Genomic DNA, 103159 nt, shown 5'->3' on the forward strand with positions numbered 1-103159 from the left:
CCCTTGCTTCATTAAGAGGTACAAGGAATAACTTGTTGGTTGTTCCCGTTACTGGCTTAGGATCTTTACATAATGCTGCTGCGTTTTGCCAGCCAAATTACAAATGCCTGCACTGTAGCTTTAGATTTCACAGACATGGCAACCCTGCAGGCTCGCTGTAAACAAAGATTACATCCCTCTTTAGCTTTTTGAAAGGAGGAAAAACTGACAAGCCCCAACCGACTGAGAAGGAAATCTGTTCGTGTATTTTTCCTTCTGAAATGATCAAGACATTAAGACTGTTTTGTGATATTTTACTGTAAAATTCTTACTTATTGTACCTTTAATTTTACAGGTCTGAGTGAGGCTAGAGAAACCAAACTCATCTTTCCAAATACTGTCATTTTTCATTGTTTATTAATGGTTTAACTCAGTGGAGACATAGGGAAATTAGCTTTGAAAAATAGGATCAAGGTGGATTGGATAGCTTTTATCTCTTAATAAATCAAATCATTATTTGAAAACTGCATTTTGATTTTAATCAGGATTTATTTGTCAGGTCTTGATCAATGTTACCTGATCTCAAACCTTTAGGCATGACAAACCGACAAAATACGCATCATCCACTGAAAGACAAGGGAAATTAGTCACCAAACATAAGTGGCAGGTTTCTGCAAGAAAAGCTAAATCCACAAGAAGTTAAAAATTGTTTTTATTAAGCATGAACACAACACAGTCAAAGCTAATATATACAAAAGCTTTAGAAGTTTCAACAAAGAATACTTAATAAGGTTGGTGAATAATGCGTCATGCTTGTTCTAAAAATGGTAAAATAATAATTAAAGAATAAAAAAGCTAAAATTACCTACAGGAAAAGTATCTCGTACCTAAGTTCTAATGTTATGTACAATATTTTTCATGTTGGTGAAATTCAGTGGAATGTAACAACAGTTAAAATAAAAATGACGAAAATTATTAGAACTTCAGTATGAGAAGAATCATCATAATGCTGCACATCCACAAAAAATCCAAACAAAAACCTAATTTAAACAACAAGTTTGACAAAAAAAAGTTAAAAAGCTGTTCGATGAGAACTGTTAAACAATAAAAGAATAAAACACAACAAATATCATCATATTGTGGCTTTTAGTGGGATGACTTTCTGAATGGAGATAATCTGTCCACTAACCTGAGCTTTTAATATAAGTTTTACAAAAAGTCGCTGCATTAAAAACAAGCCATCTCATCTAATCTGCTAATCCTTTCTACATGACCTTAAAACACATTAAAATACTTAAAAAATATAAAATTTCCCCTTCAGAACTCAAATGCAGACTTTTGTTGTTTGTTTGGCTCGATAATTTTTGCCTAAACAAAAAAAAAAAAAGGGACTAAAGAGTGACGGTGAACACTAGTGAGGTCGGGGTTCCTGGTGCTTCAATAGACCATGTGCTGTTTGTTGTCATACGTGGGGAGGGTGTTGGTAACGGGCATGGGCTGATGGTGAGAAGACTTCCTGTTCTTCATGAAGCAGTAGCCCAGGAGGCCGAGGAGGATGAGGATAGCCACGCCCAGGACAATAGCTATCCAAAAGATGCCTGTCCAATAAAAAAGTCATCCTTAAGATTCAGTAAAAAAAAGAACTAAAACTAATTATAGACTAAGCTGTGTCCTTCAAAATAAAATAACAAACCAGAGGCAGAAAAAAATGCTACTATCTGTGGATTTATTTCTAATTTGTCATAATTTTTACATCTGCTTACATTTGTGTTAAAATCTTAAATGATCACTTGCTCATTTGTTTAATCTTTATTTAAAATGTGCTTAATGTGTTTAAAAAAACTTTAGCATGAAATATAAAATTGCCATGATCTAGGTGTTGCAGTTTATTTCTATAAAACGAACTTTTTAAGAAATGCATTTTGCAAAATCTAACTTAAACCTTCACATTTTACCATTTTTTATTTATGTTGCATGTAGGTTCAGTTTGAGACTGCAAAGATTTATCAAGTGGAAGAAAATAATGGTTTTAATACCCGTTTGGCTCTCAGATTCCAGTCTTTCATTCTGCTCTTTCCTTTCAAAAACATCTTTTTCTGAAAAAGAAACAATGGAAAAACAAATAAGGACATTTGAATAATAAAGTGAAACATAACAAATAAATCACGTTTATATTATTATTGAAATGTTTTTTAAAACATAATTATTGCCCATAATAAGTAACATATGCAAAAAAAATTTAATTGATTGAAATTAATTTAGTTTATTTCTCTTAAAGGATTTAATAGGATAAAAAAATTGGTGGAAAATATAAGATTTCTGATTTTTAAAGCTGTGGTTCGTAGCATTTTGAAATATGAACAGCTATAGGAGCCCTAAGACCCTTCTGGTCAGTTCATGGGTCCCCTGAACGAAAATAAAAAAATGAATGTAAGTGAATGGTAGCCGGGCAAGCCATCCATACATGTAAATTTACAGTCTCTATAGTTCATAGTTCAGTCGTGGTGCGGAAACTCTGGTTGTCTTTCAAATTGTCTCTGCATGCTACTGAACATTGAACTACTCACTGCTGTGGATGTCAGACAACGGGGCAGTCCGCCATGCACTATTAAAGATGCAAATACATACTTTTTCTAAATAAAGGAATTAAGTACCTCTATCTGCTCAAAAAAAGCCCATGTCTAAATACCGTAAATCCTCTAATACAGGTCTGGGCCTGTATTTGACTCAAGCTCATCAAGCTCCAGGCCTTTATTGGAAGGAGGACCAGAATTAGAGGCAGGCCTCTATTTCTATTTGAGCAAAATGAACTAATGGTTCGCTGGAGTTTTTGACAATTAAAATTGCGCCCACATTTTCAAAGTTAAACACATTTCTTTTAACAACGGTAGTTTCTGCTTCAGCCCTCCCCCCTCCCCCTGCGCAGCAGCCGCAAACTCACTGATGCGCCTGCAGCCTCTCGGAGTTCCTGCTGCTCTAAACATTAAAATAATTATTTCATTTTCTCTTCCTCACTTCTGATTACCTTCAATGGTGTCTGTTTGTTGCAACCACCAGGTAAAAAAACTAACTTGTTTTTATTTGACTATTTTTCTGCCCTGCCTGTTTATTATCTTCCTGCATCTCCTCTCAATCCTAATGAAAAACTGCTACCTGGGTTTATATATATTCACCTTATGAGTTACCTTTGAACTGCAGTTCTAAAAGATCTACCGACCGCAAAAACAGTGGAGTGCTCGCTGGCCGCATCAGTGATCGGTGCGTCACCGGAGGACAAAACAGGTGATGCGCCCCGCTCCACAGCAGCGAAACGCATCAGGTGCAAATAAAAGACAGAAAACATAAAAGGAAATGAGCTGACATGAACGTGTTAAATTAGTTTTTGAGGTGGCAACACCTGATTTGATAATGTTACTGTGGCCGTGCTCGGGACGCAGATGTCTGGAGCGCGTCAACAATCAGAGCTTTGCATGCGCAAGCTGGTTAAGATTAGGATGGGGGTGAGGGAAAGGTTAAATTGCAAGAGGGAAAAGGTCACAATTTGGTTAAATGTCCGTTTTATGGCGGGCGTCAGTACCGACGCTCTGGTACAGCGCGTTGCCCCCCCCCCCCCCCCCCCCCCCGCCCCGAGCGCAGGAGCTTGTCACCTGCTGACAGCAGGCTGCTGTCTTTTCCGAGGACTGCATCTTGCCGGTCATTATCACGTGACAGTGGCTAGTCGATGACAGGCATAAAAAGTCACTATAGTGAAGTCGACTAGTTCATACAACCCCTATTGCTCCCCAGAGTGTTCTGCAGCATAATCAGCACGTTCTCTTTGAACTTGATATCAAATTTTCGCCGCCTCTTCGTCTCCGCACCTGCCAAATCGCGGTCTGTCACTGGCAAATCAAAAGTGAGACGGATGACACAACCGCCCCCCCTGTGGTACTTGCTTGTTACCACATTCCACCCGGCCACAATAAAATACCGGCCATTATTCACCTCCGCCGACTCCGACACCGGCCAAAATGTGATACCCGGCCGTTAATTGAATACAGGCCAATATTAGAGGATTTACGGTAGTCCAAAGTTGATGTCAAAGCCATTTCAAACGAGCAGTCATAATCTTTGTTGTTTTGCTCGGTTGCAGTTACACTCCACCCAGTAAACTGATAGATTTCTCCGATTGGCCCACCAAACCAACAGAACGCTGTGATTGGCTGGCACAAGCCTGTTTGGGCCTTCAGATGTTCCAATGAAGCATGGCGAGACTGACATGCAGTGCAAAATCATTTCTGCCCACAAATAAAAAGTTCACTGCGTATCTTTGATTTCCACGAGACGTTCTTTGATCTGCTCTGTGTCAGCCACTAGATTATCTTCCAGACTTTTTCACAGAGGAATGGTGGTGCTGTTAAAAATTTGGACGTCTCTGTTAACCTCTGTGGGTCTGCAGCAGAGCCCTCAACTTCAGGGTTCATTTCAAGATCCTGGTTCTGGTCTATAGGGCCTTACATGGACAAGCACCATCTTACATTGGTGATCTTCTTAGTCCCTACACCCCCAGCAGGTCCCTGAGGTCCAGTGATCAAAGCCTACTGGTTGTGCAGCACCAGGCTAAAGACCAAAGGTGACAGATCATTTGCTGCTGTGGCCCCCAGACTCTGGAACTCTCTCCCCCTGAGCCTGAGATCAGTGGACTCAGTGGTCTCCTTCAAAAAGCAGCTGAAGACTCACTTGTTCAAGCTGGCTTTTGGATGACCTTCTTCACCCCTCTCTCTTTATTCTGCTCTCCCCACCTATTCCACCTTCCTCAGGATCCACTGATTTCCCTCTTTCCTGTTCACTCTCTCTCTTTCTTAACATTTTTTCTTTTAAATCGCAATTGCTTATTCTTGCTCATTTAAAATATATTTTTAAACATTTTTGAAATGCTTTTTAAAATTTTTACAATTTTTATATTTTTTGTTTTTGTGAAGCGCCTCGTGATTTTTATCTTGAGAGGCGCTATATAAATGATATTTTCTTCTTCTTCTTCTTCTTCCCTAGCATCAATGCATAATGTTGTTGCATGTTTCAGTATTCATGAAGAGAAAGAAGTAAAAATTAGGCTTTAAATAATAATAATGTAGCTCAAGGCTGAATGCTACGCTAATCCCTTAGCTCCAATACACAAGATAAATCTCTTTTCTTTCCCCTCCCTCCTCTTCTACAGATAGCTTGAATTTTACAGACTGCAATGCAGGTCAAGTTAGCATTCAAGCTAGGTTGGTGTGGTAAACGACAGAGGTGCATCCACATCACTTCGTATAGGGAGCCTGAGTCACTTCCGCACCACGGGTCCCGGAAGAACGAAAAAATGAACGCAAGTCAACGGGGCTAAAAATGCTATTTTCTGATTCCGCTTGTTTTGTGCCATGGATTTCACTTATGATGTCCGTGAATTTTAAAGACGCATTTTGATACCAAGAACGCGCTTATTTTCGAACGGGGGTGAACGATATTTTAGGTTTCGTGTGAAAATACGTCCAAGACTACAAATGCGTTTCATGAAAGTGACGTCATCGAACCAGACACGGAGAAAACTGAGGGAAGATGGCTGTAAGTTCAGCAAACTTCCCACAGGAGGAACGAACCACCATAAATCTGGTCATCTGGTAAGTAGCAGCTACTTTGGAGAGAGGAGATTATATGTGGTGACGTCACATATGCAACGTGCCGATTTATAGTTGTAGTCATGCTAATTATGAACTTTTACATGCTGATAAATCTCAAAGTACGTGACTGGCGTGGTTGAAACACCAATCACTACTTTTCATTTAAATTCCTGTACAACATATGTGCGATCCAGGGCGTAAGGCAAAGCGGATTAGAAAATAGCTCTTTTAGCCACGTTGACTTGCATTTATTTTTTCGTTCTTTTGAGGACCCATGATGCGGACGTGACTTAGGCTCCCTGTAGCGCACGCTGGGGATTAGGTTGCATTCTCATTGACAGCTCCCCCTAGTGGGTATGCTACTCTACTGGTTAACGCTTTTGGATTGCATATACTGGATTTGCTGTAAAGACTCGGGAAAGGACTTGAAGGAAATATAAAAGATTACCTACTTTATTTCATAGAACAAGGTCAAATAGTTAAATTTATGAAATTTTAAGTTACTTTAGAATTTTTAAACTACACACCCCAGCTTTAATATCTGTAGGACATATGTGTGTAGATGTATTTAAATATAATTCTAAACAAAGGTCAAACTCACCTGTTACCCCACTGCAAACTTTTTGACAGCTCTCCTGATTGTCGAATTTGTTTTCGTTCCCTCCACAGCCACCGTAGTTGAACCGGTGACATTCCCTACTGACAGGGTCGTAGTACCATTTTGTCTGACTGTCCCGGCAGGCTCCTGTGTTGGGATTCTCCGTACAGTGCACTGTGACCAGTAATGAATACAAACTATTAACGTTTGATGATTTGAAGCAGGCAGAAATAATCTGTGCTCTTGAAACTAAATAGGAACGTGAGGGAATCAACAACTGGAAACAAGTTTAAAATCACCTTTACGTTCATCCACTGGAACCTCCATCAGCTTACGAAACTTATTTTCCACTGACAAATGCAACATAATTCACATTTACATGAAATTGACAAGCATTTTGTTAATAAAAACGCAAATATCCAATCAGTCAAAATTAAAATGAGGCCTAGTTTGCATAGTCTGCGCTTACAGAACTCGCACTTGCTCTCGTCTGACCCGTCACTGCATTGCGGAGTATGGTCGCACTCCAGTCCTGGAGCCAAACAGCAACCATTATCGCAGGCGAACTCGAAGGTGCTGCAAGGGGCGCCACATTTCTCTTCTGAAGAACACAGAGATCATAATCAGTTAGGGAGATCTTATAATTGAACATTGATGCAATCTTTTACAAACTCAAATCAATGGGGTTGTCTTAATCTTCTGCCTCACACCGATAAACATACAGAGAACCACCACTGAAATCTGCAACTACTTGCAGAAATTAAAGCCAACTTTTTCTTTTACTTTTAAAGATTATAAAAACATCTTTCTTTGCAATTTCTTATGTTTGTTGTACTTAAAAAATAGACATGCAAACACCAGTATAATAAAGTTAAAGCTAACATAAACCGGTATGATTTAGTAGGAACATTTGTTTTGCTTTCTCACTAAAACAAGTTTACCTGAAAACACCCACCAACCACCATAAGATCCCAAACATCTCAAATGAGTTTTAAAAGTTACCTGAATGTTTAAACAAGCATTTATTTTTGCCAACAAAACTAAATTAGGATTGAGGCAAAAATAATAATAATAATAATAAAATAAAAAGATGCATGTATTGTGGTGTAAAAATCATAGAAGATGGTGTTACCAGTTGACTGAATTTACTCACCCTGAGAAACATGCAGTATTCTTCCAGAATGACTACCTGTTTATGAAATAAAAGCAATAAAATATCATTTAAAAAAATTCAACTTTTCAATGAACATATTTACAAAATAAGGATATACTTAAACGCTAAGGCGGCATCTTTTCAAGTTTTCGTTGAATAAAAGAGGCAATGGATGTCGTTTACAATATTTGTGACAAGCTAAATTTGCAATGGATCAAAAGTAAAAGGAATCTAAATCTACATGAAGCAGCTTTAAATGCAACATTAAATGCACGATGGGAAACTGTTTTATATAACTATTACTCCTATAATTTAATTGTGATTTATACTTTTCATTCAAATATTATGAGATAGATATGAGACTTATAAAATCTGTCTGTGGAAGCTGTGTGCTTTTATTTTGATTTTCATCAGTGTCTTGCAATCAGTGTGTGATAATAAGTGTGGGTGCCTATGAGGGAAACATAAAAACTACAGAACATGAGCACAGCGGACAAATACCTGCGCCAGAGCAAGCTTTAGAGCACTCATCTTCACTAAGGTAGTTGTTGAGATTCTCCTTGCAGCCACCAAAGTTGAAACTTTCGCACTTCCCCGAAGCAGCGTTGTAATGCCAGCGAGGGAAAGAACCACGACATGGTCCAACTTTCTTCGGAGCCATACAGTGGTCTGGTGAGAGAGGAACGTTAAAGATAAAACCTTCATGTTTCTCTTTATGGTGTGCAGCTACAGTAAAAAAATATTGTGGGTAAATTTGACAAAAATGCAGTTTAGTAAAGAAAATACTAAAATGCATCTGATTATGTCTTGCTTTGAAGTTTGAACAAACTTCCTTTTTTAGGACTGTCGTGTGAGCAGGCACTTGTGAAACTGCACAGAACAGAGAAATTTAACCACTAAATTTTAAAAAAATGACACGCTTGGTCAAAACCAACAATATTAGAGAAGTAGGCCACCTCGCTGTGGTTGATGATTGACCCTTTTCTGCAAGAGCTCATTTATAGAGGTAGGTTTTTTTAAACCACTTTTCAGAACAGTGCTTTAGCAACAACTTGTTAAGAGGAAGTCTGGGTTCTTGAACTTACGTCATTCACCAGTGACTTGACCAAACTTTGACCCAACATGAAATTTTAATTATAAAACACTTTAAAAAGAACCATGTGTGCTTTGTAGAACGTATAAATGTTTAAAACAAGAGACAAAAAAAGGGCTACATCAATAAAAAACATACACAGTTGGTTATAAGAGCAGGAGTACAAGAATCTGTCAAAATCTGAAATGGTGTAAAAAAACCAAATAAACATGTTTTTTTAAATTATATTTAAATAAAAATATTTAATCACTTCAACAAGACTATTGAGTTTAAAATTAGGATCAAGTTTTTACACCTAAATTTGAGATGATGGATTTTTCATTAGCAATCAATACAGGGTCTGTTGCTGTAGCTATAGTATAACATGACAAGTTCATAATGTCAATAAGGCAATCCATCAATGAGAGGGTGGATAGAACACCCATCAATGTACTTTGAGTAATAAAACTATACAAATGAAGTAGAATGTTGTGTTTTAAGAATATGTCAATAAAAGGAAATAGATACAGGAAAAGATAAGTCTAAGTACAGAGCCTTGTGGGACACCCTAGGGGTAATCAGCATGCAAGGAAACAAAATCATTGAAGGTGACACAAAAACTTCTACTTGAATGATATGATTTGGAACCAATGGAGAGCTGACCCCCACTCACCACTTCACCAGTATTAAAGGTAGCTACAATCAGTGGCGCAAAAAGTGGGTATGCAGTGTATGCGACGTATAGGGGCGCCGCGCTGGAGGGGGCGCCTAAGCAATGATGGGGGGAAAAGGGCATTTTTGTGTTTCATAGCTATTTGTGCATGTGTAAATTAAATAATTATTAATACCAAGTGATCAATTTTTAAATATTATTTCTAATGATCAAGTGCATTTTCAAGAGTAGTAATTTATAGCTGTTAAATAATGCTTGAGACCAGTGATGACAGATAGGAATAAATATACTAGAATGGCCATTAAAAACCTGGAATTCTAGTATGATTAGAATTTTACTGACCATCTTTTTGTCCTTTAAGAAAAATAAGTGCAGGCAGACAAGGCAAGTCAGTGACTACAGAGGATAATGTGGAGCTGAGAGGTCAACATGATGAAGAAGAGGGACAGAAACAGAGAGATCCACATGATGAAGGAGAGAGAACAGAGAGGTCTACACAAAGAGGAGGGAGAAGAACAGAGAGATTCACATGATGAAGAAGGCGGACAGAAAGAGAGAAGTCCGAATAATGAAGAAGAGGGAGAACAGAGCAACACATTCTCACACCCAAGGCGTCAAAATATGACGCGTGTGATCAAGCCTCAATATATGACGATTCGGGACGCCCCAGCACGTCAGGAGACGACGATCAGGGACAAACTGCTGACGCAGCGTCCCAGAGCATCAGTATCCGACGATGGAGCTGAGACGGACATTAGAACTACTTAACCTTCCCCTCACCCCAATCCTAACCTTAAGGTCACAGTTTATGGACCTTAAGGTTAGGATTGGGGTGAGGGGAAGGTTAAATAGTCGAATAATGTCCGTGTGACCGCACGCGTCAAACAGTGGCGCCAGCGGAGCCACGTGTCTCAGCTGGGGCGTCCCGAATCGTCATATATTGAGGCTTGGTCACGCGCGTCATATTTTGACGCCTTGAGCGTGAGAATGTGTTCAACAGAGAGGTCAACATGATAAAGAGGAAGAGGAACAGAGAAGTGCAGAGGAGAGGGCTGGTGAAAGACCTGATGGGCAGTGGGATGGTGTCATGTGTGTGTGTGTTGGGGGGGCTCAATTATGTGGTCGCATACCCCTCATAAAGTAGGCAGCTGCGCCCACGTATATAATTGTAGGAGAAGTACTGAGTCACCGAGGATGAATGCTAAGAGTGTCATTAAAACTCTCAGCAGAGCTGACTCAGTGCTGTTGGCGAGCTTCAATCTGAGATTGAAACACTTCCCTAACTTAATGTTTACCTAGCAAGAAACTGGATTGGGAATAACTATGTCGCCTTGTAACTCATTCAAGAAAGATAGCCTAGATATTAGCCTAAAGTTGGGTTGTCTGAAGGCGTACGTGTTTTGGCACGTCTCCAGAAGTTAGACAACAGATATTATAGAGTATCGAACGGAGCATGGTGGTTTCATACATGACAGCCAAAAACATATTTGTAATTAAATAAAAACCCCTTTTCAGTCATTTTGGCCTTTGACATAAGTCTTGTTTTGCATTAGTCATCCTGAAACCAGATAGACTGGTTTTGTGGAGTTGGGGGAGGAGAGACGGTATCACAGAAGCAGTAAAACCACAAAGACTTCTACTTCCTTCTGTTTTCTCCACAGATATCCGAGTAGAAACAACGTGGGTCCTTCACGCGTATTCCAAACTAACAATATTAACAATCACTGATCCATGCCAAAGCCTGAGCCTGTTCCTTTTTTCACCCACATTCCTGTGTAAAATACAAGTTTATCTAAACAGTTATCTCCGTTTCCTTGTGTGTCACAGGCTAAGCATGTCCCGACTGGTTTGATTACCATTTAACACGAAGTTTTTCCATCTTCATTCAAAAAAACACAAGAAAAAAATGACTAAATCCAGCTGCTGGGACATTTAATACTTCATCTACATGCAAATGCTAATTTTCCAAAAACTGGTACCTCCAAAAAAAGGAAAATTTTAAGAATTTGAGCAATAAGCCTCTAGGAAATTACTCCACAATACCCTCAGGAATTTCCATCTGGAGTGTCAACACAAAACACAAAGTCAAAAGATAAATCAGCCAAGTGTAATGAATGGGGGGAAATACATCTTACTTCTAAATATGCCCCCTGGGGTTAACTCACTTAACGGTGTTGCATCTTGAGAAACTCTGGGATGTAATTTACACCACCTGACTGACTAGAAGCATCAGAGGAAGACACTCACGCTCAGACAGCTCTGGAGTGAGGACCAGGACTGTGATCGTGGTGACATCTGACTGACCGCTGGCGTCCGTCACGGTCAGCTGGAACTTGTACTTCCCAGACGTCAGATTGGAAACCCTAATCTCATCTTTAAAGTTGCTTTTCTAGAAGCAGAAACAGAGGAAAGAACACGAGTGACACAAGAGAATGAAGGTCGAATATTAAAACATGGACTCAGACAGAATCTGGTCCATTTTTGGAGTCAGTTTCTTCACCTCAATGACAGCTGAAGGATATTCTGTGATCATTAACCAGTTATAGGACACGATTTCTTTATCATCTTTGCTCCTGAAGCCGTTCAGTGTCACGATCTCCTTCGGCTGAACCACCAGATCCGGGCCTGCATCGGCCACCGGTGGACTGTCGGGCGAATCTGTTGGGACGCAAGATGATGCATTTTAAAATGAATAATAAACACACATTAGATTCTAAAGAGGAAACAGAAACCATTGCTGCCATCAGCAACTTTGCTCCATGACTTGTGTAGACATGCTAAACTGGTTTCTGTTCTCATATCCTCATGTTGGTTTTAAAAGTGTACATATATGTACACACACACACACACACACACACACACACACACACACACACACACACACACACTTACCTATAATAACATGGATTGAGGAGTGATCACATTATAGCAAGATCTAAACTACATATTGAAATATGTTAAGAATTTGAGACGTTCTCATTTTAATATTCCTAAAAACATAAATAAGAACCTTGAGTCTTACTTTTGGAGGAGGACTCCTGCGTGAAGTAGGTGTCATAAACTGTATTCAGGACGTAACTGCTGTATCCCAGCGTTTTCACAAAGCGACACACGTAGTTCTTCTTCACCACGCAGTTGAACAAAAAGCAGGATTTGATCTGGCCCTCCTGGTCTCCTTTCTCCATGAAGGCGACGTTGCACATCGGGTCTTTGCAGCAAGACGTCACGCAGTCCCGGTAGCGCTCCAGTTTCGGCACAGAAAGGATCACGGCTCCGTCTTTCACGGACTCTTCCAAATCCAAAATAAAGTCGTCCTTACCTTTTTTAAATTTGTCTAAACATTGCTCAAGATCCTGGCCGGTGCTGGACTCCACAAGGACCACCAGGAGCAGGAGCGCAGGTGGACTCCTAATAAATAAATTCATAATAATAGTCCAGTGAAGGCCTCCACTCTCACAGAATTAAATGTGGATCTAAAACCCCAGCTTCCTCCCTCTGTCGCCCAGCTCTGAGCAAAGCTTGGAGAATCTGAAGAATCACTTCCTGATCATCAGGTAGACCCAACAGCGTTTCCGCAGAAGTGCGACAAAACTGGAATTGACAGCTTTGAAACTACGATCGCGTCCAAAGCAACCTAAGAGGTCGACGACATTTCACGTTTCTCAGGTGAGTCACCTGAGAAATGCAGGAAGTGAAATTCTACTCCGGATGTCACTCCCTGCTTGGCCGTTGAGCCTCAGCAGCTCCTAACAAAACACTCTGGTGAATGAACAATGTGAGTGTTTTCTCATATTCAAGGTGGAGTTTTTATAGTTTTAAAAATCAACACCAACAATTAAGAATTTGTGTTCAACACTACTAAAATAAAAATAGGTGAAAAATAACCACAAGTAAAATTCTAATAAATTACATAATAAAGTAGGGATGTTAGAAATATGGGAATATATCGCAAAATATTTTCTTGCGATATTACAGTATATCGATATTCAAATCCGTGGATAGAATTTTTGAAAGAATTTACAAACATTTGCGTATTTTCTTTTCTTTTGGTGAAGTTCAAACGCCAACCGCTAGCTGACAGCAGTGTAATGGGTTTTGTTTCCACCACTGAAATGTAAATCCCTCTAATATGGTTCAGATACCTCATGTTAAACAGTTTTCCTACAATAATTAAAAGAAAAATCACTAATATTGTCTAATTAAATGTATCACAATATATTGTGATTTATCGTATCGTCTCTCCGTATCGTGATACGTATCGCCATAATTTCATCAATTCATATCCCTTCAATGAAGATACAAAATGGGAGACATATAGCCCATGTGTATAATACCCAGAAGATGCAAAAACTGCCTTTTTGTAAATTCCTGGTTTGTAAACAAAGCACAATGAGATAATTGATCATTTACATAAAAAGTACAAAAGGATAAGATAAATATTACAATTTGACAATCAAAGGCCATGGTTGATTTAATAACTGGTGACTGTGATTTCAATAAAAATAATAAATTAATCATTGAGTCAATCAATCAAATTTGATCTAAAGCACTTTTATTTTTCAGATCAGCACTGGTGCTTTACATACTAACACCCAATGTAAAACAAAAACAAACTTTCAAAGTCAGTCATGCACTAACAATGCTCACACTTTGATTATCACACTCGAAGCACACTCACACAGAGCGTACATTGCCCTGCCCACAGAGACCAGAGAGATCCCCATGGCAACAAAGAATAAATAAAAATAAGATAAAAGTCTACGTAAAATAGTTCAATTGCATGCTTGAGTAAAATATAGGACTAAAATATGAACAAAGACAGTAAACAGTAACACTGATTGGAAATAAAATGGTGGGATTTTGTTTGAATTATTTTTACCATCAGAATAAAAAGTTTACTGAATAAAATTAATTCATTTGTATTTTCTAATTCTAATAAAGACAGAAAGAGCTTGTTACTTCTAAGTAAATAGTGAGAGTACTTATTAAAAAATGAATTCAGCTTATCTAATTGTCCTTTATTATGAGTATTGTTGGTTAAAGGGGACATAATATCCAAAACTCACCCCCTTGTGTGCTTCTATGCAGGTCTGTTCCACCTCTTTTAACACATCAACGTGAAAAACCTTTTCCATTCGTCTTCTGTAAGTGTTTGGTTTAACCCTCTGGAGGCAGGCGTTGCAGATTTGCAACGTTAAAACCTACCTACCTGGTCACTCCACATACGTATTTCATGAGCATTTTTTAACTCAGAAGTATTCTGAAGGACTTAGTTGTTCGTCCTTCTATCAAAACTTATTTTGAGCCTGAGAGGGTTAACGATTATGAGCCTAAAACAAGCAGTTTAAAACAATCCATGTTTGTGACATCACCAATGGGGAAGTTAGCATAAGACCACCTGTCACTTCACAGAGCTGCTGCTGGAGGAACAGTGGCTCTACTCCAAGCCCCTCCCAGATATCAGAGCTTCTCAGCTTATAGCAGCCAATCAGGGAATGGGTGAGCGTAGCTAACTCATCCTATTTTCTGAAAGTGACAGAGCCTTGAAATGACTCATTCTGGAGGGTACTGAAACTATCAAGAATAGAAGTGCTGAAATCACTTTATGTGAGAGGGATTATGTGCAAAAAACTTCATAAACCTGTTTTTTATCGACCAAATAACTATTTTAACTCAAGATAATAAAGCCGTATCATGTCCCCTTTAATATTTTTACCTGTTTTTCAGGTTTAGTCCACACGGTGGCAGTGCAGTCCCATTAACAGCTGGAAAAGTTACTGGAATTTAGCAGTGTGTTAATCTGTGAAGCATGAGTTTACCTTCTTCTCTCTCAAGTGATAAAACTGAATAATTTAATTTTGATGTACAGACACCACTCCCTAACTTGTCTTTATCACTGTAGTGACATAAAGTTTGCTCACTGAGTGCCTCACCATCTACCACTCTGAGCTGAGTCATGTAGCCACAAGAGAAACTTGCAACATCTGCGTGAATAAAAAGTGGCCTCTGAAGTTACATCACATGATACAGATTTAGATTATTTCAATCACACTGAGTTAATATCACATGAAACCTTAACTTCCTGGTAAATGTTGTAAAATAACAGAGAATACACACATTCTTACTCCACAAGAGGATCATTTATTACTTTTGTTTTAGTTCATCTCAGCTTGTGATGAGGAACTCTGTCAGGCCGGAGGAGAGAAGACCCAAACTCTTTTGGTCCACTCCCTTTTTTTAGCCAGCCTGATGATGCAGAACCAAGCAGAACAGGGATGGGATGAGTGAATTTGCTTGCTTGGAAAGGTGAGCAGCTAGAAGCGCTTAATAATTCAGTGTTAGTAACAGACGGTGTATCGGTGGATGAACATGGGCGGCTATGACTGATGGATAGTCCCTGCCAAAACATAAACAAAAAAAATGGCCCCCATTATTCATATTGTAATAGGATCCGTGGAAACTCTGGAGTCTGTTGACTCGCTTGTCTCACCTGCAATAATCTGATATCAACAACTGGGAGTTTTTTGACCCGTCCGCCGTTGGTGTTTGACTCCAGAAACATTGATGATTTCAGGAATTGTTTTTGACGTTTGGCTGCTCTCGTTATCCATTATGTAAGTGTGTGTAACTGATGATGCTAATGTAACTTAAGGTTTATTAAACACACACCTGATGAAGAAGTCAAATAGGGGACAGAGAGGCTACACACCAGAGGAACCCTGGCTCACCTGTCAGGTGGAGGACCCAGGTAAGTGTTTCTAATCACACGTGCCCTTGGGATCTTGAAACATTTAGACTTCAAGGGCAATAAATGCTTCGGATCGTTTTACGAGGGAAGAAGGAAACACGGAGCGCCGTGCGTGATAACTATAGCCGATCAGCAATGTTCTGTGAGGCAAGAACAAAGGTGGAAATTGAATTTTTAAAATACATTTTTGTCATCCCAGATATATTTTAGGCCTGAGTGAATAACTCCAAGATAACCTTTCACCCTCTCTTCTGTTTTTATTGCTGTAATTGACCTATGCTCTTCCACTCGTCGGAAGACGGAGGAAAAGAACAAAACGCAATTACACACCCTATGAAATGCCTGCACGCACGCACGCACGCACGCACGCACACACACACACACACACAAACACACACACACACACTCTGAGCCATATCTCATTACCATCCTCCTGATAGTGCACTGCCTGTGGGTGTTGCAAGAGGAGGAGGGAATGAGAGCAAGACAGTGAGCTTTACAGAGAGGGAGTGAGAGGGAGGACGAGGACAGGCAGGGAACCAGAACCGGCATTAAAGAGACAGAGAGCTCCAAAAACTCAAGAAGATAACAGGAGATAAGCGTGGGAGCCTCAGCCTCCTCCGAAAAGCAGGAGCAGGGTTATAAACAGACAGAGGAGGGGAGTTTGTCTGCAGTGCTACGACCTGTGGATCTGCCTATCTGTGTGTGTGTGTGTGTGTGTGTGTGTGGTACAGATCAGTGTGCTTCCACGGTTCTCCTGAGGCCGTGGCAGCCATGGCGTCAGAGCCTAGCACCCAGTCCAGGGTGATGTTCCAGGCAGCGGACAAAGCAGAGGAGCCGCCACACCGCAAGCTGGGAAAGCTGACCGTGAAATACAACCGCAAGGACCTGCAGAGGAGGCTGGACATCGAGGAATGGATCGACGGGCAGCTGCATCTGCTGTTCGACTGTGAGGTGAGACAGGGCTGACACACACACACAGTGCCTGAGTAGGAGGTGAGTGAGGGGAAAGGGAGTGTAAGGGAGGACCGGAACTGCTCGTGGGTGTCTGTGTTGGGTTATCCATGATGTATGTGAGATTAGAGGAGGAAGTGGGAGGCGGTTTCTGGTACCCTCATGTGTCATCAGGCCGACTGCAGCGTGTCTTTTAACACGGTGAGAAAGACTACTTTGCTGATTGATTGAGGCCATTAATGCACATTTATGAGGATGCTGCAATCTCAATAAAACACCTATTAAAGGTATAGTTCAAAACATGTCCTAAATTAAAGATTATAGTGAAATTAACTTACCTTTAAACTCATTAATCATCATTAATTCCAATTAATTCACAGGATTATCAATGTCAACTTTAACTTTAAGGAAATTCATCTCATTTGAGGGTTTTCGTGCAAATTATCAAATTAAAAGTCAGATTATTTTAAATGTTACTCATGTGTGCGCTGGGGATAAAAAAAAGACGCACCAACAAAACACACTTCATAACTCAAATCCTGTGTTGCGGGATGCAATCCAATCATGTCAGAGGCTCCATATTGACTCACTTGGCATTTGCTGAGGGGAAACCATGGCAACAGATGTCTCATGGTCCACATGAGGTGGTTTGGCATCCTGGAACAAGGGAGTCCTGAGCATCCCGATGATGATGGCAGTCAGATTACAAGATTCCCCCCCCCCCCCCCCCCAAGTTTCAACCTGGAAAAGGAAAACAAAGTGTTTATTTTCATTCTGCGGGCGGGTTCTTGGCTTTAGATGACTTGCAGAAATCTCCCTGCCTGGCTTGCCCTTACACTGCAAAAGGAGCTCTTTGCATATGGCAAATATGAACGCTAAAGAGTGGGAAAATTCAGCTAGAATACGTCATATTTACGTCAGTCATTTCAGCAAGAGAAGCTCAACATGACTAATAACGTTATATTTCTGTTCTTGCATCACTTGTTCAGCTTGTCTTGCAAGAGTGAAAATATCCTTGCATGAAAATTAGCTGCTTATCTGTTTGCATGAACCTCTTGTGTGGAACTGGTTGTGGCGTGTTCACGTGCACGGGGCGGTGTGATGAATTTTGCATGGGGCTCAGGGGAAGGTTACTCTGTTGGTTTTCAAAGTCTTCTGCATGGAAGCATTTACCATCGGCCCTCTGTGTCGCGGCCTGAATTATTTAGCTGCATCTCTAATTCATACAAGTACACCCCGAGTTTAGAGCGGACCCTTGCACATTTCACACCTTTTACAAAACGGTGAAATACACAAAAGTGTGAGGAAGAGTTTGTGCTTAATAAAGGAAATTAAAGACCCCATCTGAGCCTGTGTGCTTTAAAGTATCCTGAGTTATCCACCTTTTCATTTTAATTCAAATATGCAGGCGGTGGATAATAACAGCTCATCAAAAATGCCTTTTTATTCTATAAATTACCTCAAAGCATATTTTAATTTTAGATTTTGAGCTCTGCGTTTGAACCATTCGTCTCTCGGGGTGATGAATGGATATTTTGATAAGCCGACGGCTCGTCCTGCTGACAGGAAAAGGGAAGGGTCTGATAAGTTAAACGCACCAAAATCTTTTCACAACAGACATTTCCCCGGGAATCGGTTTCCTTTACAGAAGCACAAGATGAGTGGAGACTCGGCGTTTCATGTTAATGTTTTCATTTTTAACTTTCTCTGTTTAATTGTTTTACTTAAAAGGCTGCAGGAAGTTTCAAACACTTAATTTCACATTTTTCTGGTGAATTTAAGCTTTTTGGGGGATTAAAGTCAAACTTTTACAAAATTAAGAATCATTAACCTCGATTTATCATTCTGAGATTCTTTGGACTCAATAAAGATAAGAAAAAATGAATTGTTGTTTCACAGCAACTGCAGTTTCAGCTTATTTAAACCAGTAGTAGATGCTATTAGTAAATGATGCCTTTAGGCTTCATGACTGAATCTTAATTAATTAATTAGACCACATCAGTATTTCTGTCTGCAACTGCAATCCAACAAAACCCACTTTAACAGTCACAAAGTCTCTTTTAGGTTCATTTTCAGCTTCAGTCTTTTAACTTCTGAGATGTTTTGTATTTTTATTTTTTGCCTGGAGGCTTCATTGAAATACAACTCTCCTTGACAATAGCAGTAACTCTGACTGTGCACAGCATGAAATCCTGGAAGTTAGAGGAAGTTTCCTGATTAATAGTTTAAGCGGAGAAAGTTACTTTGATCTTCAGAGTTTGGAGACTTTGCTTTCAAAGGTAGACAAGGGAAAAACTGAAAGCAATGGCAATAAATGACATTACTTTTTAAAGTTTTATATTCCCAGTTTAAGGTTTATTTCATCACATTCATATTTGTTAGTAACAATATCTAACATTAAATATATACGGATCCCTAATAATAACAATTACTTTGTACAACTGAACCCAAAACAAAAATGTAACGGCAATTTTAGAATTTACTGAAAATAAAATAATAACAGGGCCAATGATAGTGCAGCTAAAACACTACAAAGTGCTGTTGGAGTCATTACTATATACAAAACATAATACATTATACGTTATATTATATTATATTATATTATATTATATTATATTATATTATATTATATTATATTACATTACATTACATTACATTACATTATATTATATTATATTATATTATATTATGTTTATGTTTATGTGCTTAGCAGACGCTTTTACCCAAAGCGACTTACAATTTTTTCTTTTTTTTTTTATTATATTATATTATATTACATGACATTACATTATATTACATTACATTACATTACATTATTTTATATTATATTATATTATATTATATTATATTATATTATAACACACACACACAGACCATATAATTCTATTATTATTACTTCTTTAATCACCCATTGAGGAGTTAATTTTGGTATGAAAGCTTTTTTATCTTGTTAAAAATTACTCTAACAGGCTTTATGATACAAACATAAAACACAGAGTAACAAACAGAAAAAAGGGCGATCTGCTGAAGATCCATCTAGCACTTTCATGTAAAGCACCGACCAAAAGCTCAGCCTTTGATTTACCCTGCAGTCTTCAGCAGAAACACAGAGGGTCCAGCCTGGCAGTGCATCAAATAGAGGGGGGCACAGGAGACTCCCAAGACTCCCCACTCAGCGTTTCCACATTGATTACCTCTCTCCTTGTGTAGAGAAAGCTGCGCAATCATCTTCAGCCAAGAAATCCCTCATCCGGAAAATATTCCAACAAAAAAGGAGGCCACACTTGTCAAATAGGAGTGTGCTGATGCTGACTTCAGATATCTCGGCATTCAGGAGCCTCGTGGGAATGCTTTCATCACCCCCGTTTCATATACACACAGGAGTTTTATGCTCTCTTCATGATCAGAAGGTTGCAGGTTCGAGCCCCGCTCAGTTTGTCGCTGTCATTGTGTCCTTGGGCAAGACACTTAACCCCCCTTGCCTGCTGGTGGTGGCCAGAGGGACCGGTGGCGCCTGTGCTCGGCAGCCTCGCCTCTGTCAGTGCGCCCCAGGGCAGCTGTGGCTACATCGTAGCTCATCCTCACCAGCGTGTGAATGGGTGAATGACTGATTGTGTTGTGAAGCGCCTTGAAGAAGAAGAAGAGATCTTTTCTTTAGCGCCTCTCAAGATAAAAATCACGAGGCGCTTCGCAAAAACAAAAAAATGTTAAAATATGAAAAAGAATTTAGAAAATGATTAAAAATATATTTAAAATGAGCAAATAATAGACAATTGTGGTTAAAAATGTTAAGAAAGAGAGAGAGTGAATAGGAAAGAAGGAAATTAGTGGATCCTGAGGAAGGTGGAATAGGTGGGGAGAGCAGAATAAAGAGAGGGTGATGAAGGTCATACAAAAGCCAGCTTGAACAAGTGAGTTTTCAGCTGCTTTTCAAAGGAGACCTCTGACTCCACTGATCTCAGGTTCGAGGGAGAGTGTTCCAGAGTCTGGGGGCCACAGCAGTAAATGATCTTTAGCCTGGTGCTGCACAACCAGTAGACTTTGATCACTGGACCTCAGGGACCTGCTGGAGGTGTAGGGACTGAAAAGATCACCAATGTAAGATGGTGCTTGTCCATGTAAGGCCCTATAGACCAGAACCAGGATCTTGAAATGAACCCTGAAGTTGACTGGCAGCCAGTGAAGCTGGAGGAGAAGCGGGGTGATGTGGGTGTGTTTGGAGGACTTGGTCAGAAGCCGAGCACAGGCATTCTGAACCACCTGCAGACGGTTCAGGGAGGTTCTGCTCAGACACGTGAAAAGAGAGTTACAGTAGTCTAAGCGTGAGGAGATGAAGGTGTGGAGAACTGTCTCAAGTTCAGAGCGGGACAGAATGGACTCGGCTTTGCAATGTTCCTGAGATGGAAGAAGGAAGAGCGAACAAGAGAACTGACATGAGAATCCAGAGTGAGAGCTGGGTCAAAGGTCACGCCAAGATTCTTGACAGAAGGTTTGGTGTGAGAAGCAAGCTGACCAAGAGAACCAGCTTGTCTGGGGCACAGATGAGGATCTCAGTCTAATCTTCATTCAGCTGAAGAAAGCTCCCAGCCATCAAGGTTTTGATAGAGTCTAAGCAGGTGTGTAACAGCTGCAGCTTAGACATCTCATGGGGCTTAAAGGAGATGTACAGTTGGACGTCATCTGCATAAAGATGATGGAAGATTCCTTTGAAGGAACTCAGGATGTTTTGAAGAGGAAGCAGATAGAGGAGGAAGAGCAGAGGCCCCAGCACAGAACCTTGTGGGACACCATGGGTTCCTGATATCAAATACAGGCCATTTACCATGTAGACACACACGCACGCACGTGTGTGTGTGTGTTTCATGTTCATATACTGTTTCAAGGACTAACTCTGCAAGTGCATGCTTTAGCTTAAACCATTTGAGGTCAAACTGACACCAATGGAACAGCAATGTGTCCAAAAAGGGTCCAGCTCATTGGAAAAATACTAATATAGAATATAAAAATGTATTGCTTAATCAACTGACCTCGTTAGATCAGGAAAAGTCATGAAATATGGAGCCAAAAAAATTATTTAACTGTTGTTTTTTTCAATGATAAACATTGAATTGGGTCATATAGACCCCAATGATGATGGGGGGGGGGGGGGGGGGGGGGGGGGGGGGGTTAGCGTCAATTTAAAGCTACAATTGAACCTTGAAGGAATTATTTTAAATAAATATGCAGTATAAAGGAAACATGGGAATGAGAAAATATACAGAAAACAGAAGAATTCCCTTTAATTCCTTCTTTTCTTGCAGGAGGAGGAGATTCCAGAGTTAGAAATTGACATAGATGAGCTGCTGGAACTGTCTGACGAAGGGCAAAGGTCTCGGCTGGAGGTAATTTAATAATTCTTTGAATTGCACTGATTTCCATGTCAAAAAGGAGGTTTCAGTAGAGGTTTAGGTCTACATTTACACATTTTTATGTGAATTACTCAGTTTCTGTTCGGCTCTTTTAGGAGTTGCTGCAGGAATGTGGAAAGCCAAAAGAGGTGAGAGTCAGGAAAAAATTCCAATTGGAACAAAAACATTTTAAAAATTACTTAATAGCTAAAGTTTGGTTTTGAATATTTTTTTCCTCCTCTTTCTCACAGGAATTTATCAACGGGCTGCTCTACAGGATAAAAGGTCTACGAAAAATGTCAGGTCCCTTGAAGAAATAATTATAGGTCAAATACAAAAAAACAAGACAACACGGAGCCTCCGAACCTGCGTTAACCGTATGGATGTGTGGATGAACCATCAGTGGGATAGTTTTTGTTTTTCCTCTTCTTGGATCAGAATGGGCTGTTTTCTCTTTATTTTATGAACTCTTCAAAGGAAAAGTTAACTCCCATCATCATATCAATAACATGATAAAGGAAACGTCATACTATTACTCAGATGGACTCTTTTATTTTGTGTAAGAGTGTACATTTTCAGTTTCTTATTTATGTACATACGCATTTTGGTCAGGTAACGGTGGAATAAAATCAAACGTTTTCAAAAAAAAAAGACTGTTCATGAATCACGGGGAGGGTTACGATTCTGCCATTAATTCCAACATTTACAAATAAATCACGTTCAGTACATTAGGCCGCTCTAATATGACAGCTGCTCTTTGTCTGGACACGACTCAGAGGTATTCCCAGAATGCATCGCTCAGTTTTCTGGCATGAATTTTTCAGCAGAGTGATGGAAACAATGGAGGCGTTGACATGTCAGGTCTAGGAGTAAACACTGAAATTAGCCGCAGGATGTTCCATTAAGCGTGCACCCATTATCCTCCTCCATTTCCTGTCTGTGGGGGTGGGCTGGTGTATGACATGGCTTGAAAAAGGCAAAACACACCAATAGCCTCCATGCAAACTAATGGAGCAAGCCCCCGAAGGAGAGTGCAATTATGGCCTCCCCTCAGTTAGCCGGGCAATAATGCACTCTGGTCCTCTCGCTGTCGTACACTGGGGGTCTTTTTTAGGCAAGGACTCCATTACAGTCATTTGTATTTCTGGCGTTCGTCTCTGACTCATCCTACAAAGAGAACCTGCCGGACTGAGACGGTTTTATCACATAACGTATCGCTGATTTTTTTTTTTAAGGTGTCGTGTTAAAAATAAACCTCAAACAAGCGACAGAGCCAGATAGTTTGGATTCATTTATAATCAAACCTCATCAGGACAAGACAGTCGATGCTTATGTCAGAATAGCAGCCAAACATAGACTAGACGAATGACAACGCAAAGCAAACAAAGGCCTCAGTGATTCTTTTAGACTGACTCTTCAGTTTGGAGCTGACAAAAGTCTCAGATAGATCGAACATCCTCCCGGATGAGCTCACGATCTGTCTGGTTTCTGCTGAAAAAGTGTTAAAGCGAGCCGCGAGACAAAGAGTTCAAAGTACACTTCAATAGGGCTTTGTTGCGATTACAAAGTAGGACACAGCAGAACAACAAAAACCGTTTCCTTTCGCTTTTAAGGGTTTATCTTTATGCAGCTTTAAAGGTTTTGCTGAAACACCCCGTCTTCTACTACATTTACTTCTATTTTCCACAGAAATAAGTTGGATTTCTAATATCGCCTCTAATTTATTATTTCTTTAAAGCTAACATCTATATTTAGTAAGTAACTGTTTTAATACTAAGCAGTCAGCAGAAACCACAACCAGGACCTGATTCTCCCCTAATTAAGCTAGCATAGAGGTACGTTATGATGGGAGTTTGGAGATAATATGGGATAATAGGCAGCTTTTTAATTCTTAAGTTGCTATTTTCACAATGTCACTTAAGGTCAAAGATCAAGTCCTGAAGTGGGAAAGGGCCAGAGTGTAATTAAACGCTCCCATCACGTCTTCCTCTTCTTCTTCGGGGCAGCGTAGTTAGTGGTGCGATGCTCCATCCTATCATATTTATCATGGCCTTCCCTGGGGAGATAACAGAGCATGGATTGATAATTTATCACACTAAATACTTTACATTCATGCTGGCTAACAGTATGGCAGCAGCCTGTGCACATTTATCTGGGGGCACTGAAAGCATTCCAAATCATCTTCCTCAGACAGAATCGAGGTTTTCCCACGCAACTTTGAGCCATGGCCTAGAATCTTACTGTATTTATTACTGGATGCTACCTGAAGCAGGGGTTGCAGAACAGGTCTCCATCGCAGGTGTGACAGCGGAGGGTGGCGTCTTGGTTACAGATGCAGCACCAAGGAAGCTCCTCCTCATCGCTGTCTGACGGCAGATGTGCAGCTGCAGCAGGTGAAATCTTGCTCTTTGGTGCGGGAGCTACGGTCTTTAACATACATCGGATTAACAGTCATTTAAATGTTTTATGGTTTGAAACTGTTGTGAATTTGTCTGCTGCTCTGTACTAGTTTCTTAGAGGTCTTTTTCTTCTCCGTGTTCCTCGGGCCGCTCTGTTCTACGGGTATGTTGTACCCACTAGCTTCGTCGAGTGCAGCTTCTTCTGAGAGCTGGAGCCAACCAAGAACAGGAAGTTCAGAGCATGCCAGTTGTCATTACCAGTTATTAAACGGCCTAACAGCAGCCTCTTGTGGCAGCCATTAAAAGGTCTAAAACAGTAAACCACAACATGTGGGTGTAGTGATAAATGTGTCGTCTCCCTGACCTGTTTTAGCACTCTCCTCACAGCTTCTTCCTCAGTCTCCTCTTCACTGTCAGGTTGTTGGAAATCCTCTGCAGTGACTAAGTGTGCAACACCAAAATGTCAGCTAATGAAAATGTGAATATCAACAGTTCTGTCATAGCTGCAGCGATGATCTCGTGACTGAGAGAAGGTGGGTGTGGAAACAGCTCTGAGCACCTTTATTTGGATCCTGGCCCTTTAACTGGGCCAGCCTCTTGGCCATGTCGAGGATTTGATCCTGGGTATGTCGCTCGTTCCTCAGCTCATTCATGGCCTCCTCCAGTAGACGCTCTTTCTCTGCCTCCAGCTGTTTGACTGCTCCCTGGTTGTCCTCCATGTTCTCATCCAACGTAGCCCCCTCCCCCTTGTTCAGATCATTCATATCTATGCCTGCAAGACAGTGTTTGCTGTACTTAGACGGGGATTTCTGCCTTTTAAAGCTTGTTGAAACAGGTTTTTTGGTAACACATTAACCCTTGTGATCACTAACTGAGTTCAGGATTTGATTGTTGGTTGTCAATGGCAACTTCCTCCGTCAGCTGGGTTAACAAGTCACTGGCTTTTTCAGTCTGAGTCCGGGTATCAGGAGGTTGGTGCACCTGCACACACACACACACACACACACACACACACACACACACACACACACACACACACACACACACACACACACACACACACACACACACACACACACACACACACACACACACGAACATGTAAGTTAATTAAAAACCATTACATTGAATTATTCAACACTTTAAAATACGACCAGTGTTCGGCAAATTACTTTGAAAAAGTAATTACTATAGTTACTACAAAAAGTAACTGAGTCAGTAATGGAATGACAATGCAATAAAAGTTTCTAATTACCAGGAAAATAAGTATTTCGTTACTTTTTCTAAATAAATTATGCAAGAAAATTAGCAGCACATGTAAGATTGTTTCCATCCCTTTAGCTCCTGGTCACATGATGTCAGCTTCAACACACCTTGCTGCTGAATTATAGTAGCGTGCTACATTTTCTTGTCAGTATTGGAAACAACGTAATTAATTTGATCATACGTTACTAAAGAACTCTGTTAGCAACACATTTAATTCAATGCCATTTTTCCAACCACTGAATATGGCTGAGCTGCATAAGGAGTACAATTTTTTTTATATTTTCCCACCTTTAATTTAACAGGTAAAATGTTTGAGAGTAAATTTTCATTTACAAACAACAACAACAATTATAGAAAACTGGGGCAGCAGTAGCTCAACAGGATGAGCGGGTTGTCCAGTAATCGGAAGGTTGCAGGTTCGATCCCCGCTCTGGACTGAGAATTCTGCTGTTGTGTCCTTGGGCAGGACACTAAACCCACCTTGCCTGCTGGTGGTGGTCGGAGGGTGTGGTGTGGCTACATCAGTAAAGATGTGAATGTTTGTGTGAATGGATGAATCATACACTGTAGTGTAAAGCGCTTTGGAGTCCTTACTCAGAGTGGCCCTATATACAAGTGTGGGCCATTTATCATTATCATGATAGAAGAAATTAGAGGAAAACTCACAGGAGCAGGAGCTTGAGATGGTGGAGGATGACTTCGCAGAGCAGCCAGACGATTCTCCATCTCCTCTGTAGAAGGAACAGGTTGGATGGGGACTCTCAGAGCAGCAAGGCGTGACTCGATTTCCTTCTCTGAAGGAATGGACCCTGAAGAAATGATTAAAAAGCAATCTATTGCTTTGCATTAAAAGATCCTGTTTAGCATTTTTCAGATTTATTTTAAATGCTTGATGATTAAATTCATTACTAGGTTTAGTGTCCTCTTTCAGCTTTTGAAGTCTCTCAGCAATAGCTTGGTCTTCTTTACTCAGGCCTTTTGCTGGTAGATGGCCTACTTTGCTGTTTCTGCTTCCCCCGTGTACGGCAGGTTGAGTCGACTGTCCTTGCTGTTTTGCCTCCAGCGCAGCAACTCGTCTGTGGAAAAAACAGAACTTTAGATAGTATGAAACTTCTGTAACGGCCTCTTTGTCAAACGTGGTCAAACACTAACTTTTTGTAATTTTCTGGAGGAGACCATCTTCCAGCATTGTGTGAAGAAGTCTCCCCTCTAAAAATAAAAAGGATAAAATAGGTTTTAGATAATTAAAGGAAAATAATTAATTTGGGGTTTATTGTGTCGGGTGAGGTTTACCTTGTCAAATTACCATGGCACTGCTTGCAGACCTTCTGCTGGGTGTTACCACAGCGAGGCACCACAGCATTAAAAGTCAAACAGCTGGAGCAGAAGGCTCGTCCACAGCTCTTACAGCCCAGCTATCATAGAAGTCAGCACAATCCAGATATTAACCACGTGTCCACAAACACACGAACGCGTACATATTTATTGCTGATTTATTAGTAAATCCATACCTCTTTCTTGAAGAGACTAAACTTTGATGCACAACAATAACAGCGACTGTCCATGCTGTCACGTGTAGCGTCATGAAACCGTAAGATTACAATTTACGTAATTCCAACAGGTGAAGAAAAGCGCTAAAGCAATAATAATTTCTGAATTAGCTATCTGTTTTCAGCTTGTCAACGATGCATTATCAAAACAGGAACTAAACCGGAAATGATGTATGAAGTAGTTGGCATTTTTCCTGTTATGTATTTCCTCCAATCAGCTATCTCCAAATCCTCTCGCGGGATTTGTTTAAAAGACAGGTCTCCATTTCAACGTTGTCCCTGTTTCATCGTTAGCTGCAAGTAATCGGCGAAGGAGACAAAGAAACTCTAAAAGTGGTATGAAAACACACAGTTAGTCGATTAATGTTAACGCTATACTAGTTTTAACTGGAAAATCTTTATGTATTGGGATAATTGACACGGCTAAGCAACAAATAACTAGCTAACGTGTTAGCTTATTGTGTTTTTGTAGCTAACTTTTTAGCATCGTGAAAGTTTCTGTTATCTAATTCAGGATTTGCTTATTTCATCCATATTATTTTACTTTTTACTTCTTTGTGTTTGCATTTTTGAAAACAATAAAATATTTAAAATTGGTTTTATGTATTGCTTTGGAATTAAGAGTCATAATTGTAAACATTAAAAAGAAAGATTGTAAAATGCATTGAAAGAAGAGTGCTTGCTTTTGGGCTTTGAGCAGAAATGAACTGCATTGGTTTTATTGTAGAGTATTTGCTCACGTGCAACGTAATTTACTAGGTTTACAAATATGTTCAAGCTTTTGTGCAAATTTACTCTAGAGTATCAGCAACAGTCTGCACCAGATACTTCATTCTTACAAGTTTGTGTGTGTGTGTGTGTTTTTCCCTCAGATGTTGGTGCATAAACTAAGTATAATTAGTACTGAATTATTGAATGATGTGTTTTCTCCTGCAGTTCACCGGTCTTTATTTCCACAATGGCAGAAGGAGAAGATGTGGATTGGGAGCTTAGCAAAGAAAACATCCAGCCGCTGAGGCGGGGCAGAGCAATATCAGCTTTACATCAGGCCCTCAGTCAGCAGCAAGATGGACCCACATCTGCAATCAACCAACAGAGACAGTAAGATAATCCATTAAACTTTAGTATTTCTAAAATAATTGGAACATCTTTTGTATGTAGTTTAAAATATAATGCACTTTTTGCTCTTTTGCTTCTTTAGGGCCTTTGAGTCTGAGCTTCGAATGTACGATGGAGACGATCCACTTCATGTTTGGGATTGGTGAGTTAAATATTTAAAAATATTGTCTTAAAGTTAAGGATCTTTAACTATCCCACTCATCTGGACAATTTCGGTTCTGATTTTACAGTTATGTCAAGTGGACAGAGCAAACCTTCCTTCAGGGTGGAAGAGAAAGCAACCTCGCCACATTGTTGGAGCGGGCTGTGACCAGATTCACAGAAGAATCAATGTATCACAACGACCCTCGCTATGTTGATCTGTGGATCAAATTTGTACGTTCTAGTTTTCTTATTCTGCTGTTCTGTTAGACTAAGGCAGAAGTAACAACTTTAGGTGTTTGTGTGCGCTACCAGGCCGAGAACTGCCCCGAGCCTCTGGAAGTTTACAGGTACATGCAAGCTAAAGGAATCGGATTGACACAGGCGTCCTTCTACATCGCCTGGTCAGAAGAGTATGAAAATCAAGGCAATTACAGAAAAGCAGACCTGGTTTATCAAGAAGGTTTCAAGGTGCACACTGAGCCATCTGATAAACTCTCCCAGTTCCACAAGTACGAATCATTTTCATGTCAATTTTTCTACAAGTACAGCTCAGTTAAACCTTTCCCTCTGCAAATCACAACACGTTGCATTTTACTCACAGGGCTTTTCAGGCCCGTGTGTCCCGGCAGGCGTTATTAAACATGGAGAAGGACAGTAGTGATGAGGAGTCAAAACAACCTGAGAGAGTTTCTCTGGCTGTCCTGAAACATCGAGGGAAGAAAAAGGCCATCGCTCCTGTCATAAGAACTGGGGCCGCAATCAAAAGTATGCTTGTCTAATGTTACATCCTTAGCCGACGTTACCGGTGCTGTTACTGGGTTTTTTATGTCTTACTGGGTTTGTGTGCAGGTGTTTCTGGAGTGCTGCAGTCACACGGTGCCCCTGTTCTTGGCAACGTTTCAAACAGCCGGCTGCTGGTGTTTGATGAGAACAAAGCTGAAATTGCTGGTCCGTCAGAACCCAGGTTAGAATCGTGGGCGGCTCCCCCCACATCAAGGGCAAAGGAGAATGAGCAGAGAACTGAGAAATGGAGTGATGTAAAGGTACAAGACAGATCAATCTGTAATAGAACTGTAGTTCATCCGGATTGCCTAATGTCACTTGGTTTTCTGCAAACATGTTACAGATGCCCCAGAAAACCACATTTGGGCATAAAATAATGGCTCCACCACCTGCTAAACCCACTTTCCAACCATTTGTTGAGGAGTCGGACCAACCTCCAACCATGTAAGTATTGAGCTTTATATTTCTTAATCAAAAAAACAAAAAGACTCAAGATGTTTATTTTAGTAAGAATTTAGCCGTTTGCTTTAAAATCATTTGATCAAATTTTCTTTTATCACAGAAGGTTAAATGTGAGTGCTTCATTCTGTCCCGCCCTTAGGACGCCATGTAAGATCCACCCGGCGGTGAACACAGTTCTTATGGCGCGTAAGCCGAGCAAAGGGGATACTCCCCTGAAACGACTGCAGGACCATCAGCAGCAGCACAAAGACGCCGAGGCAGGGAAACTCCAGGAGCAGAGCATGTACTGTAAGGAGCTATTGCTCAGTGGCGCCACAGAGTTCTGCTTTGAGGAGCTGCGCGCCGAACGCTACTTCAAAAAGATGTCACAGGAAGCCAGAGGGGAAGACGGTCAGTCTTCTGTCAGTGCTGTAAATTGATGCTTTCAAAACGTTTTTAAACATTATTTTAACATTTTTACTTTTTAGGACCACAACGCTGCCCGTGTATAGTTTGTTGTCCACCTGTAAATATTGTTTTTGTTGAAAACAAAACAAGACAAGGCGAAAGGTCTTGTACGTGTACACGTTTGTAGGAGTTAACCTGTCCTGCCTCTTGTTTGCTCGCTCAGTTCCCCAAAATTAATAATTGTTTTTTCTACATCGTGCTGTTCTTCAGAACAGCGTGTTGTTTGCATGTTTTTGTCTCATTAAATGTTTTTTTTTAATCAGACACCCAAACATGGGTTAGGGTTCAAGTCTCAGTCTGAGTAAAACCTAAAACAAGTGTTCTTGATGTCCAATAAACGTGTTTGAACGTGTGACTGAAAACCTGAGTTGTGTGTTTGTCGCTGAGATGAGTGTGCAAGAGATCAAATACAAACGTGTATATATTTATATTACAGTGAATGTTATTTCAGTGGTCCCTTCGAATAACGGATTCATTTAGTTGATCTTGATACGACATATTTTGGAGATGGTTGAAGACTTCTTCAGTTGTAGTTCTATAGTCAAAACATTTTTATAAGATTATTTGCACAAAATCCCTCTCAAGCAATTTCAGCTTTTTTATTTTCAGTACCTTCCAGAATGAGATGTTTCAGGCCTTTGTCACTCTAAAAAGAAAGTAACCCCCAAATCAACCTTTGTTGCAGATGAACTATAAACGAGTGTCTAATAGTGCTGCATATTGGTAGTCGTTATTTTGGTGTTTGAGTTTAACATTTTTAAAATGTAAGCATTCTGCCCAAAAACCCTCAGTGCAGCGCCCTCTTCAGGTTAAAATTATCACTATATTTGAATCAACCATTGCTATTGACAAAAGGGCACCATGTGGTGTCTGCCTGTGATTTATGGCATGGCTGCACTGACAGGCTATGTGTGTGTGCCCATATAGAGCTGCTTGTTAGCATCCCGTTTATCAGCCAGAGAAACTCAGAGCACTGTCTGTTGCTCAGGCCACCAGACTGCCCCCTCTTGGTGCATTTTTCAAACAGGAAGTGTGGGTGAAGAAAGGCTCTTGTAGGGGAGTGACTTGCTCTTTAAGAAAACAAGCTGGAGCTGGCCACGCCCACCCATCTCCTGAAAGGCTGCTATAAGCTGAGAAGTTGATGTCTGGGAGGAGCTCGGAGTAGAACTGCTCCTTCAGCTGCAGCTGTGTTGCATGTGAGAGGTGGTTCTATGGTTTGTGATGTCACAAAAGGCAATTTTTTTGAAACGGCTCGTTTTGGGCATCTACAGGGTATCTGCATGTCCTTAAAAAGTCTTAAATTTGCTTTTTCAAATTTAAGGCCTTAAAAATCCTTAAAAATGACAAATAATCTTTAAATAGTTTCCAAAGGTCTTAAATTATCAAAGACCCAATAAACAAGATTCTTTTATTTCCATAAAATTTTCGTGAATTTCTAGTTAGTTCAGCATTTATTGTGTATGATATTGGCGTAAGCGGAACTGTACACATTCGGTTGGTTGTGAATGGGGGCTATTTTTAGATGAGCACGCTAGTGGAAGTTTGCGCCATGGGGAAGTGCAACATTAATGGTAACTGAATGGCTAATCCCACGTTCACGACATGGTTAGCACCGGTTCCAGGCAATAGCTGGAAATTGTAGCTTAATTTTAATTTAAAAAAATAGCTTCAATTTGGTCAAAGAGGCCTTAAAAAAGGTCTTAAAATGTCTTAAATTTGGCTCCCTTAAACCTGCAGATACCCTGATTTAATACTTAAAACCAAAAACTGACAGAAAACAGCTGGATCGTTTTTTTCAATGAAAGGAGTGTTTATAGTGGCAGTAGAGACCCCCCATGCAGCAGAAAAGGATGCAAAATTTGAGTTTTGCATAAAATTCATGAAATGAAACTAAATGCACACTTACAAGTTAAGCTCTGAAGGACACGCAGTTTATCATTACACCACACATAATTGTGTAAATACATGATGTTCCATTATGCTGCTCACATTGTTATGAATAAATAATGACGAGATGTAGTAAAAGAAGTTGCCTCAGTGAAGTTTGATGAATGAAGAAGGAAACGGTTCCTGCGTCTGGTAGCAGGTAATCAGCATAAACTTGGGTGTTCCCTGTTAATGCGTCTTTCTTGCAAATTGAGAAAAACTTATTTTGGTAATATGGTTTAAATATTCTAATCTAAAATCTTTTAAACCACAAAAAGGGTTTTATCACAATGCTAAGAAGGTGAATGATAAAAGAGGTCTGTGAAATACTCTTAAGTGCATGTTTTATTATTATTTAATATTATTGATTCTCAACTTTATATAGAGATAAACAAACTCTGCTTTGTTTTAGTTGCAGGAAAATTCAAGAAATCAATAGACGACAAAATAAATCAGCACCAATAAAAAATAAATGTGACAAAAATGCTGACAAGTAAACGAGACGAAGGGGACACGCCTCTCTCAATCCCAACAGGAAAATCCAGCATACGCAGATTTTTTCACTTGACTTCTCTCCGATGTTTGTTTTTTTACTGTATCTATAAACGTCCTCTCATATCAAAATGCCATGTGCTACACGAATGCCCCAAATCTGGCTCAGTCTTGCAGGCAATTTCTGCATGACTTGACCCTAATACAGTTTACCCCCCCAGCTCTGAGCCTCATAGCGGCTCTAAATTATTCAGTGAATGATTGTGGTGGAAGGAAAATAACTATTTAACTCCAGTGTCATTAAGGCGGTGATGCAACTTTAGTTTCCAGTTCCTCTCTCGGACTTGTGGGTGACACTGGACTCAAAGTCACTTTGAATATGGGAGCGATTATTGCCACCGTTCATCCAAATACAGCAGAACCCCCCTAACACACACACACACACACACACACCATCTGTCATCTCTGACCCTGTCCATTCATGGATAATGCATGTGACTCTGAACAGCAGCACACTCGGTTCTCGAGTCACTCTTGTAAAGGAGACAGAGGGACAGGGATGGAAGGCAGTGAGGTGACTGAAAGGTATCCCAGGTGATGTGGAGCAGAGTAGCTCTCCTTACCTTTACTGTCACCGGAAACCAGCTTTAAAGCCCCCCCCCCCCCCCCCCCCCCCACACACACACACACACACATTTGCACTAACACACAAAGCGATCAGTTATTTTGCAAACCAATCAGGGGGTGGGAGGAGGCAGAGAAGGAGGAAAGTGATAAAGAGGGAGGAAAAGGGAGGTGTGTGTGTGTGTGTGTGTGTGTGTGTGTGCGTGCGTGTGTGCGTGCGTGTGTGTGTGTGTGTAAAGACGGAGCTTGAGAGGAAGAGAAGAGAGTGGGGGTTGGTGGTAGATGGATGGAGGGAGCTATGTGGGGCCAAGATATCCTCTCCTCCTGGATGTTGCCTTTCCTTTTCCTGGCTTTGCCCTTCCTTGGTGCAGCATCCCTGGGAGCAGGCACCGGTACACGGAGCAGCGCTCAGCCACGGAGCCGAGGATGATTCAGCCCCAACAAAGAGCCTTTGAAATGGCAGCGTGTGCTTCTGCCTGGAGGGAGGAACGCATCAGGCTTTCCCAGGCAAGCGGCAGCCTGCAGTGTGCTCTTGCTTGAGAGCCAGCCCTCCTCGTCGCTGAGACAGTGAGATGTATTTGCCGTGTGTGTATGTGTGTGTGCGAGTGAGCAGCGTACAATCGTGAGGGTGTATGTGCACGCTCCTGCTTCCAATCCTTTGTGGAGGAGAGAGGCTCTCCTCTTCACTGGACGCCAAGGTAAGAAGGATTAACTGATTTTTTCCCTCTCTCTAATAATTAATCCCTCCAGAGCTTTGGATATTCTCTTCAAGATGAGAGGTGATGCTGGGAAGAAGAAGTGGGGGAGGAGGAAAAGGGAAAAGAGGGTTAACATCATTGATAAAGAGCAAGTATGGCATCGTTTGGCACCAGCCGTGGTGGAGAAAGGAGATGGAGAGGCTGTGAGTGGAATGCAGCACAGGCAGGTGCAAATGAGGAGAGAAGAAGGAGAAAAGGGGACAACTGTGCAGGTTGTTGGAGGCATTCAAAGATGGACCACATTTCTAAAGAAGAGCCTTCTGCTTACATTTCTTCCTCAACATCCTCTTAACCTCTAATTCAAAGAAAAACAACAAAAAAATCCTTCAAATGCTCCCCTTTTCAAGAAGACTCCACAGCCTGCACACAGTGAAGACACTTCCTGTTGTTGTCACGGTGTGTTTGTGCGTGTCGAGTTCTCAAGCGAGCGTTCATCGGCTCCTGCTGCAAATGGTCATGTTAGATGAACAGGAGCAATATGTTAGAAGCTGGCAGTGACATGTGCTCTGAACGTCTAGAAAACCTGTCGTACAAGAGCTCGCATAAACGTGGGAGTTCATGTTTGCACTGTTCTGTTTGAATTTGGATTTGAGCCGTAAAGATCGGCACTGTGGAAAGTAGGTTAGCAAAGTCTCTCCATTAGTTCCTTTATCAGACGCTACGTGTTGAGTAGAAATCAATCCAAGGCTAAGGTGACTTAAAGAAGTGTATGGATTTTAGTTTTAATCCAGAGATCCACAGTCCACTCTCTCTTTCTGACAGCTTTTCCCCAACCTGTTCTTGTCTCATCCGTGCATCCCAGAAACACCTGAAGGGATTTTCTTTTGCAGAAGTGCAAGAAAGAATTATGCATCCGTTCAAAAGCGTTCAAAACAAACCACGGTCTGAGGATTCTGTTGTGTCTGCTGCTGATGAAACCTGATGTAAAAGCTTGCATCTCAGGTGACTCATTGATATGTAAGAAAGAGACGAGGAAAGGGTAGAAGAGGCCTGTTGCACGCTCACACAGCTGAACATCTGCTCCGCTGAGAGTGTCTTCGAGTTTGATCTGACGTTTCTCACAGATTCATCTCGAACAGAGACAACACGGGCTCTTGTGCGTGACATGGGACACTAACAGGACGTCTTGCTCTCACATGCTTTCAGATTTCCTTCAGGAATCACAGAATAAAGAAGTCAAAATTAGAAAAGCATGACCCGACTCTTCTCCTTTGGTTTAAACAGCACCGGTGCCGGGTTGCAGATCCACACCGTGAAAGATTTCATGCTTTGACACAAAAAAGATAAATAAATAAATGAAAGCTTGAAAAATCTCATACGTGTACAGTGAAGCTTGCACCGCATCCCAGCGCATCAATAAATGAGACCCCAGAGAGACGACTCGGGCTCGCACTGTCGGTCCAGAGTGGTCGCACGTTTCTATCAACGCAGCATCAAACTGAGAGCCAAGAAGACCTTTTTTTGAAACAAAGTGATTGTCCGTGCCGCACGTCCACACTCTCCTTGGTTCTGGACCAGAACGTTGTAAACAGGGTGTTCCTCTGCCTGCACAGATTTGTCAGCATTTAAAAACGTACGTGAAATAAAATTCCCAGGATACCAAGATTGTTGCTTTCACAATTCCATCATATAAAAGTGTTTGAAGAAGCGTTCCCTGCTCGGTTCTGAGTGCCTACGCGACACGCTGCACGGAGGAACAAACTAGTTTCCTTGTCCATATTCCCATCTAGGAGAATCAGTCCCATTACATCAGTTGACAGAATGATGTATGCACTCTGTTGATACGACTGTGTTGTCCTGAAATCCTCTTGACTCTGGCCCGTTTACTTCAGAGAAGCTGATGGAGGAAATGGGGTTGCATCCTCAGAAATGAGAGGGGCCGTGCCTTCATTGAACTTCCAAATGAGAATCAGTGATGGATGATCATTAGTTTTCACTCGCTCTGCATCTGCTGGCATTTCTCAACAGCAGGCGCGTCAAAAATGTGGTTCGAGGGCCATATGTGACCCTCCAAGTGTGTGAAGCCCCCACTTGCAATCCCAGGCCGTTGATGCAGATTTGCACTTTCTGACATTTTTATGTAACAAGTCTAGTTTTGACCCATTTTGAGGAGTTACAAAACAATTCACATGCAGTAAAATCTTTTTTTGAAACAAAAAAATGTTATTTTTGTGGCCCGCCATAACATTTAACTCGACAAGTGTGGCTCGGTACGGGGTGCCAACTCTAAATTGAGACGTTAAAAACAATTTGTTTAGCGTTTATCTCACAACAGGAATAATGAGGCTTGCATTTTTTCAAGTACTTTGCTGCTTTAATTTGAGACAATTAGAGTGTTGCGACGTTTTTAAACATATATCCAAAAAGTGGTCCAAGTATAAGTTTTAGATTCAAATGTAAATAAATGTAAATATGATAGTTTGAAATAAATATTTGGAAACAAAATGTGGATTACCAACAACAATGGGTGTTGAAGAGATTCCCTATCTAACATCTAAAAGTCCTTTTGAAGATGAGGGCAGTTAGTCTGTTACATTATTCATCACGTGTCTGGGTCTCTTGCATAAAGCAAACAAAAATAAATAAATAATCCATGGATGAATGACGTTATATGGGGGATCTCTTCACCTTGCTATTATTCATTCAATTCAATTCAAAAATACTTTATTAATCCCAGAGGGAAACTGATTGCTGTAGTAGCTCATAATAATAATAATAATCAAGTCATCAAAGAGTTGTTGTATATTACAATGGCTGTTGGCAGGAAGGATCTCCAGTAGCGGTCAGTGTTGCAGCAGAACTGAAGAAGCCTCTGACTGAAGACACTCTTCTGTTGTCGGACAGTCTTGTGAAGAGAATGCTCAGGGTTGTCCATCATTTTCTTGATTCTCTGGAGAATCCTTCTTTGCATTATCTCCTCCAGCGGTTCCACAGTCGTCCCCAGAACAGAACCAGCCTTTTTTATTAGGCTGCTGAGCCTTTTCAGGTCCCTGCTTCTGATGCTGCTACCCCAACAGACGATGGCTGAAGAGATTACACTCTCAACAACAGACTTGTAGAAGATCTGCAGCATCTTGCTACAGACATTGAAGGACCTAAGCGTCCTCAAGAAGTGCAGTCTGCTGTGTCCCTTCTTGTAAACGTTTTGTCTGTCCTTTCTCCAGTCCAGTCTGTTGTCCAGGTGAACTCCAAGGTATTTGTATTCCTCAACCACCTCCACTTCTTCTCCCATGATGGAAACGGTGTTTGACTCCACCCTGTTTCTTCTGAAGTCTAAAATCATCTTTGTTTTGTTCACGTTCAAGGTCAATTGATGATTATTTCCACACCAAGCCACAAAGCGCTCCAACAGCTCTCTGTACTCAGCTTCCTGTCCATCTCTGAAGCGGGTTCAGAAGATGGATAGATGGACTTAGCTTCTTAGCTAAATATTTACTTTAAAAACATTGTTTACACAAAGACTCATCATTTCGATGGAACTTTCTATAACAGTTTATAACAATTTGGTTTTAAACTCCAAGATTTACATTTATAAATTTAAACGTGATGCTAAATGTCTATTCTTAAAATGTTCACGTATTTTCAGTCAGCACCCCGTCATCCCTGCTCTTACATTTTAAAGATTTCATCTTCCTCCCTTCTCTCTTGCACACCCTGTCCATATTAAAAGAAGAGCTGTGCGCATTCCCACACAGATGTCTGTCCTTGAGCTGGCATCCCAAACATTGTGTTTTCCTCACTACGTTTTCCTCATCCTCATCCTCAAGAAGGCAACAGCAAAAGCTTCTGAGTTCACTTTGATGGAATCGCGCGTGACTTCCACTGACTTAAAAGAGTTCATTAGAAAATTTGAGCAGAAGCCTTTAAGTGACGCATCGCTGACGGTCATGTGACATTTCAAACTCCTTATAAGTCACCATCTGTGAACTTTCTGAGTGGATGTAGGTCATCCCTGAATAAGATGCAACATGAATCCAGACAGTTTCTTTGCTGCGTTAATATTTTCAGATTTTTTCCCACTTTTCCTCTAAAGCTAACATCAGTGTGCTGCTGATGAGAAATGCGCTAAAACTAGTGCAGATCGTTCATTTTAGATCAGGGGTGTCAAATATGTGGCCCACGGGCCGAATCCGGCCCGCAAGCGGGTTAAATCCGGCCCGCGAGATGGTTGCGTAAACTTTATTTTCATACTTTACAATGTAGAGTGAAAATAAACTTATCATTGTGAGCAAGTTTCCCTGTAATGAGTATAAATAAAACAAAGCTGCGCTCAAGGCTCACACAAGAACTTCACATGCAATCACATCCTGAAGTTGGCCGCCTCTCAGGATGTGACTTCTGATATTGATGTGCTGGTGAAAGCTAAAAGATGTAAAGTAAAATGAGTCAAATATACTTTAAGTGCTGCATGAAACTGATCTTGCCATGTGATCTGTAAGCCCTTTGAATCACTAAGGAATGTTTTTTTATTTGTTGATTTTTTTTTTTTTTTCAATTTTTCAAGTACACTTCAGGTGTTGTACTTGTACTACACTGTCCTCAGGCTCCAGCCTTATTTTATATTGATTGTATTAAAACAAAGAAAATAATCTGAAGTTTTTTTTTTATTTACCGGTCCGGCCCACTTGGGACTAGATTTCCCTCAATGTGGCCCCTGAGCTAAAATGAGTTTGACACCCCTGTTTTAGATGCTCTGGAGGTGCTCCTACACTCGAGTAGGGCATTTCTCTCAGTTCCTGCACATCACGAATTGTAGTTAATTAAAAATAGTTGTAGAATCGCTATGGATTTATCAAAATTTTGTCTGGAGCAAGCTCTAGACCCAGATCTTGGACTTACTATCCCCACTCAGCTTAAAACACAATGCTGCCCAAACAGCTGCAGCCAGATTTGTAAGAAGGGTAATTTAAAGGATGCATGTTGTCCTCCAACATTCAGCAGAGGACTTACAGTGCATGACATGCAGTATGAGACCACTGGGATGAAATATGCACGGCGACATCGTGTTATTCCGTGTCGTTGAGTGCGGTTTATTACATTGCATGTCCATCCATTTGCAGTCGCTGCATGTCCCTGGAGGTGACTTCAAAGATGAATTTGACACGAATCATAAACAATGCCATTGTTCCGTCCAGTCAGTGCCTTATTTTATGCCTTGGCGTGGTGGTGCATCAGAAAAGCTCAAGAAGGAGATGACCACTCAGGATCGTCCAGCTGCACCCCCCCCCCCCCCCCCCCCCACCCCTTCGACATGCAGTCCTATTACACTCAAAGGGCGAAACGGACACGGCAGTGAAGCTCATGGAAGTGAAACCTCCAAAAGCAGCTGTTAAGAACGTGATGGTTTCTGTGTCAACGTGAAATGCTGTCGCTTTAACCCCGTGTGAGTCACCATATGGGATTATTCTTATGCATGCAGTTATAAAAACAAAAAGAGGATTATCTCATCTCCACCGTCTCCCACCCTCACCTCACTATTTGACATGAATCCTCTACAAAATAAACACGTGTCTGGTGCAAGAGAGGAGGGGGAGGAAGATGAAGTGTGCTAAAATTAGATCCCTGAAAGACTGAACTAAAACACTAATCCTGCGAGCAGTCACCTGCACGCTTGCTACATGTCTCCACATGTGCCGGCAAGATGAAAAGAAGGAAAAATTAGGGCAAATGGGGGGGGGGGGGAATCATTCAGCTGAGCTGTGAGTGCGGGCCAAATCCAGTATCTCCATCTCTCAGTCTCCTCCTACTCACCCACAACTCCTGCTCGGGGTGGTTTGAACACAAGAGGAAGGCGAGTGTGCCCACTCCTCTTCTGTCGGGTTGTCTGTGGGGAAACATACCGATGGCCTGGTTGTATTTCTGCATGGGAGGAGAGGCCAAGCTGCTCTGGCAGGTGAAGAAGCTCCATCCTTTGCAGGGTTACAGTTGTAATTGAATACTTGAGCTTTGGAAATAGGATGCGATTAGATGATGGCACTCTAGAATGAAATAAGGTCTGTTTACATGTTTTATTTTTTAATTTCTCATCACCTTGTTTTGAAGGGGACATATTATGCTCACCTTATGCATCCATTTGTGTTGCCATATAGGTCTCTACCCCTTCTACAAACGCTCCAAACGTAAAAAAGAAATACATCCCTTTCCTGTCAGTGTTTGTTTTCAGGAACTATGCGATTTAAAAAAAGTCCCAGTTTGTGATTGTCATGTTGTGATGGTGGAGATGATGGACCAAGTGTGGTGGAGCTGACCAGGAGGCAGGAATGCAGGCACGGATAAAGTAAAAATGGGTTTAATGACAGGATACGGCAGGAACAACGAGAACAACACGACAAACAACAATCTGACAAAGACTGGCACAAGGAGGGAGGTATAAATATGCAGGGAAATCAGGAACACATGGGCAGGTTAACAAGGGGCAGGTGAAACCAATAGGGACTAATCAGGCAGGAGAGGGACACAGTCAGGAAGGCAGGGGCAGATCGTGACAGTACCACCTCCATCAAAACTCCAGGATCCTCGGCTTCCATCAGCAAAAACAGGACGGGGCAGAAAGCAGGAGAGGAGAAGGGGTTCAACCACCCCGGGAACGAGTAGGATGCGCCGAAAACCCCTGAGTCAGAATCTCCCTCTTCCAAACGGAGAAAAAAGAAAAAAAAACCTTCAGAACAGATGTTGCAGAGCTCACCACAGGTCCAGGTTGGGTCGGATCATTCTGTCATGTATGTGCATGTCTCGTTTTGTCCTGTCGCTCCCGTTGCTATGAAATCCATTTTTATTTCATCCGTGCCTGCTCTTCTGCCTCCTGGAACCCTCCACCACACTTGGTCCGCCATCTCCACCTTCACGTCATGACAGAGATGTCACCTCAACTGGGGAAAAAAGAATAGAACCACCCTCATGTGCAAGAGAGAGCAGCAGCTCTACTCGGAGCCCCTTCCGGATATTTGAGCTTCTCAGCTTATAGCAGCCAGAGCGGGAGATGGGTGGGCGTGGCCAACTCCAGCTTGTTTTCTTAAAGTGACAGAGCAGTGAAACAGAAAATGTCAGGAATACAACTGCTGCTTTATGTGAGACTAATGCAAAAAACTTCACAAACATATATTTTATAGACCATATAACTATAGCAACTTCAGAAAAATAATCATAATATTTTTTATTGCATGCTTTCGGCTCTATTTAGCTCGTTGCATCAGCACAAATGTAAACAAACAAAAAATGTGCTAATCTAAGAATCTTTAGGATGACCTCATCCTCTCCAGCGCTTCATATCACTGACAGCAACCGGCTGAGTTTTGCCTCAGCACTTTGATAGATTCAAGACAAGCCAGTGAGGCATGGGGTCAAGTCCCAGCCGATTCCAGGGATGTGACCAGAAAGCTGGATGGCGCTCTGCGGACGTTTATCTCGGTGCATACGCTTGATCTGAGAAATCGATGGGATTTTGTCATCAAGACTGTCATATTCAGGCGAGAGGTCATAGTAGGGCCAACTGCATGGGCTTAAACCTTGTAAATCAATACATGCATCAACTTTTGAATTAATTTGGCCCAGGCAATAAATGTGTGTTGCTTTCTCCTGATTACCAGACTCTAAAGTGTGGAACATAAAAGAGGAACTGCTGTGATGTGCTGATTTTGCTGATGGGGTTCCATGAAACCTTCACAGTTCCCCACATCCTAGTATTGATGTAGGAAGAGGACGGCAGCATGCATTTTACTCATGAGTAAATAACGATTGATCTGCTCTCGAAGGAATTCATGAATGCAAATGTGTAAACATTTGTTCAGGAGATGCCAATGTCTGCATATGAAACTGTGATCTAGAAAAACAGCACCATGTTCAGAACAGGAACACACAGATAATCTCCATTTGGTTGTTGAGAGCTTTTCTGCGGGAAGGAAAACGGATCTCTGACGTTCCAATAGTTCCAGGTCTGCCCGTCATCTCGGCCACAATGCCTCACTTCTCACACCATAATGTCGCTGTCAGATAGAATTAGGGACTTTCCCAGCGTTGCATCGTGCATCACAGAGTGATGCGTTTATGCAGCACTTAGCAAATTAGCCTTGTGATTGCGTGATCCTTAGAAAGTGACACGTCTCTGTGAGCGCTTGCCCCTCTGATCCCATTCCTCACATCCTAACCACTTTCTGGCATGAGCAGGACTTCGCTCGTGTGACCGATGGGTTTGGTCTCACTGTGCCCTTATGGTGAGGCAGCAGTGTTGGTGGCATGGGTCAGTCGCCTAACAAGCATTGTTGGTCTCGTTTAGAGCCATGCTGGTTTCAAGGCTGCTGGTGTGACTGCCTGCTGGGTCACAGAGGGTTGCAGACGTCATTTTCTCAGCTCTAGCCTTTTCACGGTGTGTAATGGGGAGATTGTCCCTCATAAATAAGCCTAATGACCCCCCTGTCCATGTCAAGTCTATGTCAATAATGTGATTCTGCGTTTACCACCTTATCTCTGCTGATTAAAATGTAAAAAATTGATGTTTCTTTTCAAATTATGGTTGCAGTTTGTCACTGACAATGATGCTAAAAGTGAAATTTTAAAAACAGCCTCAAGGCTTCTATTAAAGGTGCAATAAATCTGCACATGGATGAGGAAAACCAGCAGACTTTATACAGGAAGAAGAGGCAGCCAGTGCTGTCGTCTCTCGCCTCGCTCTAATCACTACTCCACCGTGCAGTCTTGCCAAGCAGAATCTTCTTCAACACAGTATAACATCAATACTTTTTCCATGTTGTCACTAACTTCTCATTAGTCACTGTCACTCGTGATCAGAGTGGATTTGATCCTTCTGAAAATCAAAAACACACGATCTTCACCGTTTTGGGTCACATCAGCATCTTTTCGCAAGCTCTAATTCAAATCATTTTAAAAATCCATGATGGTTAAATTCTAAACAACACAATCAAACTCAGAAATCTGCAACCATCTATCCATTTTTTGCAACATGCACACCATTTTTCTGCAGCACAGTTGACACTTAATAACTAAAAATTACATATATCAGTTGTAATAAATGCCTCTCTGCATACAGCATCACATCATTTCAGGACTAAAAGCTCATTGTCTGTTAGATCAATCTTTAGGAACTTGTGCATGAGCGACAGTAAAATAATTTTATTTTCATTGTAAATATTACAGACTGAAGCTCTAATAAAACCTATAGAGTGTAGAAAACATTGGAATTTATGCAAACTGCATTTTAGGATTTTAACCTTGTCTTGTATCGTTAAAGGTGAAACTGGAAAAATGAGAATTTGGTGCAAAATTTCATTCATTTGAGTAATTCAATTTAAAAAGTTAAACTAATCTATGAGATAGACTCATTAAAGCCTTTAATTTATTATAACTGTGATGATTATGGCGTACAGCTTATGAAAACCCCAAATTCAGAATTTCACACATGTTACACTATTGTGAAACTATTTAATATTCTAGACTCAGCGTCAAACTCTAATCAGCTACTTAATCAAAAAACACCTGCAAAGGGTTCCTGAGCCTTTAGATGGTCTCGCAGTCTAAGCTGAATTACTGACATAAAAAAACTTTTGCTCCATAATCATTTTTTTTCTATTTCACCTGTAAATGAAGCTTATTATAGCCGTCAAACATGTTAGAGTCTCCTAAAACAACATATTGATGGTGTGCAGTTTTATTTAAAGGAGACATAACATGCTTTTAAGTTATTCCTTTTTACATCTAAATCATTCAGTTGGGGGTCTAAATACAGTGGAACTGCAGTTCTTTGGTCTGATTTCCTCATTATTGTTGCTCTACAGACCCTCATCTACCCCTGTTCTGAGGAGAGTCTTGAGAACGAGCCGTTTTTGGGTACTGTCTCTTTAAACTGGAGGAGGAGCTGTAAACTCCGCCCCCCTCCATAGTGCAGACCTGTACTCTCCTCCCCCAGTCGGACTTTGTAGTTCTATAAAGAAATCATTATTTAGCATAGCAGATTTAGCATAGCATATTAGCATTTTAAAACATGTGGGGAGGGTAGTTCATCAAGCTGTTTCAAGGCTGCTAACTCTCTCATGCATTTGTCTGTAGTCACACACACACACCCGTCACTGCCGACGGAGGGACCAGCTAGCAGGCACGTGCGCGCGCGCGCACACACACACACACACACACACAAGGAATGCTGCTTGCTTATTTATTTCTATAAAAAATGTTTTAAAAAATGATACAGCTCATTAAAACACCATTAAAAGAATACATTTTATTAAGATCTCTATCTAAATATATACATACATATAATTATAAATAATTTTATAAGTAGTCTTATTTTATATTGGGTGTCTTAATGGCTGAAAATGGATAAAAAGCAGTTACATTTTAATTTAAAGATTTGAGATTCGAGTCAAAAATAAAGAACATTCCTCCAAATGTTCTTTAATGTCATCATTATAATTCTAATGCTTACAACTTTGTTTTTATTGTCTGCAATGCGTAGCCTATATCTTTATTAAATGTGTTTAGCTGTAAAGTGGTAATTCTCTCTAATGTGTACAGAGAGGTGGACATCAGTGCTGCAGTGAAATTCCCAAGATCAGTCTGCTTTGCTAACAAATATAGTTAAATCTTACCTGCATTCTAAATAAATACCGTTAGGTGAAAACATCAGTAGGCATTGAGTTATTGATACAATCCCTAACAGCCAGAATGGAAGAAGAGCATGCTGGGTCATCCTGGATCTGAGCCTGTTCTGTGTATTTACCTACAGGATGCAATAAATGTCTACAAGGCTGAGTTTGGACCATTACATCTAAAAGAAAACATACAATCAGTGATTTTTTTAAATTGTTTACATTAATATACAAATGTTCTAAGTATTAACCTCACAGCAAATAAGTAGAACTATATAATAAACAGGCTTTAGTAGTTAAACAGGCGTTGTGCACACAGGTGCTTTGTGTCTCGGTGCTGGTGGTGTCTAGGTCTCAGAGTTCCTGTCCTCCTGCCGTCTTCTGTTGTCCTCAGGATACGGATTGATGTTTCCTGATGATGAGGGAGGGGCAGTATGTGGGCTTCAAACTGGTCCTGGATAACAGTGGGAGACCTCCGTTGTCTGAATACTGAGACCAGAGGGTTGGTGAGATGCAGATCTTCTCTACCTCATCTAGAAACGGAGTTGGTTCAGGGAAAACTTTTCCAAAGACCAGTTCCATGATGTCATCGTCATATTCTGCAATGATAGACGATAACTTTAATGACATATTTTGTTTACAAGCAGCTTTAGGAAAGTTGTTTCTTTAGCTTTCATGTTTATAGTCACGTTTGTGTTTGTTCACAAGTTCACTTTGCTGCAGTGACTTCATATTCTTACAAATGTAATAAAATAGTGACACTAAAATTATACAAATGACTCCTTATGAAAGGAAGCTCATTAGAGAGCAGCGCAGACAGACTTACTACATGCTGCAGCTGTTTTTACAGGCCAGCTGCTGCTGAATTTGGGGAAAGTTATTCTGCACACATCCAGATCAGATGGTCGATTACAGAAAATAATGTAATTCAATAATTTCTAAACAGATTAAACAAGTAAAACATCAAATAAATCACTCTGCTGTCATCAGACGGAGTGATTCAGGGGGTGAGGTGTTCTTAATGATGAGGGTGGCTGAGGTGTGTCATCACTCACTTTGGTCTGGTCCAGACCGTCTCTTTACTGGTGGGTCTCCTTCCTCAGTAGGTGACGTGAAATGCCAACATCTGAACGTTCTGTGTTCCTTAGAGGAGAAGAAAAGTAACATTAGCAAGCTGGCTAAATTATTTTTTACTAGCATCTCGGAGAAGCAGATCTTCACTTACCTAAACATCAGACCAGTTTGTCCCAGCTGAGCTCATCAGGGCTTTAGTCTGAGCCTGTCAGTGAAACACGGCTCCAGTCTTCTGGATGTTGACTCTAAAAAGCAAAGGAGCATTTTTACTTTTGTTTTACAGCCGATTTTATCAGCTTTCCGACGCTCACGCTCATACAGACGGTGAGCTTTGCTGCGTCTGACTGATAAAGTTAGTTTTTATATCTGCAGTGAGACAAAAAACTAACCTCACTCCACTCAGAGATTGTTCTTTAAAACTATTAAATCCACTGTGTTGACGCACTTTAATGACTTTGTCACGCTGCATTTTAGCTGATATGGGACTTTATTTACTGGATGCTAAGATTACATCACACTCACGTAGAATAACACACAGGCTCTCTGCTTCTACAATCAGTGGGAGGTTATCATCTGGTGTAAAAGAAGGCGTTGATCAGAAATCACGTTTTATTCCACGAAAATCAGCCAAATCCACATTGATCTGGGTGCTAACTTTACTAGCGATAGCGATAGCAAGCCGGATGCTAACGCTTTAGTGCTGCTAATGCCCGTAAATCTAAAGTAAAGTTTGTCGACATTTTAGAGTGATATGAAGCTTACCGCTCTGCTGCTGTGTCCCGGTGCTGCCACATTCAGATGCAAATGACTCCTTTTAGATAGATGAAGCCCTCAGTACTTACTAGCCTGGAGACAGGAACGAACGAACCACGCGCGCGCGCGCGCGCGCACACACACACACACTACTTTTTCTTCTGTGTTTTTTTAGCAGTAGTGTCATCAGCTCCTGGGTTTAAATACTGCCACACCACCCTTCCTTAAAACGAGGAACAGTTTTGAGCTGTGTGTGGCTAAAATAACCAGACATTCTGCATTTTTCCAATAGGACTACAAAAAATCTTAGCGAGAAGAAAAAATGGCGGATTGGCTCTGTGTTTAGCCGAGGGCCATTACCATATTTGGTAGTTATCCTGACTAAATTAATTACTGACGTAATGGATAATGTAAAAACTGAACGGGTGGACAAATATGCCCAAAACTTAATTATTAAATATCTAAATAGCAACTCCAGTGAATAATATAAGCCTTTTTGCTCACTTAGACACTTAAAATGTGAAACACACTGTGTTAATGGATAAAAAAGTGGGTTTTTCATGTTATGTCTCCTTTAATGTTTTTCATTTTGACGCCTTGAGATACATTTTCTTTCCAGTCAGCGTTGCAAAATCGGTTTTCCTGTCAGTGCCGTCTTCGGCTGATCGAAATTTTAGAGCAGAGGAGATTTGTTAAATTGTCAGCAGTATTGGAAAATGGAGCTTGCAGGATTGTTTTTCATTTTAATGACGTGAAGAAAGAAGGATCGTTCTTCTTTTTGCTCTACTAAACTCAAGGTGTTGTCATGATCCGCCCCAGCCTCCCTGTCTGTGTCTCTCCTGCCCTTGATTAACCTTATTGTTCTCACCTTCTGCCCATGTGTTCCTGATTCCCTTGTGTATATATACCTCCCTCTTTGCTCCTGCCAGTTGTCGGATCATTGTCGTTTGTGCATGTTCGTTTGTCCTGTCGCTCCCCGTCTACAATTAAACATATTTTTATTTTTTCATCCGTTTGCCTGCTCTTCTGCCTCCTGAAACCCACCACCACACATGGTCTGCCACCTCCACCCGCAGAACATGACAGGTGTGAAGCCTCATCGCCGCTAGTAACAGTCAGATTTATGAAACTAGGTTTTTGTGTTTTACAATCATCATGAGGCTTTATTTTAACAGAGGGGACCTTCAACTTGACAGCCTCAGTACCGTCCACAATTAAAACCACAAGCTCATTAACTTGGGTGTGAGGAGGCGAAGGCATGTTTGAACAAAGTTTATGAGTATCCTTCAAAATTTCAATCATTCGGTGAATTCCTGCTCATCGTTTCACGGCTGTGGTCTTTAGGGTGAGTCAGGACTGGTTTTCCAGGACGTCCTCTATATGACACATCCACACAAAACCGTATTAATATTAATCATAAGACTCAAGTGTGAGTGATTATCTCCCAGTACAACAGCGCAGCCTACAAAATGAGATGTAATGTATTTAATCATTTCCATCCACGTGAATTAAAAGTAAAGATGAGCAAACAATAAACCTGAGTTGGCGGCTCAGCAAATGCATGCAAAGATGAACCGGTCGCCCTCCCTTCAATCAGAGGGCGCACAAGCTACTAATTAGGGTAAGATATGAAAGGCTTGTATGAGTTTGAAGCATGGCCTGGTATGGTATATGAGTGTGTGTGTGTGTGTGTGTGTGTGTGTGTTGCTTTGCTAATGCACTGAGAGCCCGTAAGCACTGGCCAGCTCAGCCATGCGCTCGTCTGTAAAAGGGCAGAGAATGAATGAGCCCTAATTGACCAGATATCCTTCATTACACATGTGCTTACAAATCCATCCACTCTCCTCGGAGCTGTTTTCAGTAGGAGGAAGCTCGTGACAGCCTTTAAGGCACAGGAAATGTGGGGCATCCACATGGGATGTTGAGACGTTCCCATCCTAGACTCGGGGCAGCTTTCAGAGGAGCTGCTGCAATGTTTTACACGTGGAGATGTCTGAAAATGTTTTGTTTGAATAGACCTGATCAGGGAGGGGAGGAAAACTAACGGCATCAAGAAGTTTGCTCATTAACAAGACAAGATTCATGAGTTTGAACGTTTCTCTCTGCAGGGACATTCTGAAGCAGCCAAGCTGCAGACCTTCTGGTCCTGACGATGTTTCGCAAGAAAAAGAAGAAGAGGCCGGAGATATCAGCGCCCAAAAACTTTGAGCACCGCGTCCACACCTCGTTTGACGCCCAGCGCGGCTGCTTTGTGGGCCTGCCCACGCAATGGCAGAGCCTGATAGAAAACCTGCGCAGGCCAAAGCCCATGGTGGACCCCTCCAGGATCACAGAGGTGGAGCTGAGGCCAAAGAAGGTATCTAGATAGATATTCATCTTCAAACAGGAACAAATATTAGAGAAATATGGTTTGTTTGAAAAAGGAAGCAGCAGAGAGAGACTCTGATGCCAGTGTGGACTGACTGCCCCCTTTCTTCCTTATCTATCACAAAGCTGAGCTAATGACCCTGCTGTGTAGACTGGCTGAACAATGCCGGATTCTCATGGGAGCTACAAGATTTATTACTGCGTGCTGACAATTAATAAGAAAGTACATGGGGCCTTCTCACAGATGTCAAGCAAAAGGAATGAAAAGTGCAGTTACAGCAGAGGAAATGTCTGTGAGTGATTCAGCCTGAGAACCTCAGAATTTCTACGCTTCATGAAGCGTACTGTTGATGCTCTTATGGTCCTCCAGAAAAATCAAGATCTCTGTGAAGTGGTGGCAAATAGAGAAGGGCAACACCAGAACATAAGTCAGACTTAGGGGTACACAAGACCTTCATAATGCAGAATACCTCAACCAAACAAGAGAATAAAAACCCGCACTAAAAACTATTAAATTAGATATTCTTTCAAAAACTCTCTTTATTCATCTGTGCATCCTGGCATGTGGGCCTCTACTGCATCTACAAACTCTGCAAACATAAAACAAATCCAACCACCCGTTTTCTGTCCGTTTGGTTTTAGGAGTCGTGCCTAAAATAAGCCATTTCAAAAAGTTCCCGTTTGTGACATCACAAACAGGGAAAGCAGAATGGATCCACTTCTCATGTGTAAGCTGCTGCTGAAGGACCACCGGCTCTACTTTGAGCCCCTCCCGGATATAAAAGCTTCTATAGCCATCTGAGTGAGGGATGGGTGGGTGTGGCCAGCTTCAGCTTGTTTTCTTAAAGTAACAGAGTCCTGAAACGGCTCATTCTGGAAGGTCCTGAAATTTTCAAGAATAAAACTGCCTAAATTGCTTTCTGTGAGAGGGTGTTTATGCAAAAAAAAAACTACTATAACTTCAGAAAGAACGTCATAATATGTCTCCTTTAAACAAAACAATCAACAACATCATAACTATCTGTCACCCTCTCCACTCGCAGAGGTGCCACAGTGGGTGAGATGTCACCTGACCTCCACCTCCTCCACCATGAGGACTTAAGGAAGAGAAAGAAGAGAGGCTGTTGACTGACGGGAAGCTGAACATGACCCCGCTCTGACTAAAACTCCACCATGCACTCACTCTTAAGCTATTCTGGCAAAACATCTAAACTTTGTTTTATTCCAGGGCAAGAGAGGTCCTCTGTGTGCCTGCCAACTGTTCATACCATTTAAAAGGTCTAAAAAGCTGTCATGACATGAAAGCTCCTGCTTCTGTCTTTGCTTGGCACATTAGTCAGGGTATTGTTAGAATGAGCCACCGGGGAGGGGAATTAAAGACATTGTCTTAGAAAAATGACAAAATGTCCTTTTCACATTCGCATGTCTAAATTTAAATCGCCTCTGAGCTACGATTATGTCACTTTTATCATCTCCATCCGTCAGAAATCTCCTCATTTCATAATCATGTCATGCAGACTGTAATGAAGATGAACGCCTCTTCCCTTTCAGACTATCGTGCGTGGAAGCATGATCGGCCACGGGGAGTACATCTCAGCCATGATCAACGACATGAGCCGCCTTTCTGTGACCAGTTCCAACTCCTTGCGGAAGAGTAGTCCCTCAGCCAGGAAGAGAGCCCAGTCTCTGGGAAGACTGGGGGAGGTGAACGAAGGAGATGGTTACCAGTACGAGGGCCTGACGCAGGATGATGATGAGGATGATCAGGAGCACTGGAGGGACAAAACCAGGAACATTCACAGTGAGACTAACACTCCATACTTGGGAATGAAGAAGAGCATCACTCTGCAGCCCAATGGGATCTTGCCAAAGGCTAAATCAACATATGAGGTCGGAGTTAGCTCCATGGAGGGACCCTCGCGGCCTGCTCAGTCCCAGAACATCCCAGCTAGTCACGGGCCTTACATGAGCGGAGAGATGGGCAGTCCTCAAGAGAGACTAATATGGAAAAGAGACTTCCAGCTGCCTGGAGGAATGCCACCAAATCAGAGACACATAGCTTGTTTTTACAGCCCTGCTGTGGCTGTGCAGCAGCTCCACCGAGACCAAGGAACCATCACAACAGAGCTCCGACCCAACGCGCCACTGTACATGCACCCTCACAACAGCCCGGGAAGGCCCTTCTCCTCATACGACCTTAAAGTAAGCACCTCTATGCAGGAACGATGAATAATTCATGATGCATAATACATGCATGTTTCTAATGCCATGTGTGTCATTTTATTAGCACCCAGCATGTTGTGCTTGGATGTTGATTTATTTAATTCATGATTTTAGGGTGTTTAAGGAATCTTTAGGGTTCACAGAGATGCTTGGGTTGTGGAACCGTAATGAGGCAGCACACTTACTGGCCTTTGGCTAAAGGTGATTTAAGTTTCAGCTCTTTATTTGAGGCCAGTGTTAAGAAATGAAATGTGGGCTTAAGTGGACTTGTAAATGTTGAAAGAGGATGTGCATGCACATGGGACTCTTAGCAGCGTGAGTCGTGTCAGATGAAGTAGATGCAGAGAAAAAGAGAAGGACTTGATTTACGTTCAGTTTTTAAGTGGGCTGTGAACCCCAGGCACACGGCCAACCCCCTTTCAGCTCTCTCTCTCCTGTTATCATGCAGGCAGAGTCCGTGGTGAGATACCACTCCGGTTTCCTGCCGACCGGCACCAGCAGTCCTCTTGTTGGAGGAATTAGACCTCAGCGGATGGTGCGCTCCTCTGCAAGCTACACTCTGGGTCTGTCACCTAACATGGGGTTGAGGCCCGGTGGACCAGACCCTTTCCTCAGACATTCAGGATGCCCCAACCCTCCATATCCCCGACAGGACAGTCCCTCCCAACCTCGACCTTCTCCCACAGGCTCATTAGCAACCAGTCCTCCAGGCACCTGCTCCCCAGCCTTCAGACCGCCACAGCATCCTGCACCCAGACCACCTCCTGACCCTCCGAAGGTGACACACGAACAGTTTAAAGCAGCCCTGCAGATGGTGGTGGATAAGGGCGATCCACGGACTTACTTGGAGAACTTTGTCAAGATTGGAGAGGGGTCAACAGGGGTGGTGTGTATCGCCACAGAAAAGCACACTGGAAGGCAAGTGGCAGTGAAGATGATGGACCTGCGCCGTCAGCAGAGGAGAGAGTTGCTCTTTAATGAGGTACATCTAAGCTACACTCATAACCTTTTAGCCTTTTACTACTCAGACTGCATCCTTGGTGGCTTCACAAGAGAATTCCAAAGTCTGAAAATGACCTGAATGATGGTGTCATGGTGGTTTTTGTTTATGACTCATCCAAGAGCAGGTTCTCCCAAACTTGTCAGCATCCAGCCAACAAAATACCTGAGGCAGAGTCTGGTGATGTTCAACGACATCAACAAACATACTACTTCTCTTAAATCAAACACCCAAAAGGATTAGGTTCTCTCTCCGAGACATGCTAATGGCTAGCCTCTCTGATGCTAACGCCAGCCTATCCCTGCTAATGGTCCGTCGAGGAGGTAGGAAATTCAGCTAGTGGCATGCCTAGGCACACTAATGGCTAGCCTCTCCAACGTTAACACCAGCCCATCCAGGCTAACGCTAGCCTATCCATGCTAACAGACAGCAGAGGGAGTGTTTGAACCAGTAAATGACCAGCTGAGGGCTGCTAGTCCCTAGCGTATCTAGTAGTAACGCCGGTAAAGGTTCTATTCCTCAGTAAGCGGCACCAGCCTCTCAGTTACCGGCGCCAGCTTATCATTAATCAGATCAGTAGTTTGCTTCAGAATTTATATAGCCTCCTGCTGCTGGGCAGTAGTCTTCATTTTGGCCCCCGTACCGCGCCATACTACTCAGAGCCCCTTCCTCATCCTTTCCCTGAGCTTCTCAGCTTATAGCAGTCTGAGAGGGAGATGGGTGGGTGTGACCAGCTCCATCTTGATTTCTTAAAGCTACAGAACCCTGAACCACTCATTCTGGAAGGTACTAAAACTGTCAAGAACAAAACTACTGAAATAGCTTTATGTAAAAGAACTTCATAAACATGTTTTAGATCACAGAACTATTATAACTTAAGACAAAAGTCAAAATATGCCCCCTTTAAATAGTGCAAACTTTAATCCACAAACAAAAAATGTGGACAAAATGTCTAAATTCATAACTCTAACGTGAATATTTTGTTCCACAGGTGGTCATCATGAGGGACTATCAGCACAAGAATGTGGTGGAGATGTTCAAGTCTGCCCTGGTTGAAGAAGAATTGTGGGTAATCATGGAGTACCTGCAGGGTGGAGCACTAACCAACATCGTGTCTGAAACCAGGTACTTAGCAGGAGCATGAAAGTGTCTCACGTCATCATTTTATACAAAGAATATTCCCTCTCAGATATCATTACAGTTTTAATACGTGACCACAAGGGGGCAGCATGCTACCAACTGAAGAGAGACCAGTGTGGAATGTCATTGAGTCTTCTGCAGTCAGTGTCTGCTGGTTTTCTCTGAAAATGTAGGATTGTGTACACAATGCATTAAACCTCTATTATATTAAATGTCAGATTTTGGTTTAAACGGGATATTTTAATACTGTAATAATGTGATTCATACATCAAATATGAAGACGTATTGGCCAGGAGTTGTCTATTTAATTCATTATTAACATTTGACTATTTCCATTTTTATTTTAAAAATACCCTGGGGTTAATTTTATTACCTCTGAGGGATAAACACTTCTTTCAAGCCTCAAGAATGAGCCAGCTGTCACAATAAAAGCCAGAACAGTCACAATGTTGACAGAAAAATGTTATCTCTTTGGTTTTTCCGACACAAGCGATCCAAATCTTTGTCTATTAAAGAACATCTTCGTGTCTTCTTTTTAAAACACATTTTTTGCCGTTTCAAAACAACTCTGTCTTCTTCTGCATGTTTGTTGGTGAATTATCGGAGGCACATTAACAGCGTGGAGACGAGCGTCACTCCGCTGTGTGGGAGTTGTTCTGAACTTTGCTCTCTTTATCGTTGCCTTTAATGTGCAGTGATTCATGATTTTTTTCCCCAGCTTTTGGAGCTGTTGTAACTGGTAATGGAAAGGTGTCAAATGTTCATGTAAAGTGTGTGTGTGTGTGTTTCTGCAGGCTGACTGAGGAGCAGATTGCCACAGTGTGTGAAGCTGTTCTGCAAGCCCTGGCCTATCTCCATTCACAGGGAGTCATTCACAGAGACATCAAGAGTGACTCCATACTACTCACTTTAGACGGAAGAGTACGACACGTCATCATTACTTCCGTTTTGGCTCATCTTGTTGGCACGTTAGTTACTTTGTGGTTTTCTTTCTAGGTGAAGCTTTCAGACTTTGGCTTCTGTGCCCAGATCAGTAAGGACATCCCCAAGAGGAAGTCTCTGGTAGGGACGCCCTACTGGATGGCTCCTGAGGTCATTTCCAAGTCACCATATGGCACCGAGGTGAGGAGGCACCCTGACGATCCCAGAAGCATCCAGGGATTCCTCAGCATGTGACTGGAATCTGGCACTGCAATAGAAAATATCTTAAAAGACTCAAAAGAGTCTGGAAATTTTCAAAATGAAAGTCAGAGGATGCTTAAGCAGCTCCAGGAGCTGCTGCAAACAAAATAATGAATATGCCATATAACATTTAACACTTTAATCTCCACACAGACAAATGAGCAATATAAAGTTTTCATTTTGTATTTATAATTGTTAAAATTTATTAAAAGTTAAGACGAAGAAATGTGTCTTCCATTGTAGTTTGATGCAATGGGATATGGCTTAGTGGTAGATTAAACTGGTGACTAATTAAGGTCCAGACTGACATTCTGTGTGAGCTAATGCATTGTTTTTATTTAGTTGTGTAAAATAATCCATCAAGACCGAAGCTGGTAGGTTAAAACTTTGCAGGAATCGGTAAAGAATCAGCATTACCGTTCTTTCTTTTGTGCACCAGGTTGATGTGTGGTCAATGGGCATCATGGTGGTGGAGATGGTGGACGGGGAGCCCCCGTACTTCAGTGAAATGCCTGTAGCAGCAATGAAGAGGCTGAGGGATGAGCCGGCTCCGACGGTTCGAAGTGTCAGCCAGGTGCCGACACGTTCAAATGATTCCTTCTCAGCCAATTCAGTCAAACTAATCTGTGGCTCCCCTCTTATCCAGATATCTCCTGTTCTCAAAGACTTCCTGGATCGAATGCTGACTCGGGATCCCTTGGAGCGGGCCAGCGCCACTGACTTACTGGAGCACCCCTTCCTGCTGCAGACTGGCTCACCTCAGTGCCTGGTCCCGCTGGTGGAACAGTACCGAAAACGCATGTCCCGCTGCTGACCCACTGGGGCTCACGGGCCCAGACTTCAGCCTGCCTATCTCAGGCCTCCAGGGAGGACAGCACTGGGTTCCAGCTCTCCCATACGACCCAGGCAACTGGGCCATCAGCTCAGAGACGCAGACCCAGGCGGCATTCTGCCAATGTCACGGTGGCAAGTTCGGTTGACAGAAATGACGTCATGGTCTTGGCGATGCAAGAAGCACTTTAGGAGTGAGTTAAAGGCAGCATGCAAGCGCTCGCCTCTCAGCTCGGTTTGATCAGATGAATAATTGGCTTCCTTTGACCTTCAGTGAGAATCAACGTCTGCACAACATGGTGGCATCACTCTTCCAAACCTACTCTAAACATCCTTTACAGTGTTCCCAGTGGGCATTATTGCTAGCTAAAACACAGTAGCTCATTGTGACAGAATAAAATTACCTCTACACACTCCGTTGTGGAAATTGGACTCGTTTACACTCTTTTTGCATGGTCAAATGGAGGCACACCTGGCCTGATGTGAATGCTTGAATACGTTACTGGGATGTGAGAGACAATTCCTCTTCATTAGCATAATAATTGGGTGATAAAAGCCCAGCTGCTATGGGGTACTGGGGGAAATCGCCAGTACCAGGATCCTCTTTTTGGTGGTTATTCTTTATTTCTAAAAGGTGTTGTGAGTTGTTTGTATGATGTGAAGTTCCAAATAGAGTTTCAGGATTATAGGCAGATAAAATAATAATGTAAATAGTGAACATTAGGTTCTTGAACCCACTACAGTAAAACGTACTTACTGACAAGCGAGTGTACAGCTGTGTGTGTGAGGATGCAGGTGTGTGTCAGACGGCGTGTCCGACACGGTCTTCCTTGCATTGTGATGGATTTTAAAAAGAAATCACAAGACGTGTGCATTGCTCCAGAAGATGATGTGTGTGACTGTATTATTTGCATTTGTTTGCCTAGATAAAGCACACAGGCCTGGCATGCAACGCTGCAGGGTGCAACGCCTGCAGGCAAACACTTTGCACACGGCCTCTGATGTATTTCTATTCCTGTGTGGATTATTCACAAAAAAAGAGAATGACGTGTTTTAATTTTGTACAAATCAATAAATGAGTAACTCCTTTCCAAATCCGGACATGCTCACACAAACCCAAGTGAGGTCAAAAGGTGTTTTTTTGTGTTTATTAGGAGTTCAGCAGCACAGTCACTGATGACTAAACACAGTTTCTTGAAATGACAGAAGCACTGATGCAGACATTTAGTATGACAAATATTAAAAATGACGTTTCAGTAGCTCAAAAACATATCTGGTATTAAATAGATCGTTTCAAATGCACAGTAACCAAATTCACTTTGTTTTAAAATCACTTTTATATACACACATCGCAAAAACAGCAACAAAAGCAAATGAGGATAATTTCTCAGCAGGTCAGAAATCAAAGCCCATTTAGTATCGGAATGAATAAATATTAAAAGAACACATCCAGCCATTGTGTTGTTGGACTCCGTCCTTTCTAGTCAAAGGCAGACTGAGACGAGTAGCTTTCAAACTCGCACCTCACAGCACTGATGCTGTCAACACTCTGCTGACCGTTGACCTGATGGTGTGTGTGTGAAAAGGGGAAGGTTTCGGAGCGGGACATCCGACCTCTTCCGTTTGATGAGCCAGAGGAACAGTCGATCACCATCCTCATGAACTCCGGAGCAGTGAATCGGCGCAGCAGTCGGGTCCCGAGGCCCACGAGTCCGGGGGCGCGGCTCGGGAGCTTCTCTGACTCCATCTCTCCTCTGGCGAAAAGTAGCTTGTTGTGTCTGGAAGTTGAGCCGAGGCTCTTCTGGGACTCTTTTCGGCTCGACGGAGCCGTGTCATTAGCCTCTTCCTTCTGTGATGTGACATTCTCCTGGAGCGCTTTCACCGACTGCCCCTTGCTGTTTAAAAGAGGTTTTGGCACTGAGACAATTTTGTTGCCATCATTCGTCAGCCCCCAGGCGCTCCCTTGGCATTCCATCTTGTCTATCAGGCATCGCTCATCCTGTAGCGAGGCTCTCTTTAATTTGCTGGCCGACAGGTTCGTGTCACGCACGTCACCCTGATAGGACTGCTTTCTGCTGCTCACGAGGTCCAGGTTAAATGACTTTGCCTTTCCCCAGAGGGGGAACCTCTCTGGTGTTTGGCCTGGAAGTCGAGTATCTCGACTGACCTCCTTCTGGCTCGGCTCAGGTAATGAGTTCGTTATTTTCGACCCCTTCAGCTCTCGAAGATGGCAGTTTTGCAGTTGTTTGGCCGTGAAGAGAACACTATGATCCTCTTCATTCTGTTTTTTCTCAATCTGGGGAGGGAGAGCCCAGCTGTGGCGGTGGTTATCCTCTTGAGACTGGCTTCTGGGACACCTGAAGTGGTTCCATGTTCCACTGCTGTCGCCTGGTTTCATCTGCCCCTGAAATACAGCTGGAAGTTGTTCTTCATTAGCTGGCTGCTTGGAAAACCTCTCCAGAACATGCCTGGGGAGCCTATTGGGCAGACGGCTCTCCCCTTCTGCAACAAGAAGAGGATCCTCTTTACCAGCAACCCTCCTGCAAGGAAAGTTCAGAATCTGGACACAGTGGTGGTGCCCAAAGAAGTTGGCGATCTCTATAGCCGAGTGACCGGCGTTATTGGTCCGGTCCAGTCTCAGTCCGAGTCTTTTGAAAGCTCTCACCAGGAACTCCAGAACCTGGCTGTGTCCAGAAAAGGCAGCGTACATGAGAGCGCTGTTACCCCAGGCGTCAGAGAAGTCTGGGTCAGCGTTGAACTGAACAAGAAGTTTGACCACATCCACGTGACCCAACTCACAGGCGTGGCTCAGGGCGGTGCGGCCGTCCTCATCCTGGCAATTGACATTTGCCCCTTTCTCGAGCAGCAGCCGGGTGAACTTGATTCTGGCCCCAGAGTCTTGGAGGCTGACGGCGTACATGAGCGGGGTGCGGCTGTTTTCTGTCTTTGAGTTGATGATGCGTCCGTCCAAGGCGTCCAGGATGAAGCGCGCAAGGTGGACCTTACCATCATGCATCGCGTCCAGGAAGGTCCTGGTGCCAGAGCCCTGGCGCAGGTCTTTCGGCCGCATCATTTTCAACACCCCCTTGTGGATCTGATCCGACAAATAGGGAGAGGGAGAAGTTGTGCGAGGCTCTCTGTGATGACAGCGAGCACGTTAACCACAGAGTAAGACTCAGAGAGGAGCTGCTTGTGTTTTTATACCTCACTCTCCACATGCCCTCCCCACGTTGCCACGGAAACAAACGTCTGAGGACCATTATGCAGCAGCAGCATCCATTCAGCCCGAGCACTCTCTGCCTGGAGAGAAATATATGCTATTTGAACGGAAAAATGACTCAAGGAGAAAAACATGGTCAGTGCTTTTTGTGTCACAGCTGCACAATTTCATTTTAGTCTGAAGCAAATAACTCCAAAGCTATCATGTTGTTTATGGAACAGTAAAATGTAAAACTGATAGTTTTCCAATGTTCATGAACGTAGGAGTTTAAATCATGCTGCTTTCTTGTTTCCCAAGGTTCCATAAAACATCACTGCCTGAAGGTTGTTTTGTCAGCGGAAAGAGTGAAGCCAATCAAAAGGCAGTGAAAGCAGAATCAGATCTGCTCCTCTTGAACTTGTTTAGTTCCTTCAAACTCTAAAGACATATCTGCAATCTAGCACCTTCTAAAGAAAAATCGGTGACAGGTAGCTCCTCTGGTTCTCGCTTTGTTTCAGTTAATCGACACGTTTGCTCAACACGAGAGACAAGGAGCCCCTAAACATCTGTTCCTCCATCAAAAATGACCAAAAAGTCCTTTTTAATGGTGATCATAAACCTCAGCAGGCTGAAAATGGAGTGGAGCAGTGAAGGAGACACCTGGATGCCATCTAGCTCGATGTTAATCACCTGGCTCCATCAAACCCTCAGCGGGTCTTTTGTGTGGCGCTGCAAGCCACGTGTTAATTCAAACATGGCTGCAGCTTTGTCCACAGATGCTTCCTTCTGCTGCCTTTATCTGTCAGCGAAGACAGATGGGAATAAATGGTTACAGATTATGGAGCTAGGATTGGGACAATATTCAACGTAACTTGTACCAAGTTTTGTAACTTGGAACATGTTTTATGACATGTAACTTTAGTTTTCTAACTTGCAATTCTCAATTTGTACATGTACTTCTTGTTTTGTAAAATCAAACTTTTATTTTGTACATTTACTACTCATTTTGTAACATCAAACATTTATTCAGAAACATGAAACTTTCGGTTTTTACCTAGCAGACTTCCAAAATAAAAAAAAATCAATGTAAATGTTTGAAATCAAAACTCTCAAAACACACATTTCATTTTACAGGTACAAACCTCAAAACTACAGTGTTACAAATAATTTTGTCTCAGTTCTAGCGTTGGTGGGAGGAACTTGGGTGGAACCAATGAGAGCACGAGTCTTAGCTACCAATCACGTTTCTCGAATTCCTGTCCAATCATTGGGAGAGGAGGGCAGGGTTCTGTCAGAGCTGTAGAGAGAGTTACGACACTCCAATATACTCCTTTGGAAAGAATGGAATGTGGAAGTCATGTGGTTCATGTAGCTTCGAATAGTTCCAAACAGCCCCCGCTGCTGCATTGACCGTAGTTCATTTTCGGTGTTTCGGAAGGATTTTCTCCGGTACGTTGATGAAATGTCATCATTTTGTTACATTGTGAAGCGTTAGCTAATCGCTTTGTTTGGAATCCAAAGTTACATGTCATGAAACATGTTCCAAGTTACAAAACTTGGTACAAGTTACATTGAATATTGTCCCAATCCTATAGGATCCTATAGCTCCTTAAAAGATCCTTAATATTTGCACCTAATTTCGTGATCATTGATGCAAACGCTGTGCAATATGAAATCAGAGTCCACAGGTGCAAGTTTCAACAAAATGTCACGGCAATCAATGCAAATTGCTAACAGTTTTAGCTTCACTGGCAGACCAGCAGTGCCCTTTGTAGAGCTAAACTTAGAACACAGGAAATTATCCTCGCGTGTCCACGCAACATCACCCCAGTCCCAAATGGTTAAAAATACAGTGTCACTTCTGTAAAACTGCAGGATTTCCTTGTTAGCGAGATGTACGACCTGCATGAAAATCAGCTCCTCTTCAGTATTCAGCCTGACTGTTCAGGCCAACAGGGCCACAAAGTTCAAACAGCTCTAAGAAGAAGGTTTGCAAAATAAGTTCCTTTTCTGAACAGCTTATTCCTAGCTTTGTGGCCTTGGATTTAATCACACACCTTGTTCACTCAATTAAGTCTCATATTGGCCCAGAATGTTTAAAAAACTGTGCCCAAAAAAACCTCTGCACACATTTAAAACCAGCCAGATCGGTTCAGAGGCCTCAAAAGTAACACTCGCTATAGCGTTACAAGAAGTACCAATTCCAACTTTTTACTCAAATAAAAGTAAAAAAGTAGTGCTCTCAAAACAACTCAAGGCACAAAACTAAAAGTAACGTAAGGTCCTTGAATTTAAAACCACATTTATATTTTTGCTGATTATAAGCAGCTAGGGGGTGTCTAATGCAGCAGATCAAACAATTAGTGCCATCTCTGACCTGATTTCTTGTGCTTTAGTGATGTTGTAATGGCCCCTGAAAAATAGTTTCTTCTGAGAAAATCTGGTTAACACGTCACAAGTTTAGACACTTTGCATGTCCCAACCTCTGGTGGACCAGCATACGATACTGGTTTAGTATCCAGTCACCAGCATGGGATGCTGCTTCACCAGCTAAACCAGCACAATGCTGGTCTATGCTGGTTTTTCCAGCAGGGCTTTGAAGTTTATGTCAGAATTTCTCCATCAAATTTAGCCTTTTGTAACCTTTTATGGTTTGCTTTGCTTTCATTTCTGTGCATTATCTAAATTTAAGAACAAATATTGAGCTAGTTTTATACAATGCTGACCTTTCATGATTCCATTCAGGGGACTAAAAGAATCTGGATTTACCCCTTCTGGTTTTTCAATAAAGGCGTCATTAATAAACATGAGTTGTAATGTGAAATATCATCAGAAGGGCTTTCTGATGCCTTGAATAGAACCTGGTTTGAAGTTGGAGATAAAAACGAGTGGGCTTGATGTCTTTTTGTCTCAAGTTTGACAAGTGAAACACTTTCCTTCTGCCAATCTGAACCACTCAACGAATTACATATTTTTAAGCCCACGGATCCCAAAAAAAAGTCATGGCGTTACTGATTTTCTTTTCTTCTTGAGCTCAGAAAAGATGTTTTCACTGGTTCACTAAGCTTTAGTGACACTGAACTTTGGCGCACTCACTTCTTTTGGAAGATCTGTCGTAAGATTGCCTCTGCACTCAAATCCAAGACTTTCTTGAAGAATGCATTCAGATAACGACTTTTGGAGTAAGGACGAAACTCATTTACATCCAAGAGTATCTCTTGGATGTAAATTTGAAGAAATTAAAATATCTAATACTAGATTGAATGTTTCTGATGCGATCAAAATGACGGAATTAGAAATGTGTTTTTGTTATATTTGCATATAAATGTGCTTTAAAACTCCACAATTTGATCAAAGTTGCTACTGCACATAAACACACACACGTTTGACAAATTTCCACTGTAAATGGATCCTTTTAACTTGTGTTTGATCACATTCCTTAACCCTACAGGGATGATGTAAAAACTTCACCACATACACAGAATATAAAAATCTGAACTGAAATGAATGAAATGTGGATGAAATATTCTGAATGAGGATGACTTGGGACCATGAGACTTCCTAATTGCTCAGACTTATGCAATAAAGCAGAAAACGCCGTGGTAAATACCCCATCTCCCATTCGCTGCGGGCCCGGCTCAGGCCTGAGCCCACTTTGAATCTCTGATCAGAAATTAAAGCCCGTGTCAAGTTAAGGTGTTATCCACAGCTCTAAATATCTTAATTAGCCACCGGGGAGAATGCTCTCCTGATGCTGCATAAATCAACAAAAGTCAGTGTCAAAATACCTGCAAATGGAAACAAAACGCTCAGTAATGCAGCGAACACTGAGGGATTAACTCAGTGCACCGGTTCATTTGAGAGCAAATCCAACGATCTCTTTCATAGAAACTGTTTTCTTAACAGTGACAAAACACGCCCTCAATCTCCAGGGTCTCCTTTATGTTCTGCACGCTAATTTACCTCGCCTGATAATGATGTGGCACAGGCCATCACAAGGACTGAGACAAACAGGTTGTAACTTGAAGCACACTTTTCCTTTTCCACTCCCTTTGCAAATTTGTTTTGAGGAAAATACTCAAAGCTAGGGCACAGTTAGTAGAAGGAACTTCTCAGAACTGGTTAGCTCTCTAATAGGTTTGTTTTCAGAGTCGCGGCAAAACTCCGACAAAGTTACATAAGTCAGCTATAGCTCAGTTGTTTGAGCAGGCGGGGATCTTCTGCAGGGACAACAGCAGTGAAATGATGTATTCAAGCAGAACAATCGCGTGTCTCAGTTCCCTTTAATGCCCTTTTGAGTTGATACAAGGACACAGCAGTCTCGGTTGAATTGAGATTTCACACGCTTTCTGTTCCAGGAAGGAGGCAGCAGCTGGCCGGCTGTCACCGTGTAGCCATGGAGTGTGTATTATCACCGAGGTTGAGCCGAGGTCATGGCTGCTCCGCAGCAGAGAACAAAAATCTTGTTTAATTCAAGAAAATCTTTTAACGTTGACACAATCAAAGCCCTTCAGATGTAATTAAACGTTAATTGCAAACAGAATTAAAGGTTTTGTTGCTATATTTTGTGTTTCAGCTGTTATTTCAGGGTTAAGCTGAAGGAGCTGACAAGTGGCAATCTGCATGGCCCCTGATATGCGATTGGTCATGAGGCAGGCCCGCTCTCATTAATTATTGCCATGAATCATTCTCTCATCTGCCTCAACCAGATGCTAAACACTAGGCTGCTCTTTCAGCCTTTCGGTTTAGAGGAGTTTAATTTCAGCTCTTAAACTGAGACATTTGGGACAACCGTAGATTAACTCCTGCACGGCATTTTCTTCTTCAGCTGTAGATGGGGAGGGAATGCTGACCTGCAGGGGTGTGTCAGTATGTTTTGTACGTTCGCTCTGTGCAGTCCTCCCACTGACACAGCGTAGTAAAACACACTAAACAGGGGTCCTACAAGGGGCAGCGGTGGAAAGAGGAGTTAGGAACAGAAACCTTGCTTCTGTCAGTCCACCCCAGGGCAGCTGTGGCTACAATGCCACCAGTAGATGAATGTGTGTGTTTGTGGGTGAATGACTGGTTTTGTTGTAAAGTGCCTTGTGGGGTGGGGGTGGGGTGGGGGGGGTGACAGGACCCTAGAAATACGTCAAGAGAGAAAGAAAAGAAAATCTAAAAAATGTAAACTTGTTCAACCGTTTATCAGCAAGTGGCAGCATCACTCGTGCACACAGATCTGAACACAGATGCATCCCCTCAAAGCTGCTCTGGCTGCAGTTCTGACTGCTGCGTGAGGACTGGGCTGCCTGTGAGTGCTTTGGGATGAGGAAGTAGAACACGGCAGCAACTGCTGTTTGTTAAAAAGACAAAAGCTGCAATTGCTCAGCCGGTGTAAAATTTAAGGACTTTGATTAAGACGTCAACATACGTGACAGTTTCAGCAGTGAGCGATGTCACTGAGGCGACATTAATTTTTTAATCCATCAAAGTACGCTGTAATTTAATCCATTTGGGACACGAGGAGACATGAGTAAAAAGCTGCGTTCAATGGCCTGAAGAAGCGTCGTTGATCACAGTGCTCAGAAGAAGCATCCGAAATTTCAGCTTCATGGGGTGATTTTTTTTTTCCACTGAGTTGAAACCTATCAGCATGAGTTCACCAAAAGTCCCACCCAGCGACTCTACCAGGACATTTCTGAGTACATAACCCAATACAGGAATGTAGTTTTTCCTGAAATGTCCGCTAAAATGGAGACACTCGCATGCCGTAAAGGTCCAGTAAAATTACCCGGAAATTCCAGAAGTGAAAACAGGCCTAAAATTTTCAATAAAAGCGGAAAAAGCCACTAGAGTCTGATTGTTCACTAAATATAGAGGCGGGCCATTTTCAGTCACTAATCATGAGCTTTTAGACTCCAGCTCAATGAAACACAACATGGCGGCACTTGACAAGAAGATATTTTGAGATCACTAACCATCTTTACATATGGTGTTGAATCAAAACCTCTGATATTTTCCACTTAAGGGCCTGTGAGCGTCCGTGGTTCTGAAACTGTTCAGGAAATCTGCTTGTTTTTGGGTTGAACTCAGTCACATCTAATCATGTGGCTAACAGAGAAGCCACACTACTAACAGGGACACCAGCTTTTGTCATTTACAGATAATTTAGGAGTTCTTGGAATGGAGAGTTAAGCTAATGCAAAAATCATTGAAGCCAGTGGCCCCAACTTTAGGACGAGTCTCAGGAACCGTCTGCCCGCAAGCCCCTGCTGTGAAAAGAAGCGCAGCATCAAAACGAACGTGAATCCCAGTAACACAACTCAGCCTGTGTCTAGAACACTTTTCTGTCCTGTCTCACCTCAGTACTGTTTCACAGCCACCTGTAGCTCCCCCTAATCTATCAGAACTGATGGAAATTTCTCTCCCGCAGTGATGAGGAAGAGATGTAGCGCCACAGAGCTCCCTCTCCGTCTCCCGCCCGACAGGTGCCATTTGTGACCTCGCGGGGCCCGCTCACATCTGACAGCTCAATAAATTGTACAAATGGACAACAAATGTATTTGTTTGATGTGCAACACTGAGCTGCACCTGGAGTAAATGTCCGCCACGCTGTCACATCAAACAACAGCTTTGGCTATTTCAAAGGAAGAAAGGAGAAACGAGCACCTGGAGGTCTTCACATCAAGCGCAGATTTCATTTTTCCGGAGGTCGCAAACATGGACACCGTTTATTTATTAATCTTTTCTCCATAACTTTATCTATTTCTGGTCTTTGAGTGGAAAAGAAACCAAATCTTTTAGCAACGTTGTCTCATTTGTGCATCTTGGACTTCACCTCCAAACACAAACACCCTCCGCTGCACGGGGGACTTCACTACTTTTTGAATGACCTAATGGCCCCTGAGGCCATATCTGTTCCCTCTCCCACGTGCTCGGCCACTCACATTGGTCGGCGTTCGGCGAAAAGTGTCTCTGATTCTTTCTTTTCAAACCACACATTAAATTCGCCCTGAATATGGCTGTTATTCCTCCGATAAGAGGCACTTGGTGACTCAGCCGCCTTGAGTGCTTTAACATAAAATGCATGCCGTTTTGACACTGTGGGTGTCGATATGCGGCTCACAGCTGACTGAGTCCTCTGTGAGTTGCAAATGACATAGAATAATTAATTAATTAGCTTAAATGTCTGGGAATAAAGTAAAATTAAGTTTTGTTTCTTTTCAATTAGGAGGAAATATACTTTCTCAAGTTTCCATGTCATTTTCCAGGAGATAAAATAATATTTAGATGTTTTTTTTTACATTTTTTTTTATTAGTAGAAGAAAAGGCTAACACCACTGTCTGCATGACTGAAGACCAGCTTTTCTTTCAATGGTTTGGCTATTTAAAAAAGGCCATTTGAATTTAATTTGATCGGAGTGCTTTTATTTTTCTTTACTTTAGAACAACCTCACTCAGCTGATTGGATGAGTGTGTTTTGATTCCCTTTTCTTAAAACTAATAATATATATGATGATAGTTCTCAAGTGAACCCTACTGGGTCATCTCCACTTGGTTTCTGTGCTAAACAGTTGGTTTTCCTGGAATATGGCTTTCATTTTGTTGCTTTGATTTTTAGATCAAACATCAAATGTTTGTTAAAAACGACTGAAATGATTTACAAGAGGAGATTCTGGTGTTTTGCCAACGCAGAACTGAAAATTAATTTGTGAAATTTAACATTTTATGACATAAGTTTTTATGCTGAAAATACCAAAAATACTAAAAAGAAATTTTTTCTAGTGAAATGATTCTCTGCTGGCAACATGCCAGAGTGAGCTGCAGCTGCACTAGAAAATAAAAAGTCTGCAAGCATAATCAAACATCAGAACATAATCAAGCAGCAAAAATCTTTGCAAAAGTTCACTTGAAACAAACACAAAAATTTCACTACCCTTGTTTCTCCTGCAACCACTAAACAGAATTAAGTGTTTAATTTTCATATAAATTTGAATGTTGAGAAATCTTGACATTAAGAAACAATTACATGCTAACATATGCTAAGCTAATGGCTTCTTGCTGGAATACTAACGTGTTTAATGTGAAATGAATTGTGGTGTAAAATTTATAAATAATGTTTACTTGCTATATTAGAGATCAGTGTGATCTCACCTGTGGGCTTAGCACAGGGGTGGCCAATCCTGGTCCTGGAGGACCGGTATCCAGCAAGGTTTAGTGGTTTCTCTGTGCAGCAGCTCTTCAAGATCTGCAGGAGCCTGTTAATCACCTGCTGATGGAAATCAGATGTGTTGAAGCAGGGTCAAAGTGATGCTGGATATCTATGGGATTAGATTTGTGCCAATAGGATCAAGAAAAACACTTTGACAATCAAACAAAAATTAAGTCATTGAGAGAAGAAGTAATCGTTTAAAAAAACTTATGATCTGAATCAGCTTCTTAAAATTATCAAGAAAAACATTTTGATGATCAAACAAAATTTAAGAAATTGACAGATCAAAAATATTGACTAAAGAAAAAAATTAGTTTCAAAAGTAAAACTTACTATTTGAATCAACTTCTTAAATTGAGTAATAAAGTATGTTTCCTTTTTTGTTTTCCTCGTATGTATTTTTGTTATCAAATTCCTTAATTTCATTCTTGCTGCTCAGAGCTTTGCTCTCACTACCAGATTTGCAGTGACACTTCCTGGCTTTCTCCTTTGCAATCCCCGAGTTTTTGGTTGCAGTTCTAACACAGCCCTTTCGGGTGGGTGGGACTTCTGAGAAGTCCTCTCCCATAGGACAGTGGTTTCTCTTGAGTGACAGTTCAGTGACCCGGAAGTGATGTAGCCTCCAAGACTTTTTTTTTTCCCACCTCGGTCCACAACATGAATTTTGAGCCCCAGACACGTTATTTCTGCTGTCTGTGGTGTCTACTGAGGATCTAAAGTGAGTATTGATAATATGTTTTATATTTTCTCAGGCGCACTTAGTTAATCTGTAAGTTAAGCCACTTTTTAAGTTGGTTTTAGAACATCAGAGACTTTGCAGCTACTGGAGCCAACCTGTGTACAGCTAACTTGCTACAGAAGAAGCAGCAGGGAGCAGAGCTAACAGGCTGTCAAGGGGTGCTGTTTGCAGGTAAATACTCAAGTAGAACTGCAAGATTCATTCCACTTCGGTCAACAACATGAATTTTGAGCCCCAAGCATGTTATTTCTGCTGTCTGTAGTGTCTACTGAGGATCTAAAGTTTCCATTTCTTAATTTTTGTTTGATCATTAAAGTGTTTTTCTTGATCATTTTAAGAAGCTGATTCAGATCATGTTTTATTTTTTAAACAATTTTTTTTCTTCAATGTCTTAATATTTGTCTGATCTTCAAAGTGTTTTTCTTGATCCTATTGGCACAAATCTAATCCCATAGGTATCGGCCCTCCGCGACCTGGATTGGGCACCCATGGTTTGGCGTGATGTACAGGTGAAACTTGAAAATTTAGAATATGGTGCAAACGTTTATTTCAGTAACTCATCTTAGACTGCCTTAATGTTGCGGCTTCAGTTCTGGAGTGTTCACTTTTCCCTGGTTGTATTGTATGTTGTGTATGTTGTGTCTGTTTACTAATTTCATCAGAAATGATAGGAAATTAAGACTCGGATGATTTTTGTTTAGAACCAGGAGGTAAACTACAAACCTTCTCATTTCCCAGCTGTCTCATTTTTAAGTTTACCAACATCATTATGAACATTTTGAGGGGGAAAAAAGGGTTTTATTCCCTTTTCATCCTTATCAGCCTCCACGACTTCAGATTATTTTCGTTTTTCGATAAATGCAATTTTTTTCATCTACTGAGAACATTTTCAGTTATTTTAATTGAAAGAACACATTTGATGCCTTTTAGCAAACTGTGAGCAGCTCTGCAGAAACGAACCGTTTGCTCCGTCATTTTCAGTTTCCTGCACCTCGAGCTCGGCATCTTTGGGATTATATAACAGTAAAAGCAGCTGCCAGGAAGCTGATACCGCTCTCATGTTTCAGTCCTTTAAACTCATGGTTAGACAGATGCTCCCACCTCCAGTGGGGCCAGGGCCAAGGAGATATTGTTATGCAACAAAAGGTATCAAAAATGGTGCCAATTTTTCAAATCTGAAAATCTGAATTTGTGTTTGCCATTAGAGAGCTGTCGAGGATTACTGTAAACTGTGTCTCTGTGTGTCTGCTGTATGTAGGAGGTGAATATTTGCATGTTTGAGAAGGTGAAGGTACTTCTCACTAACCCTCATATGATGGAGATGAGAGGGTGAATGCAGAGAGCTCTCATCAGCCACCTGATGAGGGCAGGGATTAGGATTGTAATGATATCTAGAGGGCTAAAAGTTCCTAATGCATGAATGCAAAATGTATTTAGAGCCATCATGAAGTCTCTGGTTGTCTTCAACAAGAATTATCCACAGGCTGATGCAGCTTGTGACAGCGCAGCCTCAGCAGGTGGTGTTTATGTGGGTGGTGTGGGTGCTGAGCATTCATTTGGGATGGCATCCACTTGAAGCCAAGATGGACAGCGGCTCATGACTCTACCGCCTGTGGGTCGAGCCTGCTTCCTCACAAAGGAAACAGCCAGAGGAGAAGTCTGGTTTTGCTCTAAATGTTCCATTTTCTGTAATATTGCATTAATCCTGCAGTTTTCACATCCTGCTAGAACCTGATCCAGAACGGAGTCTTTAATCTGCAGAATCTGAGACTTATTTTTAGGTTTACTATGAATTATCTTTGTTTTTTAATAACTTTTGCATGATTTTCTGAACAATGTTGCAATTTAATGCAAATTTGTTGTGCAAGTATTTTTTTTCAGCTCATTTCAATGAGAAAACACAAAATTCTCATAAGAATAGTGCAGAAAAGAGTTGATTTACTCAATCAGCTACGTAAAACTAATATTTTTTACTACTTTTCCTAATAAAAAAATATTTAAGCATTGAAAATATCGATATCAATCAGAAAATGGAGGTGACATACCATGTTCAGCGCTTTGGGCTTCCTGACAGGGTTGCGGAAGGCGCTTTATAAATAAAGCTTTGATTGATTGATTGATTGATTGATTGATTGATTGATTGATTGATTGATTGAAAGCCAAGATCTAAAAGAAGCTTCCAATAGATTTCAGGTTCACTCTCTCAGGCATTGGTGGGTGTTTTTACAAAACAATTAATTTACATAAGATTTATGGATAAAAGTAATCATTAAACAATAAAAATGAAGACAAAAGTGAAACTTTTTGAAGAAAATCAAATGTTTTGGTTCAAACTGTCAACCGTTTTGATGCGTCATTCAGCTGTGAAGCACGGTGGAGGAAGTGTAGTAATTAGGAGCTGCCCCATTTCTTGATTCAGTTAGAAAAGCCTAGTATATCGTTATTTCACATATATCACCTTAATTTACATATTGGTTCCAACAGGATGAAATAGATATCTAAAATGTTTAAAAATGAATTTTCTTACTTTTGATTTTAAGCCTGTTTGACACACATCATTTGTTTCACTCTATCCCCAGAATCCCAATGTTCCACATTTAAAACATTTGATAGGAATTTTCAAATTAATTCCTCAAGAATATCCTTTTTAAAACTAAATTTTTGAGATTCTTTAAATCTGCATGAAAAACAGTGGCTGCTTGGTCATGTTTGGTTCTTTTGATGTCCGTCTTTAAGGAGCCAAGCGTCCCCTGGAGGCTGACGACCCTGAGCCTCTCCTGACCAGCTGGTCTGAGACGGAGGTATCTTCGCCTTATGTAAGATCAGCCTGGTGATTCAGGGCTGACTAGATTCACACTGGAAAGCTAACAGTTCATCTGCTGCTCATGAGGTGGCGAGACTCTCGGGCACAAGATGTGTCTCCCGGTGATTTGTCCCAATCCCTCAAATGCCATTTATGTAATTTAATTCCGAAGAAGGGAGTCACAACAAAGCCAAAAAAGGAAAAATGGGCAGACTTCTGTCGACGGTGACTCAGGGAGACGCTTGGTGTACTAATGAATGCATGTGAGGGAAGACGTGAAGAAACAAGTGGCTCTAAGTGAGATGTGCTGTTAGCAGAGCTGGCATCGAACTGCTTTTACCTGCATTCGCTCTCATCCACACATCTTTTTATTCTGGTGCACTACTCTTGCAGAAGACACTGCAATCATGTGTTATTTTGACTCCGATGAGAAATGATGCTCCAAATCCAGCAGCAAAAGCTCGAAACAGTGAGATAGAAAGACTTAAACAACTCTTTTATGCACAAATCTTTGAGAACTTTGCATGCAGAAAACACTTGGTTGTTCAATAATCCTGAATGCAACTTTAGCATCAGCTGTGCCTAATTTCCATCCACCTCATGCATGTATAAAAAGCTGACATTTGGAGCATTTATGGGCATTTTAACAACCAAATAATTTCTATTGAAACACCATTCAGTAGGAGTTACTCATACTACACTGCAGGTGTTGTTTGCAGCCCAGTTAACTAGAACCAAATTCCAGTTTCTTATTTTTCTTTAAACCCTAAATATGACTCATGAATCCATTCAAAAGATTCAAAGACATCTCGTGCTATACTGGGAACAGAAAATGAAGATTTCTCTTTCCCCCCCCCAATCTCTAGATGGGAACATTTGGTGAGTAAACACCTCACCATGTTCTGTCAAACCTAAACTCACGGCTGAGACGCAGAGGAATGAAGCATCCAAACCAAAGTGTGTATTAAAATATTCATAATTAATAATATCACATATTTTTTCTGAGAAAGGTCAGTGACAGTAAGCTAAAAAAAGACATTCATGCATGACACTGTTTTGAAAATTGACACAAAAATTGTAAATGCTGTTTAGATTTAGTGGGGCTTTTCAACATTTTGGGTTATTTGCTGGAAAAGGCATGAAAAGGGGTTATTTATCATGCTGTGATGAATTGTCTAAATCAGTAAAGAAGTAGCTCAGGCACCAGAAATGAACACAAGTGAAACTTTAATGCAATGTTTCAAAGGGACTGGTTCTGGGGGGAAGGCAGTTTACATCAGTGCAAGCTGGAGCTCCAAAACACACCCACTCTTTCCACTCAGGACTAACTTTGCTCAATATAAAAATTTGAATCAATTTGCATAGAAGAAAGATTAAGATAATACATTTTGAATTCCTGATTATGCTGGATTATCAATTAATCCCAAAACAGCAATGGTTTAGTCTTTTGCATACATGTTTCTTTGCTTTGCAAGACGTTTAATTCCCATCAGTGTCTAAACTGAACTTTATTACTGCACTGGGCTGAGTGCGCTCTTTGCTGTGACCTCGCAGAATCACACACGCAGAAGCAAAGTTGTGCTGAAAGTGTGACAAGTGGAGAAAGTGTCTAACTCAGTCTGCAGTTTGCAACAATCTATTTCTCTTGCAAGATTTATTCGTTTTATTACCGAATTTGAGCAAGAAGGACGATAAGTACCAAGCCGCAGCTTTTAGTGGAGGTTCTTCATTTGGATGATGTTTTTCAATGTTAGCTTCATTTAGGAGTGAGAAGAAGCAGAAATGAAGCATCAAACAGGAGATTAACTCTCCAGGAAAAGCATCTTTAATCACCCAGAGCTTTGCTCACTGAACAATCCTCCTCTACTACTTTTAAACATTGTTCAGAGTTGAAGTCATGTAAGTTTAAAGCTGCAGAGTGAAAGGGAAAATGAAGGCTGCACCTAACCCAGAAAGACGTTTCCGTAAAAGCATTCTCCTTCTGCCTTTTTGGCTCCAGTCTCATCAACAAATTCAGGGAAATGTGCTCCCACACAGACGTTTACAGCCTCCTTTACTTCTGCAGGCAGAGCCCTGAGTTTCTGAGCATGCTCAGTCAGAGCCTCTTGGTTGAGCTGCAAACAAAGAGGACAAATGTAAAAAAAAAATCTGTAGGTTAAATAAGCTCGTGACAGATTTTTACAAGACTTTTTTACTCGGTGCAATACAAATGAAGATACAGTTACATATATGAATGTTAAGTTGAAATCCTCCCACCGTTTCTCACAAAGAAACGTTTCGTTTGGAAGCTTCAAGCTAGTACTACTGCTGGGGCTTACAAAAACCACACCGTCCATCTGGTGTTCGCGCATCAATATCGAAACCATCTCACACCTCTTTTGTCAATAATGACTGCCAAGATTTCTCCAGATCAAAGGAGAACATTGTAACAAAAAAGCCTCTGACATCATTTACAGCGGTGGAAGCGCGGTCTGTTGTTTTCTCAAGTGCCTTCACTGGATGTGTCACTCTGCATCATTACGTAGACAAATGAAAACACAAATGGGCACAGTTACAGGTAACAGTCCAAAATCTGGGAATTGTTTTACTTTTGATTTAGGAAATCTTTTGAGGCAGGAGTGTTTTGACTATAATATCGGCGAGGCTAGCCATTAGCGTGCCTAGGCTGGCCACTAGCTGGATTTCCTACCCCCTCGACGGACCTTTAGCATGGATAGGCTGGCGTTAGCATCGGCGAGGCTAGCCATTAGCATGCCTAGGCATGCCACTAGCTGGATTTCCTACCCCCTCGACGGACCTTTAGCATGCATAGGCTGGCATTAGCATCAGAGAGGCTAGCCATTAGCATGTCTCAGAGAGTCACTAGTCAGCTAGACCTGCAATCACAGTTGTTCCTTTGACAGAACGCGTTGTTATACACATTAACTTTAAGCATATTGTAAAGCTGACAGCCTGTTAGCATTGATTAGGTGCTGCGTTAACTCCATTTTGCTCGTAATTACAGGTTGATGGTGTTTTCTTTTTATATAGTTTGGCTTTCTTGCATCAGAGAAAAAGCCAGAGCTAACTAGTTTGTACTTTTCATCTTTGGATTTTAAATCCCTTGTATTGAATTACAGCTTAATAATTATTTAAATTGTGATATTATCTTTATTAAAACTAAATAATATGTATCCCCCCCCCCCCCACCCACACACACACACACACACACACACACACACATCTAATAGAGTGACTCTCCGAGACATGCTAATAGCTAGCCTCTCTGAAGGTAGCGCCAGCACCTATCCATGCTAAAGGTCCGTCGACAGGGTAGAGAATCCAGCTAGTGGCCAGCCTAGGCACACTAATGGCTAGCCTCTCCGATGCTAACGCCAGCCTATCCATGCTAATAGTCCGTCAAGGGGGTAGGAAGTCCGGCTAGTGGCCAGCCTAGGCACGCTAATGGCTAGCCTCTCCAATGCTAACACCAGCCCGTCCATACTAACGCTAGCCTGTCCATGCTAATAGACAGCAGAGGGAGTGTGTGAACCAGTCAATGACCAGCCGAGGGCTGCTAGTCCCTAGCGTATCTAGTAATAACACCGGTAAAGGTGCTATTTCTCAGTAATCAGCGCCAGCCTCTCAGTTACCGGCGCCAGCTTATCATTAATCAGGTCGGTAGTTTGCTTCAGAATTTATATAGCCTCCTGCTGCTGGGTAGTAGTCTTAATTTTGGCCCCCATACCGCGCCATAAAATAACTGGATAGGGTTTTGGACTATGTCGATACCAGTATATGCGGGGTCTCTTTTTTTGACAGTAAGGGACCCGTGGTCCGGAAGTAGATGGGCTTTTCATACACAAGATTTCACACTGGAAATTTCAATTAGTGTTTCTGGACATGCAAAGGATGGATGACTGGCAGGATAGGGGTACTTCAGAGGTTCAGTCAGATTTCACTTGGGTATGCATCCTTTCCCCTTTAAGCACTATGGCTTTATTATTGCTACAAAATATCTTCATGCAAAAAAATAAATGTTTTCATTACAAGATCAAACATAAACATTTTAGTCGTTGTTTGACTTTAGGTTATAGGACACTATTGATAAATCCATAAAATGGTCCTCTCGGGAAACCAAACCTGCTTTTTTCCAGTAGAAAAAGCATCCAGGAAATTGTTTGGTCAAGACTTTAATTTCTGTTTTTATCTGGTTTTTCTGTTTTAGCAGGCCCACAGCTTCTGTTAAAACCAAACCTTACTAAGTGATGGAAACAAGTCATATTGTGTACCTGGTGAGTCAGGGCCTTGATTTCCTCTAGTGTGGCTTCTTGTTTCTTCATCAGAGCCTCTAGTTGTGGACTGTAGTCAGAGGGCTGTGAACAGTAAAGTAGAAAGCACCTTACTTTTGACGGACGCCATCGACTTGTGGTTTTGAGGAGCATGTTTGTGTGTGTTGTGTGATGGGTATAGACTGATGGTTTGTCTCTAAGTAGATCACCTCCTCATGTTTCTCCCTGTGAGTGTGTGTCCACGTGCCCATGGGACACAACCTGAGCAAGAGGAATCAATACAGTCAAGTCGCAGATTTGGTCTTCGGTGAGATTTCACAGCATTTGCCTTCGAGCTCTCAGTGTTGTGTCAGTGCTGATCAAACGGGTGATTGTGTTATAACCTTTGTGTTCATGATGCAGTCTTTTCTGACCATAAGCCGGTATTATTTGACACTAACATGGGTGAGAGTATGCTGAAATCTGTTCCTCCTGTCACACTTTCTCGCTCTGTGAATTCAGCTACCTCAGGACAATTTTTATTTTTATTCAGTGAAGCTGTGCATCGTTAATCAGATGGGAGAAGTCTGGATGGCCTGCTAAGCTGTTTTAACAATATTAGTAAGGACATTCTGGACACTATTGCACCTCTTCGAATGAAGAAGGTAAATCGTGCTGCTAAGTCATGGTCAACTGAGCTCACGCGGGCTGCAAGACGGGAATGCAGGAGATGTGAGAGAAAATGGAAAAAGGACAAACTGCATGGCTCCCTGATTGCCCTAAGGGAAAGCTGGAAAAATTATCAGGAGTTTGTTAAAAAGGCAAAGACTGACTATTATTCAAAACTAGTCGCTTCTAATTGTAACAACTCTCGGATGCTTTATGCCTCAATTAATGCTGTGATAAATGTGGATAATGGTTTCCCTGCACAGCTATCAGACGACATGTGTACTAGTTTTCTTAGGTTTTTTTTTATTGAAAAGGTGGCATTGTTGCGTTCTGCACTGTCAAGAGCAAATATGCAAACTCCCTCATTTCCTTTGGATAGACATTTAGAGTATTTTCAGCCAGTATCCCGTGATGACTTAGTTAAGTTGGTGGACGTAATTAAACCGAGTGGATCTCCTGAAGACATCATACCACCACGGCTGTTTAAGGAAGTCTTTAATGGAATAGCACCATTAATATTGAAAGTTATTAATAGCAGTTTGGCCTCTGGCTGTGTCCCAATTGATTTTAAAAAGACAGTTCTTAACCCACTGTTAAAGAGATCGGGGTTAGATGTTATGCAGCCTTGCAATTACCGGCCGATTGCAAAGCTTCCTTTTCTGAGTAAAATTCTGGAAAAATGTGTCTATACTCAGTTGATGGATTTCCTAGAAGAGTCTAACATCAAGGAAACTTTTCAGTCTGGCTTTAAAGCTTTTCATAGTGCGGAAACGGCACTGATAAAGGTATTAAATGACATTATGTTGGAAATTGATAGGGGAAATCCTGTGCTACTTGTTTTGTTGGACCTTACAGCTGCGTTTGACACTGTGGACCACGAAGTGTTGCTCCATTGTTTGGAGTATAATGTAGGAATCTCTGGTTTGGCCTTAGACTGGTTCAGATCTTATTTGAAGGATAGGACAGTAAGTGTAATGATGGGTGGGTTTAGTTCTGGATTCACACACCTGCGGCGGGGGGGTCCCACAGGGTTCAATATTAGGACCACTATTGTTTTTGATTTATATTTTGCCACTGGGGGACATCATGAGGAAGTATGGAATTCGATTTCATATGTATGCTGACGATTGCCAACTTTATTTACCCTTGGATTATAGAAGCTACTGTCCCATTATTACCTTAATGCACTGTCTAAATGAAGTTAAGTAATGGTTGACGGACAATTTTTTAATGTCTGAACGAAAGCAAGACTGAGGCAGTGTTGTTTGGGTTACATCGTGATTTAGAGCGATCAAAACTGGATAGTAGGGATACGAATGCCTAACCATGTTCTTCGGCAGTCAACTTAGGAGTGACATTAGATAACGCTTTCACCTTTGACGCACATGTGGGTGCGGTTGTATCGTCCTCTTTTTACCACTTGCGACGTCTGGCCAAAGTGAAGTCATGTTTAACTAGAAAGGACCTCGAGACTGTTGTGCATACGTTTATCACCTCTTGTTTAGACTACTGTAACTCTGTCTTAATTGGGGTGAGACAGAGTACAGTAGCTCGTCTGCAGCTTGTGCAAAACGCTGCGGCAAGATTCCTAAAAGGGAAAAGGAAATATGGTCATGTGACACCCATCCTGGCAGATCTGCACTGGTTACCGGTCGCTTTTAGAGTGTGTTTTAAAATTCTTTTATTGGTTTTTAAGGCATTGAACAGGATGGCACCTAGTCGCTCGCTCCGCTCAGAGAGTCAAAATATGCTTCTAGTCCCCGCAACTAGGCTCAAAACAAGAGGAGACAGGGCATTTTCGGTAGCAGGCCCGAAATTATGGAATGATCTTCCATTATCTGTGCGACTCTTCACGTCAGTAGAGGTTTTTAAGAAGGCGCTGAAGACCCATTATTATAATCTGGCTTTTAAATCTGTGTGTTAACTGATGTTATCTTGTATTTTGCTGTTTTTTGTTTTTTATTTGGTTTTCTATATATTCTTTGTTTTATCTTTCTTTAGTTTAGTCTTGTTCAGCACCTTGGTGACATAATATATGCCTGTAAAGTGCTTTTATAAATAAAGGTGATGATGGTGATGATGGTGATGATGATGATGATGATGATGATGATGATGATGATGATGAATAGACACGTTAATTAATGGATGAATGCTGATTACATTGATTAGTTTGAACTCGTACTTGACCCAATTGTGTGGAAGGTTAAGAGGAGAGATTTTGCCATTTCGATAGAGCTGATTGTCAAGGAGCAGAATCAAATGGACTGGCCATTAACCCAGATAGACCAGGTTTGAATCTTGATTAGCTGACAGAGAAACAAGGGAGCTCAGTGGGTCATCGACCACACATGGATTAACCCGTTTCCCTCAAAACAGCTTCTGAGTGTTGTGTGAGCTGTCCTGTGGTGAGGACATGAGCATGATGGTGTGTCTGTGATTTGGGAACCTACTGTGGGTACAAAGATGGTGGGTGTACTTACAGTTCAGAAATGTGTGTGTTCCTGAAAGCAGTGAGTGGGTGTTTGATGTTGTGAGCTACCTAAAGTAATGTTTTTCTTGGTTTAGCTCAAATCTTCAGGCACCGTGTTTAAAAGGCTAGTGAGAGCCGGCTCTGATACTAACACCCTGTAATTCATGTGCGTACAAAGTAGTGAGCACTCCATTTGATGAAGATAAGCTCCTCAGTTTTTTTTTATATTACTCACACCTCCACATCTGACACCACGGTTCCCGATGAGAAAAGAGTGGTCTCCAGGTTGAGGGGAGGTCTGGGGGTGTGTCCAAATGCAGGGGCTATATCCTTCCAAGTATGCTTTTGAAGGCCCATTACATCACTGCAAAACATCAGGGCTGTCCAAAGTAGAAGAATGCTCAAAATGTGTCCTGGTTTTTCTTGTAATAAAAGCGGACAAAGCGGCAGATGATTACAGTTTAATGGGTAACAATTTACAAGGTACGCAAAATTGTGCTTCGTTACTAGGGAACCGCTTAGGGGATAATGAGTAATGAAGCAGGGAAGAATGGTAGTTAACCAGTAGTTACTGGTGAAAATCTCATCAATCTTTTTTCGGGGTCTAATAGATAGTTATCTATGAACGCAATAAGGAACGAATCCCAGATGAATGTAGTACCTGTGGACTCTCTTTTGTAAACTTCATGAAGGATGCAAATAATTTGCAACATCACAGTGATTTAACATCACTGTTTCATCTTTTCCTCTCCCTGGGCTGTCACCTTACCGTGGTGGAGGGGTTTGAGTGTCTCAATGATCCTAGGAGCTAAGTTTTCGGAGGCCCGAAGACCTCTTATGATGAATTATATAAATGGAAACCGTGTTCCCTTGCCTGGACGTGGGTCACCAGGGCTCCCCTCTGGAGCCAGGCCTGGAGGTGGGGCACATTGGCGAGCGCCTGGTGGCCGGGCTTTCACCCAAGGAGCCCGGCCGGGCACAGCCCGAAGAGGAAACGTGGGTCCCCCTTCCATGGGCTCACCACTCGTGGGAGGGGCCAAAGGGGTCGGGTGCAGTGTGTGACGGGTGGTAGTCGAGGGCGGGGACCTTGGCGGTCTGATCCTCGGCTACAGAAGCTGGCTCTTGGCACATGGAATGTCACCTCTCTGGTGGGGAAGGAGCAGTAAGTATTGGCTAACTACCTATTAGACTCTGAAAAAAGACTGATGAGCATTTTCCCTAGTAACTACTTATTAACTACCTATTATTCCCTGCTTCATTACTCATTACCCCTTAAGTCGTTCCCTTTTAACAAAGTACAATTTTGTGTACCTCATTGTAAAGTGTTACCTATTAATGTCTGCTGGTAAAAAATTAAAGCCTTAAAGGAGATGTGTTGTTGGGGCTTTTGTTGTCGTCATGGTTACTGGGTGACAGGACATGTGCTGAGGTAGCAGCAGCACTGGGTAATGACCATACTTGATACTTCCTGGATGCCTCCCTAGGGAAGGTGTTTCAGGAGACCTAACAGGGCATGCTGGAGTTACTTTATTTCCAGGCTGGCTTGAAGGTTCCCACTGCACGAACTAGTGGGAGTGGCTTGAGAGAGGACAGACTGGATTGCTACTCCCATTAGAGATGTAAGAAAATATCACCAAACTGAGATGTCAACATTTTTTTAGTTGTGATGCTGAATCAATATTTAAAAGCATAGTATCACGTTTTTATTGAGAATTTAGGGTTAGGGTTTACGGTAACCCTAACCCCAACACACTGGACTTGTCTTGAAAGTTTCTGAACTGAGTTTTCCAGTTTATTTAGTCTTAAGATTTGCAAATATTGTCTGGCTTTAGTATCGCAACACACCACATCATCTCCCCTGTATTGTGGTAAACATCGAATTGCCAGATTCTTGCCAATACACACTCCTACCCCATCACCCGGACCCACTGAAGCATTTTCAGTTTTGCATTTGCAATCATTAGGTGCTGCATTGACTGAGTTTGATGTAGAAAACTTGAATAAAAAAGGATTTTCTACATTTCAACAAGCAAAAACAATCACTTACGGCAACATCAGACTGACTTGTCTCATCCAGAAGCTCCACGCTCTTTGACTTTTTCAACCTAATAAAAATAATTTAGTTTAGACAACATGTAAGTCATAAAAGTTTTCAATTCCCGCAATTTCTTTCCTCCCTGGAGGGGACAATTTGATTAGACGATAGTAAAACTGAAAAGAAACACTTGGACGTAAATGAAGGCTGTGAACTTACTTGCACTTCTCGGAGGATTTTAATAGCGCTTTCTTCTTCTCTTTGGTTTCACTACAATGAAAGGGAGAAGACAACAGGTGAGGATGCACAACCTGAAAGGGAACAATAACCTCTAAACAACCTTTTCCCTTTAATCAAGAGTTGCAAGGCTGAGTGTTTATTATGACCTTATCAGAGTTTCTCTACTGGTGTTTAAACACCTGTTGGGTATTGGTTGTCCTGAGATAACCATCTGCCTACTGGGGACTTAGGACAACACACACACGCGCACGCACACACACACACACACACACACACACACACAACTGAAGCCAGCCAAGGACACTGGAAGACCTGCCTGCTGAGATGATTCATTCATTATTTGAGACATACTCTGCAAAATGTCAGGTTTCTCACCTCAGATCACACACACACACACACACACACACACACACACACACACAGAGTCACACCAAAGCATCAGTGCACAGATTGGTCGGACTCAGCAAGGCCTTTTTTGTGTGCCATGTCCCAAATGTGTTGCTCACACCTCTCCAAGGTCTTCAGTTCGATGGTGTGTCTCTCCGTGGCCATCTCCAACAGTTTGGCAAGTCTCTGTCACAAAAACAAAAACAACCTCACGAGTCTGTTTGTGCAGAGCGCTTGGCTTAAGCTGAGGTCAGCTGAGTTGAAAGATACTTTAAAGAAACCAGAGTGACCTTGTTTTAGTCCTGCAAAGACTGAAATCTTACTGAAAGTACCTCAGTCCGATCTAAAAGCTCTTAAGAAAGCGTTGCTCTTTTGCAGTGATCCAAGAATAAAAGCAACAAAGAGAAATAATATTAGTTGCTGCTAAGAGGTGACTGTTTCCTTAGCTTTGGGCAGGATTTTCTGTTTTTGGTGCAAGTCATTAAATGTAACAAAGACCATGATTGTCATGAAAAGTGACTGTTGAATAATGAATGCATGAAAAGGGCTCCATTAGTACAGTGGTCACGTGTTCGCTTTCAGGTCCCAGTTTTGAAAAGTTCAGCATGAAAATAGACAGACAGATTAAAATAATAAACTGAATGAACAAATCAAAACTTGCTGCAGAAAAGTGAGCCTCCAAAGACCAAATTAGAAATATTTTTCATTTATAGGTGCCGATCCTCTGTGATGGACTGGCTCTCGGTCCAGGGTGTACCCCGCCTGATTGCCCATTGACCGCTGGAGCCCCCGACCCCCCCACCCCCTTACCCCCGCGACCCTACGTGGACAAGCGGGTTCAGAAAATGGATGGATGGATGGATGGATGGATGGATGGATGGATGGATGGATGGATGGTGTCGATCCTGTCAGCAAATTGAAGCTACAGTTTGAAGATTGGAAAAATGTTGCCCGGTCGATTTCTGCTGCAACATTCGGTTGGTCGGTACAAGCTCAGGTTCGTTTGAATTACCTCTGTAGCACATTGCTCTTTCTTCTTCTTCAACTGTTCACTCTGTTCAGTCCACAGAGCATTCAGCTCAATCTGCATTTTCTCCTTCTGCTCCTGCACTCGCTCTTTCTTCACATTGTTGTCAGAAGACTTGTCCACTCCCCTGATGGACACATGAGCAAAGCACATTCGTAAAAAATAACGGAGTCAATGCAAACACACCGTGCATCATCTATTTCCTTCTTTCTTCATTTTTATGTTATAAAACCTAATATTTGTAGCAAACAAGAAGCTTCCAGTTAATAATCCTGACCAATACAACTTAGTGGGTCATTAATAAGCTGCTGGTCAGTGCTCTGAATGGAAGGGAAAACTGCGTTTTTGGGTGATTTGACATAAATAAGTGGACAGATGGGTCTCTGAACATCCTTCTTCCACTGATATGATCAAAGGCTCTTTTGTTAAGCAGCCTGCTGTATTTCAGCAGGGAAATGAAAATACGCACTCTTTTTTCTTCAGCGAAGTCTTCTTTTTGATAGCCTTGAAGGAGTCTGAGTATTTTTGCATCAGATCTTCTGTTTTTTTCTGATACTTCTTTTCATTCTCCTTCAGCTCTTTCTCCTGTCGCTTGGTGACCTTCAGATAGTTTTTGTGTAGTATCAGTTCTTCAATTGGCACTGTGGAGGGATCTGCAGCAGGAGCACAAAGGGGTAGGTTGTGGGAATCTTCTAATTTGTGACAGTCAAATCAAAATTTAATAACAAAAATTCTTTCAAAATTGTTTCACATTTTTGCCATCTGTGACCTTTTGCCAAGAGTGCACTGGCAGAAGAGAAAACGTGATGAATGCCGCACATGATGCACTTCACTGTTACCTTAATTATAGGTTACCGACTGAGATGAGTCACCTGATTCTGCAGACTCGGTCGATGCATTTGCTGGAGCGGACAAGGACACTGTGGTTTCTTTTTCAGGTGTGGGTTCTTCGGTGCTGACTGCTTCAGATGCATCCTTATGATCTGAAACAGGCTCAGAAACTGTTTCTTCTTTGGCTTCAGGAGTGGCCTCTGGCTCTGGGGCTTTCTCAGCCTCCTCAGCTGATGAAGGGTTTGCAGGAGGAATTTCACTTGATGAATTTTCTACATCTGGCTCAGTTGCTTCAGCAGGAGTTTCAGATTGCTCGGGTTCGGGAGGAACAGCCTCTTTGACGTTTTCTTCACTAGTTTCAGGAGGAGTTTGGGGTAAATTGTCTGCTGTATTAGTGTTTACTTCAGGTTCAGATGCAGTGTTTTCTGTAAAAGTAAGGAAATTCAGTTATTAAATCACAATCCAAGCAAAAAATAATAAAAAAAAACAACAGAAGTGTCATTTTTAAAGCTCAGACACCAATCAACAGCACTGCCTTCACGTGTTTATTACCTTCAGCGGGGGCTTCGCTGGCTTTGTCAGCAGGGGTTTGAGTCTCAAGAGGCAACTCATAAGGTGAAATGTAGTCAGAGGATGACTGCGGGGGTTAGAATACAGGACATGAACAATCAAGCAAAGGCGGCCCTCTTCCAGGAACACATAATCAGGGCCATTGGAGTTTTACAGTAACTCTAGGAACTTCAGTTTACCTCTTTGGGGGTCTTTGAGGGCTTGTCCTTTGTAGGATTAAATAAAGCATCTGTGAAATCTAAGGGAGAGTCAAACACATCAGTGTTCAATTCAGAAACAATTCAGCACAGAATGTTACAATACAAAGTATTATGAGAGAAAATGTGATAAAAGGAATATGATGCACCATGATAGGATATTTTATTTATTTATTGGCTTATATTTCTAGAGGATAAAACCCCTTGAGATGCACCATCTCGTTTTCAAGGGGGTCCTCCTTTGAAACACTGAAACAATAAGACATAGCAAGACTATCAGTGGCATAAGCCAAAACTAACTAATACAAACAGACCAAATAAATTAAACAAGACAAAAAATATAAAGTTAAAAAAAGACTTTGCTTTGACAACCTGATTATGTGACATCAAATGCCAAACTCAAAAACAGTTACAGATGCAAGAAGATGCAATATGTGAGTAGACAGAATTTTTGAATCGTGAAAAACAAGTAATCAATCGTATCTCCAGTGGGAGTCTATTCCAATCTTCTAGGGCTTTGACACAAAAAGCAGTTCTTCCTGATTCTTTTTTGAAAAAAGGTACAACATGATATGATATGGTAGAACGGGGTAGGATTGGGTAGGGTCAGGTAGGGTAGGGTACGGTAAGTTATGGTACAATATGATATGGTACGATATAATATGATACAAAATGATACGGTACAATACAATGCAAGACCGCAATAAACAGTATGGTACAATGGGATGGGGGTGGGGTAGGGTAGGGTAGGGTAGGGTAGGGTAGGGTAGGGTAGGGTTTGATAGGGTAGACGTAGCATTAAATGACACAAAACAATGAGATAGGATTAGAGATGTTCTGTCATTGGTCTGCCATTTTTATCAGTCGAAATGGTCATTAAAATATAATATCAGAAAATATCTGTATTGGTTTTAAGATATTTACATGCACAACTTTTACTAACTTAAATTGAAGTAGTTGTTGCATAGAATTTTTTAAAAATTGAAACATACATGATAGAAGAAATGTGATGTTAGTGACCTAAAAAGGTTTTGTTTTTCTTTTTTATTAGAAGGGGACCCAGCATATATTGGTATCGGTTTATATTAGTATCGGAAATTAAGAGTCAGACAATATCAGTATATGGATATCGGTGAAATAATAATGAAATTGAGCATCCCTAGATAGGATAGGATAGGATAGGATAGGATAGGATAGGATAGGATAGGATAGGATAGGATTTGATACGATACGATACGATACGATACGATACGATACGATAGGATACGATAGGATAGGATAGGATAGGATAGGATAGGATTTGATACAATACGATACGATACGATAGGATAGGATAGGATAGGATAGGATAGGATAGGATGCGATAGGATAGGATAGGATAGGATAGGATAGGATAGGATAGGATGCGATAGGATAGGATAGGATAGGATAGGATAGGATAGGATTTGATACGATACGATACGATACGATAGGATACGATAGAATACGATACGATACGATAGGATAGGATAGGATAGGATAGGATAGGATAGGATAGGATAGGATTTGATACGATACGATACGATACGATACGATACGATACGATACTATAGGATAGGATAGGATAGGATAGGATAGGATAGGATAGGATAGGATTTGATACGATACGATACGATACGATACGATACGATAGGATAGGATAGGATAGGATAGGATAGGATAGGATAGGATAGGATAGGATTTGATACGATACGATACGATAGGATAGGATAGGATAGGATAGGATAGGATAGGATTTGATACGATAGGATAGGATAGGATAGGATAGGATAGGATAGCATAGGATAGGATAGGATTTGATACGATACGATACGATACGATACGATAGGATAGGATAGGATAGGATAGGATAGGATAGGATAGGATAGGATAGGATAGGATAGGATAGGATGCGACAGGATAGGATAGGATAGGATAGTATAGGATAGGATAGGATAGGATAGGATAGGATAGGATAGGATAGGATAGGATAGGATAGGATAGGATAGGATAGGATAGGATAGGATAGGATTGGATGGGATAGGATAGCATAGGATAGGATAGGATAGGATAGGATAGGATAGGATAGGATAGGATAGGATAGGATAGGATTGGATGGGATAGGATAGGATAGGATAGGATAGGATAGGATAGGATAGGATTTGATACGATACGATACGATAGGATAGGATAGGATAGGATAGGATAGGATAGGATAGGATAGGATAGGATAGGATTTGATACGATACGATACGATAGGATAGGATAGGATAGGATAGGATAGGATAGGATAGGATAGGATAGGATGCGACAGGATAGGATAGGATAGGATAGGATAGGATAGGATAGGATAGGATAGGATTTGATACGATACGATACGATAGGATAGGATAGGATAGGATAGGATAGGATAGGATAGGATATGATAGGATAGGATAGGATAGGATAGGATTTGATACGATACGATAGGATAGGATAGGATAGGATAGGATAGGATAGGATAGGATAGGATAGGATAGGATAGGATAGGATAGGATAGGATAGGATAGGATAGGATAGGATAGGATAGGATAGGATAGGATAGGATTTGATACGATACGATACGATACGATAGGATAGGATAGGATAGGATAGGATAGGATAGGATAGGATAGGATAGGATAGGATAGGATAGGATAGGATAGGATAGGATAGGATTGGATGGGATAGGATAGGATAGGATAGGATAGTTGCAGTGGCGGACTGGCCATAAGTGGGTTCTGGAGAATCCCAGAACGGCTGCTGTGCTCTAGGGCCGGTGTCGGCCTTTCACCCCTTTCACTCATTGGCCTAAGTCTGTCTGTCTGAGCTTATCAGCTCAGCTCAGAAGCGACATCATCAGATGACCTCATTGATGACTTTGTATCCATGAAAAGGAGACGTGTGCGTCTGCAGAAGGCTTCTTCCACTCTTGAAATAGGCTGTTCATATAATCAAGCCTGCAACGTTTTATACCCAAATGGCACTAAGGATAGCCATTTTGCATTGAGGAGGGCCGCAAAATAACCCCCCACAGTAATCGGCTTTTATCGAAGTTTCACGAATCAGACACTAAGTTTAAAGGAATCTGCTGTGAGTCTATAATCCAGTTCAGTCCTCAACCTGCAACCTCAACACTGATGGAAGGCATTTATTCAGTCATGTGTGAACACAGAGCAAAAATATAAACACCTGCAAAGGCAGCAGGGATGTAGTCCTTGACCTCGATGAACACAAAGAGAGCGGGCAGAGTGAGAGGCATGTTGCTCTCGCTGCGCAGGCAGATGTGATGGAAGCCTACAGAGCATAAATACGAACCTCAGTCAAGTTCAGCTCCTCTGAAACAAAAGCTGATCAAAATGTTAGAAAAATTCTGAGATTCTGATGAACTCGGTGTGTTTGTTTAGCTATGTTCTTCAGCGCCCTCCTGACCTGACTGGATGGCATCGACAGGGATGATTCTGTGTCCCACAAATTTTCCATTCTCTTCGTGGACTACCATCCTTAAGGCGGCCATTTCTGGGAGCAGGATCTGCAAGTAAGAGTAAAACACCAATAAATGCACTGCGCTTCTCATTGAATCCGAAGAGCCTTGTTGCCCACCTTTTCAAAAACAAACGGCTCCTCATTCCACACTGGGTTGATGGCGTTGGGTGTGGTGGACCACTTGGTTCGATATTTCTTCTTGGGGTCTCCTGGCAAACCAATCACCTCCACTTCCACCCCAGTTTTCACGTTCTTGTCAGAAAGAAACTGTCCTGAGTAGATCTAGTGAAGATCGATGCAATGTGATGACAAGCAGACCTCGATAACACACACTTCCCTGGCCTAATAATAATTCTGTGAGAAGTTTCAGGGTAAAAACAGTGAAAGAAGATGGAAACCTGCCTTTATTGTCAGTGTGCTTGCCACGACTGTGTCAATCCTGTCACAGAAAGGGTCAAACTTCTTGTCACTACGGCGCAAAACGTCATGTTTGAGGAGGTAGCCTGTTCTACCATTGAATTCAAACAGAGCCATGTTCAGCTGCATGGGAAAATCTAAATAAAGCAAAAAACACACACACAACCCAGTTAGTTTTTTCTTCAGCTGGAGTTCAGATGCTCAGAGGCTCAAAGAGGTGCAACACTGACCTCCTGTGGTCAATTAAAGAAGTTCAGCTTCACCCAAAATTAAACAATAATGCAATGCAAGAAATGTGTGAAAACATTGGAGGGAAACTACTTCATATTTTATGCAATATCACAAGTTATACCCATCGTCTGGTAGTTAAGAGCAACCATTTGGCATCCGACGTTCCAAAAAGGTTGAGGGTTGTAGTTGGATGAATCCATTCTTGTTCCTTTGGGGTAAATCCTGCTCATCTGTCTCTTATTGTATCTGTGGAAAATGGTTTAAGAAGCATGAAAGTGCATTTCTGTTTTGTAACTCTTCCCCCAACTATTTCTGATAGCATTAAACACAAATGTTTTTAGATTAAGGCAGAAGAAAGGTTTCTGTTTGAGGATACTCGACAAATTCAACAGCCGTCTTAGCAATCATGGCCTCCCCTTTGGTCTCCACAAAAGATGAAATGGCGTAACTCTTGTTTTTCTCTGTGAATAGATAAAGAAGTGAGTTGCTCAAACTGACATGGATACATTTTTGGAGAGTTTTAGGTTATGTTTTCATACTTTTGGCGTTCTCGAAAGAGATGAATTTGTTGGGCTGGATGTAGTTGACTATAGATGACATTGCCTCGTACGCTGTCACTTCTTGCCCTGCTGTGCCCTGTTGGGCAGCAACAGGAATTAGCCTTAAGTTTTGACTCTGCTTGTGGTAAAGCAGAACATTTTTCATCACCTACCTCATCTGATGTCTTCATTTTCTCCTCATCCTGTTCTTCTGCATCTTCCTGCTCCTCTGCGTCCTCCAGAGCTGCCTCTCCTTCAGCTTTAGCACAGAAACACGAGTCCGTTAGTGCTTCAAAATTTAAAAGACTACCTTTTTTGGTGCATAACTTAAATTTTTATCAGGTACCCTGGTTCTCTTGAGTGCTTGCTGCAGGGTCATCCTGGGTGGAGGTGTTTGGGTCCTGGGGGGTTTCAGCTGCTGCAGTCTGATCAGTGACTGCTGTGCTGGGTTTTTTATTCTGAGCAGGCGTTTCTGTGTGCCCCTTTTTGTTCTTGATGAGGATTTTGCCCATGAGCTCAGTGGGGCTGGGAATCTGTTGGCCTGGCTTCAGCTGCAAGAGAAAATGAAAGAGAGGGAAGTCAAATATTTGGTTTAATCTTTTTACATGACAGTTCTTCAACCAGTTAGCAGTAAAAACATAACCTAACAAGTTATAATCCAGGTTTCAGACCTTAAATTCATGTAGAGTTAACAGAAAATGTTGCACAAGGGAACTTACGGGGTATTTTTCCAAAGGCTCTGTTAGCAGAGCATCTCCAAATATGGTTTTGCAGTAGTTTGCCATCTTTTCTTGCTGTTTCACCCTGAAAAATATCACAATAACATTTGTCTCGATTCCAATCTTTGGCCTTTTGCGACGCTGAAACCTCCTCTTACACACGCTCTAGCAAATCAGAGGACAAGTTAAAAGATCTTACGAGTCAACGTGGTTCTCGAATGAGAGGATAACCGGATACTTTGAAGTCTTGAAGGCACTTTCTGCAATGGCTTCGATCACATCCTGTCAAATGCAATGAAAACAGTGTTGTTGGTCTTATTTAGAGCAACTTTTATTTGGATTAGATTAAAGAAATAAACCTTGTGTAGGGAGGAAAAGGAAAAAAGCATCCTAAATGATAGAAACACAGCCAGATGCCATAAATTTGTTAAAATTGCACAAAAACTCAATAACATGGAGTTGGGGAAGTAGTATCTGAACATAAACAGAAGTGTGAAGAGTTACTGCTGTTGATTACATGAAAGCTGCTGTAAACTGTGAACTGATGTGTTGTGACCGTGGAGCTGCAGCCCTCCTTAAATGGAACTGTTGGATGTGAGAGGGTGATGGCTGCTTGAATGTGTGTGTGCGTGCGTGCGTGCGTGCGTGCGTGCGTGTGTGTGTGTGTGTGTGTGTGTGTGTGTGTGTGTGTGTGTGTGTGTGCGTGTTACTGTGTGTATTCGTATGTGCATTTCCAGAATAAACCACCTTGAAAAGGATTTCAGTGGTCATTGTGAAGCCATGAGTAATGATGGGCTCTTCTTCTGGAGGTTTCCCCTTCCAGCAGTCCAGCTCCAGACACCGACAGCCGGACAGTAGACACTGACGATACATCTCAGGAGAGGACACGCCGGAGAACTGACCAGCTGCACGGGACAACGGAGGAGAAAAGGGGATAAAAACACACTTGGACAAAGATGGAGGCAAGCGGGGGGGTTGCTTTGGCAAGATTCTAGCGATAGAATATGTATCACAATATGGAGGAGCCGATTTGCTATATTGCGATGCTAAAAGCCAGATGATATTTGTGATTTTTAAGGCTGGACTGAATTGGAAAACCAAGGCTAGACACAGTGGTATCCAACTTGGATAATCCAAGATCTCGTTGCTCGGTCTGAATCAAGGCAGGAAAAACTGCTGCCACCTAAAGGTTGGGGTGTGAATTGCACCACACTAAAGATAAATACTAGTAAATATTTGCATAAAATTTCTAAATAAATAATCGATACAATGCTTTTAAATATTGATTCAGTATCACAACAGAAAATACTGCAATTCTTCTGTGCATCGATGTTTTCTCACAGCCCTTGAAGCAAGTTAAAGGAATTAACTTTGTCCTAACACGGAGGGGCTTTAGCTCTAATCTGCATATGCAAATTGGCAAATTCACTTTATTTTATGATTTTTATCTTTATTTAAATCATATCCATTGCTAATGTTTCAGAAAGAAACCTCTATTATAAAAAAATGAAGCTATATCCTCAAGAGTGGCCCCTTTACTCAACTCATGACAGGTTTTCTAGAGGCTAAGAGCAAAAGGCTTTTAGCTGATGAGTGTGTGACCTGTTAGGTACGTGTTGTGGGAAGACTTGATGAAGTAATGAGGTAACGGTTGATTCATCTCCTGACACTTGGCCAGCTTATCCTGCATCACAACCGAAGTCTCCGAACCCATCAGGAAGAACAAGAGGCCTTCTGGAGAAATCATGCCTGCAGAGGAAGAAACGTCACTTTGAAGAACACCGAGAAAAAAAAGGCTTTGAGTTGATTTTCTGAGTCTTACCTCTGTTGGAAACATTAGCGGTGGGTTCATACTTGTCGATGAGAGCCTTGATCTGGTCTGGACGAAGACGGGGAAACAGCTCCTCGTTGAGACGGGAGTCTCTTTGTTTCTCGTTGAGGAACTTAGTGAAATTCTCCTTCGTCATGTTGGGTTTAGTGGAGCTGGAGTGCACAATGAGGCGCAAAAATCACACTAACAACCCCCCTCGTGGTGCTCAACCCCACCATGAACATGTTAGCATCCAAAGTTCAGCTCTGATTTTTTTATTGTGTGATTTTGTGTAGAAAACACTTCAAAATTCAACCAAAACTGAAAAACAAACAGATGAACAGGCTGGTGCAGCAGCAAAGTCAACATACTAATTGGTGAAGATCTCGTAGATTTCTGGCCGAGGGCAGAGATTGGTCAGGAAGGTCCTGAAGGCGGTTTCGGTGAACACATCATGTTTTATGGTGTCATACTGAAACACAAAGTTAGGATTTTTACGTCAAACCTTCTCTTAAAACAGTTTTTTTACTCAAATTAGAACAAAGTTTGGTTCAGTCTGGATTGCAAATGCCAACATATTTATTGGAAAAGTCATAAACCCCAATTAAGAATAAATCGAGTTTAAATTTCACAAATCTTTAAAAACTAAATAATATTCAAGAGCTGACCTTTCCTTTAGGGAGGTGTGCTGCTGCTAAGGCACTTTCAACCCTCTTCTTGTCTGCAGGAAACATCTTGTAAATACTGAAACCACACACACACACACACACACACACACACATGTTACATTTGATCCAAATGATTTCAAATATTTATTATGGACTTCTGCTCAGTAACCTACTTCTTCACTGGGATCTTTCCATCCTTATTGGTTTGAAGGGAAATGCGGACGTATCTGAGAGTGAATTCACAGAATTTTAATTAAAATTCCCAAATGCACGAGGTGCTACAGGTGAGCTTCGGCAGATTCGCTCACATTTTATCCAGGAAAACTTGTCTGCATGAGTTGTTTCTTGCTGGGTTGTATGCGATTGCCAGAATGTCGTCTGCCCAGCTCTGTGGAAAGGCAAAAACAAATATTCTATAAGACAAACATTGTAAAAGCTATTCACAAAGTTAACACTAGAGGGTGTAAATACAGGAAATGGTGGCAGTCAACGCTGCTCTTAAACAAACAATAGTAATTTTATTACAGCTGATTAAATCTGGAGCCATTAAGTCTAATAAAACTAAAAGAGAAGCAGTAGGTTCCTTATTTGAGGGGGAGCAGCTGCACCGTGACGCAGATGTTGTGTGTGAACTGATTGAACTATTACCTGTGTCACTTTCTCCTTGGAGGCAAAGAAGTTATGATAGGTCAGGTTCACCGTGTCTGGACCTGAGACGATGGTCAGCGTTTTGGCGAGGTGGTTGCTGTCTGGGAAATCCATGTTGAACACGTTGCGTACTTTTGGTTGCTGTGAAAAGCCAACGAACACAAGTGTCTCAAATTTGGTTGATTTGTTTTTTTTTTTTTTTTTGTAAGACTGTGATTTATATTTCTTCCTCTTAGCTGGAGAACACGATGCAAATGGTGACCATGACATGCAAACGTGTGCACAGACACATTCACACGCACGGACTTCTAATCCCACATGAACGAGGTCTCCCCGCGCTCAGTCATGTCTGTAGTGATGATGTCAGCAGCGAAGCAGCTTTTCCAAAATGCTCCAGAGAGGCCCAAACAGGAAGAGCTGCCTCCATCTTCATCCTGAATGGAACGACGCGGCTCTCTCTGCTCCCGTGGGGACCATATTTCCCCTCCATGAGGCGCGATGCTGGTTGATGCTAGTCTCCGTAGGAGCCACTGAGGACTTTAGAAATTAAACGAAGCCACAACCGGCTGCTTTCAGCTCTAAAAGAAAAATCTCAGAGTCGATGGTGAGCCGGTCTGTGGCGTGGAGTGTGTTTGTGCAGCTTTAAAGTCATGTGTTTCTCTGCCTCTGCAGTTGTCCGTGGCTGTTTTTGCAATGCAAATATTCTTCTCAAATTATTGGGCAAACTAGGGACTCGACACCATATTTGCATGCATGCAGGGACACTGACACAGTAGGCAGCCCCCATTTGACTAATCAAAATAAATGTGAATATTACTATGATAAATATTACGGCAACACGCAGCGTGATAGCACTGTTTCCTCACAGCCAGAAGGTCACAGGTTCAACTCCCAGCTACGGCCTTCCTGATAGGAGTTTGCGTTTGTCACCGGGCATGCATGGGTTTCCTCCCTTGGACCGGCATTAAGGCTACGCTCAGTTATCACTAGGTGTGAGTGAGTTTTCTGTCTCATTCATCTCTCCGTGTCTCTGTGATGGACGTGTCCCGTCACTCGGTGACTATAGGCCTCCTTTCCACGCAGGAAGAAGAAGTTATAGAAGATGAATGATTGAAAAATAACCAATAAGGTGACACTCACTTTGGGAAGTTTAGCAAATTTTCCTGTTCTCGTGTCCCGGATGGTTGCAACATCCAGGAACGTCGTCTCCTAGAAACCAGAAGCAGAGTCACATCCATAAGATGCTCAGATTTGTTAAGCGTGCATTTCCTTAAAGCGTCAGCGGCTTTCTGAGGCCTTGATGAAGGAGCGGAGCACTAAATGACAGATTAACACTGACTGGTGTCCAGCTGCATGGTGAACCTGGACCGTGATCAGCATCAGAGAAAAAGCTGCCAAGATGGGAAAAGTGGTCCAAGAAGTTACATACTACACCTGTTCTGCTATGAATTCCACTTTTTATATCACTCTCGGCCTTTATGAGCATTTTTCTGCTGTTAAAATGGATTTAGACACAATTTTTCAGCATTATTGACACCATAGTTTAGTGCAATATGCTTTAAATAATCAAGGTTTACATTTAACACCTGAAAATTAGGAGTTTTTCAGCTTTAAACTGGTCTGTTTAGCTAAATGGATGAGAGATATCTTCTTTCTTTTCTGACCTCCCTAAATGGATTACCTTGCTTTGGTTGACCCAGTAGACGTAAAACCCTTTCGGATCCATCTTCATGGTGACAGGAACCGTCTTTGTGGAGTCCTTGAGGGAGACAAGAATCGAAACATTTGTTGATTTCAGTCGATTCCCATTGAAATCTGGAAGTCTTCACTCACCTCTGACCACTTGGTGAATCGTTCTCCTTTGACCAGGTAGTCTTTGACCTCTGGAGGGTCAAGAAAGAATCTTTTCTTATTCATTTTGTTCTGATGACGTCAGCTTTGATTCGGGAATGCTGAAGCTAAAACAAATCCACCTTGGTCATGATGATCACTTCATCTACCTCCAAAAGATGCACGGAACTGGAGCTTAGTGCATCCGACTCAGTAGCCAGGACGCGCCCCAGCTCGTATGCATTGCAAATTAAGTCAGGAGAAAACGCATATACCAAGACTGAAGCTAAATCTGTGGCTGTCTAACAGCATGTGGCCTTTTATTTTAAGAGATTCACTCAAAATAACAAATTAAAGACTTCCAGTCGTCCATAATGGATAAATGGGATATTTCTGATGCTACAACATGATTATTTAAGTGATTTTTACGTAAAATTTTCTAATAATTGTTCAAGTTTAAATGACTGACATTGTGTTCTTCACAAGAAAGCATATTTCAGCAAGTCGAACAAAACTCAGAATAAGTTGGATGATAACTGGAGGTTGGTGAGGAAATGTTTTCATGTAGTTTGAGTGAAACGACCCTTTAATACGTCCTCCTAATAAACTGTTTTCACACAGGCTACAACTGAGTAATCCCACATAAATACATGATTTACTTTAGCGTGTTCATTTCTGTAAAATGTGAAAACACGACACATGTTTTTACACACTTTCATCGGTATTTCCGTCCCAAACATTTTAGTGAAGGATGCCAGGAGGTCCATCTGCTACGGATCATTCTGTCATTTATAAGTGGAGGCAGGAAGCAGGACGGCCGAATGCTGGTTCAACAAAGGATCTCGGTTATTTGGATATCATTCAAATAAACCTTCTGACTGCACAATATCTAATGCAAACAGTGAGCCAGACGGAGACCACAGAGGGGACATTTGGGAATCACCGCAGTTTATCCAAGATGCTATAAATGTCATGTGAACGTGTCAAAAGGACGTCCTCCGATTCACAGAACGGTCCAATAAAACAAGGACTGCTCATCCCAGTGTGTGTGTGTGTGTGTGTGTGTGTGTGTGTGTGTGTGTGTGTGTGTGTGTGTGTGTGTGTGTTTCTTTCTTCAGTAGCTTTCTATATTTGCGTTAGCACACCTGTGTGCTCCAGACCAGCACACTAAAATATCTGCTCCTTTAATGGAGGACATAGTAATCAGTTAATCAATATGTTTGATTATATTGATATAAAAGAAGATTTTTCTGTTAAATTTTGTACTTTGTTTTTACTTATTTATTTATTTATGATGATAAACGATAAATGACTCGCACTTGTATAGCGCCTCTCAGAGTAAGGACTCAAAAGCGCTTTACACTACATGTGTATCATTCATCCATTCACACACTCATTCGCACACAGCTGCCCTGCGGCGCGCTGACAGAGGCGAGGCTGCGGAGCACAGGAGCCACCGATCCCTCCGACCACCACCAGCAGGCAATGGGTTAAGTGTCTTGCCTAAGGACACAACAGCAGAATTCTCTGTCCAGAGCCGGGATCAAACCTGCAACCTTCCGATTACTGGACAACCCCGCTCAGCCTGTTGAGCTACTGCTGCCATCTGTTTATTTATTTGTGTGTTCCAGCTTTTTTCTTTAATAAACAACACTGGTGGAGTTTGTTGTGTTAGATGAGGTACCAAATAGAAAGTGTTGCCTATGATTCATAGCTTTATATCATTACATTTAGCTCATTTTGTCTTTAAAAGTGAAAATGTGAAAATCACAATTTAACCATAAGAATCACAATGATGTGTCTGAATGCTTTCCACACAAATACCCCAAATTCATTTTAAATTCATAAAGTTTAATCCAAATGTTTAGAATATTATCCATTTGTAAATGTTACTTTTTAAACATATAGAATAAAATCTACATGTTTTTATGTTGAATCTAAAACATTTTATATAAAGTAAAGGTGTGTTATCTGAGAATTAAGAATGACATCTTGTGGTCAAGTTTGGTTACTGCATCCCATTTTATAAACCAAGGAGTCATGCATTTATAAGTAGATAAACACATGTCTCTGTAATAATTAATTGTTGGTAATTGAAAAGTAGCTTGAGATATTTTTGAGCTAACTATTTGTTTCTAATTCCTTGTTAGCATTGTTAGCTCAAAGTTAGCCTCCAGTATTCTTTACTGATACTAGAATAAAAATAAAAGATGCTGTGGCTTCTCAGGGTACAAGAAACAACTTCTGGGTCACTCCTGTTTACTGGCTTAAGATCTTTACAAAACACCACGACATTAATAATATTTATATTATTGTTGTTTGTTGTTTTGAAATTCTAAAATCGTAGCCTTTTCGTTCATGTAGTAAAAATGTGACAATCATAACTTTGTTTGCACTAAAATGTGAGTTATGCAGTTGAACTTCGTAAATGCACACTTCACTGATCACTTAGTGGTCACGCGCAAATACTCAAAAGACGACATTTGGGCTCAAAGTCAAAATTAATCCACGTGTCTCTGGTTTGGGGCATTACGTAATCCATGATCCTCCACTGAAATAATAAATGACACCTTTGTTGGCTCAAAGGGCGCTCTCCGTTTGCGCGCGCGCGCGCGTCTAAACTCTTTCCAAATGTCCGACATGATAATGTCCTCCATCCTGGCGTGAAGATGATGTTTTTTATTTCCTTCTTCTATTTTTTCTTGAGTGTCGCACAGCTGCTGCTTCTTTAAGAAGCCATCGCCCACCTCCTGTCCTGTATTTTTAGCTGAGCCAGCGACTGGATTTGCCGGATAAGACGGACAGTTGTGCACCGTCTGATCGCGCTGAATCGTTTTGATTGATGACATCAAATCACATCCTGTGGATCCGCCGTGGGCCTGCAGCCAGATGTTCCCTGGAAACCTCACATGAGGCAGACATCAGCCCAGCCGCTCTCGGATGCTGAAACGCGCAATCTCTCTCTCTCTCTCTCTCTCTCTCTCTCTCTCTCTCTCTCTCTCTCTCTCTCTCTCTCTCTCTCTCTCTCTCTCTCTCTCTCTCTCTCTCTCTCTCTCTCTCTCTCTCTCTCTCTCTCTCTCTGGATGTTTGATAACCATTATGAAACGCGATGCTGCGCTGGGTTTTGGAAATGAGGCGCAGTGATTTAGACACCAAATGAATTGACGAGAGACCAATCCCGCGTCCAAATCTTCCTGCGGTGTGGAAGACCTTTCTCCTCGGTCCTCTTCTTCCTCTTTTCTCGGACTGGGGATCAGGATAAACCTTCAAGACGGAGGGGGTAGTGGAGCATCGAGGGAAAAACAGGGGCAACATGCGAGAGCGGGACTTCATGCCCAATATGGAGAGAGGCAAACCTGCTACTTACACGGGGGACAAAAAGGCTAAAATGGCTGCGAAGACTAATAAGAAGTGGGTGAGACTTGCCACTGTTTTTGCATATGTGTTATCAGTGTCCTTAGCAGCCATCATCCTGGCTATTTACTACAGCCTGATCTGGAAACCCACGAGCGCATCCTCTTCTTCTGGGAAGCCAGTGGGGCCCGAGGAGGTCTCCCCCACCGCAAACATCTCAATTAACGCCACGGTTCCCACAAACAGCACAGTCCCAGAGTGGAACTCTACACAGACAAGGATACTATCTGTGAACCAGAGCTGGCTGGGCGCAGCCCCGCACAGCCGGGCGTTTCAGTGGGACGACAGCGCGGAACGAGGGTCTGTCTCCGCGCGCGCCGCAGCCACGGAAAGTGCGCACTCTCCGCAGGATCAAGGACTCTACACATCCCCCCACGGTCACACGGAGAGATCAGACACTTTGGATAGTGAGGCGTTTACGACTCAATCAAGAGTAAGCCACCAGTCAAGCACCAGAGAAGCTGTCACTCAGCAGGAGGAGGAGAGGAGAGAGGATGCAGGGACCGAGGAGCCGGAGCTGGATGCTGCTGCTCCTCTCCCTCCGACTTAGATCTGACCCGAGAGGAGGCTGATCGGGCCTCTTCAACCTTAAAACCAGAATGTTTTTACATTCTCAGAGCCGCAGGTCGGATTAACTCATGTTTGCGGATGGATGAAACAGGAGAGCTCCTCTCTTCAAAGATCACTGTTTCCCCTTATTTTAGGACATCTGTTTGCCTTAAATCAGTTCGTGTCTATTTTTGCCTCAGACACCCCTTTTGAAGCCACTTAAAGGATTAAATATGGATATTTTACTAAAAAGTAACAGAACAAGGGCCAAATATTGTTTTTCTCACATATACAGCTTAAAATCACTGCCATGTATCAGCTGGGTTGAAGTCGTTTAGCATTTTCAACCAGTTTATTTTTCATTGATGGATCAAACCCTGGATTATTATTATTATTCTGCATTATTAAGTTATGCTCAGGTACAGTATGTTTATATATCCATGTAAATGTCATGTGTATTTGGTTGTGTACATAGAAGACTGGCATACATTTTGGCCTTGATTAACTTTTAGTGGACTTAGGTGATTTTTATTAAAGCTACAGTATGTATAATAGATATTATTATATCACAACGTCCAAATAAACATCCTTATAGAAAATGATTCATGCTTTTCTGTCAGATTGGGCGCATAGTTTTCCTAATCCGAGCCAAACCAGGGGATATGTTTCAGATTTTTCCCAAAAAAAACAAAGATTTAAAAATGGACAAGAGCTAAATGACTCAGTTCAGAGCGTTACAATGAGCATTGATTGTGGCGAAGGCGTACAACAGAGAGAAGAGCAGTGCCAGTGCAGAAAGATTTACCTTGGGATGGTTTCTGCAAACCTGCAAATGTTTCTTTATTTTAGTGGGGGGGGGGGGGTGCTTTTAAATTCCCACAGGTGTCTGAGCATCTCCAGACGCTGTCGCTCACACTTGAACCACTTCATACGAACACTCGAGTGAACTGAGGAGGGGAAATAAAACCAGCAGCCGTCCGCTCAGCACCATGTGAGGAAGGCTTATTGATTTGAGTGTGAGTGTGTGTATGTGTGTGTTTTGTTGCGCTGTTGAACATTACACAATTGGTGCTATTTTAATTCAGCTCTCTGTAAAAAACGAGCTGCTCGGCTTGAAAGGTTTGGGTTCTTTGCTGCCAATGACAACCGGACTCAGGAAATGAAATCACTTGATTTCCGCCTCACTTTGATGTAGACAGGGACATGCAGGGAAACGAGCCAGCGTGTCTGCTGGGCAGCAAACAGGAAGTCCATTCATCAGAGCAAAATAATAAACACAACAGCTACTTCCTTTTGTGATGCGTTAACCTGTTGAAGCTGGAGGCTACATCTGAGTCAGAGCACGGATGACCTGAGAGCGTTTGAAGTCGTTCGCCTGAGCTAATGATTTTATTATCTCATGTTAAATGAGTGAGATTTGTTTTTCTTGTAGGTAAGAAAAAAACAAGTAAAATCTAATACTATGAGTTCTTTTTACCTTTAAATAAAAACCGTGGAAATTTGGAAAAGGCAAGTGAACAAATCACTAAGTTTTTGTATTTCTTGACTTAAACAGTAGGAAAAAAATGTTTTTGAAAGAAAACAAAAGCTTTTCAGTTTGGATTTTTCTTCATTTATTGTTTAATTTAGGGTATTTTTGTTTGTTTGTTTGTTGGGAATGGAGAGATTTCCTCTGCTTTTAAGTCAAAGTCCAAAAGAAATGTCCTCCTAGACAACAGCAGTTTCCACATGCATTTCAGAGTTCCTGTAGTGAATTATTACAAATACATGTGTTTACCTACTTGAAAACCACATTTCCTGATGTCTAAAGGGGACATGTTATACAAAACTCACCTTTTGCATCCTTTTGTTCTACCATGTGGGTCACTACTGACTCTATAAACACTCCACTCACCCCTTTCTGTCAATGTTGGGATTTAGAAAGGATGTGCCTAAAACGAGCTGTTTCAAAAAGTTCCAATTTGTGATGTCACAAACAGGGAAATTAAACTAGAACCACTTCTCACCTGCAGAGAACCGCTGCTGCTGGAGGAGGAGCAGCTCTACTCTGAGCCCCTCCCAAATGTCTAAGCTTCTCAGCTCATATTGGGGGGGGGGGGGGGGGGGCGTGGCCAGCTCCAGTCTGTTTTCTCAAAGTGACCTCAAATGTCTCATTCTGGAAGGTACTGAAAATATCAAGAATAAAACCAGTGCTTTATGGGAGAACGATTTAGTGCTTGAACATGTTTTGTATCGGCCACAGAACTATTGTCACTGAAGAAAGAAGTGAATTTTTAAGATCTGATCCTTTTTAACCATTTCACTGTCACCCTGTAGACATTTTGCTTCTCTGCTGGACACTTTTGCTTTCTCCTCTTGCAGACAAGGATGGAAGTGATGTGTTCTTGTCTTAGATCCCAGAAACAAGATAAACGTTTAGACTCTCTGCAGATAAAAAGCAAAACTGCAGGCCTAGTGGTAAACTTCGGTTAGATGACTCTGGGCTGATCTCAGATCAGCGTAGCTGCAGCTTGGAAGGAGAAAGAGGAGGTAGAGAGAGTACGAGCGTCTGAGGAGGCGTGGTTGTTACATCGAGAACCGTGACAAGATCAGGAGGGATGACGCACATGCTCAGTGGGGACAGATGACCTGTCAGGTTCTGTCAAGGTCACGGGTCCAGGCCAGCTCAGAACTCACCTCCATCTACCAGCTGCACTGACACACTCAGCCTGTCTCCGTTACCTCACAGACCCAGTCGGGGGAAAGTAGGTTTCACTGCTAAAGCTAGACTTTATTGTTTTGGAGGAAATTAACTCATCTTTGCTGCATGTGGGAATTAAGATAAACTAAATGACATCACAAATGTATAGCCGGAGCATGCAGCCAGGCAGCTCTGGAATAAAATAAGAATAAGACAGCAGTTCCTCCCGGCCTACACTCACTAACACAACAAACCAGGTTTTTTTCTGAGGGGTTCGGGCATTTTGGGTTTACTTTTCTACTGTTAGCTAATTCTGGGTTCCCAGAAAGAGGTGACCTAATGCTAGATGACACAGGCATCCACCCCACTGAAGGGTCCAATCTTTGTCTGTTCTGACAGAGATCCCGTGTGACTGTGCTAGAACCGAACCAGTACTATATGACCATTACCAGTGATCCTTTATTAAAAGTTTAAATGTTTTTATTGTTCTGGTGGGTGTTCTATCATGTGTTCCGACGCAGAGCGTCCTGACTAAAGTTACAGGAAGAGGATATTGGGGACAGAAGAGGTCCTAGTCCTTTCAGTTCAGCTTCTACAAAAGTTTTCTTTTACTGGGGTTTTCAGTTATGAGGCACGTATTAACGTGTGCTTTAGGAAACAGCTCAGCAGATAAATGTCAGGGGAAAAGGGTTTTGGTGCCTTTATTTTGGAGGGCTCCTGCAAAGCTAACATTGAAATGTGCTCATTTTCACGTTGTTTTTTGCTTTTTTATGAATTAGTATTGGTAATGGTGTCTTTTGAAGCCATTTAAAAATGGTGCGTGTGTGTGTGTGTGTGTGTGTGTGTGTGTGTGTGTGTGTGTGTGTGTGTGTGTGTGTGTGTGTGTGTGTGTGTGTGTGTGTGTGTGTGTGTGTCCAAATCATAGTTTTATCATTTGTGCGTCAACCCAAAAATCGCACTGCTAAGCACATTTGTCCATCCATTTTCTGAACCTGCTTGTCCACGTAGGGTCGCGCTGTTGGGGGTGGGGGTGGGGGGGGGCGCTGGTGCCTATCTCCAGCGGTCAGTGGGCAATCAGGCGGGGTACACAAAGGTGTCGGCATTTTACATTATTTGTCTAAAACAACATTTGCTTACACTGAAAAGTTATTTTAAATATGATCAAATATTCTGCAGTGGGATAAGAAAATGTTTGGCCAGAATTCTTAAAACTAACAAGGCACACGGCATATAGATTCATTTGTTAATTTTGAGCCAGGTAGCTTTTCCTTTTCCCTGGAAGATTTATTTTTACTCTAAACAAGATCTTTTGATCATATTAAGGAAAGTTTACCTTACTTCAACTAGTGCTGTTTTTGCAGTGTAAGAACATGTTTTCATTTTAGACCAATAAGATCAAATGTCTATAAAAGCAAGGCTCTTTCACTTTCTTGAAAATCAATTTTTGCAGTGCGTCGTTGCAACTAAAGCAGGATACGCTGAAGAAAATAGACCTCTGTAAAAATTAGACTTTAAGATGTTAAAATCTAAAAGCAGAGCTCTTTATTCTGCTGAAAATCAGGATTATTTTGTATATTTACTGCTGAGTGCAGCTCACATAATCCTACACTGCACTTCAGTCCTCTAGAGCAGCCTACAGGGCTTATTTCCATAACAGCAACACCCCCACTGCAGCGTCAAACTCAAAAATCATTAGCTTTGCACCAAAGTGAGAAATTTTTACAGAGATCATCAACAATCAGGTTTACACTGAAATTAAAGCTGTTGTTTTTTTTAAAGGAGTGCAGAACGCGAGCCCAGAAGGCTGCGTTGGAGATCACCTTGGGAGAAGATAATTAAAACAGTGGCACCTGGGGGACGTCCCACCTGTTTTAACCGCCCTGCAGAGAGCTCGTTTACACGAATCAGCTCCAACCAAGACAGATTCTTCAGCTCGTGTCATCATTTCTCTCTGAGACTTTTATTTCACCTTAAATAAAATGATTTTCTAAAGTTGGGCAACAAAAACAATCAGACTCTGAGATGCAGAACAAACCTTTATTGATGCGGTCTGATTCCTCAGACTTGACCTACAGTGAATGGAGCAGCACAACGCTGACACACTCGTAGATTTCACACGCAGGTGAAACAAAACTATCACCTCCTACAGCTTGCACGGATGTGTTACATCTAACTAATCTATGACGGCATGCAACACTGAATCCCACAGGGAGTTTAAAGGTGACAAAGGTCACCTGTTTATCTAACAGATGCTACCTTTTTCATCTACCCAAGGCCCGCATCCGTTTCCTGGTGAACGGACCGTATCCAAACGTTGTGCCCTAATCCTCGCGTTTCCTTCTTTTTTGCTGATGATTTGTTTTTTATGTAACCTCCACACACATCTGTGTTCTCCACTCGGCGTTACATAACCGTTTACGATGCCGCAGCTCCGACGAAAGCCACAAACACATCTGAGAACAGAGTTCTTGTAAGGCTTCTTATCGTTAAAAAGAAGGAAAATACAGCAAAACTAGCAATAAATAAAAACTCAAACAGAGAAACAGCAACATTCTGCACGTCTGCCCATAAGGCAAATAAATAAAATGGTGCACGCTGTTGCACTGTCACCACAGTGCATGTAATCGTCATGATACAAGCCATGAAATTGAAAGGCATCTTCATTAAAGGAAGATAATGATAAGCAAGGCACAACGATTGGGTGTTTCTTCAAGAAAATATGCTTTTTTTAGCTGTTTTTGTGGTTATGAGAAAAAACAGGAGAATTCCAGATAAATCCCAGTGTTTGGACTGGGAATTCATCAACCATTGTTGTCTTCTGATTGTTTACTCGACCTGAAAAGACACGTTGCATCACGCCTAAACTTCACACAGCTTGTAACGAAGGCTCTTCTCTATAAAATCAGATCAACTTTGTTACACAGCTGAGTTTTTGCTTCATTCGATGCAGAAAAGTAGTTTAACTTCCCCAGCAAAACAAACCAAGGCAACTTCTTAGTTTAACCACTGAAGTTTCCAGTCAGCGCACTCTACTGAAGAAACAAATGAGCTAAAAATGCACTTATGGTAATTTATTTTGATTTGATCAAAAATGACCAAAAGTTGTCGATTTAAGCTTCCACCTTTTAAAAAACTGGAGTTAAGATACATTTTTCTTTAGTTTCTTAGAACAGAAATTGA

General features: G+C 41.7%; 8 protein-coding genes and 1 long non-coding RNA gene across 12 annotated transcripts; 4 read left to right on the forward strand and 5 right to left on the reverse strand.

Annotated features, from left to right (window-relative positions):
• Positions 1 to 673: 673 nt before the first annotated feature.
• Positions 674 to 12839, reverse strand: spint1a (serine peptidase inhibitor, Kunitz type 1 a). Its single transcript, XM_015970307.3, has 10 exons — positions 12137 to 12839; positions 11615 to 11772; positions 11362 to 11503; positions 7871 to 8038; positions 7370 to 7405; positions 6686 to 6817; positions 6516 to 6566; positions 6220 to 6390; positions 2016 to 2075; positions 674 to 1577 (listed from the first exon to the last, which is right to left on the reverse strand). The coding sequence occupies exons 1-10, from the start codon at positions 12537 to 12539 to the stop codon at positions 1417 to 1419; spliced, it is 1482 nt and encodes a 493-aa protein (XP_015825793.1). The 5' UTR covers positions 12540 to 12839; the 3' UTR covers positions 674 to 1416.
• Positions 12840 to 16298: 3459 nt separating this feature from the next.
• Positions 16299 to 22854, forward strand: ppp1r14d (protein phosphatase 1 regulatory inhibitor subunit 14D). Its single transcript, XM_015970311.3, has 4 exons — positions 16299 to 16816; positions 22117 to 22197; positions 22320 to 22352; positions 22455 to 22854. The coding sequence occupies exons 1-4, from the start codon at positions 16637 to 16639 to the stop codon at positions 22521 to 22523; spliced, it is 363 nt and encodes a 120-aa protein (XP_015825797.1). The 5' UTR covers positions 16299 to 16636; the 3' UTR covers positions 22524 to 22854.
• On the reverse strand, positions 22736 to 27574 carry zfyve19 (zinc finger, FYVE domain containing 19). 2 transcript variants are annotated; one of them, XM_015970308.3, is made up of 11 exons: positions 27380 to 27574; positions 27162 to 27283; positions 27021 to 27077; positions 26778 to 26944; positions 26535 to 26677; positions 25475 to 25583; positions 25162 to 25374; positions 24967 to 25043; positions 24710 to 24811; positions 24467 to 24630; positions 22736 to 24259 (listed from the first exon to the last, which is right to left on the reverse strand). In XM_015970308.3, the coding sequence occupies exons 1-11, from the start codon at positions 27431 to 27433 to the stop codon at positions 24181 to 24183; spliced, it is 1287 nt and encodes a 428-aa protein (XP_015825794.3). In that variant the 5' UTR covers positions 27434 to 27574; the 3' UTR covers positions 22736 to 24180. The 2 variants fall into 2 exon arrangements, with proteins under 2 accessions (XP_015825794.3, XP_070402783.1); XM_070546682.1 differs by having other exon boundaries at positions 26535 to 26701.
• A 73-nt stretch (positions 27575 to 27647) lies between these two features.
• Positions 27648 to 30735, forward strand: bub1bb (BUB1 mitotic checkpoint serine/threonine kinase Bb). Its single transcript, XM_015970310.3, has 9 exons — positions 27648 to 27754; positions 28355 to 28519; positions 28620 to 28679; positions 28768 to 28912; positions 28994 to 29190; positions 29283 to 29446; positions 29531 to 29724; positions 29808 to 29908; positions 30066 to 30735. Exons 2-9 carry the CDS (start codon positions 28377 to 28379, stop codon positions 30343 to 30345), a joined length of 1284 nt encoding a protein of 427 aa, XP_015825796.1. The 5' UTR covers positions 27648 to 27754; positions 28355 to 28376; the 3' UTR covers positions 30346 to 30735.
• A 3239-nt stretch (positions 30736 to 33974) lies between these two features.
• LOC107392482 (serine/threonine-protein kinase PAK 6) lies at positions 33975 to 55544 on the forward strand. Of its 2 annotated transcripts, XM_015970312.3 has the most exons (9): positions 33975 to 34113; positions 48707 to 48954; positions 50517 to 51167; positions 51637 to 52170; positions 53180 to 53313; positions 54123 to 54249; positions 54325 to 54450; positions 54950 to 55084; positions 55157 to 55544. In XM_015970312.3, the coding sequence occupies exons 2-9, from the start codon at positions 48751 to 48753 to the stop codon at positions 55322 to 55324; spliced, it is 2079 nt and encodes a 692-aa protein (XP_015825798.3). In that variant the 5' UTR covers positions 33975 to 34113; positions 48707 to 48750; the 3' UTR covers positions 55325 to 55544. The 2 variants fall into 2 exon arrangements, with proteins under 2 accessions (XP_015825798.3, XP_015825799.3); XM_015970313.3 differs by lacking the exons at positions 33975 to 34113; positions 48707 to 48954 and adding an exon at positions 50102 to 50243.
• Positions 45145 to 46746, reverse strand: LOC139063835 (uncharacterized). Its single transcript, XR_011517164.1, has 4 exons — positions 46608 to 46746; positions 45997 to 46090; positions 45827 to 45914; positions 45145 to 45370 (listed from the first exon to the last, which is right to left on the reverse strand). It is a non-coding gene; the product is annotated as an uncharacterized lncRNA (long non-coding RNA).
• A 930-nt stretch (positions 55545 to 56474) lies between the features above and the next one.
• LOC107392483 (uncharacterized) lies at positions 56475 to 66766 on the reverse strand. 2 transcript variants are annotated; one of them, XM_054741528.2, is made up of 3 exons: positions 66677 to 66766; positions 58546 to 58641; positions 56475 to 58435 (listed from the first exon to the last, which is right to left on the reverse strand). In XM_054741528.2, the coding sequence occupies exons 2-3, from the start codon at positions 58615 to 58617 to the stop codon at positions 56822 to 56824; spliced, it is 1686 nt and encodes a 561-aa protein (XP_054597503.2). In that variant the 5' UTR covers positions 58618 to 58641; positions 66677 to 66766; the 3' UTR covers positions 56475 to 56821. The 2 variants fall into 2 exon arrangements, with proteins under 2 accessions (XP_054597503.2, XP_054597502.2); XM_054741527.2 differs by having other exon boundaries at positions 56475 to 58478.
• Positions 66767 to 72104: 5338 nt separating this feature from the next.
• plcb2 (phospholipase C, beta 2) lies at positions 72105 to 93438 on the reverse strand. The gene is made up of 32 exons (XM_015970315.3): positions 93340 to 93438; positions 93188 to 93265; positions 92647 to 92715; positions 91507 to 91647; positions 91167 to 91246; positions 91032 to 91085; positions 90859 to 90934; positions 90562 to 90662; positions 90203 to 90363; positions 89983 to 90129; positions 89128 to 89285; positions 88580 to 88662; positions 88381 to 88465; positions 88008 to 88212; positions 87835 to 87920; positions 87662 to 87758; positions 87499 to 87583; positions 87244 to 87368; positions 86877 to 87028; positions 86592 to 86756; positions 86421 to 86520; positions 86181 to 86285; positions 82935 to 82993; positions 82738 to 82822; positions 82227 to 82610; positions 81824 to 82007; positions 81340 to 81481; positions 80449 to 80513; positions 79920 to 79970; positions 79713 to 79770; positions 74548 to 74631; positions 72105 to 72390 (listed from the first exon to the last, which is right to left on the reverse strand). The coding sequence occupies exons 1-32, from the start codon at positions 93421 to 93423 to the stop codon at positions 72220 to 72222; spliced, it is 3720 nt and encodes a 1239-aa protein (XP_015825801.3). The 5' UTR covers positions 93424 to 93438; the 3' UTR covers positions 72105 to 72219.
• A 3064-nt stretch (positions 93439 to 96502) lies between these two features.
• LOC107392487 (uncharacterized) lies at positions 96503 to 97476 on the forward strand. The gene has a single exon (XM_015970316.3). The coding sequence runs from the start codon at positions 96650 to 96652 to the stop codon at positions 97298 to 97300; it is 651 nt and encodes a 216-aa protein (XP_015825802.3). The 5' UTR covers positions 96503 to 96649; the 3' UTR covers positions 97301 to 97476.
• The last annotated feature ends 5683 nt before the right edge of the window (positions 97477 to 103159 follow it).

Source organism: Nothobranchius furzeri, chromosome 18, assembly GCF_043380555.1.
Source record: "Nothobranchius furzeri strain GRZ-AD chromosome 18, NfurGRZ-RIMD1, whole genome shotgun sequence".
Classification (NCBI taxonomy): Eukaryota; Metazoa; Chordata; class Actinopteri; order Cyprinodontiformes; family Nothobranchiidae; genus Nothobranchius; species Nothobranchius furzeri.

Coding starts and splice junctions, on each gene's coding strand:
- ppp1r14d (XM_015970311.3), top strand. CDS start 16,637: ATGGCGTCAGAGCCTAGCACCCAGTCCAGGGTGATGTTCCAGGCAGCG. Junction 16,817..22,116: donor ATCTGCTGTTCGACTGTGAG/GTGAGACAGGGC, acceptor CTTTTCTTGCAG/GAGGAGGAGATTCCAGAGTT. Junction 22,353..22,454: donor AATGTGGAAAGCCAAAAGAG/GTGAGAGTCAGG, acceptor TCTTTCTCACAG/GAATTTATCAACGGGCTGCT.
- bub1bb (XM_015970310.3), top strand. CDS start 28,377: ATGGCAGAAGGAGAAGATGTGGATTGGGAGCTTAGCAAAGAAAACATC. Junction 28,680..28,767: donor CCACTTCATGTTTGGGATTG/GTGAGTTAAATA, acceptor CTGATTTTACAG/TTATGTCAAGTGGACAGAGC. Junction 29,909..30,065: donor TCGGACCAACCTCCAACCAT/GTAAGTATTGAG, acceptor TCCCGCCCTTAG/GACGCCATGTAAGATCCACC.
- plcb2 (XM_015970315.3), bottom strand. CDS start 93,423: ATGAATAAGAAAAGATTCTTTCTTGACCCTCCAGAGGTCAAAGACTAC. Junction 86,286..86,420: donor TGTCGATGCCATCCAGTCAG/GTCAGGAGGGCG, acceptor TATGCTCTGTAG/GCTTCCATCACATCTGCCTG. Junction 80,514..81,339: donor AAGAGCAATGTGCTACAGAG/GTAATTCAAACG, acceptor TTTTTGTGACAG/AGACTTGCCAAACTGTTGGA.
- LOC107392483 (XM_054741527.2), bottom strand. CDS start 58,601: ATGGTCCTCAGACGTTTGTTTCCGTGGCAACGTGGGGAGGGCATGTGG. Junction 58,479..58,545: donor GAGGGCATGTGGAGAGTGAG/GTATAAAAACAC, acceptor CTGTCATCACAG/AGAGCCTCGCACAACTTCTC.
- LOC107392482 (XM_015970312.3), top strand. CDS start 48,751: ATGTTTCGCAAGAAAAAGAAGAAGAGGCCGGAGATATCAGCGCCCAAA. Junction 52,171..53,179: donor GAGAGTTGCTCTTTAATGAG/GTACATCTAAGC, acceptor TTTGTTCCACAG/GTGGTCATCATGAGGGACTA. Junction 53,314..54,122: donor AACATCGTGTCTGAAACCAG/GTACTTAGCAGG, acceptor GTGTTTCTGCAG/GCTGACTGAGGAGCAGATTG.
- spint1a (XM_015970307.3), bottom strand. CDS start 12,539: ATGAATTTATTTATTAGGAGTCCACCTGCGCTCCTGCTCCTGGTGGTC. Junction 11,504..11,614: donor ATCCTTCAGCTGTCATTGAG/GTGAAGAAACTG, acceptor TTCTGCTTCTAG/AAAAGCAACTTTAAAGATGA. Junction 6,391..6,515: donor TCCAGTGGATGAACGTAAAG/GTGATTTTAAAC, acceptor TACTGGTCACAG/TGCACTGTACGGAGAATCCC.
- zfyve19 (XM_070546682.1), bottom strand. CDS start 27,433: ATGGACAGTCGCTGTTATTGTTGTGCATCAAAGTTTAGTCTCTTCAAG. Junction 25,584..26,534: donor CATCTCAAGCTCCTGCTCCT/GTGAGTTTTCCT, acceptor GTGTGTGTGCAG/GTGCACCAACCTCCTGATAC. Junction 25,375..25,474: donor ACAATCAAATCCTGAACTCA/GTTAGTGATCAC, acceptor ACTGTCTTGCAG/GCATAGATATGAATGATCTG.
- LOC107392487 (XM_015970316.3), top strand. CDS start 96,650: ATGCGAGAGCGGGACTTCATGCCCAATATGGAGAGAGGCAAACCTGCT.